Source organism: Pan troglodytes, chromosome 15, assembly GCF_028858775.2.
Source record: "Pan troglodytes isolate AG18354 chromosome 15, NHGRI_mPanTro3-v2.0_pri, whole genome shotgun sequence".
Classification (NCBI taxonomy): Eukaryota; Metazoa; Chordata; class Mammalia; order Primates; family Hominidae; genus Pan; species Pan troglodytes.
Genome location: NC_072413.2, coordinates 54,538,191 through 54,653,221, shown reverse-complemented (window position 1 = coordinate 54,653,221; position 115,031 = coordinate 54,538,191). Strand labels below are relative to the sequence as shown.

Sequence of the window (115,031 nt, the reverse complement as noted above, 5' to 3'; positions counted from 1 at the left end):
TGAGGTGATCACAATGCTTCAAATGCAGTGGATCAGGTGAGAGTTGATGGATAATCTAATGCAGTTGTCAGCAAAGGGAGGGGCCAAAGTACAGCACACGCAGCCTCTGTCCTGTTCAGTTTACACCTGCAACATTGGATCTCTTTTTGGAAGCTGCCTTTCAAGAGGAACATTGATCTTGGACACCATGGCCCTGGAAGGTGACAACAATGGGAGGTGTGAGCCTGGAAACCACTTTTTAATGAATGAAGAGATTAGCTGTGTCTAACTTGGAGAAGACTGAGGAAGGCCATTGTTGTGGATAAAAAATGAAAAGCACTATTAGTAGAGGAGTAGTGGACTCACACCATGTGTTCCAGGAAGAAAGACCAAAACCAACATACATGAATGCAAACCAACTCACAGAGAAAAGAGTGCTCAAACCCACGGTGGAAAGACTGGCCATGACATGGTGAGCTCCTTATCCTCTGCTCATCATTGTCCTCCCATGTCTTTGTGTCATATTTATGATCACCTGCCAGGTATGCTAGGTAAAAATTTTCTGTGCATCTTGGCCCAAGTCCTCTAAAAGGCAGTGTCAAAGGCAATAGTTTACATGGTTACCCTTTACTGGGGTGCAGGGTACAATTGTAGGGAAGCAGAAGTGAGGGGCAAATCAAGTGAGGCAGAGAAGCAGTGAGATAAATATGGGAGCATGTTACTGAGCTGGTCTCAGCTTTGAAACAGGTGCCACTGATTGCTCAATCTTGGGGGGTTCATTAGAAAGACTATGTGAACTGCATCACAGTCTGTCCAGGAGGAGAAAGGGAGATAAATGATCCCAAGAGTTGCCTTCCATCCCTGTCTTCCATTGGCTAGAGTCTGGCCCATAAGTGATTTACCTTTTTGCACTGTGGATTGCATTACCTGTCTCTGTGCAGCCACTGGGGAGGCCAGCGCCCCCGCCTGAGAGAACAATCCAGCCAGTGGACTCCTCTGTCTGCTGGGGTGACAGCAGCAGCAGAAGTGACCTGGATCCATGACCCTGGGAGTGGTCAAGCTGTCACTACTGCCACTCTGGCTGGAAAGGGAGGGCAGCACACAGTGGCCCACAGGCTGAGTCTAACAGAGTTTGAGCCAGAAGGGAAATAAATTGTCCAGGAATAAGGGAAAGAAGGTGCTATGACTGAATGCTTGTGTTTCCCCCAAATTCCTGTGTTGACATCCTAATCCTCAAGGTGATGGTATTTGGAGACTGGGCCTCTGGGAAGTAATTAGGTTATGATGGGGAATCCCTCATCAATGGGATTAGTGCCCTTATAAAAAGGACTCCCGGCCGGGCGCAGTGGCTTACGCCTGTAATCCCAGCACTTTGGGAGGCCAAGGCGGGTGGATCACGAGGTCAGGAGATCGAGACCATCCTGGCTAACGCGGTGAAACCCCATCTCTACTAAAAATACAAAAAAATTAGCCGGGCGTGGTGGCGGGCACCTGTAGTCCCAGCTATTTGGGAGGCTGAGGCAGGAGAATGGCGTGAACCCGGGAGGTGGAGCTTGCAGTTAGCTGAGATTGCACCACGGCACTCCTCAAGGAACCAGGAAACGGGCCCTCACTAGACACTGAGTCTGCCAGCACCTTGATCTTGGACTTCCCAGACTCCTGAGAAATTCATGTCTATTGCTTATATGTCACTCAATGTTATTCTGTTCTAGCATCCCAAATGGAATAAGACAGAAGGGAGTAACAGTCAGGGGAAAACCAGTGCCTAGTCCTGGCTTGTGGTATAATAACAGCAATAGATTCTGAATGAGCACTTAGCAGGGGCCAGTTTGCATTTATTATGTCATCGAATCCCCTCAGCATCCTATAGAGGAAATATTATTGCCTACATTTTCTAGATGAAGCTGACGCCCAGAGAGGTCAGGTCCAACACCTTGCAGGGGTCTCCCAAATGAGAAAGAAAGATGGGATCATGAACTCGTAAACACATGCCACACCCTAGCTCCTCACCCAAGGCTAGTGCTCCTGGAAGGATGCCTTAAGACACAGAAAGCAAGGGCTCTGCACATTCAGAAGGCTGGAGTGGGCTGGCCAAGCTCCACCTTAATAACCAGGGAAACACTCAGTCATCTCAAGAAAGCAAACAGGTTATGTCAGTACAATGCAAAGGCGTGCTGGACAACAGGCTTAGTGAGGAATGTCTGAAAGCTCAGTGTGGATCACTGACCTGCCCTAGAAACATCACAATTTACCAAAAAATTACACACTTCATTCTGAATGCGTAGGTAGAGAACGATGTGGGAAGCTTTATGCCAGTCTCCAAAGGCAAAGAAATAAGATTGTAGCCGAAAAGTAGTAGTAAATGGAGTGTTTCTCATGTGGACCTATGGAACTTTGGGATGCTGGGATGTCCTGCTTCTGGCCAGCATATGAGATGGGGGAAAGCAATGTCGCATCTTGCAAGCACAATGCCAGGGCACAAAGGATCTGGGAACAGAGGGACTGTCTGAACCACAGGCACCCACCCCTGCACTAGCTCTGAGTTATGGAAGGAAAGGCAAGAGCATGTGAACAATCCAGGAAGAAACAGCATCATGATGCTGAGGTCTCCTTCTCTTTCCTGGTGGTTATCAAATACCATCCAGAACACACAGTGATGTTGAGAGATGACCCTGTCAATGTTGGGGACTGCCATTATCACCAGCCTCCAAGGGCGTCAAGCATTCCAAAGAGATCATGTGTATTTCTCTGCCAGGCTAACTCAGGTTCCTACAGATGGTATATGGAGAAAGGCAGAATCCTCTCTACTCCAATTCAGGGATAAATTGAAGGTCATGTTGAAGACCAAGCCTAAGTTAGCATGGGGGCCTACAGGGACACACCACTCCTTGGCTGCCACAGGCAGGAGTGAAGAGGCCTTGAAGATGTTAATGCAGCCCTATCTCAGCATGGAGAGGTCACTGTTCAATACCCTGGAGCTGGTTAGAAGAGAGAAGCCAACGATCCTCTGGGAAAGGGCAACTGTAAAGTCATCTCAAAAGATCGCTCTTTCAGGTTTGGGCAAGGTATCCTGAAAGAGGAAGCATGCTGTCAATGGAACAGGTTCTCATTATTTGTTTGGCATCTGGCTGCTATTTGGAGGGCTAAATACACATTGGGTAACCCTGAATACCCCAAACCCATATGTTCCTCTGGCCTCATGTTGCTTCCACTCTCTTATAAAGTTCAAAGCCCTGAGCATGGCATACAACGCCCTTCTGTAGACGGCCCCACCGGCCATCCCACACTCTCCCCATCTCTGTAGCCTTCACTCCTATTTATGAGGCACTCAGACCTACTTGCTACTGCCCAAACACACTGCATAGAGATGTGCTTGCATAGTTGGGTTTTCCCTCTTGGCTTCTGTCATGGCAATGAGAAAGACATCCTGCTCGGCCAGTCCCGGGAAATGAGACATTCTAAATAGCCTGAAGCCAAGCCCAGCTGTGCCTAACCTGGGTCAGCCAAACTCTAGTCTTATCACAGGTGTGTAAGTAAGAAATAAGTGCTTGTTGTCATATGCTACTGCCCCATCTTTCTGTATCTCTGCTTCACAAAAGGGCTTCCTCTGCTTTACCTGTTTTATATCCTGTTCTCTGCACTCTGTCAGGCATCTCCATCCCTCACTTGTGTCTGAAAGCTGTTTCCTTCACTTGTTCCTCATCCGCATTTAAGCTGGCTCCACGGGCTCCAATCATTAAACCAAAACATCCACATTGACCCCCAAGTTCTCCTTCGGTAATCACCCTCACTCTCCTTCTCAGTCTGATTTCTTGGTGAGTTGTCCATGTCAGTGGCTCAGCTCCTGTCTTCACGTCCTAATTTCCCACTCATTCCTCCAGACTGAAATCGGACTCTCCACTGTCATCCTAGGAAACCACCCTCACATCTCTGTTCTTACACCGCTTCTTCACAGTGGCTTTGACTTTGGATCACCCCCTCTCTGAAATGCCCTTTCCTCTTGGTCTTTTGGTATCACACAGGCTTCTTCTTTCTTTTGGGGACATCACTTTCTCTGCCCTTCTTCTTTTTTTTTTTTTTTTTGAGATGGAATCTCGCTTTGTTGCCCAGGCTGGAGTGCAGTGGCACCATCTCGGCTCACTGCAACCTCCGCCTCCCGAGTTCAAGAGATTCTCCTTCCTCAGCCTCCTGAGTAGCTGGGATTATAGGCGTGTGCCACCACACCCAGCTAATTTTTGTATTTTAGTAGAGATGGGGTTTCACCATGTTGGCCAAGCTAGTCTTGAACTCCTGAACTCAAGTGATCTGCCCTCCTTGGCCTCCAAAACTGGTGGGATTACAGGCATGAGCCACCGCACCTGGCCTCACCTCTGCCTTTCTCTTAAAGATTGATGTTTCTCAGGGCCCTTTCCTTGCCCCTTATTTATTCCTACTCTATGTCCTTCCCATGGGAGGTCACATCCACTGCAAGGGTTTCATGTACCATCTATCTGTTGGTGGCCTCCAGTCCTCATCTCTAGACCAGAACTCACTACTGAGTGCCAGACCCATAATCCAGATTCCTACTGGAGTATCATCTATCTATTACACAAATATTTTGCTGACCACTCCTGTGTACCAGACACTTGTTGTAGGTGCTAGACGTACAAGCAGTGAACAAAACAGACAAAAATCCCATCCTCATGAAGCATAGAGGTCACTAGAATAGGGGAGGTCAGACAATAAATAAATAAGATGTTAGCACTATCAGAGGATGATAAGCAGAGGGCGATGTCATCTGCTTGTATTTCTAAAGGCTCCTTCTGGCTATTGTGTTGCAGATAGACTGAGGAGGGGGTAGAAGTGAGAGCAGAGAAAGGCAGGAACAGGGCTACCAGCTACTGGACATCTATTTTTAATGCCCCATGGGCACCTGAGACTCAAAACTCCAACACTGAGCTCATTATCCCTCTTCTAAACTTGCTCTTCCTCTTGTGCTCAGGACACCCAAATCCACCAAGGACTCAAGCCAGAACCTGGAATTTCTGCCCCTGCAGCCCCTTCCCCTCACATCAAACCAGTCACAAGTCCTATCCACTCTAGCTTCTCAATATCCCATTCATTCATTCATTCATTCACTATTTCACTAGTTTGTCAAACATTTACTGGATACTGACCATGTTTCAGGCCAGTACTAGAAAGGTAGATAATGGTCTCTGCCCTCTGGGAGCTTACAGTTTAGCGTGTGAAACAGATAACAAAACTAAAAATGAAACTATACCTGTATGACTTCCACTCATGCTAAGGGCTATAAAGAAAATAAACTAGTTTTAACAAAGGAGAAAAATAGCAATACTCTTAGGTAAGCTGGCCGGGGAAGGACCTCCTTAGGAAGAGATGCCTGAGAAGGGATGAGTCATGGGTGAAGAATGATGTATTAATTTCCTAGGGCTGCAGTAACAAATTCCCTCCAACTGTTACAGTCTCACCAATGTACCACAATGTAGCAGTTTCTCATTATAAGGTATCATCCAGAGTTCTTTGTCTCAGGACGGTGGACACAATGGGTGAGGTTGGAGCAAAAGTTTAATAAGGGAAAAGAAGCTCTCTGCTGCAGAGAGGGTACCCAGAAGAGGGCTGCCATTTTCACAATTGCGTACAAAGGCTTTTATAGGAAATCAATGAGGGCTGGGTGTCTCATTTGCCTAAGGCACGAATTTCTGGTAGCTCCACCCCATCTTCCTAATGCGCGTGTGGGCCCTTAGCTTGAGTTATTCCATATTGCTTTGTTCCCCTTACTGCACATGTGTCAGGGAATGGAATTTTCCATTGCGGGCATGTCTGGGCAAGTCACCTGTGCAGCCTTTCTTATCTATATGGCTGTGGCATGTCTCAGGTAAGCCCTCCTGTGCAAATTCCCTTATCTGTCCCTGCCGGCTGTTCTTTTGTTTGAAAGGATTCAACCGAAGAGCCACCCTGTCTGCCTAACCATTTTTTTTTTCCTTTCTCCTCAATCAAAACTGACTCTTCTTGTCATTCCTTGGCCTATGGACACATCACTCCAGTTTCCACCTCCACATGGTCACATTCCCTCCATGTCTCTATCTCTGTGTGTCCTCTCCTCTTACAAGGATACTAGTCATTGGATTTAGGGTTCACCCTAATCCAGTGTGATTTCACCTTAACAAATTGACATCTACAGCCTTTTCACCTGGCTGTAGGTGAAAAGGCCCTCAGGTGAAAAGGCTTGGAGTGTTTGGAGCCAGTGTGGCTGAAGTGTAGGCGCAAGGAGTAGAATGAACCCAGGTGAGCTGGGAAAGAGGCAGCCCCAGGGTATGAAGGATTAATAGGGTATAATAGGAAATGGCTGAAGTGTAAGGAAAAGCGTCTCTCCAGATGGAGAACACCGGGGTGTGTGATATGGAGAAAGAGACAGAGAGGGAGAGCGACGAAAGGATACAGAAGAGGAGAGAACTGAAGGAACAGAGAGAGTCCTTGAGAAGGCGGTGGTTCAGGAGCGGAGGAGGGGAAGATAGACACAGAAGCAGACAGGTATGATGTAAGGGAAAAGGGAAATCCTCTCTAAAGGCTTCTATTTTCTCGACTACATTAGATAGCTGAGGTGGAGGAGTGGGAGCTGAAGTGTGGAGAGATGAAAGCTTGGGATGTTTGTCTTGGAGAGTGAGAAGTCATGCTTGCCAGGATGGCCGGGCAGTGTTAAGAGTCTGTTCAGGGTTTGGTTTCTAGAATATGTTCATTTTTCTTTCTCCTCACTGTTATCGACCTAGTTCAGGCCACATCATCACCCCGTGTAAGTGCAACCACCTCTGATTGGGTTCTCTTCTTCCCATCGTGCCCCAACCCCACCCCAACCCGGTCTATTCTCCACATTGCTGTCACCACGGTCATTCAAAGTTTACGTGGTGTCACTCTCCAGCTTAAAGTCCTTCCCCTAGTTTCCCACTGCCCTCCAGATAAAACCCAACTCTGTACTGTGGCTCTCAAGATCGTTATCAGCTGGTTTATGCTTCACTAGCCTCATTTCTTGCCACTTCCACTCAAATTCTGCACTTTTTTTTTTTTTTTTTTTTGAGACAGGTTTTGCTCCGTCACCCAGGCTGGAGTGCAATAGTGCGATCATAGCTCACTGTGCCCTCAAACTCCCGGGCTTAAGCAATCTTCCCACCTCAGCCTCTGGAGTAGCTGGGACTACAGGCTTGCACCACCACACCCAGCTAGTTTTTTTCTTTTTCTTTTTTCAGAGACAGGGAGTGGGGGCTGGGGTGGGGTAGTGGTGGGGGGGGTCCCACCATGTTGCTCAGGCTGGTCTCAAACTCCTGTCCTCAAGTGATCCTCCCACCTCATCTTTCCCAAGAGCTGGGATTGCAGGTTGAGCCACCACACCTGTCCTAAATTCTGCATTTCAACCACTCAGAATTACTTTATAAATTCCTTGAACGTGCTGTCCTCTCTCCCCTTCAAGGCTTTGCACTTGCTCATCCCTGTTCCCGAATCCTCTTTCCCCTCCTACTCTAGCACTCCCCAGTCGTCTGCCCTCTCCTGCTAACTCTCCTCCTCCCTGCAGCTCAGTTAGTCCGCTCTGCCAGCCAGCTTTCTTTGACATCCTCCACTCTGAGTCTAGATAGGTTTCCCGTACAACCCTCTATGTTTCCCTTATAAGAGCAAGTACACCTTATAATCCAATTGCTCCTTTACCTATCTTAGGTCCTCATAAAAGTATAAACCTCTTAAAGTATCCTGTTTTTCATATTACTTGACACATGCCAGATACTTTTTAAAAATGTGAAATACGTAAATAAATGAAAATATTAAAACAGTTCATGTCTATGCTGAAAGTCGTAAGTAACTCAAAGCTTTCAAACAATTGGTTCTGCTTCCCCTCAACGCACAACGGGATTGACCTTGATGCGGGGGGACATCAGGGAACTGCACTCTGCACCGCCACCAGGACCCAGACCCCTGTTTCATGCTCTGCTTCTCAGTTGGACTTCTGACTTCCATCACGAACTGCATGAGGCTTTGGGAGGGTTCCCCGCAGGATAATTTCTGCCGTGTCTTTCTGCTCCTTTGCACCCCCTGTCTCTGTTGTAATCAGTGATCTCTGTGTTTTGGTCATAGGGAATGCTTTTCTTTATAAGTGCTCATCCAGCTTCTGAGAGCCTTGGAAGAGTGTGTCTTGGAGTCTCCCCGGTCATTTGATTTTGAATTCCCAGAAACTGTTATTGTAAGCTGCTCTTTTCTTGTAGCACAAATAACTGTCCCAGTTCTCATACTTCCTACTCTGCCTTTGGGCAGTGTCCCAAGGATGTGCTTCCACTCACACCCAAGTAGTCCTAGAATGGCTTCTCAAATGACGAAAAAGAACAGAAGATGCTGTGGTTTCTGTTTTGCATTACTTTTCTACACGAAGGCCTTCTGATCTTTTTGGAAGCATGCTGATTCCAACTGCTCATGCATGCAGATCCAATTCCTGCAGACTGGCAAGATCATGCTGCATCTTTAACCCATTCTATTGATGAAATCATAGTTTCCCTTCTCAGTTCTAGTCTTCAGAGAAGTCTTCACCTAGCTTTCATGTCATTATTGGGTAAAACTGGCTATCTTTTGCTCTTCCTCATGTTCTAATCAATGTACTGATTAGTGTGCTTTGGATGTCACATAAATAGATACATGTTGGCCAGGCTGGTCTCAAACTCCTGATCTCAGATGATCTTCCTGCTGCCTCAGCCTCCCAAAGTGCTGAGATTACAGGCTTGAGCCACCATGCCCGGCCAGAAATATATAATTCTTAACCCTCATTATTTTGGGTTGATCTCAGTACCCATAAACCCTTGTTGAAAATTCCTGCATTACTAATTTACCCACTTCTGAATGTGCATTTGTTTTTGGTTAAAAAAATTTACTCTTGTGTACAGTTTGTAAATATGCTTTTTCAAAATAAAACCCATGTTTTCATTTCTGTAATTGTTAAAGAGTGACAAATACAGTGTATCGATGCTCAACATTTAATGCAACTGCTTTTTTTTTTTTTTTTTTTTTTTTGAGATGGAGTTTTGCTCTTGTTGCTCAGACTGGTGGGCAACAGCACGATCTTGGCTCACCCCAACCTCCGCCTCCTGGGTTCAAGCGATTCTCCTGCCTCAGTCTTCCTGAGTAGCTGGGATTACAGGCATGTGCCACCACGCCTGGCTAATTTTGTATTTTTAGTAGAGACAGGGGTTTCTCCATCTTGGTCAGGCTGGTCTCAAACTCCCAACCTCAGCTGATCCACCCGCCTTGGCCTCCCAAAGTGCTGGGATTACAGGCGTAGCCACGGTGCCCAGCCAGTGCAACTGCCTTCTAGAATGTTTTGTGTACTGCAGAGGCTGGACAATTAAAACTGTGCTTCCCAAATGCCCTTGCAGTGAGGGTTCTGGACGTGAGCGTAGTTCGGCCATTCAGATACACTCATGTGGGATTCAGAAGGTGGCAGTGAGACACAGCCTACGTTTTCTATTGTTTTTGCGGGCAAGCCTAGTCGGAGATAGTTTCCCTGTGTCTCATCAGTAGCTTTGTGTGTGTGTTGAAAGGCAGTGTTGGGGAAGCCATTTAATTTGTGTGGATTCTAGTGGGCACAGGGGTGGTTCTGGTTGTAGCAGTTGCAGTAACTTCCTGACCACAGTGGCTTCTGAGATCTAGCAGGGGTGTCATGGTTCTGCAGTTTGGGACAAAAGCAGTAGCTTCCCATCTTGTTAGGGAGCTTCCTGGTTGCGGAAGGCCGCAGTTCTGTTGGTGGCCGGGCTCTGCAGAGAAGTTTTGAGAGTCATCTTTGGGAAGGTTAAACCTAGAGCCTGTCTCTTCACCTTCCTCATAATTCTGTCAGCCATTTAATGCTTAAACTAGGTGGAATGGATCCTGTTCTTGGCAATAAATCCATGACCTATATACCACGGGAGTAGTTGTTTGCAATATTAAATATAGCTTCTGGTTGGAGAGATGTTTAGACAAGAAAAGTAGCTATCTGAGAAGACAGACGAGATTTAGACTTTCTCTTGATAGCTGCAGCTATGTAGAAGCCAAATCATGGCTCTTGCCACTTGGGGTGCATGTACAACTCTCTGTGGCAGTAACAGCAATCAGATTTTGAGGAGTGAATGAAAGGCAGACCTCTGGGGGCCCTAACTTTCACGCTAAACTTGAACTCACCCTGAGACCTAAACTTATAATCCTGAGGGTCTAATTCTTCTGTCACAACCTTTCTAATGATGAATAGCCTCTCTCCATTCCCCGCCTCTTTTTCCCCCTTCTCACAGGAGTAAGGACTCCCACTCCACCCCCACATACACATGTGTGGGCGGGAGAAGGCCATTTGTAAAGTAACAGTGTCATATAAACAACAAACTCAAGTTTCAAAGGAGAAAAGATAACAAAATCTGCAATAGAACATATGCCTGTGAGAAAGGATAATTATTCCTCTATGACAAGAGGGGAAACTCACTCACATGGCAGGGAGAGGCTGACCATGAGAACAAGTCTAGGAATTGGCTAGTCATTCCTTTAGGCCAGGTCCTGTTTCACTACAATTTTCCCTTTTTTAATTCCTTCCTTCCCTCCCTTCCTCCCTTCCCTCTTTCCCTCCCTCCCTCCCCTCTTTCCCTCCCTCCCTCCTTCCTTTCCTCCCTCCCTCCCTTCCTTCCTTCCTTCTTTCTTGCTTTTTCTTTCTTTCACCAACTACCTGTCTGTCTATCCATTTTAAGATTGGGTAACACTTGCTCATGGTACAAAATTCAAAGCTAACAAGGGCACAGAGTGAAAAGCAAGTCTCCTGCTCCACCACCGAGGGCATTCCTGGTTCCCTACCCAGAAGCAGGCTTTGTGGTTTCTCCCCTTTTGCATTTTCCCACGCCTCTCACCTCAGATCCTATGGAAGCATCCACAATTGTGGGGAAGAATTCCAGAGGAGAGGCAGAGTCTAGGAGGAGGAGGGGTGGCAACCACCAGGATTCCAGACCCACTAGGCTGGTGCCTGGCCCAGGGTTGGATCCTCCAGCGTGGACAGGACAGTCTGTGGTTGCCCCCTGCAGCCACCTGACACCTGGGCAGTAGTGGGAGGGAGGCTGGTGCCTTTTTCTTTAGCATGGTTGTCTGTTTGGTTTTATTATGTTGTGTCCCCACTCCCGCCTCCAGCTTTTCCTTCAGCTGCAAACCAGAGTGCCTATGGATGAATGTTTGTTTACATATGTCATGTTGCTGTCCCTTCAGAACAAATGTGTGTATTTGAGGCAGGAGACTGTGTTTGGTTTTTAAACTAAGTGGAACTGCCAAACACCCTTCACCCAGCTTGTGGACAGGTGCACTATTAAGAGTTTACGTAAGAAAAATATGTGCCAATTGTAACAGGTAGAGAAGAGAGAGAGAGAGAGACAGAGACAGAACCTGAATAATCCTTTGGCAATTCTTAGTGTGACACAAGATTCACTTCCTTCTTAGCAATTCTGTGCCTCATGCCTCATTCCTGATAATTTTAGGGTCTGCTATGTCTTTTGCTATGAGAATTAGCATCAGCAGCTTTCAAAATGACTTACCAGTTAGCCCCTCCAGAAATCTTAGGACATTTTTCTTTTCTTCTCCAAATTTCCCATCTCTAAGCCTTCTAATTCTCCTTCAAATTTCCATCTGTAAAGTTAATACAATCCAATAAGAAAATAATGTGCTCTTGAGACGTTGACATGCTCAGAGCCATTTTATCCTGCCCTTAAGCCTGGAAAGTTTGAATTTTCCTTGGGATAAAAAAGTAAGAAATAATAGAATAATTCACTGTACTGTAACAATTAAATCCAGCAATTTAACATTGCGCATTGGTAAATATAATGCTCGCAACAACCAAAAGTCTCCCACGTATTGACAGACAAAACCAAAGTTATAAATCTACACCTCCTATTCCAAACCACATTCCTAAATGTAAATAAGCATCCAAGCATGCTGCTACATATCTTTACAGAAGCAATTACAAACAAGCCTTATCAGTTGCTGCTAAGTCACCAACGCACACAATGCTTATCTGCTATGCCCTCTACTGGATAGAGTACACAAGGCAAGTCGCATTATTTCCAATTAATTTTTGGCATCATCACTCTGCATCTGCTTTAGGAATGCAAGGCGTGAAATTTATAGTAGCAGGTTTAATATTCCATCCAGCCAAATCATTTCGCTACGAGGACTTACCTTTGGTAAAATATTTTGGGTTTTTTTTTTTAAGTACATAGATTGCTTCTCCCCTTCTTGCAACCCACTGTCCAAACTCTCAAGCTGTCACAAAACTCAGTACGTGGCAGGAATAATTTCATGCTGAGTAAAATGTATTTAATTTCACATCTTGTAAGAATAATTACTTAGCATAATGCCACTTAAAATGTATTTTTATCTGCAAATGCTAATGAAGCTACAAAAACCTGACTCATCTTTTGAAAGAATGAGGGTATTAAGGGTGCTTCGCCTCCACTCCCTCTTCTCCGTAGTGGCTGCCTGAAGAGAGAAACCCGGACTGGAAGAATAATCCCCGACTAGATCCTGCTGTCTTCAAGCTGGGTGTGAGCCCAGTGGCTTTGAGGGGAATTTAATCCCATCGGTCTCTCCAGAGCCTCCCAAGGTGCTGAAAACAGAGCTTCAGGCTCCCTGGGGCTGCCCAGTTCTCACCCAGGTCCACCTAGACAGCTACTAGGAAGAGGCTCAGGCCCAGGGCCGAGAGCTACCTACCCTAACGACTGGGCTGGTGGCAGGCCTGTGGCCTTTGGCCTTAGGGATTGTGTCTCTTTGATCATTGGTGCACCCAAGTCATAAAGACCACTGTCCTATCTATTGTTTGTCTTGAGGCCTAAAGCAGTAGTTAACAAAGAATGACAAGGAGTAAAGGGGGAAAAGGAGTGCCTTGCTTTTAAAACTAAAAAAAAAAAAAAAACAAAAAAAAACCAAAAAACAAAAACCCTCTTTTATTCCTAGTTTTAGAATTACAGAAAAGTTGCAACAATAGTTCAGAAAGTTCCTGTCTACCCTTCATCCAACTTCACTCACCTTAATATCTTACATAATGATCAAAACCAAGAAACTGGGACATTAGTGCAATACTATTAACCACACTATAGATTTAAATTCAGATTTCACCACTATTTCTAATAATAGTATTTTTCGTTGGGCGTGATGGCTCATGCCTGTAATCCCAGCACTTTCGGAGGCTGAGGTGGGCGGATCAACTGAGGTCGGGAGTTCAAGACCAGCCTGGCCAACATGGAGAAACCCTGTCTCTACTAAAAATACAAAATTAGCTGGGCATGGTGGCACGTGCCTGTAATTCCAGCTACTTGGGAGGCTGAGGCAGGAGAATCGCTTGAACCTGGGAGGCGGAGGTTGTGGTAAGCTGAGATCATACCATTGCACTCCAGCCTGGGCGGCAGAGTGAGACTGTCTAATAATAGTAATAGTATTTTTCTGTCCTAGGATTGAATCCAGGATCCCACATTGCACATAGCTGTCATGTCTCTTTAGTTTCCTTAAATTCAGGACACTCTCTTGTCTTTCCTTGTCTTTCATAACCTTAACATGTTTGAAGAGTACTGGTCAGGTATTTTGTAGACAGTCTCTCAATTTGGATTTGTGAGATGTTTTCTCATGATTAAATTAAGGCCGGGTGCGGTGGCTCAGACCTGTAATCCCAGCACTTTGGGAGGCTGAGGCGAGTGGTCAGGAGTTCGAGACCAGCCTGGCTAACATGGTGAAACCCCGTCTCTACAAAAAATACAAAATTAGCCAGGCACGGTGGCGGGCACCTGTATTCCCAGCTACTCAGGAGGCCAAGGCACAAGAATCACTTGAACCTGGGAGGTGGAGTATGCAGTCAGCTGAGATCGCCCCATTGCACTCCAGCCTGGGCAACAGAGTAAGACTCCGTCTCAAAAACAAACAAACAAAAAAATTAAATTGAGATTATATATTTTTGGCAAGAATGCTACAGAAGCAATGATTCCCTTCATTGCTTTGTGGAAGCAGGGCCTGCTTTCCTAGCAATGAAGCTAAGCAAGGGCGTGGGATAAGAGCCTGAATGAGATCAACATCCCTCTAGAAATTTGCATGGTGGCTTTAAGGAGAGTTAGGCACCAAGCCTAAGAGCAGGTGACACACTTTTATTACCTCTCGCCTCCTTTCTCTGTTACTATGGGTGGCAGTGGGAGAGGTGGGAATATTTCTTTGCCACAGATAGACAGCATGAATGTTTTTTTAATCCAATGTTGCTGAGACCAGCAGAAGGATAAAGGGTAGCCAAAGAAAGCAGAGAATTACTCATGTTGGTGTGGGAAAGAAGGTGGGGAGAGATGTGCCAAAATAAAAGTGTGGTCTAATGACCATTTGTGGGTCCAGTGAAGCCCTTTGTGGATTCAGCAAAGCTCCAGATAGCCCAAGAATGAGATGCAGACATCTCAACAGGTGGGAAACTTGTTAACTTGGGTTGAGAGGGTGGTGGTAAACATTTTGTAAGCAACACTTTTAACAATGAGAAAGCAAGTTTGATTCCTTGTTTGGGTAGAATGTAGTAGTGGTGAACAAAGATCCTTGGGCAGATTTTTAGTTTGGCATTTTGGCATTCTCCCCTTCTGGAATGGAAGCTCTGTCAGGGACAGGGCCCTTGTCTGGTTCCCCTCTGAAAACGTCGTTTTCAGACCTGGCACATTATAGAAGCTCAAAAAATGTTTATTGATTAAATGTAGTAAATGTAAGTGAATGGGCTGGGCATGGTGGCTCATGCCTGTAATCCCAGCACTTTTAGGAGGCTGAGGTGACAGGATTGCTTGAGCCCAGGAGTTCATGACCAGCCGGGGCAACATAGAAGACCTCACCTCTATTTTTAAAAAAGTAATAAAAAAAGTGAATAAATGGGGTGCTCATTTACAAAACATACTCTTGGCCACTCCACTCATCCCAGCTCAGCAATCTATGACCCTATCCCCCAGGATGGTTTTGAAGGTCCAGCAGGGCCCCTATGCTCTGGACTGCAAGCTTTCTGACCTATGCCAGTCCTCCAAGCGCCTGCAGAAGCTGTCCTGGTAGGAGACTGTTCTCTGAGAAGTCCCTGGAGGGTAGAATGCAGGGGACAATAGACTAAGATCAAATATATAGATGGTAAAATCTAAGTTTGGGAAGAAGAGGAGATAATGTAGATGCCTGCTTCCAGGTGGGCCATGGTTTGGGGAAACCAGTAGAAAGAGGGAAGGACGGTCATGGTAATGGGGTCTCGTGAAAATGAATTGTGCACGATTTTTACTTGTGTGTGTGCATGCGTGTGCACAGATTGAGATGTGTTTTTCTTATTAATGGGACTGATTTCATTTCTTCAACTGCTTAGTGCTTTTTGGTTACTCTCTTCTAATTCCCAGACTCACATAATTTAAATAACGTTTTTATATTTATAATTATCATTGTAATTTATTTGAATTATTTAAATTTTCCAGATGCATATTTAGTAAAGACGTTTTTAAACATACTAGAGAGACAACCAAAGTACCAGGAGGCTTTGAACATTTATTTTACTCAGTAGGAAGTAGAGAAGAACTGTTTTTACTGACATATTAATGAAAACAGCCAACATGACTTGCAGTTGGTCTATATAGGCACTGTTCAATACACTTTATAAATATTAACCTTTTTCATTTTTATAGCTGCACCATGAGGTAGTCTATTATATTTCCATTCTACAGAAAAGGAAATTAAGGCACACAGAGCTTTATTTATTTTTTTATTTTTTTGAGATAAGGTCTCACTATATTGCCCCAGGCTGGAGTGCAGTGGCACAAACACAGCTCACTGCAGCCTCAACCTCCCGGGCTCAAGCAATCCTCTCGCCTCAGCCTTCTGAGTAGCTGGGACCACAGGCACATGACACCATGCCTGGCAATTTTTAAAAATTTTTTGTAGAGATGAGGTCTCAACTATGTTGCCCAGGCTGGTCTCAAACTCCTGGCCTCAAGCGATTCTTCCATCTCAGCCTCCCAAAGTGGTGAGATTACAGGTGTGAATCACTGTGCTTGGCCCACACAGAACTTTAAAAACTTACTCCAAGTCACACAGCGAGGAAGTGGCAGAGCTGGGAGTCTAATCACTATACTATACAGTGCTTCTGGTGCAATCCAGAAAAAGCCTATGTTCTGGAAAGAACTTGTCTGTTTCTGCTCTTTGCTCTTTTAGGGGCAAAATGAACACTCCAGACCCACATCCTTCCAAGTGCTTCTTTGTGCAAGCAATATGAACTAGAGTTGTCCCCTCTTCCTGGGAGGGAAGTCACAGTGACTTCCCACAGGAGATAGCACATGGCTATGGGAGCTTAAAGAGATGAGATGAAGGTGTTAAGGTGTTGGCTTCATCCAGGTGCATGATAATAAAATAGGAAGATAGAATCTCTATTGTATCCAAATTATAAGCAGGTCACGTTTCACATGACAATATAAGCACAATTATTAAGGGATTTCATGGGATCCCATAAAATAAAGTTCTAGTCTTGTTCACACATTTTCTTGGTACAAATGAGCTCACATATTTACCAGGTTTAGGCTCTTTAAATCAACTATTTATTTGTTCAGCAAGGGACAAGTGAAAGAGAAAAGTTTTGTCCTAGTAAAAGCGAACCTTGTGAAATAGGTAATCTATATATCTTTATCAAACGTGCAAAGTGCATGCAGCATGGCTTATGTGGTCACATCAGAAGGGGATTTTCGTTTCTTGAGGGGTGCCAAACTTATTTCCCTCCGAAGATGAAGGGCCAAATTACTTTTTTTTTTTTTTTTTTTTTTGAGATGGAGTCTTGCTCGGTTGCCCAGGCTAGAGTGCAGTGGCGTGATAGCTCACTGCAGCCTCCGCCTCCCGGGTTTAAGCAATTCTTCTGCCTCAGCCTTCAGAGTAGCTGGGATTACAGGCATCTGCCACCTTGCCTGGCTAATTTTTGTATTTTTAGTAGAGACGGGGTTTCACCACCTTGGCCAGGCTGGTCTCGAGCTCCTGATCTCATGATCCACCCGCCTTAGCCTCCCAAAGTGCTGGGATTACAGGAGTGAGCCACCATGCCCGGCAGGGCCAAATTACTTCTAATTCTGAGAGTAAATGAAGGAAATTTAGGTGAAGCAATTAAGTGGCTAACAAATGTCACCAAGATTGTTATAATAACATCTATTATTACTATTTTTACTACAGTCTATATTTTCACAAATCATACATATAAACCAAGAGTCAAATTTGGGAGAAATCATTGTCACCTACACACTGAATACATAAGGTTCATATTTAGGATATCAGACACTTAGGTCTTCAAAGAGGTTTCTGCCTTGTGGACATTAAACTTTTTTTTTTTTTTTTTTTTTTTGAGATGGAGTTTTGCTCTTGTTGCCCAGGTTGGAGTGCAATGGCGCGATCTCGGCTCACTGCAACCTCTGCCTCCCGGGTTCAAGCGATTCTCCTGCCTCAGCCTCCCAAGTAGCTGAGATTACAGATTTGTGCCACAACACCTGGCTAACTTTGTATTTTTAGTAGAGATGGGGTTTCACCACCTCAGGCTGGTCTCGAACTCCTGACCTCAGGTGATCCGCCTGCCTCGGCCTACCAAAGTGCTGGGATTACAGGTGTGAGCCACTGCACCCGCCTGACATTCAATATTTTTTAAAAAGTGGCTGAACCAAATAGAAGAATCATGAATACCAGTGGTAGGTGGGGTCCGTTTCTGGGAGGTAAAGTCTAATTCCAGTGGAGCTGGGACATATTTCTTTCTCCAAAATACAGAAATATGATTGTGTTTTGATGTCTACTTAAGAGGGGTAAGAAATATATAAACTAGTGCAACATTTTTCAAATTGAGCTTCTAGTAGCTGATTCAGCTGGAATGTAATTTATGCTAATAAGTTCCTGGATTTCAAAGTGACTTTTCTCTTGTCACACTAAAACCTTTTAATTTGGGTATATATTCCGAAGTCCAGAAAGGGCAAGGAAATTTTCAGTCAAAAGCCAGGGATATAACTTATCCACGTCTAAAAGGAAAGGGGAAAAAAATTACATTCTGGAGGGTTGAAGGAGAGGGGGAAAGTTCAATGTATAGCTTTTAATTTCCTGCAACATAGTTGATTTCACACACCATTTACCCCTAGACAAGTTTATGCTAATTTTAAAATGGCTGCATTATTTGAGGACTTTAATGTGTCAGAGGTGATGGTGGAATATAGCTGGTTTCATGTAATTGGGACTGGAGTAGGGAAACTGTATCAGGTTGAGCCAAGAAGCTTGTGTCCTAGTCTCAGTGCTGTTACTACCTAGCTGTGTGACAGTAATCAAGTCACTTGTTTAGTATAGATGTCAGTTTCTTCATTTATTAAACTAGATTAGCTGTGATAGTTAACACTGGATGATCCCTTACTAACCCTTTTGATGTCCTGGTTTTTTTTTGTTTGTTTGTTTTTTTGGAGACGAGAGTCTTGCTCTGTCACCCAGGCTGGAGTGCAGTGGCGCGATCTTGGCTCACTTGCAACCTCTGCTTCCTAGGTTCAAGCAAAACTCGAGCAGCAGCCTCCTGAGTGGCTCAGATTAAAGGTGCGCACCACCTCGCCCAGCTAATTTTTGTATTTTTAGTAGAGACGGGGTTTTGCCATGTTGCCCAGGCTGGTCTCGAACTCCTGACCTCAAGTGATCCACCCGCCTTGGCCTCTCAAAGTGCTGGGATTATGGGTGTGAGCCACCGTGCCTGGCCTGGTGTTAAGTTCTTCTAAGCCAGTGACTTTCAAATTTATTTTTTTACTATGACCTACAATGAGTATATTTTATATTGACTCTATACACATTTATCAACTTCTTTACATACACACATATATAAGTATGACATATATGTTATACACACATGCATATGTGCATACACATATTAAATGAAACTGAAGGTTCCATGAAACAATTACTTACCTTTGTTACCTCGAATGCATTGTGGTATTTTTTTATTTTTTATTTTTTTTTGAAACAGAATCTTGCTCTGTTGCCCAGGCTGGAGTGCAGTGGCACGATCTTGGCTCACTGCAACCTCTGCCACTAGGTTCAAGCAATTTTCCCTGCCTCAGCCTCCTGAGTAGCTGGGATTACAGGCACCCGCCACCATGCCTGGCTAAATTTTGTATTTTTTAGTAGAGACGGGGTTTCGCCACGTTGGCCAGGCTGGTCTTGAACTCCTGATCTCAGGTGATCCACCTGCCTCGGCTTCCCAAAGTGCTGGGATTACAGGCATGAGACACCACACCCGGCCCATTGTGGTGTTTTTAATTCTATTTCATTATGAAAAAGCTGGTCAATTCTCACTCAATTGACTTCATGACCCACAGTTTGACAATCAGTTTAAATAAGCACAATCCTGCAACTGGAGGAACTGCCTCCAGGTGGATACAGGCGACTGCATAGGTTAATGGCTAAAATTCTAATCACTGAAAGAGAAACTTAACTGTGTAGATACAAGCCACATATTGAATGAATATGCTATAATTTTAGGGGAAAATTATGACACTCTAAGTAAAAACAAACACTAAGTACGAGTATTCTCTATCAGTGAAGTTGCTTGTTTTAAGCTCTGCATAATTGAACTCTAGTTTTTTATGCTTTTAAGAACGGTTTTGAAAACTTTCACCTGTTAGACTAAGGAACCCTAGTTTTTTGATAAATGGATCATTTTCCATTTATAAACAATCCTCTTTAAAGTTTCTGTAGCTTTTGCAAGAGTAATTTTTAAAAGCTCTTGAGTTTTTATAATAATTTTTTTTTTTTTTTTTTTTTGAGACACTCTGTCACCAAGGCTGGAGTGCAGTGGTGCAATCACAGCTCACTTCAACCTCCACCTCCCAGGCTCAAGGGACCCTCCTGCCTCAGCCTCTCAAGTAGCTGGAACCACAGGTGCATGCCACCTTGCCCTGCTAATTTTTGTATTTCTTTTGTAGAGACCAGGTTTCACCATGTTGCCCAGGATGGTCTCAAACTCTCGGACTCAAGCGGTCCACCCGCCTCAGCCTCCCAAAGTGCTGGGATTACAGGCATGAGCCACCACTCCCGGCCCTGAATTCCTGTGTCTTAGCTGATACTCAAGGATCCAGGGTAATGGGTGATTCACTTAGGTCCATAATCCAAGGATGAGAAAACTGGGTGTGATTTTCCAAGCAGTGTTCCCCTTTCAGTTTTAATCACACACACTTTAATATGTGAACAACAACCACTGGTATTAAAGATATCTTCAACAGTTTAACTATCTAAGGGAATATTTCATTTAGCTGAGAGAAATATCAAGTACCTTCTTTAAAAGGTTACATTTCAAAAAATACCCTTTCAGATAACACTTCTAAATAGAAGATGATTATGGTTATTTTAAAAACAGGACATAATCTCCATTTATTAGTCTGCAATGTTTATTAAACAATGAACTTAATGATTAAAAAATTTTATGCCATTTCCATCTATTGTACTTCACCCCATACTTCTTATACGCTAAAGTTAAAGTTTTGAAATGGTTAAACCTTAGATTTGGCTTATTTCTATGTATCTTTTATTATACTTATCCTCATCTAATGGCAACTATGTACCAGAAGACTTGCAACTCTGCAGTTGCTCTGTGAGGTTGGATCACTGGGATAGGAGTATGGCCCCATAATTGTGCCTTTGTGTCTTGACCTTTATATTGTAACTTTCTCAACCTTGTCAACTCAACTTTTTAATATCATCACAATGTCTGTATTGAAAATTAACCCTCACATCTAACTTTGGATCTGCAGCAAAGAGTCAGAGAACTCCACTTTCAGGCCAATAATTGTTGGCTTCACATGTACAGTGTTGGAAACGCTACTTGTCCTTCCCATGTGGCATCACCACCTTTTTTTTGTTTTCCAATATGGCATGAGCTAATCTTTCTAGTACATACAGTTTCCATCAAATGTATGTTACATTGTTGAAGAGCAATCAGAATTTTTTTTTTCCCTCAAAAACCCCTTTTTCAGGATATATTCCTGTTTAATTTTCTATAGCTGGGTAAGCACACTGTACTATTCCTGGGGCTGTTTTAAAAATACTGTCTGTGCTGATCCAAATCAAACAGACCTTTAGAGGGTGCTGACAATGATGTCTTCATTGAATATGATCACTGCTAAAGCTTTAGCTCCTTGTTTGCTCTGTAATGCTGTGCCAAGATCTTGGCCTTTAGATGTTCCCAGAATCCCTGGAAACATTACTTATTTGTTTGTGAGTATCAGCATTAGAATGGTTTTGCATTCACAACAAAATGTGAATCTCTTACTGGGTTGAAGTTGTTTTCTTTAACCATAAGACTTGAAGCCAGTTAGAACAGAATTTTAAGTAATATCCTGTGTTGATGCATTTATAAAACACACCAGAAGTCGGGAGTAACAGGATTCTATTTTTTTTCAACTTTGGTATAAAATTTTTCCTAAATATTAAAGCATTAACATTTAAAAATTCTGAGGGATACTGATGAGAACTATGATGAAAGATTCACAATATTTCACTTTTAAAACATAAACTTAAAAAACTACTCTTCATATCCTAGCCTGATGACTTAAAAGTTACCGGCAGAGTATCATAAAAATAAACCTAACACTGAAAATGGGTTTTAAATATCATAAAGGCTAAACATTATGATTCTACCAAGAGAAAATACTAAGAATATGAGCAGAAATAACATTTCACAATTTCTGTTTGAAGCTTTCAAAATAATACACTAGTAATTGATTCCCTTCTATTTTGGCTACATTTTGAGTAATAGAACAGAAGCATTGAACAAAATGGGTGCTTTTAAAAAACAACAAAAAAAGGCAAGTCAATACCAAGAACCAAGCATACTCCTATCAGAGGCAACAGCGGGGGCACAGGGAGTGTAGCCCACCCAGTGGTTAGTCAGATAACATGGGAGCCACCATCCGCTTCTCCACTTGCCCTCTGGTGCGTGCCAGCCTTGGTGCCAGGGCGGCAGGGCCCTGACGCATGTGGAGAGGCAGACAGTTTCACTGGCTCCCACTGGCTCCTCAGGCCGAAGTCCAGGCAGAAGTTGGCCTTGTGGGGTTCCTGTCTTCCTGCCAAACCATGGCACTCCCGGGACACTGCTAGAACGCTGGCCAAATCTTGCATGAGAAGTCACCTCCATTACAGTCTCCTCAATGTCAGGGGTCAGACTACAGGAAACCCCTTTTATCAGATTTTATGGTGTCTGTACACTAGCCAAGGAAAGTAAGAGAAAGAAAAAGAAAGCAACTTGTTTAACCTCATCTAATAGAAAGGAAAGGATTCTCCAAAGTAGTTGATCTGGGAATGAAGTCCAACATCCCTAAATCTCAGCTCAGTTTACTAGTTTTTCATTTACCAGTGGTTTTTAGAAACTTAAATCATTATGATCCTATCTACTCCGGGCCATCATATCATTGGTTTCTCAAAGAGAGAGTGGCCCAAAGTCACTGTTGCACACATACAAAATAATCTAGGTACCATTTGACAATAATCTATACACAAAGCACGTTCATCCATACACATATCTCTATAGTACAGACACATATTTAAAAAATTTTTTAAAGCAGAGTCTCAAAAAGAGGTCTTCATTTGCCATTCTTAAGGCTACTAATAGGAAATATAACTTTTAATAAGGTTCCTCAACCACCACATGCGTATGTAGATGCAGAGATGAATATTCACATACCTGTGTATAGATGTTCAGAAACAAACACAACCACCACGCATATGTGCAATCTCTTTTCTGAACCAATAAAGACAATGCTTTCCTAAGGAATGTTTGAATTTTACTGTACTTTTTTTTTTAAAGAAAAGAGAATATCATAATCTTACGCAATTTCTTTCAAATGGATAAACTTAGACAATTTATCAATGCTTCCTTACATTTTTACACCACGCTGAACTCCAACAGGTTTTTGTTTTAAGGTAAACCAGGTTTTTGGTCCTTCCCTGTGGAGAAGTTACTTTCAAGTCAGTGAAAGTTCTTGGCCCATGATTAAAAGTCTTTGCCAATTAGTACTCAACAACTTCAATTCATTTTTTTCTGGTTCAAGATGAGTAGGAGCCTAATAAGGCTGTGATAAAAGGGCAAAAGGCACTGAGAGCCAAAAGCGGATTAATGAGCTCCTCCATTTATTTGTCTTCCTAACAGCTGAACTGTTACAACTATTGACACTCTTCAAAAGGTTCCGCTCTGAACCCTGTCCAGGCACTGCAGGCTCCAATGGACATCTTCAAATCCAGAGAATGGAGGGGCAAGAGCTTCCCCTGTGTGATGCCAAAACCAACAAAGCCCCATGGATCAGGTAATGAAACTTCAGCTTTTCCCCCTTTGAGATGATTTATTTACTGGCAGCTGACAAGGGGCAAATTCAGCTCGAATTGTGCAGTCAAGGCCCTGTCAAGCTTTTAGAGGCACCCTTGTCTTGAAGCACCTTCATGACTGGCATTTCACTCAAAAGCCCTCGGCACTGGTCCTTAACAGCTTATGACATCACAAAGGACACTCCAGACAGATGCCTACATGGCATCCTGCAGCATTTTAAAAGAGAATTAGTGGTTTTAATTATGGTCGTAGTATGAAAGGGAACCATGCAAGCTCCACGGGAGACCTTTGATCAGACCCTTTTGCTAGTACAATGCCACGGAACTGTGACTATTCCTGGTAAGGGGCCTTTTCTTGCTGAATGACTCACCAGTGATCTTTGAATGCAGACAAGCTTCTAGCCCTCCCTCTTCATTAGTGAGCATTTCTATACAGGGGCCTATATAGTGCTTGGAGTCTAGGAGCTATACAATTGGGGGGAAAAGAAGCCCTACAGATTCTGGCCTCTACTTAGGAAGTGCTGAAGGACTCTGAGTGACTTTATTCATTAAAACAGGTTGCTATTAATTAACTGTCATAATAAAATAAAGAACTATTATTTGCATTTCTTACTATGTTCTCTTTAGTAATATGTATAAAAGATGCTTGTAACAGAAATGAATTTATTGGGCCACTTCCCCATCCCCCCCAATCCCTGCCTTTTTTTTCCCCTTTGCATTTTGGCAGCAGGAGCCTACTAATTATTGGGCCTAGATCTCTGAGTCCAAATAGAAATAAAACATAAATATAAAATTAATTAAGTAAATGCAAAATCTTTTTTACTCGCCAATCAGTTTCTGCAACTGAAATAAGCAAACATCAAATTAACTTTTTTTTTTTAGTGATTTCCAAGAACGATCTAAGACAGTAAAACACAAACTTTTTTCAAAATATCACCCATTTGGTGTTTAGCTTGAAGTGTAAGACTATGTAACAACTATAGCTACTTTGTAAAAAATGTACTCTCACCTAAAGCCTAACATGATTCATTTTTTTTTTCCAGGAAACAGAAAATGTCTTTGGTCTGGTATTAATATCAAAAGAATTTAACTTTAAAACTGATCCCAATAAGCATGGCCCTTACGTAGTTCATGACCAATATTTAGTTATATGAAAATGGTTCATTGTCTTCTAGAATCTAATCCAGTGCCGTCATCTGGTGAAAGACTGGAAGTCAGAAGACTTTTCAAAAGCTTCTCACTGAAATGGTAATTTGGTAACACGGGATAAACAGAATTTTGCATAAATAGCAGACCTTAGTCACTGAATACCCCATTAAACAGTACTGCTGGACCATGATACTTATATCTGGGAGATGACTTAGTTTTAAATTTTTTATGCAGTTTCTTTTCTTGAAGGAAGAACTTCCGGACTTCAGAATTTTGGAAGCTGAACGATGAGCAGGTTTTTCATATTTTGCTGTCTCAGACATTTTTCCTATTTCTCAGACTTTGCAGTTCTTTTCTTAGGTGCTTTACAGCACCTAAAATATCAGCTTGCTGTGGGTCATTCGGTGCTTTCTGAGAGTACAGACGGAAATGTCTGATGGTTTCCGATAACAGCACTTCAGGATCTGCATCTCTTGCCTGAAGACGCAGCATCCGCTCACAGGCGATGGCATAGTTCTTGTGCCAATTCACTGGGTGCTCCTTTTGTAAATAGACAATCTCCTTATAAAGCTAGAAAACAGTAGAAATGTTGGTATTCCATTGTTATTCTTTGACTTTTTTTTTTCAAAAACAAAAAAACACAGAGGAATTAGTAACAAGAAAAAAAAATTCAAGCAGCCTCCAGTAAAAATCTAATCATTGCTAGGCCATGCAGAAAATCCAAGAATGTTACTGTAATTATTACAGTAGCAGGAGGCAAATATGCTGCTTCTAAAACTGCTTCTGAGGTTTTCAGACGTTGCAGGGGAAACCTAAGACACACTGTGTTAGGACAAAATGCTCTTCCTCCAGAAAGATGTTCTGGGGAAGGGATTTAGTTTTAATTCATGGAAAGCTATTTACTCAACAGGCAGAAGGGTTGAAACTCTAAATTTAGCTGTTGGAGAAAAAAAAAAACAGCTTTCTTTAGAAGACTGCCTGGAAAAAGAACTTGAAGGAATTAAAATTTTTGTCCCACATTTTTGACAGAAATTTCTCTCTACATTAAAAACAACGCTAGTAACAGTAGCAACGATAAAACAATCCAGACAAATTCATCATCAGAGAGGCTGGGTGTGATAGAATTTAAGAGATATCCATAAAGTGAGATACTGAAAAGCTTCACAGTATCCTGTAATTTACAATTTTGATAGTTAAAACTTTGCCCATAGGAATTTAGAATTTCATTTTTCAACATCAGAGACAGTATTAATTGGATAGAGTTAGATTTTTTTATACTGAGTTTTCTACAGGAAACATCAATAATTTAACAAATAAAAACGCAGATACAAATCTGCAAAATGGAATATTATAGTTGCTTACTTGGGAATCTCACAGCTTTCCTGGAGATTGTCAAGTTAGAGCTGTATTCACAGGAGTTACCTGTAGACTTTCTGAGTGCACAGAAAAACAATAGTGCTTTCTCCAAGGGACAAGTGCTTTTTGAATTAGACATTACATAATTTAGTTAAAAGAAACCCAATCATATTATCTATTTTTCCAATTCCTACTCCATGGCAAACAAATGCATACCTATTTTTAAATAGCACCCTCATGAAATATTCCACAATTCATGTTTGATATATTGTTTCAATAGTTAATAACCCTCAGTTGTCCAGCTTCCTTTTAAAGCAAATTTCCCCTTAGTTCCCTTTATTTTATACAATACGGAAGAGGCTGGGCACGGTGGCCCATGCCTGCAATCCCAGCACATTGGGAGGCCGAGGCCAGAGGATTGCTTGAGATCAGGAGTTGGAGACCAGCCTGGCCCACAAAGCAAGACCCCATCTCTAGTTATAAAAAATAAATAAAAAAAAAAGAAAAAATTGGAAAGAATCACCACGCACTTTCATATACATCAAGGTTACTGTCAGACTCCTACCCTTTTATCCTCTTGGTAAAATATTCAAAGTTGCTTTACCCTTTTTGTCATCATCCTTTTTTCTCCAGTGGTTTCTCTTCCTGAGCCCTCTGATAAGACACGGGTGTAAAGGCTGTAGCATGCTGCCTCACACAAAGCAGGCATTCAGGAACTGTTCAGTTTTCAAAATCCTACTAAGCTTTTTGTTGTTGTTTTACAGATATCAATTTTATTTTTTAAATTAAGTATAATTTTTTTAAATTTTATTATTATACTTTAAGTTTTAGGGTACATGTGCACAACGTGCAGGTTTGTTACATATGTATACATGTGCCATGTTGGTGTGCTGCACCCATTACCTCGTCATTTAGCATTAGGTATATCTCCTAATGCTATCCCTCCCCCTACCCCCACCCCACAACAGTCCCCAGAGTGTGATGTTCCCCTTCCTGTGTCCATGTGTTCTCATTGTTCAATTCCCACCTATGAGTGAGAACATGTGGTCTTTGGTTTTTTGTCCTTGCGACAGTATGCTCAGAATGATGGTTTCCAGCTTCATCCATGTCCCTACAAAGGACATGAACTCATCATTTTTTATGGCTGCATAGTATTCCATGGTGTATATGTGCCACATTTTCTTAATCCAGTCTTTGTTGGACATTTGGGTTGGTTCCAAGTCTTTGCTATTGTGAACAGTGCCGCAATAAACATATGTGTGCATGCATGTGTCTTTATAGCAGCATGATTTATAATCCTTTGGGTATATACCCAGTAATGGGATGGCTGGGTCAACTGTTATTTCTAGTTCTAGATCCCTGAGGAATCGCCACACTGACTTCCACAATGGTTGAACTAGTTTACAGTCCCACCAACAGTGTAAAAGTGTTCCTATTTCTCCACATCCTCTCCAGCACCTGTTGTTTCCTGACTTTTTAATGATCGCCATTCTAACTGGTGTGAGATGGTATCTCATTGTGGTTTTGATTTGCATTTCTCTGATGGCCAGTGATGATGAGCATCTTTTCATGTGCTTTTTGGCTGCATAAATGTCTTCTTTTGAGAAGTGTCTGTTCATATCCTTCACCCACTTGTTGATGGGGTTGTTTTTTTTTCTTGTAAATTTGTTTGAGTTCATTGTAGATTCTGGATATTAGCCCTTTGTCTAGTAAGGTGCAAAAATTTTCTCCCATTCTGTAGGTTGCCTGTTCACTCTGATGGTAGTTTCTTTTTTCTTTCTTTCTATTTTTTTTTTTTTTTACTGGAGAATATAGGCTTTAATCCCTGGCTAATTCCATTCTCTCTTTTTTTTTTTCTTTTCTCCTTTTTTTTTTTATTTATGTTTTAGGGTACATGTGCACATTGTGCAGGTTAGTTACATATGTATACATGTGCCATGCTGGTGCACTGCACCCACTAACTCGTCATCTAGCATTAGGTATATCTCCCAATGCTATCCCTCCCCCCTCCCCCCACCCCACAACAGTCCCCAGAGTGTGATATTCCCCTTCCTGTGTCCATGCGATCTCATTGTTCAATTCCCACCTATGAGTGAGAATGTGCGGTGTTTGGTTTTTTGTTCTTGTGATAGTTTACTGAGAATGATGATTTCCAATTTCATCCATGTCCCTACAAAGGACATGAACTCATCATTTTTTATGGCTGCATAGTATTCCATGGTGTATATGTGCCACATTTTCTTAATCCAGTCTATCATTGTTGGACATTCGGGTTGGTTCCAAGTCTTTGCTATTGTGAATAATGCCGCAATAAACATACGTGTGCATGTGTCTTTACAGCAGCATGATTTATAGTCCTTTGGATATATACCCAGTAATGGGATGGCTGGGTCAAATGGTATATCTAATTCTAGATCCCTGAGGAATCGCCACACTGACTTCCACAATGGTTGAACTAGTTTACAGTCCCACCAACAGTGTAAAAGTGTTCCTATTTCTCCACATCCTCTCCAGCACCTGTTGTTTCCTGACTTTTTAATGACTGCCATTCTAACTGGTGTGAGATGGTATCTCATTGTGGTTTTGATTTGCATTTCTCTGATGGCCAGTGATGGTGAGCATTTTTTCATGTGTTTTTTGGCTGCATAAATGTCTTCTTTTGAGAAGTGTCTGTTCATGTCCTTCGCCCACTTTTTGATGGGGTTGTTTGTTTTTTCCTTGTAAATTTGTTTGAGTTCATTGTAGATTCTGGATATTAGCCCTTTGTCAGATGAGTAGGTTGCAAAAATTTTCTCCCATTTTGTAGGTTGCCTGTTCACTCTGATGGTAGTTTCTTTTGCTGTGCAGAAGCTCTTAAGTTTAATCAGATCCCATTTGTCAATTTTGGCTTTTGTTGCCATTGCTTTTGGTGTTTTAGACATGAAGTCCTTGCCCATGCGTATGTCCTGAATGGTATTGCCTAGGTTTTTCTAGGTTTTTTATGGTTTTAGGTCTAACATGTAAGTCTTTAATCCATCTTGAATTAATTTTTGTATAAGGTGTAAGGAAGGGATCCAGTTTCAGCTTTCTACACATGGCTAGCCAGTTTTCCCAGCACCATTTATTAAATAGGGAATCCTTTCCCCATTGCTTGTTTTTGTCAGGTTTGTCAAAGATCAGATATTTGTGGATAGGTGGCATTATTTCTGAGACCTCTGTTCTGTTCCATTGATCTATATCTCTGTTTTGGTACCAGTACCATGCTGTTTTGGTTACTGTAGCCTTGTAGTATAGTTTGAAGTCAGGTAGTGTGATACCTCCAGCTTTGTTCTTTTGGCTTAGGATTGATTTGGCAATGTGGGCTCTTTTTTGGTTCCATATGAACTTTAAAGTAGTTTTTTCCAATTCTGTGAAGAAAGTCATTGGTAGCTTGATGGGGATGGCATTGAATCTATAAATTACCTTGGGCAATATGGCCATTTTCATGATATTGAGTCTTCCTACCCATGAGCATGGAATGTTCTTCCATTTGTTTGTATCCTCTTTTATTTCATTGAGCAGTGGTTTGTAGTTCTCCTTGAAGAGGTCCTTCACATCCCTTGTAAGTTGGATTCCTAGGTATTTTATTCTCTTTGAAGCAATTGTTAATGGGAGTTCACTCATGATTTGCCTCTCTGTCTGTTATTGGTGTATAAGAATGCTTGTGATTTGTGCATGCTGATTTTGTATCCTGAGACTTTGCTGAAGTTGCTTATCAGCTTAAGGAGATTTTGAGCTGAGACAGTGGGGTTTTCTAGATATACAATCATGTCATCTGCAAACAGGGACAATTTGACTTCCTCTTTTCCTAATCGAATGCCCTTTATTTCCTTCTCCTGCCTGATTGCCTGGCCAGAACGTCCAACACTATGTTGAACAGGAGTGGTGAGAGAGGACATCCCTGTCTTGTGGCAGTTTTCAAAGGGAATGCTTCCAGTTTTTGCCCATTCAGTATGATATTGGCTGTGGGTTTGTCATAGATAGCTCTTATTATTTTGAGATATGTCCCATCAATACCTAATTTATTGAGAGTTTTTAGCATGAAGGGTTGTTGAATTTTGTCAAAGGCCTTTTCTGCATCTATTGAGATAATCATGTGGTTTTTGTCTTTGGTTCTGTTTATATGCTGGATTACGTTGATTGATTTGTGTATGTTGAACCAGCCTTGCATCCCAGGGATGAAGCCCACTTGATCATGGTGGATAAGCTTTGTGATGTGTGGCTGGATTCGGTTTGCCAGTATTTTATTGAGGATTTTTGCATCAATGTTCATCAAGGATACTGGTCTAAAATTCTTTTTGTTGTGTCTCTGCCAGGCTTTGGTATCAGGATGATGCTGGCCTCATAAAATGAGTTAGGGAGGATTCCCTCTTTTTCTATTGATTGGAATAGTTTCAGAAGGAATGGTACCAGTTCCTCCTTGTACCTCTGGTAGAATTCAGCTGTGAATCCATCTGGTCCTGGACTTTTTTTGGTTGGTAAGCTATTAATTATTGCCTCAATTTCAGAGCCTGTTATTGGTCTATTCAGACATTCAGCTTCTTCCTGGTTTAGTCTTGGGAGGGTGTATGTCTCCAGGAATTTATCCATTTCTTCTAGATTAGTTTCTAGTTTATTTGCATAGACATGTTTATAGTAGTCTCTGATGATAGTTTGTATTTCTGTGGGATTGATGGTGATATCCCCTTTGTCATTTTTTATTGCGTCTGTTTGATTCTTCTCTCTTTTCTTCTTTATTAGTCTTGCTAGTGGTCTAGCAATTTTGTTGATATTTTCAAAAAACCAGCTCCTGGATTCATTGATTTTTTTGAAGGGTTTTTTGTGTCTCTATTTCCTTCAGTTCTGCTCTGATCTTAGTTATTTCTTGCCTTATGCTAGCTTTTGAATGTGTTTGCTCTTGCTTCTCTAGCTCTATTAATTGTGATGTTAGGGTGTCAATTTTAGATCTTTCCTGCTTTCTCTTGTGGCTATTTAGTGCTATAAATTTCCCTCTACACACTGCTTTAAATGTGTCCCAGAGATTCTGGTATGTTGTGTCTTTGTTCTCGTTGGTTTCAAAGAACATCTTTATTTCTGCCTTCATTTTGTTATGTACCCCGTAGTCATTCAGGAGCAGGTTGTTCAGTTTCCATGTAGTTGAGTGGTTTTGAGTTTCTTAATTCTGAGTTCTAGTTTGATTGCATTGTGGTCTGAGAGACAGTTTGTTATAATTTCTGTTCTTTTACATTTGCTGAGGAGTGCTTTACTTCCAACTATGTGGTTGGAATTTTGGAATAAGTGTGATGTGATGCTGAGAAGAATGTATATTCTGTTGATTTGGGGTGGAGAGTTCTGTAGATCTCTATTAGGTCTGCTTGGTGCAGAGCTGAGTTCAATTCCTGGATATCTTTGTTAACTTTCTGCCTCATGGATCTGTCTAATGTTGACAGTGGGGTGTTAAAGTCCCCCAATATTATTGTGTGGGAGTCTAAGTCTCTTTGCAGGTCACTAAGGACCTGCTTTATGAATCTGGGTGCTCCTGTATTGGGTGCATATATATTTAGGTTAGTTTTTCTTGTTGAATTGATCCCTTTACCATTATGTAATGGCCTTGTCTCTTTTGATCTTTGTTGGTTTAAAGTCTGTTTTATCAGAGACTAGGATTGCAACCCCTGCCTTTTATTGTTTTCCATTTGCTTGATAGATCTTCCTCCATCCCTTTATTTTGAGCCTATGTGTGTCTCTGCACGTGAGATGGGTTTCCTGAATACAGCACACTGATGGGTCTTGACTCTTTATCCAATTTGCCAGTCTGTGTCTTTTAATTGGAGCATTTAGCCCATTTACATTTAAGGTTAGTATTGTTATGTGTGAGTTTGATCCTGTCTTTATGATATTAGCTGGTTATTTTCCTCATTAGTTGATGCAGTTTCTTCCTAGCCTTTATGGTCTTTACCATTTGGCATGTTTTTGCAGTGGCTGGTACTAGTGCTTCCTTCAGGAGCTCTTTTAGGGCAGGCCTGGTGGTGACAAAATCTCTCAGCACTTGCTTGTCTGTAAAGGATTTTATTTCTCCTTCACTTATGAAGCTTAGTTTGGCTGGATATGAAATTCTGGGTTGAAAATTCTTTTCTTGAAGAATATTGAATATTGGCCCCCACTCTCTTCTGGCTTGTAGAGTTTCTGCCAAGAGATCTGCTGTTAGTCTGATGGGCTTCCCTTTGTGGGTAACCCCATCTTTCTCTCTGGCTGCCCTTAACATCTTTTCCTTCATTTCAACTTTGGTGAATCTGACAATCATGTGTCTTGGAGTTGCTCTTCTCGAGGAGTATCTTTGTGGTGTTCTCTGTATTTCCTGAATTTGAATGTTGGCCTGCCTTGCTAGGTTGGGGAAGTTCTCCTGGATAATATCCTGCAGAGTGTTTTCCAACTTGGTTCCATTATCCCTGTCACTTTCAGGTACACCAATCAGACATAGATTTGGTCTTTTCACATAGTCCCATATTTCTTGGAGGCTTTGTTTCTTTTTATTCTTTTTTCTCTAAACTTGTCTTCTTGCTTCATTTCATTCATTTCATCTTCCATTGCTGATACCCTTTCTTCCAGTTGATTGCATTGGCTACTGAGGCTTGTGCATTTGTCACGTAGTTCTCGTGCTGTGGTTTTTCAGCTCCATCAGGTCCTTTAAGGACTTCTCTGCATTGGTTATTCTAGTTATCCATTTGTCTAATTTTTTTCAAGGTTTTTAACTTCTTTGCCATTGGTTCGAACTTCCTCCTTTAGCTTGGAGTAGTTTGATCTTCTGAAGCCTTCTTCTCTCAACTCGTCAAAGTCATTCTCTGTCCAGCTTTGTTCCCTTGCTGGTGAGGAGCTGCACTCCTTTGGAGGAGGAGAGGTGTTCTGATTTTTAGAGTTTCTGGTTTTTCTGCTGTTTTTTCCCCATCTCTGTGGTTTTATCTACCTTCGGTCTTTGATGATGGTGATGTACAGATGGGTTTTTGGTGTGGATGTCCTTTCTGTTTGTTAGTTTTCCTTCTAATAGTCAGGACCCTCAGCTGCAGGTCTTTTGGAGTTTGCTGGAGGTCCACTCCAGACCCTGTTTGCCTGGGTATCAGCAGTGGAGGCTGCAGAACAGCGGATATTGGTGAACTGCAAATGCTGCTGCCTGATCGTTCCTCTGGAAGTTTTGTCTCAGAGGAGTACTCGGCTGTGTGAGGTGTCAGTCCACCCCTACTGGGGGGTGCCTCCCAGTTAGGCTACTTGGGGGTCAGGGACCCACTTGAGGAGGCAGTCTGCCCATTCTCAGATCTCAGGCTGCATGCTGGGAGAACCACTATTCTCTTCAAAGCTGTCAGACAGGGACATTTAAGTCTGCAGAGGATATTGCTGCCTTTTGTTTGTCTGTGCCCTGCCCCAACAGATGGAGCCTACAGAGGCAGGCAGGCCTCCTTGAGCTGTGGTGGGCTCCACCCAGTTCGAGCTTCCCAGCTGCTTTGTTTACCTGCTGAAGCCTCAGCAATGGCGGGCGCCCCTCCCCCAGCCTTGCTGCCACCTTGCAGTTTGATCTCAGACTGCTGTGCTAGCAATGAGCGAGGTTCTGTGGGCGTAGGACCCTCCAAGCCAGGTGCAGAACATAATTCCTGGTGTGCCATTTGCTAACACCATTGGAAAAGCGCAGTATTAGGGTGGGAGTGACCCGATTTTCCAGGTGCTGTCTGTCACTCCTTTCTGTGACTAGGAGAAAGGGAACTCCCTGCCCCCTTGCACTTCCTGGGTGAGGCAATGCCTTGACCTGCTTGGGCTCACACATGGTGCGCTGCACCCACTGTCCGGCTCTCCCCAGTGAGACGAACCCGGTACCTCAGTTGGAAATGCAGAAATCACCCGTCTTCTGTGTCGCTCATGCTGAGAGCTGTACACTGGAGCTGTTCCTATTTGGCTGTCTTGGCTCCACCTCCTATAATACATATTTCTATACAAATATAGACCTGTTAGATTGATGTTTGTTACTTTAATTTTTGCAAGTACACAGTTGGTGTATATATTTATAAGGTACATGAGATATTTTGATACAGGCCTCCATGCATAATAATCACATCAGAGTAAATGGGGTATCCATCACCTCAAGCATTTATCCCTTCTTTGTGTTACAATCCGATTATACTCTTTTAGTTATTTTTAAATGTATCATAAAAATGTATCATAATGTTGTTGGCTGTAGTTACCCTGTTGTGCTATCAAATACTAGATTGTATTCATTCTGTCTCACTGTATTTTTGTACCTATTAACCATCCCCAACCCACCACCCTGCACTAAGGTGTTGAAGTCCAAAATAGATGCCAACACTTCCAGGAGCATTTCCCCAACTGCTCCAGAGAATGGAGGCTCATTCACGACCCACCTACTAGTCTTCAGGCAGCAGGACAACTGTGCTACCTTTTTCTGGAACATTTTGTTACTGACACATTATCAACTTATTTTAGATGTCCTATTAAGTCACATGTACCATATCTTAAGAAGCCCATCATTCTTCATTATGTGGAATTATATTTCCTCCTCTATGTACATGTGTTGCTGTGATATTAGTCTTGGTGGATGTATTCTGTTAGTTGGGGACACCTTCAAATTATCCAATTTATTCCTATAGCATTGCCTACTCCCTGCCCTGCTCCCTGATGTCACCTGAACTTAATATTCTGTATGAGCTATTGAGTAGGATAATATAAATAGCAAAAATATATTCAAAAATATATTCTTTATGCCTAAGAAGAACATTCTTGAAAAACTAGCACTGGGGGTGGTAATTCAGTAATTACCATGAAGTAATTGGCCTCATTTGTCTTGTAAACATTGTCACACATCTGGAGACTATGTGCAAAGGAGATACCAATAATCTGTATTCACTGAAAAAAAGGAGAGCTCTCTGACCCAAAGGGACAATAAATCCACAAATGAGCTTTAGTAGTAGCCTAACAACTGACCATGGAAGAGGTAGCTAATGAGAATATAAAGTATCAGTAAGTCTCAGTTTTCTCCCAACTAAATACTACTTGTTTTTCATAGAATTACAAGGTATTAGAGATAAACAGGATTATTACATGAACAGGATATGAAAGTGAAAGGAGATCTTTTTTTTTCTTTTTTAGAAAAAAGATCAAGGCCTGGAAAGGTTCATTGAGAAAGGTTCATTGATGCACAGTTGACAACTAATGGCAGAGTGGGCCTAGAAGCTGGGCCTCCTTACTGCCAGACAGAACTCCAGCGTGCTGCCTTCTATAATCAGGTATCTTGCTATCCTCAAGTGGGGTGTCTCGGAGGGATCTGCCTTTGCCCCCATGGCTTGCTCCTTATGGCCTGCTCTCCCCTCCCTCTCTTGCTGCCTTGCCCTACCATCTGTTTGGTTAGCTCCTTCTGATCTTTCAAGATGACACTCCAATGACATCCTCTCTGGAAGCCTTCCCTTCCTCCCTCCCTCACCAGCCTACTTCCCAGACTTCCCAGCTTGCTCTGGGTTTCTGTAGCACCCTTGTGTGCCTCTCACAGCACTCACAAGACTGAACTGTGACTGAGGACTTGATCTTCCGTCTCCCTCTCTAGCCTGCCACCTTTTTGATAGCAGGGATAAGACTTAGTTGTCTCCAACACACTATTTGCTATGGAGTGGGTGCTTGAGAAATGCTTTGTGAGTGAATGAATAAGTGAATAAATAAGGAACCAGAAATCACAATTGAGGAGTAAAAGTAGTCATACTGATTGGACACCATGCTATTTTGTCTTAGCACCAAACACTTGTCCTGGCTGAGTAGAACCACAGCAGTCTAAAGATGGCAGAAATATCTCAGCTGCTCATATATACAGGTCCTACCCTCTGTTTTCATTGGCCCTTGTCAGGATATTAGTTTCCTATAGAGCAGACTCTGCAAGTGTCTGAAGTGGCCAGTGCCGTAAGTCACAGCAAAGCAGAGACTTGGTTACAGTAGTGCCACAGCAAGCCTCTTGTATCTGCTCCCACTTCCCATCAGAAAGGACCGATTTGTGCAAGACCTTCAGTGTGGCTGTGTCTTCCGAAGGCTAGTTTGGCTTCCTGGGGCCACAGTTAACACAGTTAAAAGACAGAGCCACCCTCCATGACTCTCTATCTCTTCTCATGAAATCTCAACAAGCCAAGGCCCTATCATTTCAAGTGTAGCCAGGGTCATGACCTTTGCAGAGAGAGTAACCAGCTAGAACTTGTTTTAAATGAAGCTATTATATTAGTTTCCTATTGCCACTGTAACAAATAAACAACATCCATTTATTATCTCACACTTCTGAAGGTGAGAAGTCATAAAGCCAGCATAACTGCATTCCTTCAGGAGGCTCTAGAGGAGACTCTGTTTCCAACATCCTCCAGAGGTGGCCTGCACTCTTTTACTCCTGGCTCCTTCCTCCATCTGCAAAGTCAGCATGTAGAATCTTCAAGTTTCTCTCTCTCTGCCCTCTGCTTCTGCATCATGTATACTTCTCTGACTCTGACCTGCCTGCTTCCCTTTCATGAGGACCTTTATGATTATGTTGGGCCCACCTGGATAATCTGGGCTAACCCCCTGTCTCAAGACACCTAACTTAATCCCCACCACCCCCTGCTTTGTTAACCTATTCACAGGTTGTGGAGATTAGGACTAGACATCTTTTTTGGGTGGGAGGTATTATTCTGCCTACCACAGCCATTTACTTTGGATATTGTGATACAACTGAGGATTTGTTCATATGTGCTGCTTTATACCACCCAAATTGAGAGAAATAAAAGAATAAAAATTCTAATGTGATATACCCTCTATCCATCCCGAACAATCACCTTCCCACCAAATATATCTATATCTACATATAAAAGTATAACATACACATACGTCATATGCTTGAGCGTAGAGTTGAGCTTTCACTTTTGAAGGCATGTGAGCAGTTTCTGCCAGGTTAAAGATGAAGAATGGTGTTTTCATCCTGGGGGTGGGGATAGGAACCTTCATTAAAATCATACAGTCAATTGCACATTCTTTTCAATTCTCTCATATTCATGGACATTTGCTCTGAACCAACAATCCCTCCACCCATCCACCAAGATGCTGCATTCACACTAATGACCAAATATTTTAGAAAAAAAGCTTACACTTTTCACTATTATACATTGTTCATCCTCCAAATGTATGTTATTGTTATGCAAGAGAAGCCAGGAAAAGGGAAACCTGCTGAGTCTGCCAACACATCCCTGAAGGTACCCATCACGAAGCTCATGCCACGTGTGCCCAGTTCTTCCAAGGTGGCCAGACCCTTAGACCCCATGAACTCATCCAAGTTGTATTCAGAACGCCAATTAAATCAATACCTGTGCAAATAATGACCTCTTTCTTCTTTTATGTGATTTCTTCCCCGCTTTCAATCACAGTGAATTATGCAAACATATGGTATATCTTTGATCAGTTCCTTAAAGTAAGAATTTGTCCCTATGACTACAATGACAATTTAAAATATGCTATTTTCTGACTTACTTATTCAAAAATACTATTGCATAAACTATAGCATATATATTTGCAATCATTATTTTGCAGCTGTATTTCTTGACCACTCTTTAAAAACCTCTTTAAACTTATATAAGCTCTTTATATCATAACCGTTCTCAGTACACACAGTCCCTGGCTCAGACTGGACATCAATACATTTTTGCTGAAGGAAGCACTCCTTATGTACAAGATACTCCGTCTGCACTACTTAGGACTTTTACATTAATACTTAGGCCAAAGTTTGTTAGTGTTATTTTGATTAAAAACAAAACAAAACAAAACAATGACAGGAACCAAAAGAAGCAGTTGCATCACTATGAAATGTTCCATACAGGACAGGATGACAGCTGTCCTCTCTGAACTACAGGAAAGTATAGGCTCCATCAGATTAATATTTCAATCTCCTTTAACATGTCTGTCTGCTCATTAGACTATGAGCTTCATGAGGGTAGGAACTGTGTCATATTCATATGTGTAGCTTCAATGCCTAGCCCAGTGCCTGGCCTCCAGTAAGTACTGAATAAGTGCTTAACTAATTAACAGGCACATTACAAATGGAGGCGAGGTTGTAATGATTAATTTCTACTCAATCAATTACACTCACTTTGGTTAGATGAGTGTTCCAGAGGCAGACAGATGTGAACTTTGGACTCCATCACTAGCAGCAGTGTGCCCTTGGACAAGTAGCCTTTCCACATCCAGTCTGTTCTTTTATAAAATGGGGATCAAAATAACCTCAGAGGTTAGTGTGTGGATAAACTGAAATATTCATGTATAATGATTAGTACAGTGCCTCAAAAACATAATTGCTCATAAATGCTATTTTTATTATCACTACTCACCCCTACTCTCAAAATTAAAAGTGCCATAGGCTACTTCCCTGCCATATTAAAAATAGACTGCACACACAAAAATGTAGAATAGTCACCTCGCTTGCCACATTTCTTCATTGGCCACAGATTCCCAAGAAGATGGATCAAACCTGTAGTTACAAGAAAACAGTAATATCTTTCTGTCACCCACTTTTTTTTTTTTTTTTTTTTTTTTTTTTGAGACAGAATTTTGCTCTTGTTGCCCAGGCTGGAATGCAATGGTGCAATCTTGGCTCACTGCAGCCTCCACCTCCTGGGTTCAAGTGATTCTCCTGCCCCCGCCTCCCAAGTGGCTGGGATTACAGGCGCCCACAACCACACCCAGCTAATTTTTGTATTTTTAGTAGAAATGGAGTTTCACCATGTTGGCTAGGCTGGTTTCAAACTCCTGACCTCAGGTGATCACCTGCTTCAGCCTCCCAAAATACTGGGATTATAGGCGTGAACCACCATGCCCAGCCATCATCTACATTTTTGCAATGGATACATCATAACTGTTTTATCATCTGACAAGGCTAATAAGATGAATCTTGAAATACTGACAGTGATCAAATTAATAAACTTGTTCTCCTAAAAAAGATGAATTTTAAGGAAGTTTGAGTTTTGGTAAATATCTTCTTAATCTGCATAATTAGCTCCCATGCCTCAAGAGAGCAAACAGAAGATTAACAGGAAGACATTGAAAGTATCCGGGGAGCCAGCCGTTCATAAGAACTACATGTTAGATGGCAACAGGGCAGAGGTGAGGTGTAGGTCACTCTATGGACAGAGGTAAGAGCCAAAGAGCTGTGAAACAAGGGGATCAGCCTGAAGAGAGGGGACTCCTGGCTTGGAAAATCACTGCTGGAGCTTTGATGCTGCTCAAAGAACAATGGCCAAGCCATTTGATTTTTCTTTCTCTTAAAAATTTTCTTACTATGTATATATTTGATAGAATGGGGATAATGAGCAAGGTTATGTACGTGTACTAGTTGTCAGCTGTTCTGACTTTTTCTTAGGATGGCTGCAGAGTGTTTTGATCATCCATCTCTGGCTGTCGTACAACAATGTGGTCTGTATTTGCACATACTGACTTTTCAAAAAACCTTTACAGTATTTTAAAATATAATCTTGTCTGTTGCTCTTAAACTATAAGCAATAGGTTATATAATCTTTAAATAATTCATAACTTTAAAAGTAGGTAATGGAGGCACATTTCTTTAGATAGTGACTCTTCGTGTGTGTGTGAAATCAAGTAAAAGAATCGCTACTCCATAGATAGAGCAGCCTAGATAGTGACTCATTTTCTATATAGGAAACATTAAGCTCTATGTAGAAATGCTTAATGGAAGGCCAGTAATGCCCCAACAACATAACCAGATTGATGCCAAGAAACGCTGAAAACAAAGCTACTCAAAGCTGAGTCTTCGCTCACAGAGAATTTATCTGCCATTCTTAAGGAAAAAAAAAATGACAAGTTTGTGCGTATGGAAACTATCATAAACAGAATGCCTTTTAAAGTTCAACTGCAGTTAATGAACCTCTTCTGCTTTTAGGGTAATGAGCTATAGGATGGTAGACGATGCAGCATTCAAAGACTTGGAAGTAGAAGGTGCCATGCATCTAACCATCATGGTATCCACACAACCAGCACCCTCTTCCCTCCTCTCTCCCCATTGTTCTGTAAGTAGGAGAACGAGAAGGACATGTTCTCTTTCTGTTGTTTTATGGTATTTTGTGGGTAGCAAGTAACAATATTAACAATTAATAAAAAAAAAAATTAGAAGGCATCTCAAAATGTAGTAGTTTTTTTGGGTATTCAAAACTGCTATGTTTATATGCATCAAAATACAACTGCTGTTCATACCTTCCATATTCTTCGGTCCAGTTATAGATATTTTTTGTAAGTTTAATCCATTCCTCAGGGTTGAATACAATCTCCAAAGGAACTAATTTGTCACAAGACCCCCATGGCCAAAGTGAATAGTTCTTTTTCCAGGTTGGGTCGCCTTCATGAATTCCTATGCAAACAAAGGTTTCTTTTCTGTTGGAAACAGAAAAATACATGATGTACTTAAAATTTAAAGTTTTAAATGTTAAGTAAATATAATTCATGAAAGATCATTTTTAGATTTTTCCCCAACATTTATTACCTATATGATTTTGGAAAAATTACTTAACTACCTGTGTTTAGTCTTCTCACTTGTGAAAGAGGTATGGCAACTATCTTTCAGAACTGTTGAAGACTAATGAGATATCTAATATAATTAACAGTCTCAAAGCATAATAGAGGCTGGACATGGTGGTTCACACTTGTAATCCCAGCACTTTGGGGCCGAGGTGGGAGAATCGCTTGAGGCCAGGGGTTTGAGACCAGCCTGGGCAACACAGCAAGACCCCCATCTCATGGGGGAAAAAAGGAAGCTTAAAACTCAGAAGTATGTTTCAAATAAGGACAAAAAAAGCTCCAAGAAAAGTCCCCCCATTTTTTGCAGCCCAAGAAGTAGCACAGGGGACCAAGGTTTGAAGAGAGTGGAGGGAATCCCCCAGGTCTTTTTCTTTCTCTCCTTTCCCAGGTGCCAGGCAACATCGTGGCATTAGCGGAGGCAGCAGCATAGTGATAATAGTGGTGGGTTGGCAGGCACCCAAAACTCTGAGGGAGGGGAACCCTGCTCTCTAAGCAGAGGCATTGTGCTTCCAAGAGTGTGGGGCAAATCTCCATTGCTTTTTCTCTCTCTCTGTCCTTCAGCCTGGCTCCAGATGCAGACACAGTCACAGGAAGGGCACAGCAGAAGAAAGAAATTAAAGCCCCAGCTTTCTGGCTAGAGAACCAAAAAGGAAGGCCCCAGCAAGCTGCAAAGTAATGGGGTGACCACAGAAAGGAGAGAGATGCAGAGAGCAATGCCATAAAGTTGTATCCTCAGCTTATCTCTGAGCTGAGCATGCACAGGTCTGACCCTAAACAGAGTTCGTAAAATTAACCACAGGACAGAGCACCACCCAGGTTCCAGACTGGGTACCCGGTAGTGTTACCATAGGTAGCTAGTCAGGCATGAGCAGGGCAGGAGAGGGCTCTCTGCCGTCCTGCCCCAACCCCACCAGGAATTTCAGACAACCATCAGGTGATGGTCAGACAGTTGTCACACTGCTTCTCTAAAATAGTAACTGGTCACAGTCAGCACCAGGAAAAGGCAGTTTCCCAATAGATAGAAACACCTGAAACTGGTGATCAGCAGCTTCCCGAAAAGATCTCAGGAGTTGAATGAGTGGGCTCAAGCATGTGCACTAAGAGGCAAAACAGCAGAGTTTAACCGGTATGACCTTCTAGGGCCAAACCACCAGTGAGGGAATAACACAAGTGAGCATGCATACAACTCCAGTAAACACACTGCACAGTCTCTCTCTTTTTTTTTTTTTTTTTTTTTTTTGAGAGAGTCTTGCTTTGTAGCCCAGGATGGAGTGCAGTGGCACAATCTCAGCTCACTGCAACTTCTGCCTCCTAGGCTCAAGCAATCCTCCTGCCTCAGCCTCCGGAGTAGCTGGGATTACAGGCACGCACCACCATGCCTGGCTAAATTTTGTATTTTTAGTAGAGACAGGGTTTTGCCATGTTGGCCAGGCTGGTCTTGAACTTCTGACCTCAGGTGATCCACCTGCCTCAGCCTCCCAAAGTGATGGGATTACAGGCGTGAGTCACCACACCTGGCCCACACTGCACATTCTCACCTCCCAAGTGCTAGCAGGCTACTGCACATCTGGGCAGCCCACCCCCAGGGAAGAATCAGGGGAGAAGGGAATGCAAGACCCTAGAAGTATGCCAACATATAAAACCCTGAGTCAAAGATCAAATGGGGCACTTGTCTGTCAAGTCACCTGTTGGCCTTCTTCCAAGTGTAGTTTCCTTCCTTTCATTTCTGCTTTAGAGCTTTTAATGAACTTTTACTCCTGCTTTAAAATGTGCCTTGGTCTCTCCTTCTGTCTTATTCCCCTCAGTTGAATTCTTTCTTCTGAGGTGGCAAGAAGTGAGGTTGCTGCAGCCCTGTATGGGTTTGCTGCCAGTAACTCACACACTCGCCGCCAGTAACAGTAGCACACACATGGGATTAATCCAAATAGCACTGCAAATGCTTTGGAAACAGAACCGGTATTGCAACCACAGTTCACAGAAGGCAGGCCAGAATTTGAAACCTGAGATTAACTTGGCCAAGGGCTTGCTAAACAAACAGACCAAAAAGTCATCATTCTCCTTGGGATTTAAATAAGACCCAAATATTCAAAATGTCCAGGATACAATCCAAAATTACTCGGCATATGAAGAACCAGAAAAATCTCAACTCATAAGGGAAAAAACAATCAATAGATGTCAATTCTAAGATGACACAAATGCTAGAATTGTCAAAGACTTTAAAACAACTATTATAAGCATGCATCAAGAAGGAAGGGCAAATACTCTAGAAACAAAAGGAAAGATGGAGAAGCTCAACAAAAAAGTAAAATATATAAAAAGGAACCAAATGGCTTAATATAAGTTTGGCAAGACAGTATGTCAGGGAATTTGAAGACAGAGAAAAAAAAAGATACAATTTAAACAAAAAAAGAAAAACACTGAAAAAAAGCACAGAGTTCAGGCATCTGTGGGACAATACCAAAAGGTCTAAATTCATTTCATCAGAGTCTCAGAAGGAGAAAAGAAAGACTGTGAAACAGGAAAAATTATTTAAAGACATAATGTATGAAAAATTCCCAAATTTTGTGAAAGATACAATCTTACAGGTTGAGGAAATTTGGCAAACTCCAAACAAGTTAACGCAAAGAAATCCATGCTAAAATATATCATAATCAAACTGCTGAAAACTAAAGACAAATAAAAAGTCTTGAAAATGGCCAGAGAAAAACAATAGATTTCACCTAGGGGAACAATGATTTGAATTACTGTGGATTTCTAATTAGAAGCTACACAGGCCAAAAAAATTAACTGACTTTTTTTCTTCTTCTTTTTTTTTTTTCTGAGATAGGGTTTTGCTCTGTTGCCTAGGCTGGAGTGCAGTGGCACAATCATAGCTCACTGCAGCCTCAAACTCCTGCATTCAAACAATCTTCTCACCTCAGCTGCCCAAGTAGTTGGGACCACAGGTGTGTACCACCACGTCCAGCTAATTTTTTATTTTTATTTTTTTGTAGCGACAGGGTCTCCCTATGTAGTCAAGGTTGGTCTTGAACTCCTGGGCTCAAGCAATCCTGCCTCAGCCTCCCAAAGTGCTGGAATTACAGGCATGAGCCACTGTGCCCAGCCTAAAGTAACATTTTTAAAATGCTGAGGAAAACAGTATTATCAACCCAGAATCTATTTCCACAAATATCCTTCGAAAAGGAAGATGAAATAAAGACATTTTCAGATAAAGGAAAACTAAGAGAATTCACTGCTAATAGTTTTGGTTTAAAAGAAATACTTAAGGAATATCCTCAGAACGAAGGGAAATCACACAAGAGGAAAATGTGGAATATCAGGATTGAAGAAAGAACAACAGATCTGGTAAGTATCTGATAAATATTGTAGAATATTTTTTTCTCTTAAGTTCTTTAATATATGTATGACAACTGAAATAAAAACGACCCTATCTGACATAATATATAACACAAAAAGTAAAAGACTTATATGACAGTAAGGTTTCCACATTCTGCTTGAAGTGGTAAATTATTACTCCTAAGTATACCATGACAAGTTAAGTATGGATGCTGTAATCTCAACAGCAACCAGCTTCAAAAAAAAAAAAAACACCAAAAACAAAAACTTTACCAAGCGATATAGTAAAAAATCTCAATAAACATTTTTAAAAGAAATACAAAAAGTCAGCCAGGCGTGGTGGCTCACGCCTGTAATCCTAGCACTTTGGGAGGCCAAGGCAGGTGGATCACTTGAGGTCAGGAGTTCAAGACCAGCCTGGCCAACATGGTGAAACCCCGTCTCTACTAAAAATACAAAAGTTAGCTGGGCTTGGTGGCACATGCCTGTAATCCCAGCTACTCAGGAGGCTAAGGCAGGAGAATCGCTATAACCTGGGAGGTGGAGGTTGCAGTCAGCCAAGATTGTGCCACTGTACTCCTGGCCTGGGTGACAGAGTGAGACTCCATCTCAAAAGAAAAAAAAAAAAAGAAATACAAAAAGTCAATTAATCTAAAAAAAGATAATAGTAGACATACATCTAAACATATCAATATTTATATTAAATGCAAATGGTGTAGACATAGCAATTAAAAATAGAGATCTGAGATAGTAAAATAAGACTCAAATATATGCTGTCTATAAAACACCTATTTTAAATATGATATAGGTTGGTTAGAAACAAAAGGATGAAAAAAGATAAACCACAAAAACACGAATTAAGTTAAAACCAATAAAAAACCCCAGAAGATTTTTTTTCGTTTGTATAGACAGCGAAAAGTGCAAATACAATGCAATGAAGAAAGGATAATCTTTGTAGCAAAGAGTATAAGGACAATTTGACATCCAAACACAAAAACAAAACTATAGAACTCATAGAAGAAAACATGAGAAAATCTTTGTGATCTGGCATTAGGCAAAGAGTTCTTAGATATGATACCAAAAATATAATTCATAGAAAAAAATTGAATTTGAGTTTCAAAGAAATAAAGTTTTGCTCTGCAAAAGACACTTGTAAAAGACAAGCAACTGCGAGAAAATATTTACAAACTGCATATTTGACAGAGGTTGTGTACCTAGAATATATACAGAACTTTCAAAACTCAACAATAAGAAAACAACTCAATCCCAACCCTATGCAGAAAACATACTCACACACAAACCTGTTTATGAATGTTTATAGCAGCTCTATTTATAAATGCCCCAAACTGGAAACAACCCAACTGTCCTTCAATGAGTAAACGGATAAACAAACTACAGTACATCCATACAATGAAATATTACTTAGAAACAAAAAGAATAAACTATTGATATACACAGCAACTAGGATGGTTCTCAAAGGCACTACACTAAGTGAAATATGCCAATATCAACAGGTTATATACTTTGATTCTATTTATATGACACTCAGGAAAAGGTAAAGCTATAATAATGAAGAACAGATCAGTGGTTGCCAGGGTTAGGCCTGAGGAGACAGTATGACTATACGGGAGCAGCACAAGAAAATTTATGGAATCATGGACTGCTCTGTGTCCTGACTGCTGTGGTGGTTACACAAATGTATACATGGGTTAAAATTCATAGAACTGTATACCACACCCCCTAACAAGAAAAGTAAATATTACTGCATGTTAAAATAACAGGTGCTCACTAAACATTAGCTAGCTTCCTTTCAGAGGTATGCATTTAGATAACTTTCATATGATGATGGTCCATCCCTTTGGGGGGAAAACTATCTCTATCACATGCCTTTAAATAATGCATGTCCTTTGAGTTAGTAATTTTACTTCTGAGAATCTATACTAATAATTTAAAATTCTGCCCCTCCACAAAAAACCCTACATATACAAAAGCAGTTGTTGTAGGTATAATTTTATTATAGTTAAAATTAGATCATGTTAAATATCTCCTAATAGTTTTATTTGCTTATTATTTTTAAATTACAGTACATGTATTTACAAAGTTTGTAAAAACATAAGGAAATTGTTTTATGACAGTAAATATAAAAAACAGGACACTTATGCTTTCACCTTTGTAAAAAATATGCATTTTTTATATATGTGTTGTTTCTGAGTGAATAGGACCCTGTTTTCTTCCAGTTTTTAAAAACATTTCTCATTCTGTAACAAGCACATGAAACTTTTAAATTTAAAAACTATTTTAAAAACTGATATTAAATAAGTCATATTTATGCAGTGATCTTTGTTAGTCAAAAACATTAACAAAACTTTATGGGGCAGAATGTTTATCATAATTGTATATTATAAGAGCAAAAGTCTAGAAACAGAGAGAATATCCCAAAAATAGAATATTCATTAAATTATTATGCATCTTATGAGAATATTAGCCAACAATGACAATAATATACATGGGGAAATGCTTATGATATAATGGTAGGTTAAAAAAATTGGACAGAAAATGATATCTCAGCTATATATAATACAGTATGTATGAATATGTGTATGTTTTAAAAATAAGTCATTTATGTTAAAGATGAGTGGAATCCAACAATATTTATCAAAATATTAACAGCAGCTGTCCTTGGGAGACAGATGATACTGATCGTCTTCACACTTTTCCGTGTTGTTTAGAGTTTCCTCAAAGAGCATACGATACTTCCATCATATTGTTCTTGGAACATTTTGGACATGCAATTTTTATTAAATAAATGCTGAATGAATGTCCCCAAACAGAATTAATGGCTTCCTTATCCATGCTGCCAGAATACTTGGCATATGTTGTCAGTTAAATCATCTATCTATTCAGTAAACACCTATTGAGTATATACTATGTCTGACACTTTACAAGGCATTGATAGTATAGAACTTATCCCACCAAATTATGGCTAGTTGTATTCACATCTATGTATGTATACAACTAGATTGTGTTCTATTTGGATTTGGAACTGAGTCCCATTCATCTTTCTACTGCTGGAGCCTAATACAAGCTGTAACATAGTAGACATTCAGTAAATGCTTGTGGGATTGAATTCTCGAAAATTCACAAAAATGCCAACTTGGGGATGTTAATGGTTCCTAATATTTTATCTAGAATAGAATAATTAAATGTTACTCTCACAGCGCATTTATAACCATTACTGTCGTTTACTCCACGAGCCACATAAACTTCAGGCTCTAAACACCCAAAATACCACATTATTATGTTCTTAGCAAGGGATAATTTAACTTTGGGATTTACAAAGACATTCTGAAGTCTTCTTTATAAGAAAAAATAAATCATGAAATAAGTGTTTCTTCTTCAAGCTCTGGACAATCTCAAGCACTTCATGGCAGAAGAAATGCTGAACACTATACCATCGGAGGAATTATTTATTCTTGACCTAACTACAAATAATTTTATGTTCTCAAGTATAGAATTCACAATTCTCATATTTTATCTCAGCTAGCATAAACTGTAGGTGTTTTTATTTATAAAAATGTCTTATCCTTTATAAAAATTCTTAAGCTATTTTTATATAGTGATTATTCCTGAAAACATTTGCTTTACACTTAAAAGGGGGGCCATAGTGTTGATCAGGGGAACTATAATTGCTTGCCATCCACCTGCAATGATTTCAAGTAGGCAGGCACATCTCCAATTTCTGTGAATTGTACTAAGATCTTATTTGCTGTTCTTGCTAATCTGTCTGTATTTTTCCTTTATCCAAAACAATAACATTTATTTCTGCCTGGCCTCATTTATGCACAGATATTCAATTTAATTACAAAGATAATCTCACCAGTGACAGGGAAATAGGTAGAGAAAATTGGTCTTTTGGATGATGCACAGCTGCTACAGAAACAACTTTAGAAAAGCTTAAGATTTTAGAAAAGCTATTATATAAAAAGAATGCTTACTGTTTATTTACTTCAAGAAAATGATAAAGATTAAATGTGACCATTCCACTAGGTAATATTCCTTCCACAGGATTCCACCGGTTCCCAGGAAAGTTGACACCTGGCAAGTGCTTTGCCATCTTGGGTAAATACCACTCGTAAGTCATCATCTGCCAGAAAAGTCACACATAATGTCAGACTTTTAATATATTTCTTAAAAAGAATCAAGTTTATCAAGTAATGGCAAAAACCTAAATTACTTTTGCACCAACCTAATATATACATAATTGAAAAATATAAGCACAACTGAGAATGTGGTACTGATTACTTTTTTAGTGATGTAAACTTTGGATTTTATTATGACTATCATCAGTCACATCAGTACCTTCTTCCAATTTACCTCCCGCATTTGACTCCCCAGAAGGACCTTCCCCCATTCTTATACCTAGAGCAGGGGTCCCCAAACTGGGCCGCACAGCAGGGGCCAGCATTACTGCTGTGCTCTGCCTCCTGTCAGATCAGTGGCAGCATTAGATTTTCACAGGAGTGTGAACCTATTGTGAACTGCACATGTGAGAGATCTAAGCTGCATGCTCCTTAAGAGAATCTAATGCCTGATGATCTCAGGTGGAACAGTTTCATCCCGAGACCATTCCCCACCCCCACCCCCAACCCCCAGTCTGTGGAAATACTGTCCTTCACAAAACCGGTCCCTGGTGTAAAAAAGGTTGGGGACCACTGACCTAGAGAACGTGTATTCAACTTTCAGAACCACTGTAAATATCACTTCCTCTGATGCCCTCCTCTGTCTCCATAGCCAGAATGGCATGATCCTCTAGTACTTTGTACTCACCTCTATGAGAGCCTGTTCCTCACCAGACTGTGAGCTCCTAGAGAAAAGGCACTGTATTTTTTCATCTCTGTGTATCTGCACCTAGCACACTGCCTGGCATAGAACAGTTCTCAAATTTATTATTATTATTTTGAGACAGTCTCACTCTGTCACCCAGGCTGGAGTACAGTGGCATGATCTCAGCCCACTGCAAGCTCCGCCGTCTGGGTTCATTCTCCTACCTCAGCCTCCCGAGTAGCTGAGATTGCAGGCACATGCCACTACACCCGACTAATTTTTGTATTTTTGGTAGACACGGGGTTTCACCATGTTGGCCAGGCTGGTGTCGAACTCCTGGCCTCAAGTGCTCCACCCGCCTCGGCCTCCCAAAGTTCTGGGATTACAGACGTGAGCCACCACGCCTGGCCAGTTCTCAAATCATGTTTGCTGAAATTGAAATGCCTTTGATGGCCAGACTAGACAACCTAGACAAAATAGCCATTATTTTATTCATTAAAAAAATCAAGTATGCTCATCTATAATGAATAAGATATAATCCCTGCCCTGGAGAAGCTCAATCATGTAATAATCTAGGCCTCAAAGTTAAAAACTCTTTTGGCATTTCAAATTATCTGAATTTATTAGTAGACCTATATTAATTACATATCCTTACAAGTTTACACATTCTTTTGATTTAAATAATTTACTTATATTAGAAAAAATCATTTTACTTAATTCTATACTTAACACATACTTAACTCTATACTTTGATATGTATTCATTCCCTCTTTTTAAAGAAGAGACTCCCATTTACACCACCAAAGCTTTGTTATGTTCGGATATCATCATTTGAGAAATTGTGCTTATGTTTTACTTGTCTTATGTAAGACATTACCTAGCAAATGACAAATTAATTTTAATCTAAGTCTAAACTGTAAATACTCAAAAAATACTTACTGAATTAGGCTTTATTACCCAATAGTTCTGGTTCTGGAGGATATTAATATTAATTACATACCCACTGTGTGCTATGGACTTTACTGTTCCTCATTTGGTTCTCAAAATAACCTTGCTATGTGAGAATAACTGTATCAGACACTGTTGATTGCCCACTCAACAGTGAATACCTTCTTCTTTTTCACTAATGCAATCTTGATTTTGATCAGGTAGCTCAGGCTGCAATGTTCTCAGTCTAGTCATTCTCCTTTGCTAATGAGCAGTTTAGGTGTGAGTATATGACTCAGTATTGGTCAGTGGGGCCTGAGTGGAGGTCTGCTGGGGGGCTTCTGGGGCACATGTTATTTCCAATAAATAGAGAGAGGGAGATACCCAAGAAGAAGCACTGTGCTTTGTTTTAGGTTGTGATGTTTGGAACTGGGCATGCATCCTGTGACTGGGAGGGAAAAGTCAAGAGAATGGCAGAAAAACTGCCTCAGAAACTGACGTCCCTGAACTGCTCATATTATCAATCCTAACATCACCTATCTCCAGACTGCGTCTCATGTGAGGCTAAAAACTCAGTCATTTAAGTCAGGTATTCTGTTTCTTGCATTCAAATGCACCCTAACTTACATAATGATGACTTACATTTCATAAATAAGGGAACAGAAGCTCTGAGAGGAAAAATCATTAGCCCCATGTCACATATCCAGGAAGTGACAGAATGAGGACTTGAGTTTAGGTCTAATTCACTTTCTAATCCATGCTTCTCAACTACAGGAGCTGACATTCTAAACAGTGTTTAAAATCATAGTGTGGAACCATGTTATTAACAAATAACATAGCTTTTGTCAGAATCTAGACTGAAGTTCAAATTAATCAATCGGCATCCATGATATAAATGCAACTGCTTATAAAAATGTAAAATTGTATATTTACAAATCTGTTTATAAAGTTTTCTCCAAAAATTATAATTATTCATTAATTCAACAAAGTGCATTAAGTACTATGCCTAATAATTTGTTCAACTGAATTCATCATATTATTCTTTTAAGATTAAGAATTTCTCTTTTCCTAATGACTGCTCTAAAAACACCAGAGACAGGTTTCTTCCCTTTTATGTATCTATGGCTTAAATAATAAATCTTAGTTTAAATAGTTCTTCAATGAAAAAAAAAGTTTTCATAGCCCTCAAAATTTTCACAAGTCCTCTCTTAATGTATTTTTGTCACAGCATTAACAAAGTTTATATAAAAACTCTATAGCATAATTATGGTTAATAATTTCTATTTTGAGTGAAATGTTTACTTACCTACAGTATGATTTATTTCATATTCCATATAATTTATTTTAATCCCTGGACCAATGGGCAAGGTAAATTTGAATGGTTGAGTTAGCTGAATATAAAATAACAATTTTTTTTTTTTTTTTTTTTGAGACGGAGTCTCGCCCTGTTGCCCAGGCTGGAGTGCAGTGACACGATCTCGGCTCACTGCAAACTCCGCCTCCCAGGTTCACACCATTCTCCTGCCTCAGCCTCCCGAGTAGCTGGGACTACAGGCACGTGCCACCACACCCGGCTAATTTTTTGTATTTTTAGTAGAGACGGGGTTTCACCATGTTAGCCAGGATGGTCTCGATCTCCTGACCTCGTGATCCGCCAGCCTCAGCCTCCCAAAGTGCTGGGATTACAGGCGTGAGCCACTGCACCCGGCCTGAATGTAAAATAACAATTTAAAAATAGATTTACCATACAACAAACACTTTTATGGTTTGTCACATGAACTAGAGACCTAAAACATTATGAATCTAACATGAAACACATTAATTCTTAAAACGTTCAGTTTAAATGTTTTTAAATGAGAAAGAAGCAACTAGTGTGACTTACACTATTAGTTAAAATAAAAAAAAGTATGCCCATATATATTCTACCTAACATGTAGAATGTCATATATATTCTACCTAACAGTGATCATGAAAACTGTACCCATCCACCATTTTAAAAAAGATGTTTTTTCCAAAACATATGTTTTTAAATCATCGCTATATTCTAAGTATATTTTTCATATACTTACTTCCTGATCCACTAATGAAATGTCAGGCCTCAACCCCTCACAGTAATGCATGTAACGGAGAGAATTTCCTGGCAAATCTCCTCTGAGTAAGATAATTGCATCATGAGGCATAGAGGTGAGAAGGTTCTTTGCGAACTTATCAATCACATAGTTGGTCCTTTGGTCACAAACACTAAATAAAAGGATCCAAAAAAATTAAAATAGCAACACTTTGCTACAGTTTTAATAAGACTGGGCTTATTTTCTATGCCATTCTTTTCCCATCATACAATCAACATTTAGTGTTTCAATACATTCTAAAATAACATGTATATTTGAAGAGAGAATACTATCACCTGATAAGCAGCAGCTAATTGTGCAATTGAAAAAAAATCAGTCTACTGCTTACTTCTGGAGTTTATAATCATTTCCAGAAAAAGGGAATCAGTACACAAGAATAGGTCCTTTTTTCCCCCTAAGTGTAATCCAATTTTATTTTTAGAAAGTAAGATTTCTGATTCCACTTGGAGTTTAAGGCAATTTTATGTTCATTCCATTTACTCAAAGGAACTTTCAGAAATGCAAAAGGAAATCTGCCCATTTCTGACTTGAATTTGTATGGCATTTGTATGATTTTCTTGCATGCAGAGGTTGATCCTTTCCACTTCTCCCCCGAATCACAGGCCTCCTGCGTCCCTCTCTGCCTTTGGAGATCAAGAAATTGCTAGGGAATGAGACCAATGAGAAGCAAGGGGAGGATGAGTTTCCTGAGTTGTTTACTTCTCTCCAGGCATTATTTGCTATTGCCAATAACTTCATTCTTTTCAAGAATGAAGTGAACTTTCTAACTTCAAAGAAAAACTGGCATGAATTCTGACAGCATTCTATGAAAAAAGAAAAAGACGACAAAACAGTAATTAGTATCAAAAAATGAGACAAGCAATGTCCTTTCTGTTATTACCAAGTCCATTACCTTTGATGGAGCTGAGAATATCTGGGGTATCACAAAGCAAATGAACACCTCTAGGAACAGAATATTATCCCTGCCTTTGTAACTGATGTAAAAATTACTGTTTCCTACCTGATTCCCTATGTTGCAGAGTGATGAGGCACATTTTGCCACCTAGCAAAAGTGCTATGTATTCCATTCCCCTGGGACAAATAAAAAAAATCAAAACAAGATAAAAACACCTAGCCTGTGCAAATATGTCTGGTGTCGAACCTGGACTGCCCTAATGGCCTAAGCCAGGAGATGACTGGGATAAGAAAAGGTTGGGAAACACACTGTGGGCTTGGTGCACCTTCTTGAGCTAGTGATGATGTTGTGTCCAGGACACGCAGCCCCTTCTCTCAAGGCCTCCTGGTGGCCTTCCTAACACCAGCTCTACCCCAGTATTATAAAGAACAATGTTGTGGTTTTTTTTAACTTTTATTTTATGTTCGGGGTACACGTGTGAGTTTGTTGTTATAAAGGTAAATTCATGTCACAGGGTTTGTTGCACAGATTATTTCGTCACCCAGGTATTAAGCCTGGCACACAATAGTTATTTTTTTCTGATCCTCTCCCTCCTCCCAGCCTCCACTCTCAAGTAGGCCCCAATGTCTGTTGTTCTCCCTCATTGTATCCATGAGTTCTCATCATTTAGTTCCCACTTATAAGTGAGAAGATGCAGTATTAGGTTTTCTGTTCCTCTGTTAATTTGCTAAGAATAATGGCCACCAGTTCCATCCATGTTCCTAAAAAGGACATGATCTCATTCTTTTTATGGCTGCCTAGTGTTCCATGGTGTATATGGACCACATTTTCTTTTTCCAATCTGCCACTGATGGGCATTTAGGTTGATTCCATGTCTTTGTTATTGTGAATAGCGCTGTAATAAACATTCGCATGCATGTGTCTTTATGGTAGAATGATTTATATTCCTTTGGGTATATACCCAGTAATAAGATTGCAGGGTTGAATGGTAAGAACATTGGTTTTTAAAGTTAAGTTAAAAGAGAAAATTTAATCCTTTAAAATAATACCAGTCCAATCTCACTATAGCAAAATTCCAAGGGACTCTCTCTTCCATTTCCATAATGTGTACTTGATATTGCTGGAAATAAACGAACTATAGTCTAAGACTTAGTCTTTTATGTTAGACTGAGATTTTTATTGTAATGGTTATTAAACAGATTTTTTGAAAAATACATGTAATACTAATAATATATGAGTTAAGAAACTTTAGAACTTAATTTAAAAATAATTAAGGCTGGTATAGTGGTTCACACCTGTTAATTCCAGCACTTTGGGAGGCGGAAGAGGGAGGCTTGCTTGAGACCAGGAGTTCAGGACCAGCCTAGGCAACATAGTGAGACCTTGTCTCTACAAAAAAAAAGAAAAAAGGCATGCTAATGGTGGCATGTGTCCATAGTCCTAGCTACTGAGGAGGCTGAGGCAGAGAACTGCTTGAGCCCAGAAGTTCACGGCTGTAGTAAGCTACGATCATGCCACTGTACTCCAGCCTAGGGGACAGAATAAGACCTTGTCTCAAAAAAATTAGTATTTACTACTACAGAGTAAACTGGACATAAAGGGAAGCATAAAGTGAATTATTTTAGGGTATACAAAAAACTCTAAATCATTTTACTCTCCATCTAAGTGGTATTTTAGGTCATGGAATTTTACCTGTACTAGGGATTCTAAAAGTATCTCTTGGGTTCTTAAGAGAAAAAGACACAAATTGTCTACATGCACCACCTAAACCCTTGTTTGCAATGGCCTGAAACCATTCATCGCCCATGCTTTAACTTTTAGGTTTAACGACCCTAAAAGTTAAAGAACTACTGCATTCAACCAAGCTGTCTCACTTTGAGTCTTGAAAACCAGTAGAAGTTAACAATGAAATAAAGTGTTAGAATCTAAATATTCAGGTATCTCTGGCTTGACAGCTACTTTTCATAAAAATAACCATATGTTACCTGTAATTAGAATATATTTGGTAAACTACAAAAAGAGTTGCAGAAAGCCATTCCAGACACTGAAGCCCATTGCTATTCAGCACTCGATTAGTCTCAGACACAACTGCAGCCAAACCAATGCCAGCGAGGACAGCCACTACTGCATTGCTCTGCATCCAGAATCGTTCCACCTGTGAAAGAAGACATGCAACCAGTGGGTCCAGTTGACTATTTTATGCTATCAATCAGCTCCTCATATATTTTTTAAATATGCTGCATGCACCTAGTTGTGTGTGCCTGTTGTCATTCAGGTTTTGTTAACTGATTTCCCCAATCCAAGCCCAGGTCATTTTATTTTTCTATTTTCAAACATTCTTCCTTCCCAGTTTGATAGGTGCATCTCCCTTTTCAGATCCACACATTCATTTCAATACTGTGGCCTTAGTCTTGAACTCCAGTAATATACAGGCTGAACGAGTTAGAGAAATGCTTTTGCTTTACTCCTGATGTTTCCTTCCACATGGAGAAGCTCCACTGTCCTGGCCTGTCTCTGACCCCTCATGTATTTCCTCCTGTAGGATGTAGGGACTGATCTGACTGGGGAGTTTGGGAGCTGGGACTGGGCCTGCAGCGCCCTCCCTTTTCATCTCACTTTGTCCTGGAAGTGAGCTACCCACAGGAAGCACTTGTCCAGGGCTAGAGTCTATCTCTGTGGCACCAGTGGGGTGGGGGAGACAGGGAAGAGGCCTGACCTGCACAGCACTGCCTATGACTAGTGGGTAAATCTGTCTATTCTGGGATGCTGGAAGAGGAAGCCCCCTTGGCTACAGATATAAGCTGCATTTTCCAATCTCAGTATTATCAGTAATAAAAGTGATTCTCCCACCCGTTGTACTGTATTACCTTGTTTCTCAATTGATTCAGAACTCAGGTGATCAAGTAGGGTATTATTTATTAGGCTTCCTGAACACACACATACGCAGACTTTGTTTCAGCTGTCAAAAAAGTGCTATTGACATTTACAGAGAATCTATTGTAAGTAGAAGAAATACTCTAATCTCAGAGACTGCTGCCAAAGAAAACAGAAATACGGTTGCTCTTTTGCCTAGGCCTGGGACTGGGGAGGTAAGAAATAAGGAAATATGTTGTCAAGTGCCCTCAATTACAATTCATATTTCTTTTGCTATTAAAAAAATTCCAGGAGAAATGCAGTTGTACCTATATTTGCAAGCACACACACATACAATGACTGACTTAAATCTACTTTACATTTACTTTTCTATTTAACAACTGTGTTAATTAAACACTGCATTCTTTTTATCCTAAAAAGAGGCCTTAGCTGTATTGACTCAATAATTCAACTTGGATTTATAAAAATGTATATAAAATTTTAACTATTCCTCAAGTAATTTGCCCTTCTACAAGATTTATGAAATGCAAATTTGCACATTCTTCACAAACTTTCTGGTCAAAGGATATATCTAAGTAAAACTTACCACACCCATGAAAAGTGGTTTTGAAATATCTAAATTTGCTCTCCAAGCAAAGAACAATGAATAAATGCAAAACATTCCAGTAAAAAGCCATACTAATGATGGATTCTGTCTGTCCCTACAAAAAATAATAAAAATATGTCTAAAATATTTAGATACATGAATGTCAAATATAATATCACAGGACTTTAAACTATTAGATCTATAAAAACTTTCCATTTTTAACTAGGAGCAAAAAGAGATTTCGGTTTTTAAAATCTGAGTTGAAACAAATAACCAAAATATAATAATAAATTTGAACTACAACTTGGGACTACGTAGTAAAGGATATAAAGCTAACATTCACAGAAGAAATGCAAACTACTGATTTTGTTAAATTTCAGAAGTGATCAAATACAGGCAAAATAGAAATATTTTCATGCTTGAAATAATAAAGATTTAAGAACGATAACTCTCAATGTTGGTGTGCAGTGGTATGACAATATATGTTAGTATAATCCTTCAGAAAATTTAATTTGATAATATCTATATCGGAAGCCTTACAAATATTAATAATCATTGACTCAGTTATTTATCATGCAGGCATAAATCTTTAAGCAATAACAAGAAATGTAAATAAAGATTAATCCATAAAAATGCTTTGGTATTACTTATAATAGTGGAAAAAGTGGAAGCAATCTAAAGACCTCTCAATAGAAGAACAGTTAAATTAATTCTCCTGTGGTCATAGAATGTTCTATTATATAGACATTTAAATGATTTTAAGTATTTTTATAGTATGAGAAAATGTTCACAATGTTTGTGTCAAGTAAACAAAACTATAGATAAATGTACAAATATACATTTACATACAAATACATTCAACAGACTAGATCATAAATGAATAAATTAATGGAGATTTACAGTGCTACATTTTTCAGGGTTTCTTTTGTCATCAGGGATCACTTTTATCATCAGAGGAATTTAAATTATTGCTTCTTTTTAAAATCAGCAATAATAATCGGTTATAGCAGAGTTAAGGGATCAAACCTGAAGTTTAGGACATCAAATGACTGTCTACTTAGATGTAATATAATGCTCGATTTCTTGAAATCATTGATTTATTTAGAATCAGAATAGAAGAAAGCAATACACATTTATCTTAATAGATAGCTAGGAGAGTCATTTATTTGGAGTATAAAATAATACTGGCAATGTCCTACAGTGACATACTGAAAACATTAATTCAATTCATGAACATAGAAAAATAACAGAAAAAGGAATTGTATTACTTACTTTCTTGCTAAACATATATTTGCACAAACCGCAAGGGCTTGGATGTTGAATGAGAGTTCGGTCCTCATATTTGTTACTTGAGAACTGCAAAAAACAACCTAACTTATTGTTGGCAGGAAACAAATTTGATTGATTCCAAATAAAATAGTCCTTGTAAGATACCATTGATTATATACTGAACAATCACAAGGGCTGGGGTCAGATTTTAAAATTTTGTCTTTTAAAGTTGGAAGAAAAAGTGCAATAGAAAGACTTAAATAGTTCTAAGACGTTTTCCAATGGTAACATTTGGTTATCAACTTATGTAATTTGGAATAGGATCAGAACAAATAATTCTTCTGTATTTTTTATATTGGTATACTGTATAGAATATCCCCGACTGGTTTGGTAGGAAGCTGTTTGAAATGAGTTTTTGAACTTTTTTCTCTTGGCAGTGTAGACATGGCCTCCAGTGATTTAGCAAATAACAAAATTAATTCAAATAGATTTCTGGAGATCTAATATGAAGAAAATAAAGGCCATGAGAGAGAATTCCCAGCCATTCTTTTGTGGGTTATCTTTTTCCTTAATTGGTTTCCTTGTTTTCTATATTATTTGTTTTGGTTCAAAAAACATTTAAGCAATCTCAGAGAAATGTATTATATTTTTTTCCTACAAATAAACTAAATTCTTCCACTAACTCATATGCATTTTCAGGTGTTAAAATCTGAGTTCTAAAATAGCTTCTGCTCTAGCTGTCTCCAATTGTTAAAAAAGAAATGACTCTATACATCATCTCAAAGAACTTTCTTCTCCCTACCGGCAATTTTACTGGAGAAAATGTGATACCATAATTATAGAAACCATACAATGTGTATTTTACTAATGAAGACTCATCTACTATGAGAAGATATCCTTACTCACTTTCAAATACACTTGAAAAAATTGATTCCAGCATGAGGCCCATTTCAAACCATTCTTCAAAAGGAATGAAGTCAGTCTCAAAATTATTCTTGGAGATCTATTGCTTAAGTGTAAGCGCTAAAAGATGGTCACTGCCTAAGGTTAGATTCAATAATTTCCTTGTACAGGATTGCAATTTAGAGATATGCATGGGGAAAAAATTTAATTTGCTTGACTGGAAAAGGGTAGATGATTAGCTTCTATCATTTTGAAGGATTTTCTCATAAGTTAATTATGAGTTGCCTTTTTCAATGTTCCTGCCCACCTGAAACTATTAAAGACTAGACATTCTCATTCAGGGAGTGCTAAGATTATGCCTTCATTCTGCATGACGACTTGGTCCACACAGAAGTGTGGGTGTGAGTGGTCATCACTTTTGTCAAGTCTTTTTTCTGGGTATACAGGCTGCTATTATTTTAATGTAAAGGAGGCCTTTAAGGGTCCCAATAGATGACTTTTATGTGCAACTAATAAAAGTTAGACATATGGTCTAGGATTACTCTCAAGAGTTCTTTGGAGTTCATGTAGGGTTTGCTAAGGCAAAATATACCAGTTATCCTTAATGCTGTAACAATCTCTGGAAGGTAGATAGAAAAGAGCAGGCAGTGAGTCCTTCTGCATGGAGCAAAGCAGAATAAAATGAAAGCTCAAAGACATTGATATGACATTTGACTGTCTTTATCTTTATTTTTTTATTTTTTGAGACAGAGTCTCACTCTGTTGCCTAGGCTGGAGTACAGTGGCATGAAGATGGCTCACTGCAGCCTCGACCTCCTGGGCTCAAGCGATCCTCTCACCTCAGCCTCCTGAGTAGCTGCAACTACAGGCGCATGCCACCATGCCTATTTTTTTTTTTTTTAATGTTTTGTAGGCCGGTTGTGTTAGCTCACTCTGGTAATCCCAGCACTTTGGGAGGCCGAGGCAGGTGGATCACTTGAGGTCAGGAGTTTGAGACCAGCCTGGCCAACATGGTGAGACACTGTCTCTACTAAAAATACAAAAATCAGCTGGGCGTGGTAGCACACACCTGTAATCCCAGCTACTCAGGAGGCTGGGGTGGAAAGATCACTTGAACCCGGGAGGCGGAGGTTGCAGTGAGCAGAGATCTCACCACTCCACTCCAGCCTGGGTGACAGGGCAAGACTCCATCTCAAAAAAAAAAAAAATTTTTTTTTTTTTTTTTTTTTTCAGAGACAAGGTCTCACTACGTTGCCCAGGCTGGTCTCAAACTCCTGGGCTCAAGCGATCCTCCCACTTTGGCTTCCCAAAATGCTGGGATTACAGGCATTAGCCACCGCACTCAGTGCCATTTTTATTTTTGAAAAGAAAACTGAGCTTCTTGTTACATTCCCCCAGCGAAAATGAGAAAGCCACAAAAGTCTCACACATAAAAAGAAATATTTAAAATCAATGGTGAGAATCATCAAAAGGTTATGTGAAAGTAACTGATGGCAAGGAGATATTTCCAAGATATAATGTAAAGTGAAAAACAGCAGGCTAATAAAACAGTATGTTTACTATGATCCTACTTTTAAAAAGAAATAAAAATCTTAAAAATATTAGAAAAATATAGTCATTAACAGATAAGTAAACGTGGTTATCTCTGCATGTTGGATTTATAGGTAGTTTTAATTTTCTTATTTTTGCTTACCTGTATTTTCTAAGTTTTCTATAAAGCTTATGTACCTTTTTTGAAGTAGAAAAAAGAAGTTGTTTAAAAAGAAAGCAAGGAAGGATGGCTGGAAGAAAGCAAGCTAGTAAGTAAATTACACCGAAACTGTGAGAACTCATAAACTGCCTCACATATAAAGTTGAAATATTCTCCTCATAGTTTTTTTTCAAACAGCCCCAAGAGTTCCAAATTAGTAATTAGTTAGGACATCACTTTAGTGTTGTAGAAACCTATTTTCTTCCAAAATTTTGTATCAAGTTGGTATGGATATCTTTCCACTTGTCTTAATCTGTAGGTTTTAAAGCAAATATTAACCCAGTTTTCAAAGAACACTATTAAATAATATACATTAAAATATATTTGCTTAAGCCAGCTCTAATAAGGTTGGATGTTAAAAATATGTAAGCCAAAGATAGAGCTTATGGCAAGGATAGCCTAAAGAAGTCATAGGAGACATTACATAAATTAAACTCTGAAATACTAAAAACCAAAATAACAAGAAAATAGTTGTTCAATTGAAGGTTGAAACATTTTAGTTCTATAAATGCTCTATATAGTATTCTAATATTCATGTTGTGTTTATTGCTCATTTTAAGCTCTATCTTATTGAAGGAGGTGCTAAAAATATTTGACAGTACAGTCGGCCCTCTGTATCCATGGGTTCTGCCTCCATGGATTCAATTAACCTTAAATCAAAAAAAAAAAAAGTTGGGGAAAAAACTGTCTGTACAAACATATACAGATGTTTTTTCTTGTCATAATTCCCTAGACAATACAGCATAACAACTATTTACATAGAATTTACATTATACTAGGTATAAGTTATCTAGAGATGATTAAAAGTATACAAGAAGTTGTACATAGGTTATATACAAATATTATGCCATTTCATATCAGGACTTGAGCACCCATGGATTTTTATATCCTTAGGAGTTCCTGTAACCAATACCCCATGGATACTGAGGGACAACTGTAAACACAAACAACTGTTAACTGTAGAGGTAACAACTACTTCTCAGACATACTTTGTTACAAAGAGATGAACTCAGAAATCCCTAAAATCACTTAAAGGAACTAATAGAGAATTCATTTTAAAATAGTTTCAAATATTTCATACTCACAGCAGTATTTCAGACATACTGGATCCTATTTCAGATTTGGCCTAAACACAAAAGACAAAAGTTTATCTGCACAAGCATTAAACTGACGCTTTATTAGGCTATTGTATTTTAATAATCTTAAAAGGTTCAGGTTTTCTTAAAACAATTTTTTTATTTTAGGTTTCGGGGTACCTCTACAGGTTTGTTACACAGGTAAACTGCATGTCAAGGGAGTTTGGTGTACAGATTATTTCATCACCCAGGTAATAAGCATAGTACCCAATAGGTAGTTTTTTTAATCCATTCCCTCCTCCTACCCTCTGCCCTTAAGTACACATGTGTCCATGTGTACTCAATGTTTAGCTCCCACTTATAAATGAGAACATGTGGTATTTGGTTTTCTGCTCCTGCATTAGTTCGCTTAGGACATTAACTCATTCTTTTTTTATGGCTGTGTAGTATTCCATGGTGTATATGTACCACATTAAAAAAAATCCAGTCTACCATTGATGGGCATTTAGGTTGATTCTATGTCTTTTCTATTGTGAATAGTGTTGTGATGAACATACGTGTGTATGTATCTTTAGAGCAGAACAATTTATATCCCTTTGGGTATATAGCCAATAATGGGATTGCTGGGTTGAATGGTAATTCTGTTTCAAGTTCTTTCAGAAATCACCACATTGCTTTCCACAATGGCTGAACTAATTTACGCTCCCACCAGCAGTGTATAAGCATTCTCTTTTCTCCAAAACCTCACCAGCATGTTTTTTGACTTTTTCATATAATAGCCATTCTGACTTGTGTGAGATGGTATTTCATTGTGGTTCCAATTTTCATTTCTCTAATGATTAGTGATATTGAGCACTTTTTCATATGCTTTTTGGCTGTATGTCTAAAAGACACAGGTTTTAAATGTACAATGTATCATTTCTCTTCACTCAAAGTCTTTAGTTCAGAGTCTTATTGAATTTTTAAACAGAAGTCAGTGAAAACTAATTTGGCCACCCTTTAGGAAGAATTTTAGAAGTAATAATTGGCAGGCTGGGTGCGGTGGCTCACACCTGTAATCCCAGCACTTTGGGAGGCCGAGGTGGGCAGATCACGAGGTCAGGAGTTCAAGACCGGCCTGGCCAACATGGTGAAACTCTGTCTCTACTAAAAACACAAAAAATTAGCCGGGCATGGTGGTGCATGTCTGTAATCCCAGCTACTCAGGAGGCTGAGGCAGGAGAATCACTTGAACCCAGGAGGTGGAGGTTGCAGTGAGCCGAGATCACGCCACTGCACTCCAGCCTGGGCGACAGAGTGAGACTCTGTCTCAAAAAAAAAGAAAGAAAGAAAGAAAAGAATATTTGGCTAGAAATCAGTTAAACTATTCCAGCAAAAATGATTTACATGTTAATAAATTAATAACCTTTTTATGCTTCCATTATAGACTTTCCTTAAGCTCTTTATGAGCACTTTGATTAAAATTCATTATAACTTGTTCATCTATAATTTCACAATTATGTATGAATTATATAAATTTGAAATCTAGAATGGTCTTCAGACAATATTTTTCTGGAATAACCAAAATAATTAAAGTAGAATATAAATGTAAAGTATCAAACTCTCTAAGTCAAAATAATTAATACTTTTTTATTATGAAACATCACCTACATATAAAAAACATATATAATACATCTTAAGGGTCAAAGAGCTTTTTAAAAATCTACAGATCCAACATTCATTTAAGAAACAAAACCTCACTGGCCAGGCGCGGTGGCTCACGCCTGTAATCCCCGCACTTTGGGAGGCCGATGAGGGTGGATCACGAGGTCAGGAAATCGAGACCATCCTGGCTAACATGGTGAAACCCCGTCTCTACTAAAAATACAAAAAAATTAGCCGGGTGTGGTGGTGGGCGTCTGTAGTCCCAGCTGCTGGGGAGGCTGAGGCAGCAGAATGGCGTGAACCCGGGAGGCGGAGCTTGCAGCGAGCTGAGATCGCGCCACTGCACTCCAGCCTGGGTGACAGAGCAAGACTCCATCTCAAACAAACAAAACAAAATTTAAAAAAAAAAATTCTTTTTTTTAAAAAGAAACAAAACCTCATCAATATCATAAGGTATCTCCCAAAGCCCTCAAAGACTTTTTCTTCCTTATCCCACAGTAGTAACTACTACCTTGAATTTGGTGTTATTTCCCTATTTTTTATAAATATATAGTTCTACTACTTTTGTATGTACCCTTGAACAATAGATTGTTTAGTTTCTCATGGTTTAGAGTTTTGTATAAGTGGTATTATATACTACATACTCTTCTGAGACTTGCCTTCTTAAGTAGGACACAAAAGTACAAACCAAGAAAGAAAAACCTGATATAACTGTCTATATGAAAATAAAAAATCTTCTGCTCATCCTTTCATTTTTCAGATAATCTTTACTGCAACTATATTTAATGTGTTCCCCTAATATGTCTTAGGAAAAGCAAGGCCTTTTGAACTTCTTTGGAGCACACTGTTTCCATTTAGTGAGCTCATGAGGCATTTACAGATATGTCTTGAGTTTCAAAAACTAGACATTAACATAAAAACTGTTCATGAAATATGTAAAAAATAAATAAATAATAAGAAGAAGTGGTTTGGTCAAGGAAAATTTTTTAAATTGAGGATTTTTTTTTCCTTCAATCTTTTCCAAATAGTTTTATTCACAGATCAAGTACCCATAGTGACTCACTGCTAACAAGACTGAAATGTTTCGACTGTAGGTGGAAGACTTTTTAATGACTGCTATCCTAAAAAGTATATTCAGGATATACAACTACATGATGTTAAATTAAGTGATTCCGGCTTTTCTCTAACATATATCAAAGGCCATATTCCAAGGGGCAACTTTGTTACATAAATAACCAAAACAAACATTTGATCTACTGTCATTGATAAATATTGTTTTTTTAATCAAGGCCCAGGCAGAGCACTGAAGTTTTGCCACTTGTTTCCTTAGAAGGGCTTTAAATCTGAATTTACCAGGCTGAAGGTTCCATATTCTTCCCTGAGAAAATGTGTCAAAAATCCTTGCAGTGTTGTCTGGTCTCCCCAGGTCCACCGGGCATGATTAAGGTAAGATGAGATGGGAAGGTGGACATAGGGCAGCAAACCAGCAGAGAAGTACAGGCTCAACTTCAACAAAGAGCCCAGGGAGAGTTCCTGCATCAGAGCACATTGGGTGGTATAACAATGTTTATTTTAGTAGATTCATCCCGGAACTTCAAGAACATATCAAGGAAAACATCAAATATGTTTACTCAGAGCTGATCTCCCAATTTATATTAAGTCACCATAGAATACTATGTTAAACCTTCTGATTACTACGGATTACTAGAAAATTGCATCAGCCTGAACTCCTTTGCATGGCAGGTGAAAGCTGAGTGAAGCAAATAATATTAGCAAAGGCTCATGAGTATCAAGTTTATTGCATCACTTACATTTAAAACCATGTCATGACAAGCAGCATTGCACAGCTAAGATAACCTGCTTGGAAGTGATTATGTGTTGTTTGGCTGATTTTGAACATGCCCAAAATACAATTCTAAGACCAATTCACTTTGTCATCATCATTAGGAGTAGACTTCAACTATATATATTACTATGATTATATGTTGACAATTATTTCTACAAGCGTTTTGAACATTTCACAGAAATGTTTGGCATAAATGAAACTAGCTTTTATATAAAGTCCAAGCTCATCCAAATGCTTTTTTTCTCCTCAACTTACATATAGGATAGAATATTAAAGAAAATTAGTTGTTATAACAATGCTGCTTCATATACCTTATTTGGGAAAATATATTTCTCATTTGTAAAATACTTTTCTTAAAGGACAATATCGACAAAGTTTTATAAATATTAAATCCAAAATAATATGAATTCTGATATATTCAATAAATTCCTGTGTATCTGAACCAAGATTCAAATACTGCTTACTTTAGTAACTGGGAAAGGTAGTCTCTCACAAATATCGTATTTGGAAATTGCCAATTTTTCCTTTACAAAAAAGAGAAATTCATATGTGAGAATGAATATAAGAATCAAGGTTCACATTCACCAGAAGTAGAACAAGCAGTTGATTTATATTAGCATTTTCAAATAAACATTCTTAATTGAAAATGAAGTGTTTTATTACAGTACTGATTTCATTTGAGATTTCTATAGCAGTAATGAGATGCATAAAAAATGATGGCATCAAAGGAGTGGAAGAAATAACTAACAACATGCCTTTGCTATTCTTAAAATTAGTTTTTAAAAAAGTAAATGCTTATTTTTGCACAGTTTCTGCATATTATAGAGTTGAATTTAGAATGGTAAGATGAGTTGCTGCAGAATTTTCCTTTTGTGTGAGAAATAAACAGGGAGACAATTGCATGAAAGCTATTGCAGAGCTGGGGAATAAGTGGCTCCTAATCCTAACTGCACATTAAAATCACCTGGGGAGCTTCTTAAAAATACTGATGTCTGGGCCTCACCCCAGACACTTATATCAGAATTATTTTGGGGTAGAATCAATTTGTAGCATAAATAAATACATATATATATACACACACACACGCCCCTATGTATGTATGTACATACAGATATGTACATATGTACCTACATTACTATATACATATGTACATCTGTGTATATATACACACAAACAAACACAGACTTTTTAAAAGCTTCTCAGATAAGTAAGCAGCCAGGGTTGAAACCAACTGACTCAGGACTTTCTGCTCTGTCTCCAATCATCTCCCAGTGAGATCCAACTACCCTGTTACTTCATTGGTAGGCCTTATTTTCTAGCCTGTGCTTTTTAACTAACGGGAAATAAAGAGTCACAGTTTTCACAATTTCATCACTCTCTGGTAGCTTACCTCAGTACAGGGAAAACAGGCCCTTAGTCCAGGCTCTGAAATTATCAACTCTGAATCCTCCATGTTTTACAGAAAGTATATGCCTCTCCTTTCAATCAATTAACATGAAATATGTGCTAAGAATGCACCCCTCTGATGTCTGTTCAGGTCAGAAGTCTGGCTAAGATGACCAATACTAGAGGGAGATGTATCCATCCACCCCCACTGATTCACAAGAGAAATATCTGGGCCTCTTTCTCGTATTCCATGGAAAAGCTTCACTGAGTTATATTTCGTATCTCCATTTTTAATCAAGGTTTATATAATAAAAGGCCATATAAAGAACTTGCTATATACACTATAAAACCACTGTTAAAGACACTGCCTGTTATGCTGTTTAATAAGATTTACATAAGGACTTATGTGATTGACTTCACAAAATTCAGTGCCAAGGAAAAGTTCTTTCCTGTCAACTGCTATGTTTCCCTTTTACTTATTTTTTATTTATTTATTTATTTATTTATTTATTTGGAGACGGAGTCTTGCTCTGTCACCCAGGCTGGAGCGCAGAGGCGCGATATCGGCTCACTGCAACCTCCGCCTCTCGGGTTCAAGCGATTCTCCTGCCCCAGCCTCCTGAGTAGCTGGGACTACAGGCGCACACTGCCAAGCCCAGCTACTTTTTTTTGTATTTTTAGTAGAGACAGACTTTCACCGTGTTGCCCAGGCTGGTCTTGAATTCCTGAGCTCAGGCAATCCGCCTGCCTTGGCCACCCAAAGTGCTAGGATTACAGGCGTGAACCACTGCACCCAGCCCTTTTTACTTACTTTTTAATCACATCATAAAAATTTTATAACCTCCGTGTTACCCTTTTTGCTTTACTGTTAAGAAGCTAAGAAGCAAAATGTGTTCAAGTACAGTAAATATAGTTATCTAAAGCTTTGGTATAATTATTTCCCTATTTTTAGATAATAATTTTGTTTTAAATGTTTTCTATTATAATTCTGATTATAGCTGGGTATAATGAACAAATAATAAAAGGATAAGTAAAGCTGAGTTTGTACACAAACAAACAATAAGGTAAAAAGACTCTAGTGCTGGCTTTGTATATAGACTATTTTAACCTCTGGGTACCTAAATCTCGCATTGCCTAATGAAGTAATTTTCCTGTTGCTTTATATTGCCATTTTAATTAACAATCATTTTTTTCTTACAGAGAAAGAAGAAATAACAATAAATCATTTTTAATTCTAGGGAACCGTTTTGAGAAAACAATACTGTTACCAGAGATTTTATTATTTAGTTCACAATAGAAGCGATGTCTGTTTTGTTGAGAGCTGACTCTTCAGCACCTGGAGCAAGCATATGGCACAGGGCAAGGACTCGGCACACAGTTAAATAAATGAAGTATGATGGCACACCACTCTGTGTTTTAGAATGTATAAAACGATAATTAAGAAAATTTGATATTGTTGCTTTAAGTCCTTTCAGCCTACTTTCATCAAGATGCTATTCAGAATCAGTCATAAAATTATGGAACAGGCCAGATGCCACTGCAATCAATACTGCATAATTTTTGTAAATCCTATTTTTTTCAGTCAATATTGTTAGGCCCTAGGGTTATTTATGCTTTACATGAAACCCAAGAAAAATTAAAGCCTGAAATTTTCTCATGACAAAAATGTTATATTAGACCTAAGTAAAATATTGTACTTTTTTTTACAAAATTCAAAAACGTACCTTCTTTTTTAAAAGTTGAAAGAGAATCCAAGGTATTATGCACAAAACATAGAGTATTATTGTGTGCTGGTTACATAAACTAAGGCCACAGCAGAAAGCACCAATTTTAGCTATCTGAAAATAAATTAAAAAAAAAAATTAAGTAAAAAATTCACCTAAAACTCTAAGAACATAATAAAAAGCCATTTTTATATTAAAACCAAGCATTCGTATCATAAGTTAGGTTAAAATCAACCTCTAAGATGCAAGCAGTTATTTTAATAATCATTCATATTTGTTACTATTATTTTTGTTAATATTTTCCAAGTTCATCAAATAATTGCAATTTGATCTTAAATAACTGTTTTCAAACCAACTTTTAGAAAATCCTGTATGATAAATAGATAAGTTGTAATAGTAATAGGGTATTGTGTAATGCTTATTCAAGTAAAATCTATAATTGAAATTCAGCAATTGTTTTTTCTCCTATTAAACAAATGAAATATAGCCTCTTTTATTTAGAAATCTGGTTATCTCTGGGTGTTGGTTTTGAGTTTTTCCAACATGTGTTAGTTTCATAACTGGAAAAGATTCTCTCGTTGACCAAACTCAAGTCAGGCTCCTCTGAACTCTTCCCAATTAGGTCCTGACTTTTGAGTTTCCATGTTCATCTCTGCATTGTCCAGTTTTAGCATCAATCCTGTCAAGTCAGTTTAGCCAGAACACTAATTCTCAATATCTGATCAAGTTCTTCATCCACTACCATTCCCTAGGTGATGTCTGATCACCCTGGCTTGCTTTCAGCAAGAATTCAGTCAAATCTCCCTTTACCGCTGATGCTTCCTCTCAGTAATTTTCCATACACTGACTCCCACACTGCTCCTTGGCTATAAATTCCCACTTTTCCTTGTATTTGGAGTTGAGCCTGATTTCTTTCCCCTACTACAAAACCCCATTGCAGTTGTCCCTATACCTGAACCTGAATAGTGTGCCTTCTCACTCTTTAAAAAGTGTATTGAATAATTTTTTAACATAATCAGATATTTTTTAAGCCAAAAACCCCCTCTAATAGCATCACAGGAAACCACATATAAACCATGATGTTCTTTTGTTTCTACACTCTTTAACAACTCAAAGCTGCCTATACTAAGATGATTTGGCATTTCCCAATGTGTAGACTCTAAGTTCTTAGAAGATAGGGTTCTTTCACATGTCAAGTGATTTTGATGATAGTGTTTGTCTTAAAATTCATTGTAATCTCTTCTGAACTACTTCATGGTTTATATTTGATACTCTTCTTTTAGTTAGTAGATTACAAATTTGACCTTTTTTGGCAATTAAGGAGTGAGTCAATGCATCCTAATTTAAGGGGGCCAGTGTAGAGCTTGGCACCTTCTGATAATATACACAAACAAATGATGGTGAATTAACCAACAAGCCTATCTTTCCCACCGGACACACAGGGGATTTTATAATCCTCTAATTCTGCAAAAAACTTTTGAACTCTGAGGGAAGAAAAGCGCCATGTTTTATAAGGGCTATCCTGGTTCCATCCATAATAAAAAAGACTGAGATCATTTTCTCTCTCAGCATGCTAGATTATCCCGACTGTAATCAGAATAGATAAAAGGTATTTAAGCCAAAGTTAAAAAGAAATACATCTGTCTAAAAATTAAAACAAAAACTGATTTCACTTGGATCAAAATAGGTTACCTTTGATCTCTCCTTAGCAGTTGCTGCTTCCTCAAAATGTACAGTAAGAGCCATAAGCAGCCCCACAAAGAGATTGTTTAAGCTAAAAACCTCTGCTGCAATGGACCACTGCCATGTTAGACGAGAAAATGAAAACACCCCCGCAGCAAGGATTCCTCCAGCAGATGAGCCAGAAAGCCTGCAAACACAGATAACATGAAATCTTCTTTCCCAACAAAAAGAACTAACTTTATTTTCCTTTTGGTAAACTGTACCAGCAAAAATTATGATAGTCACCCAGCACTACTCCAACACATTGTATGGTTAATACATTAACTCATATAATAATTTCCTTCAACAGATTTTAATTAGGAAGTTCATATGTTAACCTATTAATGAACAAATAAACTAACCTATGGCTAGAATGAGGTTCAGTCCTCAGATGTTAACTGCTAGGATTCACGCCAGTTCAGAAAACCTGAAGACACAGTAGCTACAGAGAGAACAAACCTGTGTCATTTTCTTGCTCCATCCATGAAGAAGGATGGCCTAGTTAAGACCTAAATGTTTGATTGTAAAAATTAATGAAATGAAAAAATATTTATTCAGAAAAATGCATTCTCACTTCAGGTAGAATGTTTGGACCTAGGTACCTTCTATTTTCATCTCTCAGCATATGGCAAAGAATGTCTTGATCACAATATCTGATGATTTCAATATCTTATACGGTGCATTTCTTACTTTGCAAGGGTTTTTTTTCTTTAGACAACGGTGAAGTTAAAACTAATTTTTTTTCTAAAGAAGAAGATGGGAATGTGAATTTCAATAACACCAGAAGAATCAGATGCTACACTCAGAAACAAATTTCTCACCCACAAATGCCAACAAAACCCATACCATTTAAAACAATCAGGAATCTGGATCTCGGTTCAGAGATTTGTTTTGAGACTGGTAGTGTGGATGAATTTACTAGTGCATATCAAACCAAAACAACTTTCTATTTCCTTATTAATCTAAAACTATGAAAATGAAAGCTATTATGAAATGCCTATTTCTAACAGTGTTAGAAAATTCAGCAAGCATTACTGCGTCCAACAATGATCATATTCTATAGCTCCAAACCATTGATTTTCAACTGTATCCTTTTGTATAAAAAGTTACAGGGTAGTTCTATGGCTTTAGTCAATCATTATTTTTAAATGATTAAATAAAAATCTCAATATCAGTAAACCTGTTTTTACTTTGATTTTCTGTTTGCAATTTATTTCTGTTTTCTTTCTCTTAAAAAATCAGCAGTTTCCCATTTCTTTCAGCTTCCCGTTCTTCCAGCGATCCTGATTCAACACATTATTATTTCTTCCTTCCAAATTACTTTCCTGTCTACTCATTCCTATTTGTATTTTTACTGCCTTACACTTAATTATTTTAAGAGTTCCCTAATTTGTCTTCTGTTTTTCTATCTATTCTGCAATATAACATCACATCAAGTTTCCTAAAACATATCCTTTATGACTACCCAGCCCAAAAACTTAAGGACTCTCCGCTGCTTGAGGGATAAGTTCTAAATCAGTCAGCCTAGAATCCAGGCTTCCAATAAACTGGATCCCACTCATTCACTAATGATCAACATTATTCTCGCCACCAATTAGTCAGGCTCATCAAAATTTCCTAATAAGACATGCCTATGCCTAGCACTATACCTTTGCTCATTCTGTACCCTTGAATCTAAAGTCCTCCCTGCTCCTTTCTATTTATTTAAATCCTACTTCTTTCTCAAATGTTTCTTCAATTCCTAGGTTTTTAGCCCATTCTGTACATCTATAGTATTTAATTGTCTGTAACAATTACTTTAACATTGTTTTTGAAATGTGAATTGGAGTTAAATTTCATTTATATTGGAAGTATGTAGCCCCAAACACACAAAGGAAACTTACTGAACGAAAGAACAAATTAAAGTATTTCTAACATTTATAAAGGAACTTCTATGTTTCATATATCAATATTATTCAGGAAAGTCAGCATAAGATACAATATTCCTTCCTCTATTTAAAACCGAAATTAGCATCCTTGGAGAAATGGCTGATTCTAGAGCCAGGGTAGCTCTAGCACAAAATTAGTCTGAAACATCTTGTGCCAGAAAGTAAAGAAGTGCTCAAAGAATGATGGGGGCATGACAGAAGGACACAGGAGCCAGCTTAAAGAGGCTCCCACTGGGCAAATCTGGGATAATTTAAGCATCAAAAATAATTATAGTAACAGCTTGTAAATCACTTAATTCATAAGAAACCATGAATCCAGTGATATAAATAAATAGGTGAGAAGGACATCATTGGCCTTTCCATAGAAAGTCACTAATAACTGTAGAAGAAATGATGGAATTAGAAATTACCATTTGGCAGCCATCTTAATAATAATCAATGAATACCAAAACTAGTGGGTAAAAGTTTTGGAGTAACAGAATATGTATAGTCTCTCAAGGTACCTCCTATAAATAGATGAATTACCAAGGGAAAAATGGTAACTTTACGGTGGTGAAAACTGTCAGACACAATCTTAACCACAGGACCAAAATTAACAGCATTAGTAATACGACAAACATCATATGCTTCCCAATCTATTCTAGTGAAAAGAATACAGCATCATTTCTATAACATTCCTGCAGAAATGTGTTACCTGAAGCTAAGCAGAATAAAATCCTGATATAAATGAATCCTCAGGAAGAAAACTCAACATTCACTAATCTACAATGATTAACACATATTCTTACGCTCAGAAAGGCATCTTAAAGCATTTGAACTGTTGACATTAAATATTAGAATTATGAACTCCATTAACTGCCTTTTCAAATATTTCATAAGGTTTTAAAAATTGAAGAATGTAAAGTAAAATTTTTGACTTCGATGATAACATTTATCTGGTTACCTTAGATTGTTACACAAAGTTAGGTACATGAGTATTTTACTGAAGACTAATCCCATATCAGCAAGGTCTATAATCTGAATTTTCTCTCTCCATCTCCCCACTAAGGTCAAGATGATTTTGCAATCCATGTACTGTTTCACCTGATTTTCCTTGGCATTACAGAAATAATTTGTGAAACCGCTGAGTAAAATAGTAGAAGACAAGGTAACTGATTATGAAACCAGTAATGGAAATCAAATCTAAAATCTCAACCTTTTTAGCATCAGATGAACTTGCCTGGAAATCAAACTAAGTCTACAGGAATTTGCCTTGGTGTCCTAATGTACTGCACACAAAAGCGTAGTGGATCTTTCAATTTGTTTGTTTCCCAACAGCAGTGTATGAGAGTCTGATTTTTCCACATCCTAGTGAGCACGTACTATTTAGCTTTTTAATTCTAGCCATCCTAGTCAGTGTGAAGTGGCATCTCACTGAAGTTTGGATTTGCATTTTCCTAATGGCTAATGCTGCTGAGCATCTTTTTCTGTGTTTATTGGCCATTTGTGTACCTCCCTTAAAGAAATGTCTATTCAGACCCTTTGCTCATTTCTTAAATTGGATTATTTGCTTTTTTATTATTGAATTGTAGAGTTCTTTCCGACTTCATTTTACTATGTTTCTTTTTGGCTAACCACAGCTAGAGTCACCTGCTTGCAACCAAGAACCCTGACTGAAACACACTGTCTTCCCTCTTTAGTATACTTCTCATTATTTTTTCAAGGAAAACTGTGAAAAAATTCTGAAAATAAAATGCTCCTGTTCTCCTAGTCTTGTGCAAAACAGAAGAGAGGAGGTATGCCTCCAAGAGCAGAAAGTCATGTGTACGTCCACACATAGGATATACAGAATACGAAATGTTTTGGAGGACCCAGTATTCATGTTTTCGTACAATAATCTATATGTGATAAGCCTGTATGAATTTCTTTGATTTCAATAGGATTTTTATAAGTCAAACTCTGAATGCTCCTTAAAATGCACATATTTCAACACACTGCCTTTAAAAGTTTATGACAGTTAATATGTGGGCTATTTACTGCTTATTTAAATGTTGACCAAATTGTCTACTGTATCTGACTAATCATCATCTCTTTTCATTTTGGAAGAAAAATTATCCAAATAATTTTTAAGACCCAAATGACTTTGGATTTTTGCAAAGAGGATGACAGACAATTTAAACAATAGATTCTAACATTCTCTAAAAAGCTTGAGATGCTTGAACTACCATTTTGTATGGGCTTATGTTGGATTTAGTCCAAGTAACACATACATGTTTAATTGATTCTGTTTCCAAAGATAGGTTCAGCTAAGTCTTCCAAATCAGGAGGTTTTTTGTTTGTTTTTGTTTTCCCTTCACACCTTATCCAGTTATGCAGCAACGAAAACATACTGAAGATCATGAAGATCATGAGCCAGTTTATCAGAGCTACATGTATAAGAAGACTCCTCTGCTAATACAAATTTTTTTTAAAGTTTACCTTATGCTAAGACTCAGAATCAATCAACAGTTATTTGCCATGTAACATATACAAACTAGTGGATGAAGAAGTTGAGATAACTTGAAACATCTGTTATGGAAAAATTCCACAGCTCAAGAAGGATACACACAAGGCTTTGTAGGTAGCAATTAATGCTCAGCTGAGTTTGAAGACTACAGAGACTGTGGAGATGGAGCAGCAGCGTCAGTACACATGGCTGTGGATAGGTCTGCAGTAGCCTGAGCCAGGCTTTATTATAATAATAAAATAAAATATTATTTTATCCTGGAGAAGCTGGATGGAGCCATCCTTTGAGGCTTTACTAGGTCAGAGGGACAGGAGGGCAAAAGGACAGAAGGAGAAGAGTGGGAGTTAAAGTAATGAATCATGGGGCCTAGACTGAATAGAAAAGGAAGTAAAGCCAGTAGGGAGCTAATGGAGGAGATAAGAAGGATGAGCAAAGGGTTGTGGGTGCCAATTACACCGCAGACAGTGTGAGCCATCAATGAAATGAGTGAAATGAAAGCTAAAGTCATACCAGGGAGTGAAAAGTGGGTTGGGGAAGGGAACATCAAATTGTTAGTGGATGGAACAGGCCAGTTAAGCAAGATTAGACTCTACTGTTGAAAGCAGCCAATGATGGAACAGAGTTTTAAAAAGCTTTTCTCAAAATCCTAAGATTTTCAATACAACAAAGTATTTGTCCTGAAAGTCTGCCAGTAGTTGGTACATGTGCACTAGTAAGTCTGCAGGCTGAGTGCAATGTAGAAATACAGGTCTGTGGCCCAGTGCCATGGCTTCACATGCATGCTACTAAGGAGCCATGACCCCGTCAGGACACAGCAAGTTATGTCTGTGATTTGTGCTGACACATCAAAGGATGATGCCAGTAGTGATAAGGATGATGATTTTCTGAAGACTTTGAAAGTCTTCAGTTAATTCATTGATTCTGTAAGAAGATAGTCTCATTATATTGCTCAAGTCATATTTCCTATGCATTATCTGAGCATTCTTCATTTCACCTTAGTGAGACAAAGATAAATGACTACAAAGCAGGTTGGCATCAGGGATGATTTCATGAAGACACATTTCAGGGTGAGGGCTAGGCTCAGTATCAGCCTCACAAGTCCACATCTGCAGCCTCTACCTCTCTTCTCATTGTAGCCTTCTAGTGAAATTGCTCTTGCTGAGGTCTCCAGTGACAACAGGCTTTCTGGACCTCTCTGCTGTGTTGATCCCTGTTGATGACCACTCCCCTTGACACATTTTACTGAGTTGATGTCTAGGACCGCATATCCCCCTGGTTTTCCTTTTTTGGCTCTTGATCTTCCTTCTGTGTTTTTTTTTCTGAATGTCTCCTCTTTTTCCATTAATTTCTTTAAAGCTGGTTATTTCCCCAGATTTCATTCTCAGACAATTGCTTTTCTCACTCTACAAACTCTAGGTGGCTAGAGTCACTTTATCCACTATCTTGATTTCAACTGCTAACCACAAACTGAAAAAAACAGATCTGTTCCCAGCACTGCACTCTCCTGTACTGTTGGACTTAAATATCTCCAACCAACTATGGTACACCCCAATGCCAGTACAACTCTGGATGCCCCATAGAACCTCAATGTCAATATGTACAAAATTAATTTCTCATTCTCTTTTCTAAAAATGATTTCCTACTCCTGTATTCTCTATCTTAGTGACTTTCATTATCTACCTAGTTAATTAAGAGACCTGGTAGTGATCATCAAAGCTTCTTTTCCCTCTCTCTCTCTCTCTGTTGAAAATAACACATCCTGCCAATTTCATTTCATAATAATTGTTAAAGCTAATCTTCCCTCCATCCATACCACCACCATCCCATTTTAGCTATTATCATCACCTCAGACTCAAACCAATCCAACAACATGGTAAGCCATCTGCCCCCAATCCTATGCCCGCCATTGCCAACAGAGTAAGAGATTCAAAACATCTGACCTCACATTTCTGACTCCAACCCTTTAATGACCTCTCCTTTAATGATAAAACATAAGACCCTCATCATGACATAAAAAACCTTTCATGATCTGGTCTTTTAACGTAACACATCAAACTTTATGTTTCATCAACACTAAATGACTTGCAAGTCCCTATACTTAAAAGCTGTTTCTCCACTTCGGGGTTTCTTTGCAAATGAGGTTCTCTATACAGGTTGAGGATCCCTTATCTGAAATGCCTGGGACCAGAAGTGTTTCAAATTTTGGATTTTTTCAGATTTTGGAATATTTGAAGAACACATATCAGTTGAACATTTCTAATCAGAAAATCTGAAATCCAATATGCTCCAATGAGCACTTCCTTTGGGCATCATGTCAGTATTCAAAAAGTTTCAGATTTTGGAACATTCTAGATTTCAGATTTTTTGATTAGGGATGTTTAACCTGTATGTGGAACACTGTTTTGCCTTCACTTTGCTAACTCCCACGTAACTGTTTACAACTCAGTATAAGCATCGTCTTTTGCAAGTATTCCCTGAAATATTTTCTCTAAGACTAGGATACTTGCCCCTTCTCTAGGTTCTCATCCAATTAAACGCAATAAATAGGTATGAAACAGATCTTTCTATATTTATTTTAAAAAGACCCAGAGGAATATAAATTTTTAACTGTAACCTAATCAAAACACTATAAAGAAACCAGATTTTAAGAACCTAAAATCTTCTATATAATGTATTACAAAGTCAAAAAATTATTTTTGGACTATTGATAATATTGGATAACCTATCAGCATATTGGTGTGTGTGTGTGTGTGTGTGTGTGTGTGTGTGTGTGTGTGTGTGTGTGTGTATATATATATATATATTTTTTTTTTTTTTTTTTTTGAGACAGACGGAGTTTTGCTCATTGCCCAGGCTGGAGTGCAGTGGCGCGATCTTGGCTCACCACAATCTCCGCCTCTCAGGTTCAAGCAATTCTCCTGCCTCAGCCTCCCAAGTAGCTGGGATTACAGGCATGCACCACCACGCCAGGCTAATTTTGTATTTTTAGTAGAGACGGGGTTTCTCCATGTTGAGGCTAGTCTTGAACTCCTGACCTCAGGTGATCCGCCCACCTCGGCCTCCCAAAGTGCTGGGATTACAGGCGTGAGCCACCGTGCCCGGCCTGATATATTTTTTAATTAAAAATATATCTCTCTCTATATATATGTATATGTGTGTATATATATACACACACACACACACTCTCACATATATATGTGTGTGTGTCCCTAGAAAAACTATTTGATTTTTTGAAAAACTAATTGTTTCCCATATATATATTATTTAAGACATACTTTATTTGTGGTTTTTAATGCCCTCCAAGTAGAAATGGTTTCTAATGACCTCAATGTAGGTCCAAACATTTTCAAATAATGCTTGATAAAATTACTTACGCCATTATTTGGGAAGAAATATTTTTTTAAACTGCAAAAAATTAAGACAAAAGATGTTTTGGTCTTGGGGTAAATTTTGTTTAAGAGCCATGTCCTTTATTATTGCTGTCTTTTACTATTATATAAATGGTGTCTTGGTAACAAATGCTATTAAGGGAAAAATTAAAGAATTCATTTTAAACTTGTTACATTGATTTTTTTTCTTAAATAAAATGATGTTTATATGGATAGATCTTCCAGAAACTAAGGGATATTATTTTATCATTCTGTACCTTAATTCAAGTGTTTAAATATTCTTTTGGCAAGGGTATAGAAGTAATAATTTATTTTTAAAAACTTTCTATTTTCATATTACTTTATTCCTTGTCTATAAAATAAATATTTCAAAGAGAATAATAAAATATAGACTGGGCACGGTGGCTCATCCCTGTAATCCCAGCACTTTGCAAGGCTGAGGCAGAGGATCGCTTGTGCTTGGGGGTTCATAACTAGCCTGGGCAACATAGTGAGATTTCATCTCTACTAAAAAATAAAAATAAATAAAAATTAGCTGGGCGTGGTGCACATGCCTGTAGTCCCAGCTATGTGGGAGGCTGAAGCAGGAGGATGGCTTGAGCCCAGGAGGTTGAGGCTGCAGTGAGCTATGATAGCATCACTGTACTCTGGCCTGGGTGACAGAGTGATAGCCCTGACTCCAAAAAATAAAATAAAATAAAATATAGGTTCACAGTTACTCATATTGCCTTTCACACATTGATTTGTAAAGAAAGGTCCTTAATTTTCTCAAACTTTTGTGAAATTTCAAACAAAACACATCAAATTTCCCATTTTATATTTTATTGAGCCAAACAACAATGAACCCTCCATATCAATAAGACACTACATATTGGAGCTAGAAAAAAAAAGTTGAATGTGCAGAAGGCTTTTTTACCTGTGCAGAAATTCAAATGAGGTTGCGATGCTACAAAAAGCATAACTACAAATATATCTGAAGGCATATCTAGTCTTACACTTGCTAAGAGAGATTACTGAGAAGCACTTTTATCATCCGTTTATTATGAGTTTAAAAGAAAGCAATTTTCCTATGAGTTTACAGAATTCCTAGAGCTTCCAATTAATCCACTATCCTTTTTGATCACTGGGGCCTTTATTATCTTATGATCCTGGCCAATTATCATCGCTATCAATGAAGGGAACCTGTGAGTGAGTGATCAGACAAGTTAGTTGCAATCTCTTTTTGGGAATAACTCTAATCAGGAGACATACTCTATAAAAAATTTTTCCCCTGGAAAGACTACAACATATATTTAAATTTTTTTTGGCAGAGTTAAATTATATAAGTAGAGCAAAATATTATTCATAAATCTTTTGCATACAATACTATTAAATGAATTGGTAGTCCAAATTTCTGATTTAAGTAATCTTTTAAAAATAAATGGAAGGAATGTCCAACCTGACATTATTTAAATAGGAGATTTAAATGAAATTGTTCATCTGAGCTCACAAAACAAGCTATCTTTTATAATCCATAAAGTCTAAAGTGCAGATGAACTGTAAATAAAACTACACCCAAAATAAGACAGACAAACCATTGTCATCTACCCGTAGAGTAAGTCTGATGATTTTTTTCAAATAAAAATGACATAATCAAAAACATGATTGTATTTTCACTTGGCAATCCAGGAGACCTGTTTTCAATTTCCATTTTATTCTTTTGAACAAATATGCTTATTATTTTAAAAAAGCAACTAAGGAGTTAATAACATGCTAAAGTAGAATCTTAAAATCAGCCCATTAAAGTGAAAAGACATTTTTTTCCCACTGAAATTGATTATTACTTCAACCAAACTAAAAGCAAAAGAGAAATTCAAATGAGGTTGTGAATAAATGAGAACTCTTTTCACCAGAACTCACAGATATATGGCTAATAGTTTAAACTATTTTCTATTTTAACTTGAGAACACTTTATGATAAATTAGATATGAGAAAAAAATGTTTTCCATTCTCAATCTAATTCTTACAGAGCCTCAGTAGAGCAAGGTCAAATGAGGTATTCCTTCAAATGAAATGCATATTTTAATCATCTAATCTGACTTACAGAAAGATAACAAGCATATTAGATCATATGAGGAAAAGATCACAATCTTCAAACACCACCACTATGATAATTTTAATAACACAGCCCTTGTATTATAAAAGACACTCACCTGTCAATACCAATAATCAAAATCAAGTTTTGACACTGTTAGAGAGGTAAACTTAATTCTAAGATCTCATAATAACGGGGGAAAGCACTGATATAGATTATTCAAAATACCAAATCCAAAAGTCATTGAAGTACATGTTGTTTTATATAAATAATTTTATACTTTATATAAAAAATATACTTTACAGTATATTTGAAGTAGATAAATCTTCCTGATTGCTTTTTACTTAGGTTAACAATAAAACCATGTAATTCACATTCCAGGAGAGCAGAGTGTTTAGTCAACAAAAAAAGACACACCAAGAGTATGACAGATAGTATGGGAAGGGCAGTCAAGTGTTTAAAATCTCACCCAGATCATGCAAATGACAGAAATTCTCCACTGGAGTAAGGATGATGTGATGCTATTAAGCATCAAATGTGAGCAACAGAATTCTCTGCTTAAAACATAACTGTCTTCTTTTTTTGGTCCACAAAATTCATGAGACCCAGATAAGATTCCTAAGAAAGGTACTGATTGCATAGTAGTTTTCTCACTGATGGAATACTATTCATCTGTTGACACAATGGATAAATCACGAGGTTACAATTTACACCATTGACACAGGTTTGCTATTGATAAGGTATATTTTTCTTTCCACTACACAGTATTTGATTTTCATGTGTAGTCACATGTTTGTCTAACCCTTAATCAAAAGGCAAATAACAGAAACCTGAAATTCTTTCCGAACACACATTTGACATGCCTCATAAAATTCATGAATATATTTGTCTTCAGTGCTACCTGCATGCAAAGAACCCAACACGGAAGGTACACTGCCCTGCGTCTATACTGAGTGTACTGAGAATTCCTACTTGAAGTGGAATTTGACTGGGCAGACCACAGTGCAGCATCTGAACGTTATTGTTTAATAAATTACTATTAGTGTCAATTCATAGTGACTACTAAAATAGTGCAGCTGACTACAGGGAAGAAGTATGATAAAGGAGGATAAAATGAACAGCAAATCTACCACCCTTATCCTTCCACATTCTTATCTTTCTGGGTCCTAGTCATGAAAATGATATAAAAGTTCCCTTCAGGCTTATTCATATAATCAACACCATGTATTTCTCTCTCCAGTCTACCTGGAAAATGGTGAAACTAGGGAGCTAAGTTACTGAAAACCTAAGTTCTGCTAAGCCGCCTCCTTTTGGTGGCAGCTCACTCAACATTCTTTCAACAAATATGTTCTGGGTATCTAACACGTGCCAGGTACTCTGTGGGAAAATTAGAATGAGGCCACTGAAAGAGCAGTAGATTATAAATCTTTTCATTGTCAAGTTTAGACCTAAGAACATAAATCAATAATTTAGGACATGATATAAAAGGTACATCTGTGAAGCCATCACCACTGAACCTAAAAAAATTTAAAATATTTCCATCTTTAATGAATTTGCAAATAAGTCCTTTCTTCCACATTTTAGAAAAATGTACTGTCATTCCAGATGAAAACTTACTAAGGTTAGTTCTACTTCATGAGGTTTGATCAAAAGGAGAACTGTTTTACTCAGAATTTTCAGCTGTATAAATATTCACTACCAGTACTCTAAAAGGAAAAGTAAAAAGTATTATTCCTGATTCAAAACCACTACATAAAATTAGAGTAAAAAATTTAAAGCCTTCAAAAAGGAAAAAAGCACAACTAAAATGCAGGGAGTAAGGTTAGGAATAGCTCCCATAAATAAAATGTAATCACACAATTTCCATTAGAATTAAGAGTTGTGCATTAGCTATTAAATGATAAAGCTATTTGAAGTTTAAAACAATTCATTTTATTATACTCCATCAACTTATTCCTGAATATGTGGAAGAAAACATTCAACTAGGCTTTATAGGAACAACCGCAATTTACTTCACGTTTTACTAAGTTTTCACAGTATGCCAGGTAACTTGCACAATGGTACAGCCTGGTTTAAAATAACTCCCCAATTACATATTTTAGTCAATTTTGTTTAAAATGTATAAAAACATATAAAACCTCAAGATTAGTTTGTTACTCAATCTTCAAAATGTATTTTGCATTCAGGAGCAAGATTGAAATTGGTTAAAAGGATATTCCATCAGAGTATTCTCAAAGGCACCGGCCAAGGCATATCATCACGCTAAGTCCTTTTTAACTGAAAACTTAGAAGATGCTACGTAATTCTTACAATGTTAAGATACTAAAAGTATAGGAAGTCAAGGTAGAACATCCAAATAACTAAAGTCAACAGAATGAGGGTATTAAACTACTTTCATCAGTAATACTAACCAACTTAATAAACAATACAGATTTAATATTAAGTAGTCTTATGCAAAGTTATGAAGTGTATCTTAATATCTCAATTCATTAAGACTATTTTCTATTTTTATGGCTCTGAAAAGCACCAAATCTATATGAGTTATGATCTATAATTTTATTTGTAATTTAAAGAAATATGTGCATTTATTATCAAAACCATAATAACTGATGACTAGTTCCAGTGGCAAAATCTCGGCAGGAAACAGATTTAGCAATTTAAATGTTTTATAAGTTTTTGTAATTGAGGAAACTTTTCATAATCTGACATTTGTTAAAACCACTTATTAGAAATTATGCAGCACAGTAGCTGTGCAAATATGAGCTAGCTTCACAATTATAAAGTCAGCCTATGTAGCCCTTTCCTATTGTATATAGTGGCATAAACCCCACGGCGGCCTATCAGCTAACTGGCAGGCAGGGGGCTGCTCTATTCAAAGTGAGAGATACAAGCTGCAGGGCAAAAACCTGGCAGCTCCCATCTGACCCCACAATCCCCTACTGGTGACAGCTCCAAGCTCCATGGCAAATTAGGCCTTCTCATATTACAATTGGAGAAGACAGATTCCATTAGCAGTATCTGAAATTGAGTGGAGAGCTGCACTGTTATCAGACTTGACTCATAAGCACTGCTATTAATCAGAGCTATGATAGCATTTATATATTTCAAGCTATCTGCTGCCGCTGTGATATTCTGCTACAAAGGGTTGATGGGACTTAGGAAAGTGAACAATAGAGCTTTCTGGGAAAAGCAGAGTAAATCAAGAAAGTCTATGACTTCCGCACATTCTGAAGGGATTGTGGTTTACATAAATTTTCTCCCAATTGGAGATTGAGCTCTTCCTCATCTTACACATGGGATTTAGTTGTCACTCAATGGTAACAGCTGTGAAAAGGTGAAGCGGCCCACCGCTCAGAATATTGCCTTCGCTTTTAAAGCAATTAACCCATGAACAGGAGGATACCTGGTGATATCAAAGGGATTAGGCCAGGCAGTGCATTATTAACATTTCCTTGAACTAATTCTAACTCTGACTAGCTGTCAGAAAAGACTCTACAGTCTTAAAAAAGAGTTTTTGCCCTGCTTTTTTTCCCTTCAAAATGAAGCGCTGCTATTTGAGCCTAATATGTCCCTCTACTTATAAGAAAATGCAAATGAACCAAGCTCTTAATATGCTTAAGCAGTCTAAGTCAATGCAATTTTAATACAAGTATGAGAGAAATATATGATCAATTAACCACGGATCAAGACAGATATTCTCCTGAATGGAAATTAATGCTCCAGTACTTTCCATTCTTCTTCAACTACAAAAACTTGGTAACTATTTGTTACTTATGCATAGTTACTTCTGAAATTAGGAAGAGCTTCACATTATTCTCTATGGCAATAATCTAAAATACTCTTTGAGCTGGAAAATCCAATGTCCCTTAAGCAAGAGATTCGGCATTCTCTAAGGTATGGCATTTTAATTTTCTATTCTTTATTGAATGGAATCTTAGCTGAAGCTCTAAGAATAGCAGACACAGTGCTCAGAATCAAGTCTTCGCCTTCTAAAATTTAATCAAATTAATTTTTAGCAGCAACACAATGTTTAAAAATATATAAGTTATAAAATTACAAAATCCATGAGTTAAATACTGGCACAAAACAATCTGCCAGAAGATATTTAAGGATTACTGAAATTGATCGTACGTTCTTTGTAGTAAGCGAAGTTTCAATATACCTTTAATATTATTAATATTCCTATATTCTAGGTAATCTACTTGACGTTAAGAGAGCTGATGTCTTACTGCACAATATTAATGATGTTAGGAAGTATTTTTATGTGAGTTTCCTGAAACTACACCTTTTTGAAAAAATATTTGAAAAACTGCCTATTTAATGGTAACTTTGTATTACCTTCTTTAAAATAAGCACTGAATTTTGATTATAAAAAATAAGAGCTTTACTTTCAATTCACATGAGTCTTCAACAAATATTGTGGAATGAATTCTATAGTTCCATTTGGCCGGTAATAGTTTGAAAAGGATAGGCTGACTCTCAGGCCTGTTGAAAATACATCCCCTGCACTGTAACTACCAAAATAAATGACACGACATATACCCTCCTCTGATATCATAAGCAATGTAAATCTTCCCCGAGGTAAAGAATTTTTATACAATGCTATCAACATGCTCCCTTCTCTTTTAGTGATACCGGAACATATGAAGGATGAGAATACAGATGTTTAATGATAGTGACTTCAGTACTCCTTCTTTATTCAGTAAATAAGACCTAGTTTGACATTTCCTAGAAAATAATTTTGAAATTCAAGCATTAAATAATGTTAAATGGTGTTCATGTTAATGGTTTATATTACCTATAACTTTAAAATTTTATATTAATAGGATTTGTGAATTTCAAATAGAATAGGGCATTTTAAATATTATGCTATTAAATATAAAAATCATTTACTTTAATAGCCTTAAAAAAGAAAACCCCAGTTCCCAGAAACCACTAACTATATTACAGCCTTAGAAACACAGATGTACACATTAATAAAATGAATACTATTTCATATAAATGAAATGTACTAGATTAAACTCCCCTAACATAATGCATGCTTAAAAATACTCCTTAAGGGGACAATACATAAATAAATCCTTACAGAAACAACTGCCACAATCTTACTATTTTTAATTCAATAAACTACAGTGACACGGCTTTCAATGTGCTGTTTTACTCATATGCTTTCTACATTAGAGCAAAGCAAATATAAATGAGTTCTTGCCAACCATTAGGAAAGATTGACAAAAAAATGCAGTGTTAATGACATCTTACAGCTTTTAAAAGCAAGAGAAAGATGCAAGAAAAGCAAAAATTACATAGTAATTGGAAACAACGAATAAATTGGTCTTTCAATCTAAGTCATGTTTACTGAAAAAAATGGAGCTTTTTACATCAACACATTTAAACATAAATTTGCTTTTGAAATAAAATCTTTGTTTAAAAGGTACAGAAGGTCTTTATGTCCACCCCAAGAGCTAAATATAGTGAATGCTATGTGAACAATTACCTGAAAAAAACCTAAACCTGTTAAAAGAATTAATTTACTGCACACCAGTCAGCACTAATCCTACGTGTACAGTAATGGTCTCTTAAGTGATGGGGGAAAGAAAGAATCAACTGTTTCCTGGATCAAAACCCTTCAATATTCAACAACGAAATGGAATGATGATTTGGTTTGTAAATGAATAAAGTAGTGAAACGTCTCCTAAACAAATTCTGATAAGGGAGTCAACCTGCAAAGAAACACATTTATTGTACACTGGAACAGGAAAAAGCCATCACTGTAATGGTTGTACAAAAACTGTGTCCTGCTGTTGGGTTTATATTCACAGAAGAAAGGTTTTAAAGGTTAAGTTCAGGTCATACAACAAATGAAATTGTAACAAGCCAGCTGACATTGTATAATGTCTTCTTCCACTCAATCAATAGGCTACTGTTAGTCCTATTACCATAGAGATGGCTTCTCCTTTTTAAAGGGTGTCTATTGTTTGACAAAACAGATTTGCCACTTGAACTAGGTTATTCCCAAAGGACGTGTACCTTGTCAATTATTTGTATTCAAAATAATGAAGTATTTTCATATTAAAATTATGTAAGAGATAATATTGTTAGATCCCTTTTCTGAAAGAAAGCAACTTTTCCAAAGCACATACTATATTATTAAAACTACTCAAATACCTAATTTAGTCATATTAAGAGACTGAATTTAAAGCACATGTCAGCAAGTATAAAATATATCATTAGCCATGCATATTAAAAGAAAAGCGTTATAGGCTAGTATGCTAATCTAAACCATTATAATTAATCATAATAATTAATAAAAGCTATTTTTAAAGAAAAGTACTGTCCAGAGCTATCCAGATTCTGTAAATTTTTAAGATTTTTATTTACGATTCTTACAGTGGTTCTCATATGGAATGGTATCAACAATTAATAATGTTGAAAAACATGGAAAAGTTTTAGAAAATGAATCCCTTTACTTGCACAAAGAGCTATTTATAGCTACATAACATTTAAATATATGTCTATGTTACATAAATGATCTAAAATACAGACTATCAAAATGAATATATTAGTCTTCTTTAAATGTTTTTTTCTAAAGTATCTTGTGAAAATTAATAATATACTCATTCAATACAGAACAAGGAAGTTCCCGTTCAACCTAGATATTTAAAAACAAAAAACACTTTTTCTCTCAGTGGAAATACTGACAGATTATTAATTACAAAAGACTCAGAAGGAACAATTCTAATAAAAATTATCCTAACCATTGAGAAAAAGAAAAATATTAATAGTACTAATGAATCTAAGCAGAAACATTAAATATTTCATAAAGACTAAAATAACAAATTTAATAATATAACAATTTGGGAAAAGATCAACAGTTACAATACTTGAATCTGAAAGTTTTTTCACATACAGATCAAAAGTAAACTTCAGAGTTATAATTATACTAACTCTTATCTTTCTATAAATAATTAAAAGAGAATTTAGAATTTGGCTAAAGGGCAGTATTATGACTTTAACACAAATAAAAATATTGGTCTCCAAAAAAGACATTTGAAATTGTACCTATTCAAATTATATTTACCTACAGAAATCATTTGTTTTATAGTAAGACATGCAAAAGTTTTTAGAAGAAGTGTTTTAATTTGGTTTTTCCTTTTGCAGAAAGTGTAATTTGTATTTTTCACTATAATCCTCTTAGGTATAGGATGCACTGAGTTAAGAATGAAGGAGACAGAACATCAAAGACAAATGGGTTACCAGCATTCTAAACTAATGACCAATGTTTTAAAAGCAGGGTAGCCTTCCAACCTAAGAAAGTCTTCTATCAATGAATTACTTGGGATCTAATTTGCCTACCTTTACTACAGCCATAACGGAGCAGAGTGAAACCTTACTAAAACCACATCCCAAATTGATTTCCTTAGTTAATATCCTTATTTCAGAAAGTATACAACATGTTCATATTTAGAATACAATATAATTAGATATTAGCCCTGGACCTGATAGGCAGCTGCTCGTCAGCAATACTGTGAGTAATTAAATGATATTTACCATTTACCAAAAGATGAACCTCATACTGTTGAATTAAACTGGCCCATCTGCATCTTCATAAAATGACAAACCTCATTAGTTCTGCCTAATCAGAGAACTGTGATAATGAACTGGTGACACCTTCGCTCCATTGTACGAAACAAAACCAACTGTGTAATCATTTGAGGGGTCAAATGCATATGAAAGTATTATAAATTAAGAAAGTGAAATCACATGTGTTAGGGAAACCAAGCAACAAAAGATTTTTTTAATGTATGTACTTGAGCCATAAGAAATCTACATCTCCAACTGCTCAAAATTAATTTTAACTAATCAACTACTTTACCTGAAAACGGTGAAAAAAAGTAATGATGCAGCTACTGCTCCAAATAAGCCACAAAGAAGATTGACGCGGTAGGCAATTGAACCAAAAGGAAACAGTGTAATTGCCAGTTTAGCCACCAGCGTGAACAAAGGATATCCAGGAGGATGGGCAACCTACGGAAAAATTAGCAACAGTTAGAAGGTTTTCATCTAGGAAAGGAAGAGTCCCACAGGCCTTAATTGAAAAGTAGCCCTTTTCTCAAGCAACTATAAAGATTAGGCACCAATGACTAAATGTTTGAATAGTGGTTTTCTATTGTAATCCTCTTGAGGCAATACAAATAAATATTTTCTTTAGTGGATTTGGCAGCGTCTATCACATGGTGCGTCACCCAGAGAAAGGGTGACATATTTCATTGTCAGTTCTTAAGCAGTTTGTTCTCTGGGTTCACAGTACATTAGGGTCATTTAAAAGGCTATTGAAAAAAAGCAGGTTCTGAAATATTGTATTGGTTAGAAAGTTGAAAGACCACACTGCTATCGGATTACCACCATGCTGACAGTCGTAAGGTCTTGCCTAAAGGGATCATGCACCATAATAAAGTTTATTAAATAATAAACTTATTAAAACTGTTAACCCGATTTATTTTATTCTCCACAGCTTATACAAAATTTGGGGTGATAATAAGGCAGCTACTGTATATATAGTAAAGGCTTTGCTTTATAATTTAGTTTAATTGGATTTAAAACTTAAAGTAAATTGTCACGTACTGTACTTATAAGTTACTAAAAACTGGGGTTTGAAAATAAATTAATCTACTTTACTCCATGCTTAATTAAACTTTCTTAATTCCTAAAACTGTTAATGAGAGCATTGATTAAACAATAAAACTAATACTTACTCCAAGCTCATGTGCGGCTGTGATCAGTTCCCCTGTGAAAAAATAATGTAAAACCAATAATTACTATTAGAGAATGACACTCCTCCAAAGTTTTCAAAATCCAAATGCTTGCATTGGGGTTTTGCATTAATTTGACTGGATAAAACTGTAAATCTGTAGAGATTTAACAGCATGAAATAGTCTAAGAATATTTTCTCCTTTAGGTCTTATTGAACAAACTATCTTTGATAGTCTTTAAGAAGTGGTCAGTGGAAATATAGGTACATTCTGGTCTTTAAAAAATGCTTATTTTCCCTCTTGAAAGTTGTATCCACTTGCAAATATACAAATACTGTAGGAGCATTAGTGTAATATGCTTTATTATCCCTCAAGAAATTAGCACGAAAGTCTATAAAGATGCAACCTTATAGTAAGGTAAAATGTGCAGACATCTGAGGTTTGGACACTCCATAAAATGTCCCATACTACCCTAAAACTGGCATTTGGGTATCTTCTCCACATTAATTGCACTGGATATCTTTAAATGATTTCCAAGTGTTTATTAACTCCAGGTTATTTCGGTAAGGTTCACTGTAAGACATTTTTTCAAACCATTAAATAATATTCTTTACATAGTCCTTTATAGTTCCTCACCATTAGTGACTATTTCTAAAATTATGATGCAGTAATTTGATGCCTGTTTGTTAACCTTTTACGTATTCAGAGCACAGGGACTATTTCTGACTCATCCCTGTACATTGTAGTACCGTCCAATGTAAGGAATCAATATTGACTCATGAAAGTTACTAGTACCTGTTGGGAAATGTACTACTGTCCACTTCCTATCCTTTCATAGATAGCAATACTCTGCATTTAATTTCTGTCCCAGCTACAATTTAGACCTTTACTCTCTCTGGCCTGGACTATGGCAACAGACTTGACCAATCCTACTTCAATTCATCTTCATACTGAAATCACTTATAATCAACACCTGCCTTCCCCCATGCCCCTAAACACATACACACACACACACACACACACACACACACACAAGGCTGGATTGCATCCCTAGTCTAAAATTTCTCAATGGCTGCTCTCTGCTTACTGAATGAAGTTCAGATTCCTCAGCATGACATTCAAGCTTTCTATGGTTTCAAGGTCCCTTTTCTAGGCTTATATCCATGAAACCTATGTTCCCTCCAGTCAAATCTTATTACCCACTGTTTCTCTGGAGTGGTCCTCTTTTGCACCTCTTCTCACTCATTTTCTCACCCTGGAATATTTTCCCTAGCATTCTCCCCCTAAATCCTTCAAGGCCAAGTTCAATTGCCACCTTCTCGGTAACCTTTCCTTAGACACCTGCTTCCCCAGCCTCCCCATCAGAATTAATCACTTCTTCCTCCTCCATAGAACCTGCTTGAGTCTATTTAGCACTTTAGATGGCCTTATATTCTGGTTGGTTTTCATTTCTCTCTCCCACTAAGTTTAAAAACATTATCCTATCCATTTCACGATCGTGCCAGGATACCACCACCTCTCCCCTCTGGCCACACACAAAGCATCAATTCAAGCCATACACACAGAGGTTAACAAAGAGACACATCACATTGTCATCCTTGCTACTAAGACACCCCAGTCTTAGGTGACTGCATCACGGAAGCCTTATAAGGGCACCTGAAGACAGATTAAGTCAATTACTTAAGGACATTTGTTAAGAGATATTCAAGAGCACCTGAGAAACCAGCACATTTTGTATCCTAAATGCTTCTTTTTAAATAGTTTATGGTCTCACAATGTCTCAAACAACTGTTCCCTTTGTTAACTACTGTAAAGGATATGATTTTATAGTTTACTCCATAATGGATTAGCTCTTAAGTCTTTAGCTCCAAACTATTTTCGATTTTTTTGTTCTTGTAATCTTTTTGTAACGAAGCCACCATAAATTCAAAATTTCAAAGGTCAATATTCATTCTCCTCCATTTAAAATGTATTCAGAATTACATTTAACATTAAGAAAAATAGGCTGTTTTTCTCTAACTTCTTTTTACCATGGAAAAGTCAGTGTGCTGTTATTATTTGCCAGACTTCTGCTGCTATAAAGATAAATCTGGAATGTGACAAACTTTCATCAATTCTTATCAAATGTTAAACTAAAATCGAAATAGAAAAGATGTCCCCATTCAACGCCTCTAAATGTAACCTTGATAAAGATCTAAAGGGAAATACTACTCTTAAATTGATTGTGATAAAGAAAAGAGGAAGGGAATAGTAAAAAAACCTCGAGCTTCCCGAGTCTTGGCTTTCTCCCAACCCTTTACATGAAAGGTTCCTCAGAGTTGTGTCTACCTGCATCAGAATTAACCTGCTTTTTAAAAATGAAGATTCCTTGCCCACACCTCCAAATTCCATAATCTACTAAGACCCACTGGCACTGGGGGCTCAAGTTTCCCAGGTAATTCTGAAGTACGTTCCTGTCTGAGAACCACGGCTTTGTTGTCTGCAATACAAACTAATGGCAAGCCCAGAGTTGTCAGCAGATGCTTAACCTTTACAAAAACCAGCTCCCTTTATATCATACTTCTCAATATTAATTAGACTAGACTGTCACACATCTGTTAAAGACAGTATCTTTGAAATAAACTCATGTACAAACTAATTTAGTGAAGGCCAGATTCCTACCCCCTCCCCGAAAAGCACCACAAGCACCCTGCCCATAAATGAACTATGTGTGCCAAGTGGTACAAAAAATAATTTTGGCAAGACCACACAATGTGATGAATCTATGGAGTAAAATGTAAGACTTATCAGGAAGGAGAATACATGCTTTATACTGGTTTTGAGATGTGTTCTGTTTATTGATAAAAATATAATTCATAAACATTCAAGAATAGTGCATTCAACATGTAAACACAATTATCAAATATACGATAAAGCAAATTTTCCATATTGGCATATACTTGGAAAACAGTTTATCATTCCCAAAAATGAACATAAAAATATTAGAAGCAACCACTATTTAACATCAAACCAAACAAAATTAAAGCACCTAAAGTTTGGTAACTCAAGGTGAGTACACAACTTCATTCTTTTGGGAAAAAATAAAATACAGTATTAATAAAGGCAAGGCAATAATCATGATTTTAAATAAATTTTAAACATCACTACATATGTGATGGTGGATTTAGAAAAGAATTTCATGAAATGTTTTGATGAAAAGTAGAGGTTAAGGGGGCATATTCTGAAGTCAATATACTTTTCCTGATTTCTCTATTCTGTGTGACTTTGGGCATAGCTTAGCCTTAGTTTTCTCATTTATAAAAGGAAAATAATAATTGCACCTACTTTTAAGGGTAGCTGGGAGGGTTAAAACAACAACCCATATAAAGCACTTGGAACAGTGCCTGGCACATAGTAAGTGCCCAACAAATGTCAGTTATTATAAATCTCACTCCCATCCTTCACACTCAACCAACCATAAGTAGCTGTCAATCTTTTTATTTTTTTACAAGTAACAGAACTACCTAACCTCTGAATAATGCTCTCCAGCACCAAAACTCTCACAACTATAAAGTTACTTCCATTATGAAATACCAATCTTGGTAACATGGTACAGAAACTCCCTACTACACGAATGAAACACTATCCCTACTTGTGCAACAGGACCTGAAAGAAGAAAGGTAACAATTTGAAGATGGAACATCAAGGATCTTCAATGTGGTAGGCAGCCCTAAATATGATCCCCACTAATCCCCAACTCCTGGTATTCTCACCTGTGTAATCCTTCCCCCTTGAATATGGGTTGGGTTTACTGATGAAGTTCCAGGAATAAAATGCAGAAGTGGTATATCACTTACAGTATTAGGTTACAAAGTGACAGAGGTGTCAGACAGAGAGGTGTCCTTCATCTTTTTCTTGACAGAAGTCAGTTAACTTATGGAGACCCACATAGCAAAGAACTAGATTGCGTTTCTCCCCAAATTGAGTCTTGAGAAGACCACAGCCCCATCGCACACCATGACAGCAACCTTGTTCTGAGTACGAGCATATCTAGCTTAAACAGCACCCAGATTCCTGATTTACAGAAACGGGAGACGATAAACGTTTGCTGTTTAAGCTGCTCAATTTGGGGATCACTGGTCAAGCAGCAAAAACTGCTTCTTCAGTCCATAGGTTCACCACCTGAAATTACAGCACTATTCTGACAAAATTACTGGCCATGATATGGCATTATTGAATCCAAAAACAAAACATGGATCTTGTTTCTTGCATCAAATACAAAACAATTAGTGTGATTTAAGGGCCAATGAGTCACGCTTTTCTTTTTCATAGAAACAGCCGCACCTGGCTTCCACCTTTTTAAGAGTTCTCCTGCAAATATTCTGCATGGCTAGTTCCTTCTCAATATTCAGCTTTCAACTAAAACACCACCTCGTCAGAGGTCTTTCCTGAATAGTCATTCGGAAGGACCCACTACTTACCCCCACTCTCAATCATATTTCCCTCCTACTGTCTCCATAACTTATCACCAGTGAATATGCTGTTTATTCATTAACTTGTGTATTGTCTAACCGCACTGGAACACTAGCAATTATCTGTTCGCCACTACTGTTCTTTTGTTTGAAACATAATAAGGACTCCGTGACTAATATCTGTGGACTAAAAAAGACTGAAAGTAAATACTCAGGACCAGGATAAAAGATCTGGGGAAGTGGAGAGGTCGATAAGCCCCACCAGGCGAAATCAACAATACGCCCCATCTCGAAAGCCTGAGAACTAAAGAAACCACAACGACCGGAATGGAAACAGAAGTGGGCTCTGGAACACACAATAGTGCGCTGTGCACAGGCGGGTGGATGGAGGCCCAGAGCTGACCACACCGAATGCCAAGAGCAGGGGCCAGACGCAGACCATGCCCGTTCTGGGACCAGGGGAGAGGGACAGAAGGGGCAACCCTGCGAGTACTTTACCGGAGTCTCCCCCCGGTACCGAAGGGGGCAGGGTGAAGGTGAACACTGCGGCCACGGCGGCGAACACCGCCACGCCGCCGCGGATGCCTCCGGAGCGCCGCAGCCCCACTCGGACTGCCCGCCCCCGGGCCTGGCCCCTGCCGTCGCCATGGGGACTCATGGGCCAGTGGCGACCGAGGGAGGAGGACACGGCCGGCCCGAGGACACGGCCGGCCCAAGAACCCGGTGCGACACGGAGCTCCCCTGCCTAGAGACGAGCGCAGCTTATGCGGCGGCCACGGCGGCTTCCGGGTCGAGCCTCCGCGGGTTGGACCGCACCTTTCTCCGCCTGAGCGCGGGGAGGAGAAAAATGCCAGGCCTCCCTTGAGCCAGGCCCTGCGAGTTTTCCCGCAGTGCACCACGCATTGGCGTTCACCTACTTATAATGTGATTTAAGGTTCCTAATCACCAGGAGAGCATTCCCTTTAAAAAGCAAGCCCGGCCACAGGCCTACCGTCTCCATGGCTATTCCCCCCTTTTATACTGACTTGGTTGGGTCTGACAGAGACCAAAGCAGCGTCGAAAACCGCGAGCGAGGAAGGGCTGCTCCTGCCCCCTACGGTGCGGGGTGGAACTGCACAAAAGGGCCACGATCAGCCAGGAGCCCCTACCTGTGCTAAGAAAAAAAAAGGGTGGTGTATTTACCGTATGTGCAAAGTAAGCCAATAAATACATTAATCGCAATTATGTATTTATTACGATTTACTACGTTACTATGACTAATTACAATAAGTCTGTGTGCTACTTATTAAATCACTGAGTAATTTTTAGAGAGATTAGAATATGCTAGTGCGTCTTTTTTTTTTTTTCCATTCCATAGCATAATGAAAACTCTGTAGATGAGTCGGGAAATTTGAGTTCCTGTATTCATGCAGATAACTCAAACCATGATAAAGGTGTCTCCTAGTTTAATGAAGAGGAGTGTTTTGCTGGAGCTTTCAACACAGCAAAGTGGAAAATGAAATTGAATCACCATATTTTTCAATGAGCTGTAACACAGAAAAAAGAATCGGAGCTGTTAAATAAGGACAACCACATAACAGCGCAGTTAAGCTTTTTAAGCTTATGTTTTATTATTAAAGCAATTATCCTGGAGTGGGAGGGGAGGAGAGCAACCCCCATAAAATGTATCTCAAAGACACACTGAAAACCAGTGACAATCTCAAACGTGTTAGGCGCAATTTGATAGAGACACAGTGACTAAACTATAGAGTAACATATACCTACCTTGACGGTCATGGGGCCAGCGCACCTTAGTCTTTTCCAGGTACTTATACAATTTCCAGCCTTTTCCAGGTAATTTCTCAGCTGTACTGTGAGTTCCTGGAGGAGAGGGGCTGTGTGGTAGAGTGCTTCTAAAATGGCTTCCCAGATATCCCTGCCTCCTCACTCACTTCCTGTATAAGCTGCTCCCCTTATGTGTGAGCTTAACCTAAGGATTGGCTTCTATCAATACAATAAGGCAAAAGTGATGGATGTCACTTTCAAGATTGGGTTATGAAAGACTAACTTTCATCTTGCTGGCACTCCCTCTTGTCCTCTCACTTGTTCTCTCTGATGAAGCCACTTACCATGGTGTAGGCTGCCGTGTGGAAAGGTCCACATGGGAAGAAACTGAGAGCCACCTCTAGCCAACAGCTGGCAAGAAACTGAGACCCTCAGTCCAACAACCTTAGAGGAACTGAATCTAGGCAACACTATGTGAGGGAGCTAGGAAGTGGATCCTTCCCCCACATAAGCCTTGAGATAACTATAACTCCTGTCAAGACTTGGATTGCAGCCTGTGGATGACCCTGAAGCAGAGGACCTAACTAAGCCTCATCCAGACTGCTGTCCTACAGAAACCGCGAGATAATAAATGTTGTTTTAAGTTGATAAATGCAGGCTAGTTTGTTAGTTATCAGCAATAGATAACTAAGATAGGCTGTCTTCTATTTCTTTGCTGAAAGAACATGCCAATGAGTAACCTTGACTGGGTCAAGCCTATACTTCTTTCCCTTTTTATGCATTTCACTTTTGCTCATGAGTTTTATTTAAAATTTTTTATTTTGGAGGGGAATAATTCTTTGTCCATGTTTGGGAGGTAGAGATCAGTGCTGGAAGTACAAATTTAGGAGTTGCTCGTGTAAGGATGATATAAATGACTAACTTGATAAGGGGATAGTGTAGAGAGAACAAGGTTGAGGTCTAATGTCAGCCCATATTCTCATTTAGGGAATGGCTGGAGAAGGGGAGAGAACAGCGTAAGAGAATGAGGCATCACCAGAAGCTAAAGAAGAAAAGTTGATGAAGTACATGTGGTCAGGATGTTACAGAGAGGTAAAGGACAATGAAGAGAGGCACGTCTAGATTTTGTGAAGCTCAAGTGTATAAAACTTGGAGAATTATATGTAAGTAAACTGATATAAAACTGCAGATACAGAATTAGGCACAAGATATTGGAAGACGCCTGGGCTAGAGAGGAACTGTGAGGCCTAAGCTTCATTAGCTTCATGGTTGTTTTCCTTTGAAGATTAAGAACTTCCAGTTCTCTGTTTGTGTCTGACTCTACCTCTCAGTAAGCATCTGACTATTCCTTCCTCCCCGGAAGTATTTTCTTTTCTGGCCTTCATTGGTAGCACACTCTTTGGTTTTCCTTTTATCAATGGCCTCCCTGCCCTGGCTCTGCTTCTGTCGGTCCCCCAAATGCTGGAGTATTCCTGGGCTGTTCTAGACTTTTCTCTCTTTCTGTCTTCTTTCCCGAGATGATCATATTGAAGCTTTAAAGGGCAACTATGGGGCAATATTTCTCAAAATTAGACCTCCTCTGCTTCTCTTTTTTAGCGACTGATTATTTTAAAAAACCCAACTGCCCCCGACCTCTCCATTTCTATGTCTAAATAGCCTGTCAAACCTGATGGAGTTTGTCTAATTTCCACCGTATTTAAAATGATGCCTGGCACAAAATTGGTGCTAAACAAATATTTATGTAATAAATGAATACATGAACAATCAGAGATCATTGGCATATCCGTTAGGGATTGCATTTAGCTACTAGTGACAGATCCTGCTACAGTGTCTTAAACATTAAAACAATCATTCTCTTATATAAAAGAACTCAGAAGTCTATAGGAAGTCAGTCTACCACTGGCTTGGCAACTCCCTGATTCCACTAGGGACAAAGCTGAAGTCCTCATATCTTTCTGCACCATCCCACTCAGCTCACATTCTCAAGGTCATCTACTGATCCAAGGTGGTTGCTAATGCTCCAGACATTACATCTGTTCTTGAGGAAGAAAAAGAAAGGATGGGAAGAGAAAGGCCTGCTCCAGCTTTTTTTAAAAAGCACTATTTTTTTAAATGCTATTCCACAATTTTGCTATATCTAATTGGCCAAAATTGAATAACAGGTCACTCCTAGGGGCAAAGGATGCTGCGAAATGGACTTTTCAGCTGGACAGTTTGCCTAGAATTCTATTACAAAGGAAGAAGGGGAGAATGGATACTGAGGGGCAACTAGCAGGCTCTGCATGGTTGGATTTGGTGACCTGGAGGTATTTGAACCTTGAAAGTTCAAGAGGTCAGCTTCAGTAGAGTAGTATCTACGGAAACAAGGTACTAGTGGGCTAAGAAGTGAGCAAATGGAAGACGTGAAAATAAAATACATTTGCAAAAAGTTTGGCAGTGAAGGGAAAGAGAGAAATAGCATGAAAATTCACAGGGATCGAAGTGTCAAATGAAGATTTTTGAATGTCTTGTTTTGTTTGTAACTCAAGGGAGTATTTGGAGAGAGATAGTGATGAAGTAAAGACGTACAGGTTATTGGAGAGGATGGGACTGAGGAGGACAGAAGAGAAGGGTTGAAGATAGAAAATGTTAGAGATGAAGAGAGAGACCTCATGATGTCTCTCTTTACACATGATGTGTAAACATGCGATGGTTGGACTTGATCCTGAGACAGACCAATAAGACATCTAAGGAGTATTGATGTATTGTTTGTGCTCTACATCATTCTATGATGGCTTAGAGTTAGCCACTATAATACAAACCATAAAGCAGAAAAATATGTAAATAATTTGGGATTCATGCAGAGAAACAGAACTAGTAGGAGATATGTATGATACAATTTATTGCAAGGAATTGTATAATGTAATTTTGAGGGCTGGCTAAGTAACTCTGAAGCCCATAGCACAGGCCATCAGGAAGGGAAGACTGGAACTCCTGGGCATGGCAGAAATCTGTTGTCCACAGGTGGAAGTTTTTCTTCATCAGGGGACCCATATCCCTGCTCTTAAGGCCTTTCCACTGATTGAATCAGGCCTACCAGATTAACTATGATAATCTCAAGGTTTTGAAGACAAATGAGGCTGGGCATGGTGGCTCATGGCTGTAAACCCAGCACTTTGGGAGGCTAAGGTGGGAGAATCACTTGAGGCCAGGAGTTCGAGACCAGCCTGGCCAACATGGCGAAACCCCATCAATACTAAAAATACAAAAAAAAAAAAAAAGCCAGGTGTGGTGGTGTTTACCTGTAATTCCCGCTACCCAAAAGGCTGAGGCACGAGAATCGCTTGAAACTGGGAGGCAGAGGCTGCAGTAAGCCAAGATCGTGCCACTGCACTCCAGCCTGGGTGACAGAGCAAGACTCTGCTTGGAGAAAAAAAAAAAAGTCAACTAATTATGAACTTTAGTCATATCTACAAAATACCATCACAGCAACACCAAGATTCGTGTTTGATTGAAAAACTGAGGAATGTAGCCAAGCCAAGTTGACACATTCAAAGAACATCACAGAGGCCAGGGAACACTCAATTAGATGTAGAACATCAGATTGACGGAAAGTAAATACATAGATCCATGGCCCTATGGTACCCTAAATTTGGCTCTGGGAGTCTTCCTGGGATTTATGGCCAGCATCTAGCTTCTGTTGAAACCAAGGAAATGGCTCCTCATTATTGCTGAGCAGAGCTGGACATTCCACCTACCTGCCGGGCCTCTACTGCTGCCTCCCTGCTGCGAGGTAAAGGAGTCCTCGTCACTATTCCACTTGTGGTTTCCACTAGCACCACATGGTTATGGGGGTATGGAGATGGCCTCCTTTTCCTTGGACAGTGGTGAAAGTCCTGACTCTCACTAGGCTGCCTCTGATACTACCCCAGAAGGGAGGGAGAGGGGGACCTCATTCTTTTTGGGCAGGGGTGGAAGTCTAAGATCCCCACGTGGTCTCCACTGCCACCATGGAGAAGAGGGGTCTCATTACCACCCAACCAGAATGAAAGTTCTGGCTTCTTCCTTTGCCTTCTTTGACATGACCCTGGTGGCATGTGGAGGCACCTGGAGAGGGTAGAAGTCTAGGCTGCCCACTCAGCCTTCCTCATGGTTTATTCTTTGGTTTTGGCTACAGTAGAGTGATTGTTTTCTAAATGTATCTGTCTTGCCCTTTTCTTGGTCTTTTAGCTAGAGGGACGAGGCTTTTTGTTGGGGCTTTTTTTTTTTTTTTTTTCTTGGCCCATTGGCATCTCTGGGTTGCTAGCTTCTTTAGCAACCAATCTGTGATATAAGGGGGAAAAAGAAGTCCAGGGACCTCACCACTCTGTTGTTCTTCAGATTTCAGAGCTCCTGCCTCAACTGCCTTTTTTTCTTCACATTTTGAAGTCTCATTATCTTTGTTTTATATATAATGTCCAGTGTGTTTAGTTGTACTTAGCAGAAGAATTCAAAAAAATACCTATTTCAACTTTCTGAAAGCAAAAGTCACTCCTCTTTGTTTTATTCTGAGCATTCAGAGTAGCTTCGCAGACATTAATGCACTGAAATTCACCTACAAATTACAATTTAGATGTCTAATTCCTCCAAACCCCACTTGATATAAAGTCAATGTCTTAATATTTCTAATATCAGCGAAATTTAAGGTTAGCAACTTTAGACTAGAAATTGGATGCCTAGAATACCATCCGGTAATCCATCTACAATAGGAAAAATGCAAGAGATACAAATATCCCTGACAAATGCCTCAGAATAGTAATTTTAAACATATAAATGTATTAGTAACCAAAGGAATTTGAAATAAAAATAAACAAACGCCATTTCCACCTTTCCAATTGTCAAAGGTATTTAATAGATATGGGGGATTGGTGATAAGGGAATTTGGTATAATATTTTAGAGGTCAATTTATCTATGTGTATCAAAAATTTGTAAAGATATTCATATAATTTGACCTAGAATTAATTGTAAGTAAATATTCATATACATCTTTAACTTTACTAGTAATCAGAGAAATACAAATGAAAACCACAATGAGATACTACACACCTACTAGGTTTGCAAAAATTGAAGTCTAACTATATATGATGTTGGCAAGTGTTTGGAGCAATAGAAATGTTACCAGGAGTATAACCACTTGGAAACCACTTCCAACCACTTGGAAAACAGACATTTCTAGTAGAGTCAAAGGTGTTTAGAGTCTGCCACTCAGTAATTCCACTCCAGGTTTACACCCAGAGAAGCCAGGAGACATGTACAACATGTCCATAGCAGTGTTGTTCATAATAGCCCCCATACAGGAATAGCCTCAAACATCTATCAGTGGCAGAATAGAGAAATAAATCCTCTCATATTCATACAATAAATAGTATACAACAAAGAGAATGAACAAACTATAGCTAGCTACCATGGAACAATCTGGATGATTCTCATAAACAAAATATTGGGCAAAAGGAACAAGTTATGATAGAACACATGTGGAATGACTGTAGTTATTTATTTACTTATTTATTTGTCTATTTATATATTTTTGAGATGGAGTTTCACTCTTGTTCCCCAGACTGGAGTGCAATGGCATGGTCTAGGCTCACTGCAACCTCCATCTCCTGGGTTTAAGTGATTCTCCTGCCTCAGCCTCCCAAGTAGCTGGGATTACAGGTGTGTGCCACAACACCCGGCTAATTTTTTGTATTTTTAGTACAGACAGGGTTTCACCATGTTGGCCAGGCTGATCTCGAACTCCTGACCTCAGGTGATCCACCTGCCTTGGCCTCCCAAAGTGCTGGGATTACAGGTGTGAGCCATAGTGAAACTAAACTATATTGTTTAGATATACATTGTGTATATATAATATTATATATGCTATATATGCACAATATATCTAAACAATAGGTATTCATTGAAAAATTGTATACGGTATCATATATCTCTCTATATATATCTCCATAGGGTTTAAAACTATAAAGAAAATAAAATCAAGATTGCAGGTGTTGGGTTAATGGTACCTCTGCAGGTAAGTAAGTGGGAACTATGATCGGAGAGGGGTACATATGGGCTTTGACGTACTGTCGATATTTCTGTTCTTGATTTGAGTGGTGGTCACATGGGTGTATTCTTTATAATTATTCTTTAAACCATTTAAGAATGCTTTATGCACGTTTCTATCTACATATCACATATTTTTCAAAATAGCTAGGAAGGAAGATTCTGGAATTATCTAATGGACAGTATTGTAATGAATACTTTTCTTTCTTTCTTTCTTTCTTTCTTTTTTTTTTTCAGACAGGATCTTGCTCTGGCACCCAGGTTGGAATGTGGTGGCGTGATCATGGCTCACTGCAACCTCGGCCTCCCCAGGCTCAGGTGATCCTCCCACCTCAGCCTCCCCAGTAGCTGGGACTACAGACACGTGCCACCACACCGAGCTAAATTTTGTATTTTTTTGTAGAGACAGGATTTCGCCATGTTGCCCAGGCTAGTCTCGAACTCCTGAGCTCAAGCAATCCACTCGCCTTGGCCTCCCAAAGGGCTGGGATTACAGACATGAGCCACCACGCCTGGCCTGTAATGAATACTAACCAGAATATTACCCTGAGTTGACATGAAATAACTCGTGAATTTTTCTGCATCTTTTTAGTGCCATTTAATATAAGTGATTATGTGGAAGTGTTTTCTACTCAAGGAAAATAAAGTAGATTTCAGCATGAAAGTAAATTTTCTTTCAAAATTCCTTGTGGTAATCTAATGTAATCGAGTACTAAACTCTCTCCTAAAACCAATTTACTTTTCAGACATAAACTTTATGAATTCTGTTCTAGATCTTTGGCCAAAAAAAAACAAAAACAAAAACAAAAAAACCCACTCAGTTTTATAGTCTGATATTTGTCAGTAATCTTCACAGTTTTAGTAAACCCATTTTTTTTCTAAACAAAACTCTAAGACATCACATAAAAAGAAATATTATTTAAAGGCACAAAAGTAAACAATTAGTTAAAATAACAACTGTGAAAATTAAGAGTGAAGGTGAGGATAGTGGCAATGAACTCTGACACTGGGGAGTCAATAAATAATGTCTTTTTTTTTTTTTTTTTTTGAGAGAGAGAGAGTCTCGCTTTGTCACCCAGGCTGTAGTGCAGTGGTGCCATCTTGGCTAACTGCAACCTCTGCCTCCTGGGTTCAAGCGATTCTCCTGTCTCAGCCTCCCGAGTAGCTGGGATTACAGGTGCCCCCACCACGCCTGGCTAATTTTTGTGTTTTTAGTAGAGATGGGGTTTCACCATGTTGGCCAGGTTGGTCTCGAACTCTTGACCTCAGGTGACCCACCTGCCTCGGCCTCCAAAGTGCTGGGATTACAGGTGTGAGCCACTGTACCCAGCCTAATAAATAACGTCTTATATTGATAAATCAAGAGATAAATAGCACTAGGGGCACCAGAGGTTTACTGTTCAGGGAGGTAATCCTGAGTAGAACTAAAGTCATTAAAAGTTAAAAGTGGTTGCCACTGAGAAAAGAGGACTAGTGGAGAAGCAAAGAAGGTTGGGAGATATTGCTTACCTTATAAATTTCTCTGTATTCCTACGTGTTTTGCTATGTGCATTGTATTACTTTGATAAAGAGTAGTATGGCCAGGCACCAGTGGCTGATGCCTGTAATCCCAACATTTTTGAGAAGCTGAGGCAGGCAGATCATTTGAGGCCAGGAGTTCAAAACCAGCCTGGCCAACACAGTGAAATCCCATCTCCACTAAAAATATAAAAATTAGCTGGGCATGGTGGCGTGTGCTTGTAGTCCCAGCTACTCAGGAGGCTGAGGCATGAGAATCACTCGAACCCGGGAGGTGGAGCTTGCAGTAAGCTGAGATTAAACCACTGCACTCCAGCCTGGGTGACAGAGTGAGACTCCATCTCAAAAAAAAAAAAAAAGAAAAAGAAAAAAAAGAAGAGTAAAATATTTGTAAATAAGCAAATGAGAAGGAAAAAAGCCAAACTACAGCTCTTTTGAATTAGACATTATAATGCACGTGAAGAACCTGAAACAGTAGGAGCTACAAAAATGTTTGCCCTAAATGAATTTTCTCCTGTTTAAATTACATTTTAAAATCCTCTTATTTAATCATTGTATTTTAATTTCTAAATATAATTTTTTCTACATTAGAGAAATTAAATGTTCATAAAGTATTTCAAAAATCTTTGTTCCAGTTACCTGTTATTATGTTAAACTATCCCCCTTGGTGGCATATAACAACCATTTATTATATCTTATAATTTTATGGGTCCAAAATGTATACAGGGCTCAGCTAGGAGATTCTTCTGTTTCATGTAGCATTGACTGGGGTTACTTGATGGTATTCAGATGGCAGGTAGGCCAGTCCGGAAAGTCCAAAATGCCTTTATTACATGCCTGATGCCTTGGTAGGAATGGCTGGAATGCTGGGCTCAGCTGAGACTTTTGATCTGAATGGGCCCATGTGGCTTCTCCAACATTGCAGTCTCAGAGTAGTTGAACTAAGTTTTCAGAGACTTATAAGAGGCCTAGGCAGAAGCTGCAAGGTTTTTATGTCTTAGGCTTAGAAGGCACAGAATGTTGCTTCCGCTGTATTCTCTTGATCAGGCAAGTCAGTAAAGCCAGCACAGATTCAAGGGAAGGGGAATTCGACTTTACCTCTCAAACGTAAAGAATTTGCAGCTACCTTTGATCTATACATCCCCCAACAGGACCTGTGATACAAAAATAAAAAATATATAGGGGGCAAATATTTTTTTTCCGCCTGAAGGGGGAAAAAACCATATGTGAATCAGAATTGTGGGAAAATTCAAATCGTTAACTGAATATGCAGTTTGGAAAATAAATATTGTTTGGCCTCAACACTGAAGAGTCTTCTAACAAATATTAAGGTAATACTGTTTCAAAATCTGATTCACTTAATATTTGAATTATTTAATTAGAGTATTAAAAGGTTTGTGTTATTTTCAAAATCTTTTTGTTCTATTTCAAGTTCAAAGAATAAAGTTTTTACATTTAGTAAGAAAATGATAGTAAAATATATCTATCAGATAGAAAATGAATATTGAATACTAGGACTGTGAATGTATTCAAGTACCTAGCACAGTACCTAGAACATAGTAAGTTTGACTATAGAACATAGAAGATTGACTATAGAAGGGACACAGAGAGGATATCTAACCTTGCTAACTGCTTTCAGAAAAGATTACATCTAAACCCCCAACCCTAAGGAAAGTCTCTCCTAACCCAGACCCAAGATACAAACCAAATGACAAAGGAAATGTAAGAGGTATATAATTATAAACAGTAATGTAGAAGGTAATTATGGAACTTATAAAATATTAAGCATTTTCATAGTCATTCAGGGAACAGCCTGTGTTTAAATCCTGGCTCTACTACTATCATTGTGATCCTGAAAGTTCTTAAATTAACTGGCCCCATATGACTCATCTGAAAAATGAGAATGATGACAGAGCCGTCCTCTTAAGTTTTGTGTGAAGATTAAGTAAAATAACAAAAAAGAACAGAACTTGGTACATTGTGAGTCACAATAAATATTAACTGTTATCTAACATTTAGAAGAAATTCTATAGGATATTATTTGAAAATAGGGCAAGTAAAAATGATACTTTTCTACTTCCATTTCAAAGGTAATTAGCTAGAACTGAAAATATATGAGACAGACAAACTATCCATTTGTGACCAGGACGTGATCTGGGAAGCTTCGTGCTCCCTACAGACTTAGTCAGCCTTGGATAAAAACTTCAATTCTGTGGTCTGTGCAAGTCCAAACTCCATCCCAATATTTCCAGGAAATCTTGCTGCCTTGTTCCACTCATCTCTAGCTCTTCAATTATTCTGCATAGCAGCTAGATGTGGTGGCTCACGCCTGTAATCCCAGCACTTTGGGAGGCCGAGGTGGGTGGATCATGAGGTCAGGAGTTCAAGACCAGCCTGACCAACATGGTGAAACCCCGTCTCTACTGAAAATACAAAAATTAGCTGGGTATGATGCCATGTGCCTGTAATCCCAGCTACTCAGGAGGCTGAGGCGGGAGAATTGCTTGAACCAGGACCTGGGAGGCAGAGGTAGCAGTGAGCCAAGATCATGCCACTGCACTCCAGCCTGGGCTACAGAGAAACACTCTGTCTCAAAAAAAAAAAAAATTATTCTGCATAGCTCAAACTCAGTCCTTTCTTCAGTTTCCAGAGAAACCCACTGGTTCCAAACAAGCTGATTTCTGAGAGAATGGAAAGAAGAGTGTTCAACCAACAACCATCTCCCCAGGTTCCTGCTCACTCTCCCCTGATTTCTCCTTTTCCCAAACTTGCCCTTGCAAACTCTTTCTTCTCCTCTCTTCTGCACAGCATGTTAGTTTACCTTAGGGTAAGCTATCTCTAAACTACCTTTGATGACCCAAAATCATCAAGGTATTTAGTTAGAATAAAGGATCTTCCATGTGACAGGATTTACATGCTCTGTAAATTACATGTAGTTACATTAACTACAGACGTAGTTAATGATCCAGTACTTGGCTCCTGCTCTAGTACATGTTCTTCTATCTCATGTTTCCTGCATTGATGTCATCAAGATTTGAAGAAAAATAACCAAGGGATAGGTGTATAACATCTTGATGAGTTTAAAGTAGTTGATAAAATGAATAGTTTCATGCATATGCATACAAATGGCAATTCCACATAAAATTTAAGTTTGCCTGCTATGGGCTATGCAGTGAGTGGTCTCTGTGCTTATAGCAATGGAGTTCCTGGATGGTGCTATTTGAACATCAATAATCCAAGAGCCCAGTGGCCAATGTTGCTATATGCTAATGCTCTCTCCTTCTCCTTGACCTGAAATTCTTATGATTCGAGTCATTCAGCCACACTAAACACTAGAGTTGGAAATGTCTCCAGAAGTGTCAGTTTGCTTGTGATGATCTAATCTTGGAAGTTGGGAAGAAAAAAAAAGCATAATAGGTGTCAGACTGTATTTTAAGGATTTTCTGAGACTAATACTTTCCTACCCCTTTAGAAAAGAGCCACACTAATTGTTGGGATTTATAAGAAGGCAAATATTGGCTCAAAAATGTTTCAAGAGTCAAAAGACAAGTTACTGTTTTCACAAACCATTGGAAGAGTGTCATAGTTAAATTTATCTTCCTAAGACAGATCATTTTTCATTTGCCTGGGTCTTAGGAGTGAATAAGTGAGGGAGAAGCCCTTTACTTCCTACATAACAGACCCCAGTGGGAAACTGGCTTTTCTCTGAAAAATGGGAGTGCCAATAAGAATGGGAATGCAAATGGAGTAGAAAGAGGAAAATACTTCAGTAGGTCGGGGACCAACATACACCAAGGCTTCTGGGACTGGCATTATATCATTTATATTAGATGATGCCATAGATCCATCCCTACTGTTTGCATCTCCCCACGTGGGAAAAGTGACATGCCAACAGTTGAGTCCTTGTCTTGGAAGGATATCAAGAGCAAGTCCATAGTAAACCAAAGATATGCTGAAATGAAGACTGTCTGAACATGCAAGACTTCTATCAGGCATTGGAAGGGGAATGTCAAACTGGGCAGGTAATGCCATTCCTAGTGTTTTCTTTTTCCACAAACCCAATAAAAGGGCTTTGTTTCTCTGTGGTAATACCTCATGTTGAGTATGTTATTCTGTTGAACCATGAGGTTGGGCTCAGAACATTTGGAATAAGCAGATTATAAATCAGTGGAGGTAGTCCAGGGGACAATTTTGCAAATGTTACTAAGATTCAAATATACTACCCAAGGGACACATGAGAATTTTCTTCCCTGTGTACATGAATAAATACAGATTTAATAGGTTTTAGAGACTTCACCTTGAAAAGCAATGTCTTAGACACAAGAGAAGTACATAAAGCACACGTGTTTATAGAAGTGGGGGAAGGTCGCAAGAGCAGCAGGGTTGGGAACATGGAAGGAGCAGGCAGCATGCATGGGTTGCAGGAAACTGTCCTGAGCAAGAAGATGGTTCTCTCATCAGAAAGCCACTCTTGCTAGAGCCCAGCAGCATGGAGTGCCTGGCCTACCAGGAGCTATGCTCCTTTCACGACTGAAGGGTGATAGTTATGTTTATGGTCTTTGGAGTTAGACTTTGAGTTCAAATGCCATCTCCATCACTCACCAGTTGGGCAAGTTACTTCACTTACCTTATTTTCCCCCATCTATTAAATGGAAATATCATGAGAATTAAATAAAAATAATCTAGATTCAGAGTTTAGCACCCAGCTTGGCACAGAGTAAGCACTCAAGAAATGTAGGTTATTGTTATTATTATCCACTTTAAAAATACCAACTGAGTGTACTGTGTTCCAGGCTCTGTGCACTGGTAAACAATTTTAAGTATGGCATGCATTATTTCTGTCCTCCCAGAGCTCACAGACCAGCAGGAGATACAATACGCAATCTGGCAATGACAGCATTGTATGAAAATGGGATATGATTGGGAAAATGCAGGGTGTTATGGGATCACAGGGGGCTTCAAAGAAGCTGAGACTTGAAGTAGAACAGGAGTTCACCAGGTGAGGGCTGCTGGGGGAAGAAGGAAAGGGTAGCGCACATGAAGACCTGGAGTTAAAGAGGAATGATGCACTGAAGCCAATAGGTCTGTGGCCCTTGTGTGCTGAGGACAGGGTAGGCAGTCAAGGGTGACATTGAGGGCGTGGGTTGTGAGAGAACACGTTATGCAGAGATGGTAACTCAAGTGGAGGAGACAGGAATTTTAATTCACACCACAAGGGCCCATTGACTTTACTTTAATGAGGCAAATTTAATCTGTTTTGAATCCATGTCCCACTTGGTTATCAGAATATTCACTCAGTCATTACTGGGGCTCCTTTCTTCTCCAGCCCCACACCACCAGGCTCACATATGAGTCTTGGGAGCTTACACAGCCACAGCATTCTGGGCTTAATCTGCACAGTGGCCTATGCTGATGTGCTCATTGTCCACGTTCACATGGTCTCTTGAAAGCAGGTGCAAGCAACACCAGTGCCAAGTTTGAGCCTGCAGAAATTCTCCCCCCTAGATACCAAAGAGATGGCTCTCTGTGAATAGCACCATCCTAGTTCCCATTAATCCACTCCACCATCCTCCATCAGTCCTTAGTCTGAAGTGTTACTAACAAGTGACTCAGGGTCCCCATCTGATTGAAAACCTTTTAGAAACTGATCTCTTAACTCTGGAAATATCTCTCAGCCCTCTAGTTTGTCTACTTCTGTCTCTCTTAAACACCCAGCTCTTGACCTCTTCCTCTCCTTCTCTGGGACAAGTTAATATCCATGAGCCCAGATGTCACAAATAAAATCTGGGACAGGAGTTATCTTCTTCCTGGTAACCTCTCCTTTCAGTTCTCTAACACAGACTCCAAGAAAACACAAAAATCTGACTACTTTCTTGGGATAGGGGAAGGAAAAATATCTAGAGCAGCAAAAATGACACTCAAAACAAAACTCATCTTGTCACATATTATTCTGGAAGCTTTATCCTAAAACACATTAGGGAACATTTAAAGGGTTCTATGATTTGTATTTCAGAAAGTTCACTGTGGCTATAGAGTGGAGAAGAAGAGGTGGGTAACAATAGAGGTGGGGAAAGTGATTAGAAATAACCATCCCAGTAATCTAGGTGACAGCTGACTTTGGTCCCATCCAGGGTAGTGCTAATGGAAATGAAGGAAAACAAAATTAAACACAGTATAATATTCATATTTAAATACAGATGCTTGCTTTTCCAGGCAATTTTCTGATTTACTAACTTTTTTTTATATCTGCCACTTCCTTATGAGCTCATTTTCCTTTTTTTCTGAAATATATCTTTTAGTAGTTTCTGAATCTCTGTATATCTGAACTTGTTTCTTCTTTATCTTGATTTTTGATTTTGAATGATTTAGCTGAGTATAGAATTTTAGATTCATTATTTTCCCTCCTCGGTGCTTTTCTCTTTTCTTTTCTTTTCTTTTTTTTTTTCTTTCCTTTTTTTTTTTTTTTTTTTTTTTTGAGACAGTCTTCTTCTGTCACCCAGACTGGAGGGCAGTGGTACCATCTTGGCTTACTGCAACCTCTGCCTCCTGGGTTCAAGTGATTCTCCTGCCTCAGCCTCCCAAGTAGCTGAGATTACAGGTGCCCACTACCATGCCTGGATAAATTTTGTATTTTTAGTAGGGGCAGGGTTTCACCATGTTGGCCAGGGGGGTCTCGAACTCCTGACCTCAGGTGATCCACCCTCCTCAGCCTCCTAAAATGCTGGGATTACAGGCGTGAGCCACCAGCCCCAGCCCCTTAGCACTTTTTCTTCACTCCATTTTCTTTTCCCCGTGGAATCTATTGACGAGAAATCTGTTATCAATCAAATTATCATTCCCTTAGCTATTTTGTCTTTTCTCTGCGGCAGCTTTTAGGATTTTTTTTCACTTTGTCTTTATTGTTTTAAAATTTTTCTGTAATGTATCTGAGCATAGATCTTTTCTAGTTTATTCTGTTTGGTACTCATTTGTTCTTTTCAACTTGAAGATTCAAATCTTCTTTTAGTTTTAGAAAATTGTCAGCCATTATGTTTTCAAAGATTGTTTCTCTATCATACCATCTTTCCTTCTCTTCTGGAACTCTGGGCTTTTCCTTGTTTCTACATCTGCTATGTATTCCCTATTTCTTATCTCTCTGAGCTACATTTTGAGAGACTTAGTTCTTTCTTCCAATGTGCTTATTGCCTCTTCAGTCTTTTTTTTTTTTTTTTTTTTTTTTTTTTTTGAGACAGAGTCTTGCTCTGTCACCCAGGCTGGAGTGCAATGGTGCCATCTTGGCTCACTGTAACCTCCACCTCCCGGGTTCAAGCAATTCTCAAGCAATTCTCCTGCTTCAGCCTCCCAAGTAGCTGGGACTACAGGTGCGTGCTACCACGCCCAGCTAGCCTATCTAATGAATTTTTTAGTGGTATAATAATCAACTGTATTCTTCACTTTCATGATTTCTAGTTTCTTCTTATTCTTCACTTTTCTAATTCTTACTTCATAATTGAACTATATGTTGTGCATATGAAATTGCACATTCTTTCTCATAACTTCTAGTTTTTGTTGTATTATTGCTATTTTCTTTTTAATGTCTTAAGGATTGCTCTATTGTACTTATTTCCTCAGGTGTGAATTTTCCCATTTGTTAGATCTGTTGATTCTATGTTATGCCATTAGAACTTCTTTGGCCTTAAGATTATTGCTTGCATGCATATTTTCTATTGTATTTTTTCCCACATTTACTCTGAGGCTATATAATGGTTGCTCCTACTTCAACACCAAAGGATGCACAAGTAGGTCTTAACAGCTCAGCCAGGGGTTCTTATCATAAGTAATATCCCACAGCAGGTCCCAAGTCCTGACCTCATTCTGTGACTCATCCTCTGTCCCTGGAAGTTTCATTTCCTCCCTCCATCCTTCCCTTCCTTCTCTCCTTCCTTTTTGTCCTTTCTTACTTTTTATTATAAAAAATGTTCAAACATACATAGAACTAGTGTGAATAGTATAATGAGCCTCTGGTACCTATTACCCAGCTGTAACACTTATCAGTATATGCCTAATCTTGTTTCATTTATACCTCTCTCCTTTCTACCTCACTGGATTATTTTAAAGAAAATCCCAGACATCGTAGCATTTTATCCATGAATGTTTCAGTATGTATGTCTCAGAAGTATTGTCTTCTTTAAAAACACATAACCATAATACTATTATGACATGCAAAAATTAGTAATTTTTTTTTTTTGAGACGGAGTTTCACTCTTGTCACCCAGGCTGGAGTGCAGTGGCGCGATCTCGGCTCACTGCAACCTCTGCCTCCCAGGTTCAAGCAATTCTCCTGCCTCAGCCTCCTGAATAGCTGGGATTACAGGTGCCCGCCACCATGCCCAGCTAATTTTTTGTATTGTTAGTGGAGACGGGATTTTGCCATGTTGGGCAGGCTGATCTTGAACTCCTGACCTCATGATCCGCCCACCTCAGCCTCCCAAAGTGCTGGGATTATAGGCATGAGCCACCGCGCCTGGCCAAATTAGTAATTTTTTAATATTACTAAGCTGTTAGTGTTAAATTTCCCTGATTATTTCATAAATATTTTTATAGCAGTTTTGTTTGCATTAAAGTTCATATAAGCTGCAGACATTGGCAGGGTGTGGTGGCTCACACCTGTAATCCCAGAACTTGGGGAGGCCAAGGTAGGAGGATCATTTGAGTCCAGGAGTTCAAGACAAACCTGGGCACAATAAGGAGACCCTGTCTCTACAAAAAATTTTTTAAAAATTAGCCAGGCGTGGTGGTGCAAGCCTGTGGTCCCAGCTACTTGGGAAGCTGAGATGGGAGGATTGCTTGAGTTCGGTAGGTTGAGGCTGCAGTGAGTCATGATCACACCACTACACACCAGCCTTCGTGACAGAGCAAGATCCTGTTGAAAAAAAAAAAAAAAAAAAAAAAAAGATGCAGACATTGCCTTTGGCTCATATGTCTCTTAAGTCTTCTTTAATCTATAACATTTCTTCCTCCAGAATACAGGGATGAGAGAATATACAGGACAAGAGAAGAAACTACATTATTTATCCTGGACAATTTCCCACATTCTGGTTTTCATTGATTGCATCCATGTGCCATTACTTAACATTTATGGATCTATTGCTTCAATAACGCTATGTAACAAAACACCACAAAACCTCAACGGCATACAATAATAAGGGTTTATTACTGCTCATGCATCTGGGGAAATTGGCAAGGTGACTTTGCTGATCTTGGCTAAACTTGCTTGCCTGTCTGAGGGTCAGCTGGCTAGCTCCCAGCTGGGATAGGATGACCTTGGCTGGGAGGACTGGGGTGACTGAATTCTCTTCTATGTATCTCTCATCTTCCATTAAATTAGCATGATCATGTCCTTCTCATGGTGATGACAGAAGCCAGAACACAAAGAGTGCCTGGGTTAAAGACACAGGGGTCAGCAAGGCCTCACGTGAGGGATCTCTTTTTTTTTTTTTTTTTTTTTTGAGACACAGTCTTGCTCTGTCACCCAGGCTGGAGTGCAATGGTGCCATCTTAGCTCACTGCAACCTCCACCCTCTGGGTTCAAGTGATTCTCAAGCAATTCTCCTGCCTTAGCCTCCCAAGTAGCTGGGACTACAGGTGCGTACCACCACACCCGCCTAATTTTTGCATTTTTAGTAGAGACAGGGTTTCACCATATTGGCCAGGCTGGTCTCAAACTCCTGAGCTTGTGATCTGCCCGCCTCAGTCTCCCAAAGTTCTGGGATTACAGGCATGAACTACTGTGCCCATCCCCTAGGATCTCTTAGAAGATGGCTGAAACAGGAGGAACCCAGGTCCTGAGGGAAATGGGTGACTGGAGAATGTAGTAAGTTGGAGTCTCAGAGAACACTGCAGAGTCCACCAATAATTGGACTGTAGGATAAAAGAATAGTCACAACATATAAAGCAATAGTCCAGATTCTGTGTCCTAAATAAAAAGTGAATCAGAATCAGGATGAACGCATGGCAGATTTTCTGTAGATTAATATTTATTGCATTCCTACTAATGCTAAGTACTTCATCAAACACATTACATAAATTATAGTATAGTGGACGAGACCAAGAATTCTGAGGCTGCCTGGGTCTGAGACCTATCTCCACCAGTGAAGTGAGTTAATAGACCCACAATGCTTAGAAAAATGCCCGCCGCGAAGTAAGCACTCAAAAATCTTAGCTGTTACACATGATCTCATTTTACATTCGCAGTAACCCTTTAATATAGAAAAATATTGGCTGGGCGCAGTGGCTCACGCCTGTAATCCTAGCACTTTGGGAGGCCGAGGCAGGTGGATCACATGAGGTCAGGAGTTCGAGACCACCCTGGCCAACATGGTGAAACCCCATCTCTACTAAAAATACAAAAAGTAGCCAGGTGTGGTGGTGAGTGCCTATAATCCCAGCTACTTGAGAGGCTGAGGCAGGAGAATCGCTTGAACCGGGGAGGCAGAGGTTGCAGTGAGCTGAGATCATGCCACTGTATTCCAGGATGGGCAACAAGAGTAAAACTCTGTCTCAAAAAAAAAAAAAAAAGATAGAAAAATATTGTATTCCCATTTACAGATGGGAAAAGGGAACCACAGACAGGTTAGCTGACATAGCCAAGTCACATAGCCAATGAGCAGCAGAGCAGGAATCCAAACCCAGGAATTTCATCTCAGGGCCCACATACCAATTATGATAGGATGCTATCTCATCTGTATCACTTGATTTGATATGAGTCCTGGAGTTAGTTTTTTAAGTGTCCTTGTCTCGGGCTAGGATTGGCTCCAGAGCCTGAGTATGTGCATAAGAGGGGTGGTGGGGGTGGGGGTGGGGTGGGAGGAACTGGATTTATCCCCGTAAGTGGCTTCAGACATAGGAATTAGTGAGCTACAGGGGCAGAACCCAAGCAGTCAGAACAGTGTGGGACTCCCAGTGGACGAGGGCCCCAAGGACACAGGAGGAGCAGAGGTGTGTGGCCAACGCTGCAGGTGCAAAGCAACGTGTCCCAAAATCAGTCAGCAAGGAGCAAGGAGGGTGATGGTGGAGATGAGTTGAATTTGAGAGATTCTTCTTGAGGTATTTCTTTAAATAGAGTAAGGAGAGAGCCATGCCAATGAAAGACCAACTGTAGCCAGTTTTCTAACGTGGTATTTCTTTTTTCTTTCTTTCTTTCTTTCTTTCTTTCTTTCTTTCTTTCTTTTTTTTTTTTTTTTTTGTTTTTTAGATAGAGTCTCGCTTTGTCTTCCACGCTGGAGTGCAGTGGTGTGATCTCAGCTCACTGCAGCCTCCACCTCCTGGGCTCAAGTGATTCTCCTGCCTCAGCTTCCCAAGTAGTTTGGATTACAGGTGTACGCCACCAGACCCGGCTAATTTTTGTATTTTTAGTAGAGATGGGGTTTCACCATGTGGCCAGACTGGTCTTGAACTCCTGACCTCAAGTGATCTGCCCACCTCAGCCTCCCAAAATGCTGGGATTACATGCATGAGCCACCACGCCCAGCCTTCTAATGCAGTATTAATATTTCCGAAACATGGCTTATTATCAGAAACATCTGGTGGAGCTTTTCAAAAATGCCCATTCCTGGGCTTACCCTTGTCAATGCTAATTAGTAGTTCCAGATAGAGCCTGAATAGCTGAACATTTCTAGAGCTTCCCAGGTGTTGATTAGCTTGGTCTGGGTCCCACTGATCTAAAGGTACAGCCCTTCGGGCTTTTTAAAGTTTCGACTTTTATTTTAGATACGGGGGTACGTATGCAGATTTGTTACATGGGAATATTGCGTGATGCTGAGGTTTGGAGTACTGATTCTACCGCCTGGGTAGTGAGCGTAGTACCCAGTACATAGTTTTTTAACCCACCCCACCCTCCACCCTCTAGTAATCCACAGTGTTTGTTGTTCCCACATTTATGTGTGTTCAATGTTCAGCTCCCACTTGTGAGAACATACAACAACTCTTCATTTAACAGGTAAGGAAGCTGACACCAGGGAGGTTAAGCATCTCACCTGAGCCACACAGCTGGTTGAGGGCAGGACTGACACTGGGTTTTAGTCCAAAGTTCTTTCTATAATACACATTCCTGTCACTATATTCAACGGGTAAAGTGGCTTGGGGGAAAATACTCCCAAATATAAATGCATTTGTATTTTGATATAGGAGTATCAACTAGCATTCATCATCATAAACTATGAGCAACCATAATTATGCACAAATTCTATTTGACAAACTGTCTTTACAGCTCCTAGGTGTGTGGCTGTATCCCCAGGTGGGATATGAGTAGCTTATAAATTGGAACTTTTTTTTTTCATTTTTATACCTCCAACTTTTCCCAAGTACATTAAATAAATGTCAGTTAAATAATTGTAATGACCAAAAAAAGTCAATATATTATGACATGTTTGGTGGGGAAAATTCAATAGCATGGTATGAAAACATATTTATGCTTTTGCAAACCTCAGAATTTTTTTTTCTTTTCAAGTCTGTCAAACATTTGCCATTTGAATTACAGCTTGTTTGATAAGTGATATCAATCCATGAAGGAATAATATAAGACTTCCTTCTTAAAGGAGGTTTTGACAAATATGATTGAGTAAACCAACTTCAGATGAATGGATCAGTTAATGCACTTAGCTTGACGAATTCTCTGCCTCAGTTGATAGCACTGATTTTCACTTTGGGGATGGCAGTATGCCACACTAAGCCTGGTGTCACATGTTGCCTTTCTTTTACAAAAAAGAAAACTGAGGCACAGAAAGTTTGCATAATCCTCCTAGATCACACCACTAACAAGTGGAGGAATTTGGAGCCTGTGCTTTTTCTATGCATAGTTTTATGCTGCTGCCCAGGTAAGAAGAAGAAGATTGCTGGGTATGCTTTTGCTTTTGCTGCCCAAAGATGTCTGCAAGTCACACAAGCACAGAGGCAGAAGAAACTTCAAGAGAGTAGGAGGAGACTCAGGGCCAGTGAGAGTCAGTGCGGGAGCTTTGTTAACCACATAAGCCATCTTCATGGGTATTCTCAGAGGTTTCTGAGGTCCATAGAACCTGGCACTCTGGGGGCTCCTGGTCCTGACAGAACCCCAGGATAAGGAATAGGGCAGATTGTGCTCATTTGTCCCCAGAGGCTTAGAGCCCAGTAGGTGCTAGCTCTCCTAAGTCTCTGGAACAGAAAAGTCTTAAGGATTTGTTCAGGAGTCAGCGTGGGGTCTCCACACCAGAAGAATGATGACTTGATGTCCGTAGGGATGGGGCTGTTGTTAGAACTTGGAAGGGCCGCTCGTTACATGACTT

At 39.0% G+C, this 115,031-nt stretch overlaps 1 protein-coding gene and 1 long non-coding RNA gene across 10 annotated transcripts; one reads left to right on the top strand and one right to left on the bottom strand.

Annotated features, from left to right (window-relative positions):
• Positions 1-20,396: 20,396 nt before the first annotated feature.
• Positions 20,397-93,204, bottom strand: TMEM260 (transmembrane protein 260). Of its 9 annotated transcripts, none has more exons than XR_010150951.1 (17): positions 92,889-93,204; positions 87,943-87,974; positions 87,063-87,214; positions 69,284-69,461; positions 67,592-67,705; positions 63,989-64,168; positions 61,001-61,041; positions 57,266-57,349; positions 55,994-56,108; positions 54,519-54,688; positions 51,579-51,750; positions 47,754-47,902; positions 40,102-40,278; positions 38,312-38,365; positions 37,988-38,091; positions 36,736-36,826; positions 20,397-22,229 (listed from the first exon to the last, which is right to left on the bottom strand). XR_010150951.1 is itself a non-coding variant. In XM_009427851.5 (16 exons), the coding sequence occupies exons 1-16, from the start codon at positions 93,046-93,048 to the stop codon at positions 22,188-22,190; spliced, it is 1,911 nt and encodes a 636-aa protein (XP_009426126.1). In that variant the 5' UTR covers positions 93,049-93,204; the 3' UTR covers positions 20,397-22,187. The 9 variants fall into 9 exon arrangements, 3 of the variants coding, with proteins under 3 accessions (XP_009426126.1, XP_009426125.1, XP_522861.2); XR_010150954.1 differs by having other exon boundaries at positions 37,988-38,086; XR_010150952.1 differs by lacking the exon at positions 20,397-22,229 and adding an exon at positions 22,784-25,062 and having other exon boundaries at positions 37,988-38,086.
• Positions 34,993-39,950, top strand: LOC129136984 (uncharacterized). The gene is made up of 2 exons (XR_008539010.2): positions 34,993-35,129; positions 39,791-39,950. It is a non-coding gene; the product is annotated as an uncharacterized LOC129136984 (long non-coding RNA).
• Positions 93,205-115,031: the final 21,827 nt, after the last annotated feature.

What these genes read in the sequence shown, in the direction of transcription:
- TMEM260 (XM_009427850.5), bottom strand. Translation starts at nt 93,048, where the DNA reads ATGAGTCCCCATGGCGACGGCAGGGGCCAGGCCCGGGGGCGGGCAGTC. An exon ending in AATATGGAACCTTCAGCCTG is followed by an intron (nt 61,042 to 63,988) that starts GTAAATTCAGAT and finishes TTTTGTGTTTAG; the next exon opens with GCCAAATCTGAAATAGGATC. An exon ending in CAAATATATTCTAATTACAG is followed by an intron (nt 51,751 to 54,518) that starts GTAACATATGGT and finishes CCTTTTATTTAG; the next exon opens with TGTTTGTGACCAAAGGACCA.